Source organism: Gymnodraco acuticeps, unplaced genomic scaffold, assembly GCF_902827175.1.
Source record: "Gymnodraco acuticeps unplaced genomic scaffold, fGymAcu1.1, whole genome shotgun sequence".
NCBI classification, from domain to species: Eukaryota; Metazoa; Chordata; class Actinopteri; order Perciformes; family Bathydraconidae; genus Gymnodraco; species Gymnodraco acuticeps.
This window is the reverse complement of record NW_022990905.1, coordinates 430,803-574,981: the sequence shown is the minus strand read 5'-3', so window position 1 is coordinate 574,981 and position 144,179 is coordinate 430,803. Positions and strand designations below refer to the sequence as shown.

General features: G+C 41.4%; 3 protein-coding genes across 3 annotated transcripts; all 3 read left to right on the top strand.

Annotated features, from left to right (window-relative positions):
- Nucleotides 1-22,001: 22,001 nt before the first annotated feature.
- Nucleotides 22,002-23,912, top strand: LOC117557812 (high choriolytic enzyme 1-like). Its single transcript, XM_034233756.1, has one exon. The coding sequence runs from the start codon at nt 22,073-22,075 to the stop codon at nt 22,871-22,873; it is 801 nt and encodes a 266-aa protein (XP_034089647.1). The 5' UTR covers nt 22,002-22,072; the 3' UTR covers nt 22,874-23,912.
- Nucleotides 23,913-31,677: 7,765 nt separating this feature from the next.
- LOC117557811 (solute carrier organic anion transporter family member 3A1-like) lies at nt 31,678-91,051 on the top strand. Its single transcript, XM_034233754.1, is given in 11 exon segments — nt 31,678-32,169; nt 38,158-38,617; nt 72,307-72,405; nt 73,252-73,518; nt 75,259-75,423; nt 75,574-75,772; nt 76,755-76,890; nt 77,029-77,201; nt 88,186-88,250; nt 90,010-90,017; nt 90,019-91,051. Coding segments are annotated over 11 exon segments (2,103 nt in total). The 5' UTR covers nt 31,678-32,007; the 3' UTR covers nt 90,388-91,051.
- Nucleotides 91,052-124,000: 32,949 nt separating this feature from the next.
- Nucleotides 124,001-131,087, top strand: LOC117557808 (COUP transcription factor 2-like). The gene is made up of 3 exons (XM_034233753.1): nt 124,001-125,602; nt 126,862-127,386; nt 129,263-131,087. The coding sequence occupies exons 1-3, from the start codon at nt 125,122-125,124 to the stop codon at nt 129,535-129,537; spliced, it is 1,281 nt and encodes a 426-aa protein (XP_034089644.1). The 5' UTR covers nt 124,001-125,121; the 3' UTR covers nt 129,538-131,087.
- Nucleotides 131,088-144,179: the final 13,092 nt, after the last annotated feature.

The following is a 144,179-nucleotide window of genomic DNA, read 5'->3' as shown; positions in this document are numbered from 1 at the left end:
GAGGTAAATATTACCCGCTGGCGGATATAGGTATAATGGCATTTTTTTTGGCGATTTTTCAATCTGACTTCATATTGACAATTGTTAACAACTGAGGGTGCTACATAACGCACTTTCAGGAAAAGTCACGGACTGGGAGACTTTAATATGTTATTGAAAAAAAGTTACATACAATCTAAAAACAGCTGCGGGTAAAATTTACCCGTTGGCGGTTCTAGTGTTCAGGGTTGCCCACTCACGCATCTGGCGTGTGACACACGCTTTCACTCTCAATCTCACTGCCCGTCTACACTACAGGCATCGAAAAAGCTTGAAGCTGGGCGTGTCTGAGGCTTGGCGATTTCTCGCGACCAACAACCAATCACATGAATCTCCCGCCCCCGACATACAAAGCAATAGCAATGTTAAAACGAAGTAAACTGGATATAAAATCCCCTAACAGGCGAAAACCTACCAGTTTCACCCACAGTCTCTGCCACCTCCCTCCATGCCTGGTTCCTCCGGTTTGTATCCCGGTAAATAGTTCTGGTCGGAAAGAACCGGGTGATTTGCTACCGTAATTTCTCGTTTGGAATATGAGGAAATGAACTGCGGTCTGGCTCTCCCAGCTTGCACGCGGTTTGATTGGCTAGCGCTTGTTCTGGCGGGAATTGCAAAAACAGGATTTGATTGGCTGACGCCAGCTTAGAGCAAGCATCGAGCCTCAAAAGTTGAACATTGTTCAACTTTTGACGCCGATAGACGCTCGCGATGCTTGCAACGCCTTGCCATGCTACCCACAATGCAGTTCGGCGAAGTTTGAAAATATCCTACGTCACCCCATTCAAATGAATGGGCGAAGCGTTGAAAGCATTTTTTGACGCCTGTAGTGTAGACGGGCCGTCACGCTCTCACGCTGCCCAAACTATTCTCACGCTAAAAACAAGATGAACCAGCGATCGTTTTTGGTTGGTTATTTACAATGTTGAGTTGACAGCTGCTCAAGCTGTCGATCCGCTCCCTCCCCGCACCCACCACTCTTAACGTTAACAGACAGCAGAGCAGTGGGAGCCGGTTAGTCAATCCCTGACCCGTATTGCGCATGCGCAGATCTAAGATCTAGTAGAATGATAAAAAGTAAAAGTCTGCTGCTTATTGTTCTACTAGGCCAAAATAGAGTCAAAGAGTATATGAGAGTGAGAGTGAAAAGTGCAGTGGGATTCTCTAAAGTACCACAGTCTCTTCTCCTAAGTCCTTTTTGAATTCTCCTATCCACTATCCCTTAACCCTGTGACGTTTCACACAGAGGTCGAGGGATAGACGATAGGAGCTGATTTTTGGACTATTCAACTGCAACCTAGGACTGATCTGCACACGTTGCCATGACAACACAGGAAGTCTAAATGTGCGATCTCTTATTTGTCAAATAGATTATACATTTGAATTTCTATTCAATTTTACTTGGAGAACTTTGTATCTTGAACTCTGAATGCAAGACTTTACCTTAAGTGTTAATACCTTTACTCCTGTAAAGAATACAGGCTTTTGGGACATCAGGTGCTTTTAACATCAATGTGTTTGATAATTGAATTTAAGAAATCTTAGAATTTATAAATATCATATTGTTTTCCTTCTTATTGAAAGGTGTGTGTTTGATCAAAAAACAAAGTAAATGTTAAAGTAGGATTGATATAATAGGGTGATTCATGGAATAGGATAAGTCATACATGTTAAAACAGTGCAATATAAACATTTTGATTTGTAATGACAGTATACAGGATTAATTATTTTTGGCATGAAGTTCATTGTATGACTAATTCTCCAACTTTGAATTTCAGATTTCCAAGTTGTTGGGAGTGGCCAGATATATCGATGAAAGCCAGCGGCTCAAAAGTACAGTAAGTATCCTTCACGTCTCCAAATAAGTCAAAGATTAAATGAGTAGGATTTGTCAGTTAAGGCGAGACACTACAGGTGAATAGGGTATTTTTTTTAACTTAAAGATATCAGCTAGACATTTCTCCAGTTAATTACTTGCAATAAAGCAATTGTTTTTTGTATTACAAGTTTTCTGAAATAGTTTGTTTAAATATACAAATGATTAAATATGCGCATATTTTAACACATTTCAAGAACACTTTTCTGAACATTGGATAAAGCCAGGTTCAAAATTCTTGTTTTTGTTTTGTTTTTAGGTATAAATGTTATATAATTCAGGCTATGAATGATATATGAAAAAACCCTTCTGTAAAAGCCTTTAGAATATTGATAGGAATATAACTGGAAAGTTTGGTGTATGTAAGTGTACATTAAAGCATGGAGACATGTCACAGTAGAGACACTACGTACTGATATACACCTGAACATCAGCAGGAGAGGACTCTTTAAAGTAGAGACACTACGTACTGATATACACCTGAACATCAGCAGGAGAGGACTCTTTAAAGTAGAGACACTACATACTGATATACACCTGAACATCAGCAGGAGATAACTCTTTAAAGTAGAGACACTACATACTGATATACACCTGAACACAGAGATGGGGACTCGAGTTTGTGACTCGGACTCGAGTCGCACTTAAGTCGCACACACAGAGACTTCAGACTTGACTTGGACTCCTGCTCAAAAGACTTCGGACTCGACTTGGACTCGTGTTTTGGGACTCGTGAACAATCATTGTGTTTTCTATTTTGGCGTATTAAAGGGGGGTAGGTAAGTTTGAGAAACCGGCTCGAGATCGCTAGAATTTGAAAATCTGCCACTTCCTCACAGAGCCCCTCCTCCAACACACACGAACGCGCACATGACCAATGAGGGCACGAGATAAGTTTGTGCCCATGGGAGGCTGACAGGCAGGTAGGCCATCCAGTTACTTTAGCCGGGCCGGCTATCGGGATGTTAAGAGCATTCCATGGAATATAACAAAAAGTGTATCTCGAGCCGGTTTCTCAAACTTACCTACCCCACCTTTAACATTAACATTAACATCATGGTAACACCATGGCGACCGGCGGCACACTAAAGCTGTACCGCTTGTAATTAGGTTCAACTATAAAAACTTCGAACAAAACGCCGGCGGCACCAACAAAAGGAGCGCACACTGCAAAGTCTGCAATATTAAAATCAAGGATGCTGGTGCAACAACGTCAAATTTCATCAGGCACTTGAAAACTCCCGGAGAGGTCAGTCACATTAACGCATATGGACAGTTAGCAAACATGTTTAGCTCAGCATCAGCTATGTAATGTTAACTTAGCTTGCTACTAGCTTTGTAACTGAATATTTGAAAAGATGAGTGAATGTTTGCTTGTCACACTTGTTTGCGTTGAGTGCCGTTGACATCCAACTCTTGACATGACATAAAAAAGGTCGGTAACGTTAATCATTACGTTCCGCTGCCACCATCTACTGGCTAACGTTAAACGTAGAAAAATACATAGTTACATACATAAATACATCTGTCGGTTTATAGACAGGTTACAGGTTTATTGTTGACCACGTAGCGTTAATGTTACAGGTTTATCAGGTTACCATTACACTGGGTTTGAGTGAGAGGATAGAGGAATATGTTTATTTATAGTAGACTTAAAAGATGTAATTAGAGACCCAGTGTAATTAAACAATACGGTTGCAGAGGTCAAATTTTAACATTTTTGTCCACTGGCCAAATGGCTAGCCTAGTGAATGTTGAAATGTTACCAGCCACTCAATAGATTGCCATTGTTATTTTTGGCTGGTGCGTGCAACATACAGTACCAGCCACTTGCATGATTTACCAGCATTTGGCTGGTAAATGGTGTTAATGGTAGATATCTCTTTTGGAACAGGTCATGTTTTAATATCACCAGTTCAGTATATTTCAGATAATATTGCAGCAATAGTTTTTTAGTTGCAAATGGCACAGAACAAATGTTTACTTTTAAGTACTTTTAACACAGTTTCCCTGCGGGGGATTAATAAAGTATTTGTGATACTGATTTTTGATTCTGAAGTGTTTTGCTTTTAAGTTGTTTGCATTTAGCTAAACTGTGATGTTTTTCCTCATATTGCATTGCAATAGCCTGTTTAAAGTGATCATATAACAAACAACTAATCAGTACTGATACTGTATGCTAATAGATATAGGAGTGATAATAATACAGTAAATGCTTTGAATGTCTTAGATATAGCTATGCAGTATTCTTAACAGACTGGATAGCAGCAGACAATAGAAGGCTTATTACAACCAGAAGAGACATGAGACTTTTATTTTTAGAGACTTGAGACTTGACTTGGACTCGTGACCAAAGACTTGAGACTTGATCAAGTCTCACCCACAAAGACTTGAGACTTGACTTGGACTCGTGACCAAAGACTTGAGACTTGATTTGGACTTGCAAAAAAATACTTGTGAACATCTCTGCCTGAACATCAGCAGGAGAGGACTCTTTAAAGTAGACACTACATACTGATATACACCTGAACATCAGCATGAGATAACTCTTTAAAGTAGAGACACTACATACTGATATACACCTGAACATCAGCAGGAGAGGACTCTTTAAAGTAGAGACACTACATACTGATATACACCTGAACATCAGCAGGAGAGGACTCTTTAAGAGACACTACATACTGATATACACCTGAACATCAGCAGGAGAGGACTCTTTAAAGTAGAGACACTACATACTGATATACACCTGAACATCAGCAGGAGAGGACTCTTTAAAGTAGAGACACTACATACTGATATACACCTGAACATCAGCAGGAGAGGACTCTTTAAAGTAGAGACACTACATACTGATATACACCTGAACATCAGCAGGAGAGGACTCTTTAAAGTAGAACACTACATACTGATATACACCTGAACATCAGCAGGAGAGGACTCTTTAAAGTAGAGACACTACATACTGATATACACCTGAACATCAGCAGGAGAGGACTCTTTAAAGTAGAGACACTACATACTGATATACACCTGAACATCAGCAGGAGAGGACTCTTTAGTAGAGACACTACATACTGATATACACCTGAACATCAGCAGGAGAGGACTCTTTAAAAGAGACACTACATACTGATATACACCTGACATCAGCAGGAGAGGACTCTTTAAAGTAGAGACACTACATACTGATATACACTGAACATCAGCAGGAGAGGACTCTTTAAAGTAGAGACACTACATACTGATATACACCTGAACATCAGCAGGAGAGGACTCTTTAAAGTAGAGACACTACATACTGATATACACCTGAACATCAGCAGGAGAGGACTCTTTAAAGTAGAGACACTACATACTGATATACACCTGAACATCAGCAGGAGAGGACTCTTTAAAGTAGAGACACTACATACTGATATACACCTGAACATCAGCAGGAGAGACAATTTAAAGTAGAGACACTACATACTGATATACACCTGAACATCAGCAGGAGAGGACTCTTTAAAGTAGAGACACTACATACTGATATACACCTGAACATCAGCAGGAGAGGACTCTTTAAAGTAGAGACACTACATACTGATATACACCTGAACATCAGCAGGAGAGGACTCTTTAAAGTAGAGACACTACATACTGATATACACCTGAACATCAGCAGGAGAGGACTCTTTAAAGTAGAGACACTACATACTGATATACACCTGAACATCAGCAGGAGAGGACTCTTTAAAGTAGAGACACTACATACTGATATACACCTGAACATCAGCAGGAGAGGACTCTTTAAAGTAGAGACACTACATACTGATATACTGAACATCAGCAGAGAGGACTCTTTAAAGTAGAGACACTACATACTGATATACACCTGAACATCTGCAGGAGAGGACTCTTTAAAGTAGAGACACTACATACTGATATACACCTGAACATCAGCAGGAGAGGACTCTTTAAAGTAGAGACACTACATACTGATATACACCTGAACATCTGCAGGAGAGGACTCTTTAAAGTAGAGACACTACATACTGATATACACCTGAACATCAGCAGGAGAGGACTCTTTAAAGTAGAGACACTACATACTGATATACACCTGAACATCAGCAGGAGAGGACTCTTTAAAGTAGAGACACTACATACTGATATACACCTGAACATGCAGGAGAGGACTCTTTAAAGTAGAGACACTACATACTGATATACACCTGGACATCAGCAGGAGAGGACTCTTTAAAGAAGATGCACTGAAATTCTTTGTTTGGTTTACACCAGTAGATGAACTCCTGTCCTTTCTGCTATGATACTTGATGGATATATTATAGATGCAACAGCTTTAAACAAAACATTTTAACCTGTATCACAATGTGTTGCAGGTAAACGCAGAATTCACCGCATCACCACCATCCGCTGCTGCCTACCTTCATGTCTCAACTAGATCGCCATTCGTCTCAGTAGATGAAGGTTTTCAAAAAGAAGGGGGGAACAGCAGGACGCAATTTGGGCCTAATCATGTTAGCCATGGACAAGGTATGTATTAAATGGTGTAGTTTGGGCACTGCTCTGCAGTGATCTCAGTGTGTTATTTACTGGGTTTATGGATATGGGTTAACTAGTGTTTGGTTTTAGATTGATATTTTTTATCTATGATAGATGAATAACAGATCAGTACACTTTCTTCTCCGTCTCTCTCTCTCTCTCTCTTGACCACCTACATTCCCATACACTGAATAAAATAAAAACATAGTGCTAGGGAATAATTCCTAAGATGTTTACCTTTCGCCCTCTGACGTTATCTCCCATGAGGGGCTGTCCTAGTATTTTGTTGTTGTTCCCAGCTGTTTAGTCTACCTAGTAAGGAATGTTGATTACTCTCAGGTAGGGATGGGTATCGTTAGGATTTTATCGATACCGGTATATATTAGCTTTTCAGAAGCAGACAAAAATAAATAAAATAACTTAAAGGGGCCTGGCTCGCCCTATCATGCTTTTGGGTTTTTCCCTCAGACAGATGATGAAAAGAGGAATTTTGTAAAAAAAAAAATAACATTTGTAAATCAGTTACATCTTCATCCAGACATTTCAAACTGACAACCTAGCTCGACAAGAGATCCTTAAAACATTGTCCTACAGTGACATCATGCAAAACTGTGATATGAAGAAATTGGTAAAAAGGCTAAGATGGCAAAAAGATAAAGGCGAGTACGTATATTATTCTGGATTGTACTTTAAAATCATCACAAAATAAATGAACTGAACTGAAACACGTCAAAATGTGTTTAAACATAGAACAAAGTATTTGAGCTTAAAATATGTAAATTCCTAGAAAACGACCAACAATTGCTGAACCATACATTGAAACGTTGACCTTTAACAACATTTAAATGCAGTTTTCCAATTCACAATGACATCTGTAAGTTTAACTGGTTTATAAAGCATTCAATGAAAGGCCACATTATTATAGGTGTAGGAGCTCACATTAATGCACTGTCAGTGTTAATAAACTAAAAAAAGACAAGGCGATGTGCCTGCAAGACTGCACTCAGGTAAAGAAAACATATTACCCGTGCACAGCAGCTAACCTGCCTGCGAGCCTTCGCTCAGGTCATATTTACACACGGCCCGCAAATCGTATCAGGTTGCACTGAGGAGGACGTTGTTAGCGTGCTACTGCTAGCACTATTAGCACTAGCACGGGAGTCTCAATAATAATAATAAGAGCGCTGTTGAGAGAGATGACGAGTGGCATTTACAGTGGCCAATCAGAGGGGTCTCAAACCAGATACATCACACGGGATGAGGGTTCCCAACCAACCAGAATGGTTTAAAGTTAAACTAAGGAAGTAGACGTAACACATATACCGATAGCAGCACCGTTTGTCCAGCGGCTTAACGGTATACCGATACCGTCCAATTTAGTACCGGTTCTCTGTACCCATCCCTACTCTCAAGCAAACCTGTTAAAGGGTTTTGCAGGAGAGAGGAATCTTCAAATTTGACGGTGGCATCTCAACCGTGTGGTCAAACCGTGGCCCTGTGACTTGCCTTGTGAATTCTCCGGCCGAAGCTCGTAATAAACCATCAGTGTTTGCCATCAAAGCTCCAGCTCTCCTCGTGTCTCCTTTTGAGTCGGTGACTCACCTGCACTTGCAACAGAAGTTTCCCCCACACCTAGCATATTTTCTGCCATGAGATATGAGCTGTATTGATAGAATGTATATATCTTGGACTGTGTATATACTGTATATACACACAGAGGTTATGTATGTTTCTATAATAGATATATCCACAGTAATGACATTTACATGTCTTAATATGTGTAATATGTAATCGTAAAGCGCTTTTGAGCACCTGTAAAAGCGGTCTAAATAAAAAATGTGATTTATTATTATTATTATACATCTTGTTTTTTTCTTTTCTTTTAGAAGTCCCCTGGATTCAACACATCATGACATGAACAAATACAGCAGCACTCCAGTCGCACATAATGTAATTACTATTACAATATTGCTAATTTTGTGGCTGTGAAATGTTATTTAAGGTTGCTTTCAAAAGTTCTTTGCTTTAATTAGTTATTAATTGAATTGCTCTCATTACAGTCTCGAACAACCAACTTGCAACAACACCCTCAGGAAGGCTTCAATCGATACCAAATTGCAGAGAAGGAACAACATGCTAAACAAAGAGAATATGCCATGAATTTGGTAAAGCGTGCACAACTGGTTCAGCAATTGGCAGACATGGATACTCTTGTGAGTAGTGCTGCGTACCTGGACTCACATTCAGGTTCAGGTCCGGACTCAAGTCCAGAGGTTCAGGTTCAGGTCCGGACTTATAAGTCCAGACCTGAACCCATGGCTTGTGTCAAGTTGTGTGACTAAAGTGAACTTATTGTGAGCTAATTATCAATTGAAAATGAACTCATAATCAACTCAAATACAAACTCATCAGGTTTATTGCGCTCCCTTCCAACTTGTGTCTACATTTCTCTACAAAGTACAAATGTAAAAAAATACTTAGTCTACAAATGACTTATGACAGCAACTACAGTGAACTACTACAAAGTTCAAACATTTATTTCATTTACCAAACTAAAGTAACCAAACAGTCCCTGAGCTGACTGAGCCTAAATCCCTAAAACGTTGCTGAAAGGTAGAGTAGACTATACGCATTACACTGTTACACACTGTAGAGTTATATTTGTATTTATTCATGTTAGCAAAATATGGATAAGCTTAAAATGGGAATAATTTGGGTAAAACTGTGAGCTGGATTTGGGGCCTGTTGACAGTGTTTTTGAGGACAAAGGAAGATGGGGGAAGGTGAGAGCATGTCCTGATTTGCATTCAACTTAGAACGAGCTACCGTGTTGTGATATTAAGAGAGGTCCCTTGGGTTTCTCTGGTGCTTATCAATAGTAGCAGAAGTGATACTGTTCAAACAATACCTGTGTTGTGTTTATATTGATTTCTCTGTTTATCCTTTCATAAATGTAAGGACTACAAATGGCTATAAACATTCTGGGCTGGTTGGAGTAAACAGGGTTTTATTGCTCTGTGGGGGAGGTGTAGGTATGCAGGCCTTGAGACCTTTTGTTGGAAAGTGAGCCTGTTTGGTTTCCTGCTGCGTTTCCTGCTGCGTTGCGTCTCCCAATGAGATGACCTGAAAAGATGACCAGCTGACTAACACCAAACCCTCCTTCTTACTCTGGTATATATCCGGTGGATCCTGGCGTTCGGCCTCTTCTTCACATGCTGCCCTCGGGTGAAAGTAGCTCTGCAGTATGCGAACGGGGCAGGAGTAAGCCGGCATTACTCCTTAAGCATTGCAATATAACTGTAATATATCATGTTGTATTGTAATGATTGTATTGCATTGTCATATTGCCATTAAAGTAGATTATTGTTAACGGTTACTTTGTAGATATGGATTCCTTCCTGTATTATAACCAGCTTCATAGGAACGCGCGGAGATTTGAAAAGCAGATCAGATATCCCTTTAAATCTCCAACAACACCTACTATACAGTATACACTGTAGTGACTGTACAGTCGGAGTGTACTGTACTGTACTGTCTGTACACCATGTATTTTCTACAACTCTACATGTGTACATTATACAGTACATACTACATACATAGTGATGTACATACTGTTAGAAATTAAAATCAATGTTGATATGGCGTAATTTTGAATTAAATACACTATTTAATTTAAATCAGTTTTATTCTGAAAAAACCGGAAGTTCACACTATTAACTTAATACTTTTATTCTGAAAATTATTCACTTCCGGTTAGCATTAGCATGTGGCGAAATGCTACGTTTTCAAACCGTGAATCGAAGGTGAAATGACATGTGATGTCACTCATTTAGCACTCATTTATTGAGGCTGAATAACGTTTATCAGGGAATGTTTAAATAACCACAGACACCAGAATATACGTAAGTGCTAGTTTTTTTGCGAGTCCAAGTACCGGTGTTGCAGTATAACGTGAGTCATGACAACTGGCGACATTCTATTATTTTCGTCATAGGAATCCGGGGCGTGTACATTGAGGACCCATTGTTGATTAACCATGTCGATGCCTCGTTGTCCTTTACGTTCATCTTTGCTATATCTGCCTTCCTAAGATCACTTTGATGCACATTCAGTACTCGTATGTGAGGTTGTGGGTGAGAGGTGGATATCGTGACGCTTACAGGGAGGTATCGAACATTACAAAGTAGGTGACTGTGTGGATGCCTGTTCAAAATATTGCAAATTTGAATAAATCATTTAAATATATATTTGTGTCCGACTTTCATTTGTACATTGTTCTTAATGTGATGTATAGTAGCTCTGATAGCTGTCCATACCTTCAGACAGCCTAAAAGTAAAACACAAGTTGTTTATTCACAGCACGACCGCTCATCAACATGACGATCACTCATGACAAGTTGTGATCAGCTCCGATAAATTGTGATATCAATGCTGTAGCTATTCTCCAGGGAGCACGTTTTTTAATGAAATACCTGTATCCCTCTCATCACAACAAGACTACACTGTGCAGGAAAAACAATTACATACATGAAAATAACCTTGATGCATGGGAATGAATCACAAAACTATCTTCCGTGGCTATACTGATATGTCACAGTAACGGTCAACCACAGAAAAGTAAGTCCAGCGGGGCACAAGTTGAAACATATATACAGTAGTTCTATTATGCCTTAAGCCTATACGTTTAACCCATAAGAACCCGGACCCATTTATACTTTTGGGGAAATTAAGGGGAACGTCATTTAGACTAAATAGACCACCGAGAACACATTTCTGACAAGTAACCCCCCCTAGTGTCACATATCTGAAATGTGACATATGTGTCACATTGGGCTTTAATTGTAAAGTAACTCTTATTTATAACTTCATTAATGAGGATGATTTTTTGGTTTCCATTTGTTTGAATATACTTTAAATTGAATAATAAAGAATATGTTAACTAAATATAATTGAATCAGCTAAATTAACTGAGCAGATCATAATCATATTTGTAATTTTGCATATATGTCACACCGGGTTTACTGTGAATGTTTAGGGTTAATGTCCCGATGTGACATAAGTGTCACATCAATATTTATGGTATTTGTTTCATATCAATTTCATCAATAAATGTTTCTACAACAGGTTATATGTAATCAGAATCAGAAAAGAGCTGAAGACAGCTTAATGTTTAACAAATGACATGTCATGTAAGCATTTTTATTCTTAAATGGCTTGAATGTTAACTTTAGCAACAAAAAACCTTTCCAAATGTAGATAGTTCTGTCACATGTGTTAGCCTGGCACATGGACATCTTGGACATGTTGTTATGGGAACACAAAAGCAAATGACAAGGACCATAACCCACCAGATGTTCAGTGTGGTCACTTAGGGACTTAAAAAGGCTAAAGCTGTATAAGGAACTTTCCAGAACATTTAAAGTCATGTGACACCTGTGTCTAAGCAATTCTGTCTGCACCATGAGGACCCACTGATATAAAATGCTTAACTGTCTAAGTTGCAACCATGCACTTTTTGGAGGGCTAAGCGCCAGCTTGACATATTTTTGGCTTCATTTATAGAAGGAAAGACAACAGTGATAGTTATGTTTCAGAATAACATTTATTGGAAATTGTTAGAACAATCTCACTGGTCCCGGCTTGAGCTTCAATCTCAGGATCCATGTATTTGTGATCAAAAGTAGGTTAATATAAAAGTAGTGTAAGTCATTAAATTCAGAGACAGTAATATTGTAATGTAACGTAGCCTATTACTTAAAAAAGATAGTAATAAGTAATGTACTGTATTACATTTTGGAAGTAACTTGCCCACACTGCAGATGATCCAGTTATCTCGATGCTGCTTTCGGGCTGTGAAATAAACAACTTGTGTTTTACTTTTAGGCTGTCTGAAGGTATGGACAGCTATCAAAGCTACTATACATCACATTAAGAACGATGTACAAATGTTTTATATGTATTCAACTTGTGCCCGCTGGACTTACGTTTCTGTGGTTGACCGTTACTGTGACATCAGTATAGCCACGGAAGATAGTTTGTGTGATTCATTCCCATGCATCAAGGTTATTTTCATGTATGTAATTGTTTTTCCTGCACAGTGTAGAGTCTTGTTGTGATGAGAGGGACAGGTATTTCATTAAAAAAACGTGCTCCCTGGAGAATAGCTACAGCATTTATATCACAATTTAATCGGAGCTGATCACAACTTGTCATGAGTGATCCAGTCATGTTGATGAGCGTTCGGGCTGTGAATAAAAACTTGTGTTTTACTTTTAGGCTGTCTGAAGGTATGGACAGCTATCAGAGCTACTATACATCACATTAAGAACGATGTACAAATGAAAGTCGGACACATTTATATAATTTAAATGATTTATTCAAGTTTGCAATATATTTGAACAGGCATCCACACAGTCACCTACTTTGTAATGTTCGATACCTCCCTGTAAGCGTCACGATATCCACCTCTCACCCCAACCTCACATACGAGTACTGAATGTGCATCAAAGTGATCTTAGGAAGGCAGAATATAGCAAAAGATGAACGTAAAGGATAAACGAGCGATCGACATGGTGAATCAACAATGGGTCCTCAATGTACACGCCCCGGATTCCTATGACGAAAATAATAGAATGTCGCCAGTTGTCATGACTCACGTTATACTGCAACACCGGTTCCCGACGTTCCGGTTTTAACCGGACTTGAACCGAAACTTTTTACAAGTCCAGTACCGGTTCGGTGTACCGGTACGCAGCACTACTTGTGAGTATAACAGATCATCTGACAGAAATTGCTCTCCGCGCCCATCCTCTTGTAATCATGTAGATCAGTGGTTCCCAACCTGATCGCAGATAATTGATCAATTAATTTGAATAAAAATTCAAGTTAGTAGCTATTAAAGGCATACAAATGTATAATTTTTTCTTTAATAGAAATGTTTCTTCTGCCCGTAAAGTGTCCAAACCAGGCTTTGCTGGATAAGCGCATTTTAAAACATAGCCATTGTCCATGCCGGTTTCAGTTGGATTATTTGTCACAGTTTCTCTGATCAGATCGGTCTCCTCCATTTAGATTATTTACGACTTTTGAATCCACATAAACACATCGGCAAAATCCGGCTTACTTTGTGAATTGTTTCCACTTCCGCGCCGTCCTTTAATTTCTTCATACAGCGGGAATCCAAATGAATTAATCCTGAGTCCAATAACCATCAAAGTCACTCCAATAGTGCTCCTTAATTACGCTTTCATCCTCCTTTAACACAATACTTCACATTCATCCAGTTTGTGACAGTAGTTGTAGCATTTTGAGACTTTTAAACTTTAATTACAGCTGTTGCGTAATTAGTATTGAAGTAAAGTGCTATTTAGCTGTCCCTGCTCATTAAGCTTTGGCACTAGTCTCAGATCATGTGTGCTGGAATCCCTTACTTTTGCACCATTTGTTTCATCTTGACCCGGTGTATTTTAAGGCAACGTGATTTCTTGCATATCTGCAGATCCAACCAATTGGATGTGTTGGTAACTTTGAATGTTTGCCGGTCAATGCCACTCTCCCTGACTTATCTCTACTGTTTTTAAATTAAATACACTAAGATACATGTAGCCTTATATACCATATCACTCGTCCAAAAGAGATACAGTACCTGTAATAAAAGTCCAAACATCAACACTGCATGGCACTAAGTAATGGAGGACCTACTGTATTTTATGACACAGAATCGGTCCCTGCTGAACTAAATCTGTTTCATATTTTTTTCTTTTTCTGCAAGGCTACTTCATGTATGGAAACATCCCTTGACTCGCCTTTCACTAACTACAGTGATCCTGACTTTGTTCCGGACAGCACTGCAGAAGATTCTTCTGAGCTAGAAGAAGACATACCGTTGACTCCAAAAAAGCCCCTGCCATCTCTGCGACATCCCCCTTTATCTCCAGCCAAACCAAATTGTTCTTCTAAGAAAAATAACTGGGACACACAAAGGAAAAGAAAGATTACATCCCCCAGTCCACTAAAGAAAAACTCAAACACACACAACAAAAAAAGCAGAATCGATGAAGACTCAATCCGAGTTTTGCCCCCATCTAACTCTGAATCTCGCCGTGTGTACAACAAGAGGAATTACTGTCTCTATTGCTTCCATCCAACAGCCAAAATTGCACGACACCTGGAAGCTGTACATGGGAAGGCACCAGATGCTGCGATTGCATTCCAACATCCAAAAAATTCAAAAGAAAGACGAAAACAGTTGAGCATAATCAGAAGCCGTGGGAACTTTGCCCATAATGCCAATGTTGTGAGGGAGGGAGCTGGAGAGCTGCAGGCCTGTTACAGACCACGCAAATGTAGACGTGCCATTGACTTTGTGCATTGTTTTCACTGTCAAGGACTATATGCTAAAAAAAACATTGTGGAAGCATATGAAAATCTGCCCAAGGAAAAAAGAAACTGGTGATGAACCCAGCATTGGGAAAGAGCGGGTTCGATCAAGATGTGCCCTTAAAACTGTTTGGACAGCACCTGTTTGATCTCAACGGTTCAAGAAAGAGCAGACATGATTATATCAGGCAAAGACTTCGCGAACTTGGGCGACTGTTGCTTGTGGCATATGGCGTTATTTTTGTGCCTCTATCCTAAACACGCAGTGAAACATTTTGAGCATAGGAAATGTTATTGAGCATGCACTTTAACATTTTTGAGCACAGAAAAATATATTTTGCAAGCACAATTGACTCTAAGCCGTCTCACAAACTCCTGCTCCGTGTGCAAGTAGACCGCTGCACGCGCTCTCTCTCCCTCGCTCAATTTCCACCCTGTGCGCGCTCAAGTTGGCACAGCGTTACAAATGTGCCACAAAACCAACCAATCGGAGAACTCGAGAAGGTCCATTCTTATTGGCTGGTCGTCTCCAATCATATCTTCTATCTGAGATGCGGAAAGAGAGGGATTTTAGGTTGCCATCAAGTTTGGACAGACTAATACATTTCCAATGTTAAATAAATGAAAACCATTAACCTGAGATGGATTTTTAGAAAAAAGTCAGAATCAATATAGAATGTTTTTATTTTAAAGTAAATTCAGATTAAACATAGTAAAGAAATGTACAGGGATGCAAACTTGTCACCTTTCGGCGAAATTCGCCGTTTTGAATCCAAAATAGGTCGTGTGTGTGATTCATGTAGATCTGCAATAAAAATGTTTTTGGGTATTTGGGGGGTCTGAGACCCGGAGTAATCTGCGGCCGCGATGATGGTCTAGCTTGAGCAGCTACATTACCTACGGGTGCGTTCGTTAATATTAACTGTGTGGTCGGGAGTCACTGTGGCACAGACTGCACCGCTGGTGAACAGCTGTTAGAACGGCCGTTCAGGTGTTCAGAGCAGAGCGGCAGAGCGTGATGTGCACTGAAAAGTTTTTCTGTCGCAATATTATCGTTGAGCTAGCTAGCATACATTGTCACTATCTGCTAACGTTAGCTTTTGCCTTCGTTTTCTAATAGTTTTTTTCATAGGCTATAAACAGAGGTGGTATAAGTATAGATCTTGTTCTTGAGTAAAAGTAGAAGCACTCAGATCTTGTACTTGAGTAAAAGTACAAGTACTCAGGTTTGAGTCAAAGTAGAAGTACCAGAGTGTAGGAACAATCCTGCAATCAAAATGTTCCTCAAATAAAAATACAAAAGTATTATCATGAAAATATAGTTAAAGTAGCGACAGTAAAAGTAGAAGTACTCAGATCTTGTACTTGAGTAAAAGTAGAAGTACTCAGATCGTGTACTTGAGTAAAAGTAGAAGTACCAGAGTGTAGGAATACTCTGTTACAGTAAAAGTCCTGCATTCAAAATGTTCCTAAAGTAAAAGTAGAAAAGTATTATCATCAAAATATAGTGAAAGTAGCGACAGTAAAAGTAGTCGTTGTGCAGATTGGTCCATTTCAGAATAATATATATGATATGTTTTATAATGATTGATCATGAAAGTGTTCTCAAAGCTGGTGAAGGTGCAGCTAGTTTGAATGACTTTGTATACTGCAGGGTAGCTTGTGGATTTACTCCAGGTGGAACTAAAGTCTGATTTAACACTTGATTATATTTCACATCATTCATCCACATCTGTAGAGTAACTAAAGGTATTAAATACATGTAGTGGAGGAAAAGTACACCATGTACCTCTGAATTGTAGTGGAGTAGAAGTACAAAGTAGCAACACATTACAATACTTGTAAAGTTCAAGTATCTAAAAATTGTACCCAAGTAGTACTTGAGTTTATGAACTTAGTTACTTTACACCATTGGCTATAAAGATAGAAAGACTAAGCCTTGCACATAGGCATCAAAATACATTTTCAAAATGTTCAACAGTGCTGCCAAAATTATAAACTGACTGCTACACAATTAAAATAAATGCTTTTATATATTTCTATTAGATGTGACTATGGCGTTTGCGTTATTATTACCGCTGCTTTAGTTGTTCTGACTGCTAAAATCCTATGTTATTCCTAATTTTAAAACCGATATTCCGTGGGGTCGAGGGCTCGGATCCTTGTCACCTTTTTCATACCTGATGAGTTTGCATCCCTGCATATTAAACCTCCTTATACCTTGTATGTGTGTGAGAATGAGACAGGAGTAAGTGTGCTCTCATGGCATGTTGTTTTTTATTTGTGCTGTTTCATGTGTTTTTGAGGTAAAGATATGTATGATCTTGACCTAATTCAAAACATGGAGGTCAAGCTGGGTCAAGATCATACATCTGTTTACCTCCAAGACACATGAAACAGCACAAATGAAAAACAAAATGCCATGAGAGCACACTTACTCCTGTCTCATTCTCACACACATACAAGGTATAAGGAGGTCTAATATGTACGAGTGTATATGAGTTTGGGAATGAGGGAGTGAGAGAAAAAGAGACAGAGAGAGAGATATGAGGTGAAAACTGCAAATTGCTGTAAACCAAATCTACTGTATATTGTTGTCTCTGTACACACACACTGTACATCCAGACACACACACACATTTCTCAGCTGACACCACTCTTCCACATCCGTACCAACACACCTACATCAAACCAAGAAATGACAAGCATGTAATTCAATGGTAACATTTTACATCTGGTGATATACAGGAAAAAAGACAAATTGAACAATTCTCCTCCAAAATAAAACCCTGACTTTACAAAATGCACGAAGAAGGCCTGTTCTCAGGACTCATAATCATGTATTTTTGAACTGTATGTTGTTTTTTATATTATGCTCATATTTGAGCTTCATTGTCTTTAGATGCATCTGGTCACTGTGACCCCAATATGTATTCAGATGATTAAAGAAAAGTTGAATGTAATAAACTGTGATTAGGGACTAGGGACATGATTAGTCTAAGAATGACACAAACTGACAGGTTTTTATATCCACATTTACGTTTTTATTGGATAGTTACGTTTCATGTCTGTCAGATTAAGTATGAAATTCATTTGTATCATTGTATGGGACTCTTGTGAAGGAAACACTTGTTTTATTTAGATCAGGGGTCTCCAACCTTTTTTAGGATGAGAGCTACTTTCAAAAAATAGAACAAGTCGATAGCTACTTTTTTTGGTATATATTTAGCACATTTTAACATTATTATATGCTTACCTTTAACCTAATTTAATTATTTTAAACTGCTTTATTTGGGGGTGGACCTCACACCCTCTAGGGCAGTGCTTCTCAAAGTGTGGTCCGCGGACCACTGGTGGTCCGTGAGCGCCCCCTAGTGGTCCGTGAGTCTATTGGTAACATTTCACATTTGAAATAAATAAATAAATGTCAGTTTTCCGCACTCTCGCGGGAATATCTCCGCAATGGAGCGAGGTTAAGTTTCACTTTCGATTGCATGATATAGCCCAGCGCAACACCGTCATCACACATATTGCCACTTGTTTGTAGCATTTTCAGGCGATTTGTAATCTGTTCTAGAAAAACGATGTGTTTTTTGATATTTGTGGAGTTAGGTGGTCCGCGAGTGTTTTTGTATTGGTTAAGTGGTCCTTGGAATGAAAAAGTTTGAGAAACACTGCTCTAGGGGGATCCGGGGGAAGATTTGTTTTTGAATGTAGAAGTTAAATGCATCAATCTGGTGTACTTTTGAGCACAAAATGAATTTATGGATACAGCTCTCAACACTCAGATGAAAGGGAGCTGTATACTTTTCAATAATCCAAACATCTTTAGAATATGATCACAACCAATAACAAATCATTTAAACTTGTTTATTCTTATCTTGTGTTACCTAGTTAGCATTCTTTCTTTTTATTTATGCATATTTTACTAATCACTCCCCTTTTAAACGTTGTTGTTTTTTGTTTTGTTTCTTTCCATTAACCGTCAAGTGGGAAATATGTTTTTTGTTGTTGTTTCTCTTATTATCCTAAGATACTGTTATGTATCTTTGGATAAAATCGTCAGCTAAATGTAATGTTATGTTTGGCTGTGAAAAATAAATATGAAGGACAGACCATCTATTTCAATTTTTTTTTTTTATTTAGAAAGGGGCAGGTAATATAAGATGTATTTCTTCTCCCTGCTCCTTTTCGCTCAATGGTGTGTTTGTTTGTTTGTTTGAGACATGTTTTGTTGGCAATTATTGTACATTGGGTTTTGCGTACCATGAGCGGAACAAATAAAAATGAAATAGAAATGATTTCTTACTTTATTTTGTTCAACTATTAAATAAAGGTGTGCTCTCTCTTGCTCTCTGTCTCGCTCACAGAGGCTGTGTGCTCCTCCGTGGCGATGACGGCTTGCGTTAAAAATTATAATAAACATATTTGTAAAGTGGGGGGACACAAACGGGATTTCGAAAAGTGGGTGGGACATGTCCCCAGTGGAAATTACGCCATGCGTATGTGTGTGTCAAGTGCAATAAATATATATGCAAGTTGCAACACACACACAGTAAAACTCTGCCCCTCATGTGTTGTATAGGCTGGCACGACTAGGCTGTTCAATGGGGCTGATGTGTTGATTCTGCCAGAAGGAAAGGTCTAACTCTTTATGATGTGCTGCTCCACATTGCATTACTTCCCGACTGCAACGCTGGTCCCGCAAATCAAGTCAATACGTGATTGGTCAATATTCATTGTGGGGGAAGGAGGGGCGTTATAGAGTAGTAGTAAGTAGATAGTTTGCTATGATTGAGGTTTCGTTTAGGGTAGCTAATTTTAATTACATTTCCTTTTTTTGTGTGTGTATTTTCTACATTTTGGATTTGCTTGGCGAGCTACTTATTAAGGGCTTGGTCCACGCCCATATTTCGAATAATCTCTGTGGTTTTTACATTATGCTAATATATTTGAGTTGTATTTTGTTTTTACATTATGCTCATGTATTTGAGATGTATCAGTTTAGCTTGATAGAGTTAAACAGTTTTATTTAGACATGTCAGGATCTATTCGAGAACAGTGTGAAAGGATGAATTTCTTACCCACTTTACATGTCCTCCTTACTAAAATTAGCTCAACAAAATGCATACATGCTGATTACTAGTGCTGGGGGGAAACGATTATTTTGAAAACGATTAATCGGGCGATTATTTGATCGATTAGTCGACTAATCGAACGATAATTTTTCTGTTGTTCAATTCATAAAAAACGTAATGTAAAAAAAACGTAATGTAAACAATTTTTTTTTTCACGATACTGTGTCTCAGGGGATCTTAATATTTAAGAACCTATTAATGTGTTATACCAGATTAACGGAAATAATCTCAGCTAACTCACGATACAAACCATGTTTACCAACACAAAACAAAACACAAGTCTCATAAGAAGCAAACTAAAATGCTATCTAAATGACCCCTGAGCGAAAAATGCTAACGGCCATTGGCACAGAACTCAAGATAAAAGTACCCTTATTACTTATCGTAGCTGCACATACAAGATATCCGATTAAAGCTGAGACTCCACAGATTATGTAGGTACATAGTATCATCACTGAGTGATCCGGACTCGCGACAGGGGAAGCAAATACAGTCATCACAACACGTACCTTCACAGAGCTTCTAGGGAGATCGTCTCACCGCCGTAGCTGTCAATCTGATCAAAATACGTGTTCAATGGCATTAAAATGAGAAAAAACGCGGCTGAATCGGTTAATCCATAGGTTTTTAACGTCTATGTATAAACAAATTATTGAATTTATAATCCATAATTCCATTTTTATGTAAAAATCAGAGAGCAAATGCTAGCTGCTAATGGTTGCCACCACAGCTAGCTGCTGCTTCCGGTCAAGCAGCAGTCTCAGTGAGATATAAATATCTTTGCGTTTTGGACTAACTTTAAAATATTCCCATGCTTTTGAAGACCTAGGGCGAGATGTTTTCGTTTGAGGGCTTCGTGCGCAATCCTGTGAGGAGGAGGTGGTAGCCGTTTCAGTCTCCATTGTGTTAGAAGTGCGATTGCGAACTGCTTGTTGCTTTGGGTGACCCACGTGTGTGTGGCGACCATATATACAGTCTATGGTGTCGACGATATTTTGAAGTCGACATGTCGACGCGTCGCTACAGCACTACTGATTACATGACATGTCACTTGTTAGACGCTTTTATCCAAAGCGACTTACATACTCAATACTGTGGACAATCCCCACAGGAGCAGTTTGGGGTGAAGTGTCTCAGGGACACAACGACATGCTGACTGCAGTGGGGTTTGAACCTGTGACCCCCTGATCCAAACACCAATGAACAACCCACTACACCACACACCTCCCACTGCACCCCTGCTGATAATGACATTTAATGACTCGTGTCCCCAATGGGAAAGTGTGGTCTCCAAAAGTCACTTTAATCAGTTTGTGTATTTGTGTATATCTGGAGTCCCCAAAAAGGACATTTAAATGATTTGTCCCCAATCTGAAGGTTTAATTCTGGTTGGATAAAAGTTATTTTAAACTAAAATCTCAAGTGATTTTGATAATGTTGGCACTCCCAGTAATACTTTCCACATACCAGCATCTCTCTAACCCCTTCAGAAAGTGATGTCCCCTAAGGGGGGGTGTAAAGATGTGTGTCCCCAATTGTGACTTAAGTGTGTGTGTGTGTGTGTGTGAGTGAGTGTGTGTGAGTCGACCCAGTGACAGATCAGTCTCCAAATATTCAGATGCTGTTTGTATTTGTTTGGCATAAATGATCTGTTCCTGTCCAAATAGTGTATGTCTATAGTATAAAAAGCGAATTTGAAATAATACAATCAATAAAAATGTTTGAAAAAAAAATCTCACTTGCAAGTTTTAAACTTACATTACCTTTCTTAAGGTTAGTTTGGCAAAGAGATTCTAATGAGAGGTCTTATTGTCTGAGGAACATGAAAAGTGTCTCCTTAAATAAATCCAACAAAAGCTGAGGCGATCCATCTAATGACCAGAAATAACAAACATGTTTAAAAAGCAGGTTTGTCTGTGGAGTCCTCCCTTCAGAGGTTTGTTCAGGCCTAGCAGTGTAGACACCAACCCATAATCCTCCTGCAGACACACCTGTAGAGGAGAGTATAAAGACCCTGGACTGAACTGAGTCAAACATCAAGCTTCAAGGAGTCTCTCCACAGCAGCTCCACAGCCTCCAGACCGACCCTGAAGATGACTCCCTCTGCCAGCCTGCTGCTGCTGCTCCTGCTCGGCCTCTCTCAGGCACTTCCTTTCCAGGAGGAAGGAATAGAAGAAGAAGAAGAAGAAGAAGACGAAGAGGACACTGTCGACATCACAACCAGGATTCTGACCTCCAACAACGCCACAGATGAGATCCTGCTGGAAGGAGACCTGCTGGCTCCCAAAACCAGAAACGCCATGAAGTGCTTTTTCGCGAACTGCCTGTGGAAGAAAGGCTCCAACGGCTTGGTAACAATCCCCTTCACCACGAGCAGTCAATTCACCAGCTCGGAGAGACAGAAGATCACCAACGCTATGAATGCCTTCCACAGCAAGACCTGCCTCCGCTTCGTCCCCCGTCGGAACCAGTACGACTACATCAGCTTTGAGAACAAGGGCGGATGTTACTCCTCTCTGGGCAGAGCGGGAGCCAAACAGGTGCTCTCTCTCAACAGGCAGGGCTGCATCTACGACGGCATCATCCAGCACGAGATCAATCACGCTCTGGGCTTCCAGCACGAACAGACCAGGAGCGACCGCGACTCACACGTCAGGATCAACTGGCAGAACATCAACCCGCAGATGGCCTACAACTTCAAAAGGCACGACACCAACAACCTGAACACCCCCTACGACTACAGCTCCATCATGCACTATGGAAGAACAGCCTTCTCCATCCAGCGGGGGAAGGACTCCATCACCCCCATCCCAAACCCCAACGTCCAGATCGGCCAGAGGAGGGGCATGTCTCGCTGGGACATCGTGAGGATCAACACGCTCTACGGCTGCTAATAACAATGCTGAGGATAAATGCAACAAATTCATACTTATTCTGCTTCTTTTTTCCTGTAATTAATCGAAAAGCCATTACTACTGTTGCTTTGGAGACAACATTATATTATCAATATGTTTCAACTGTTCCAATGGCAAAATATATTAATTCAAACATGCTCAAATGATAATAAGGCTATTTAAAGAAACTGTATTTCTTGTCATTTGTGTCCCTTAAAAAAAAGGTAACATTGTAGAACAAACATGTAGTCAGTCCACTTCTTCAATATTTCACTAACAATAGTCCAAGTATTGAGAAATATACCTAATAATGAAAAATCTTTCACGAAAACAATAAAACTAAATTGTTATGTAACTTGTTAGTATATACACATTGGTAAACTGACATTTAGAAAACAAAAATGGCTGCTGGCAGCATATCTACTGGTGTAAACGACTGCAAAGTAACAGGAACACTAACAGTCTCTCAGAGAGACATCTGAACAGCCATTCTTTTTTTTTAGCTCCACAATGAAACAGGTGTTCAGTTCCTATAGCACAATAGGGGTGTGATGTGTGTGGGTGGGTGAAGATGGGGGATTTCATTTGCTGTTTAAACGCAAGTGACGATAAATATCAAAAGATAACGGTTATAGATGCGGTCTATTGTTAGACACTCGTTGAATTATCGCTTACTTTGGGTTTGCTTTTGTTCATGTACCTTGGATGAACTGTGGGGTTGTAACCAATTTTTTTCTACCTTTTGCCCCAGTGAGAGGCGTGCTCATTCCATCTGTTTTCATCCTCCTGTGTTATCTCAGTCTGGCAGCCTGCCTAACAACTATTTCTGCCATGATGTGAGGACATTTTCCCACTGGCTATTCATATGGAGGACCTTCTTCCAAGACACAGCAGACAGGCAGAAAGCTGCCACTCTGCTGTGTTCTACAAATAAATGTCCTTCGCATTATAGTCTGTACACCAGCAATTGTTTGAGGCACAGTTGTACTAGTCAGACCAATTAGTCGTGTGCAAGGCAATAAATGTAAATGTAAACAAACACAAGACATCTGATTCATTTTGGGTATGTTAAAACATTTTTTAATATTTCAGACGGTTTTCTTCCTAAGGTTAAGGGATAAGTGGTTCATGGAATATGTATATCTTGCCTAAGAATATAAGTGCAGAAGGTTTTTTAGTCTGTATTTACCTTGTAATTTGTCTATGACAGTGATATCATCAAGTTTTGCCTGTAAAAGACATAGATAAAAGTATTAATGTTTCTTTCTTATATTTAGTTTTTTTGGAACCTAGTAAAAAAGCTTCTTAGTTAAATATATTGATAACATATCTTCTATTATATATTTTACTACTTTCCTAATCTAATTATATTCCTAAACAAAATGTGAAACAGTGTTCTTGGATTTTTCGAATTGTAACCACCACCTTGATTGGTATTATTGCTATTACAATTATTTAGCCATTAAAAGGTTTTCAGCTTTCACAGCATTAAGGGGGATATCGGATCAGTCCCTGGTGTACTGAAGCACCAAAAACAGCAAAGATGCCAGAGCATATTATGGAATGCCATTTAAGCCAAAATTAAATAAATACATAAATAATTAAATAAATACATATATATATAAATATGCCTATGAAATACATTCTGAAATAAATAAATGAGGCAATACATATGTATACATTGTACATTTAAATACACATGTATTTATTTCAAGAGACTTGTATTTCATAATGACACATTTATTTATTTCAGGGGACTTGTATTTCATAATGACACATTTATTTATTTCAAGAGACTTGTATTTCATAATGGCACATTTATTTATTTCAGGGGACTTGTATTTCATAATGCCACATTTATTTATTTCAGGGGACTTGTATTTCATAATGACACATTTCCATTCCTTATATGCAAATGAACAGGGCGTGGTTAGCTCACAGGTCCAGACCAAAGCAACAGCACCACACTCCAGTACTCTTAAGTGGTTTGCAAGCTGCCAATAAACCAAACCGGTTTCAGAACTATTCTTGTGCTTTTCTGGTGCTTAACTGGTTCTTCTCTGGTTCTGAGTCCAGAGCCAGTTGCGGGCTACAGCCTGATTTAGCTCTGGTTCTTCCTGTTTCAGCCGCAGCGGAGCCGGCTCTAAACACCGAAAACCGGTTCTTACCTGACCCCACTTGGCTGCCCGGGAAGAACCAAGAACCACGCTCACGTCGGAAGGGGGATAGATTAACCTGAGCCATAATAACAGTTTATGGCGAGTACGGAAAATGAAAGTTGTAACAAGCAGTAGCGCTGAGCAAAGTGAGAAAATCGTTCTTATTATACATCCATGGTGAAGATCAGTTATACCTCATTCACACCAACGGTGTTTCAGGGCCGGTTCGGAGCTGGAGCTTGAAAAGCACCGGGTTTTCCTCTTCACACGGCAGCGGAGCAGCCTCTTAGCTCCGGAATCCGGTTCGTTTCAAGCACCAAAAAATTGTCCGGCCAGAGCAAAAGCACCGCTTACGTCGAGGCGGGGGCAGGGGCGGGATCAACTCCTGTACAACAACAAAAAGCCGGCGTTGTATCCAGTTTGTACACAACAATGGATAAACTTAACAAGCAGCAGTGGTCCACTGAAGAGACCAGCTACCTGCTGGGAATCTGGTCTTCCGAAGAGGTACAGACGAAGCTGGAGCACAATCGGCCATTGTTGTTGTTGTCAGTGTCAGCTGTGAGGGGTATTCCGCGTGGTTTGGCTTTATGAAGCAGGCACGCAAACGGTTACGTCATGACGCAAACGATGACGCAATGACGCAGCACCAGTCGGACTCTGGGCAGTGTGAAAAGAGCCGGAGCTAAACCGAAGAACCGGTTCTGAACCTGAAAAGCTCTAATAATAATAATAATAATAATGCATTACATTTTTTTATTAGAACACTTTTATAGGTGCTCAAAGTGCTTTACAAGTACACATTACACATATTAGACATGTAAGAGTCATTACTGCGGACATTACCCACAGGAGCAAATGCGGGTAAAGTGTCTTGCCCAAGGACACAACGGCCTGACGCAGTGGCGGCCGAGGCGGGATTCGAACTGGAGTTCACCAACGCCCCTTGATCTGATGACCAACGCACTGCGCCAAAACGGCCAGCACGGAGCTTGAACCGGAGTTGCGCTGGTGTGAATGAGGTAATAGTTGAGAGGACGTAGTGTCCGTGACGTCACCCATAGGATTCTGCAGAGTTGCCGTGAAGCCCTTAGTAGGCGGAGTTGGCCACTAACGGCTTGACAGCAACGTCAGAGTCTAATCCCGACTGCTCCAAATAAGGGCAAAGAGGCGGAGCCGAGGCGGGACCTGCTGCCTCTGAACTGGAAGTAAACAGAGCTAGCTCAGGCTAAGAAGCTAAGCGAACATGAAATACATGCATACCAAGTTACTGCTAACAGTGTAGTTCCCCTATATAAACGTTACATTCATAATCAAATGAGACAATCTGCAAGAGAATTAGCTATATTTTGTTATTCTTAATGCTTGTCATTCACACGTTAAGAAAAGAAGTACCGATACATAGCAGAACAATTGTGGCGATGTTCAGTTTAATAAGCCTTGTTCAACATAATTTATTTAGCTAATACTACAGCAGGCAAACCAAGTCTGCGTTTCGCTGCATTCCTTGATCTCCAGTTATAACGACGGACTCCACCGCCCGGACCTAACGGAGCCGCAGTGGGCTAGCTCCGGGACGCCGGCTGGAGCTAGCCCCCTGCGGCTCCGTTAGCTCCGGCGGCCACCACTGGGATAATTGGGTCCCCTATTAACATTTGCTCCCGTTTAGCATTATGGTCAGTGGTTCCCAACCTTTTTTCCCAAGAGCCCCCCCAAATGACTCCTGTTGGAAGTTGCGCCCCCCTGAATGAAGAAATTAACTAGTTCAGAGAGAGTAAACAACATATTTGGGGAGATGGGGCGTTAACATCTGGAGACACAGGAGATGTCTCTCTCATCTGTGGAGCTTAGCGTAAAACCCCCTATGTCCGCTAGGTCAAGCCATAACATTTATAGTATCAAAATACGACTGCATTATCACATTCCTTACGGAAGATAAGGAGCAGGGCTGATCGTAAATGTAAACACACAGTAAATGTTAAATATCTTAGGAGTAAGGAATACTTATTCTTTGACACTTAGGAAGAGAGAAGAAATATTATCTAACAATATATATATATATATATTATGTATATATATATATATATATATATATATTATGTATATATTAATCTTTGCAATATTTGTCATTCCTTTTGTTTCTAACTTTATGTATTGTGTGCATCTTTAAATTATTAATAATTCATATAATCTTTTATTTTACACCATCATTCCATATCATTTTCATTATGTGTACCATTTTCTTATCCTTTAATTTTTTCTGATTTTTTATTTTATTATTGCATATAATATAACTAACTTATAAGGAAGCAGTAATATAGCCCCAATGTTAAAGAGAAATGCAATGGTATCACAATATAACAGTAAAAAGAGCAGTAGTTGCGTATATCTATCCACCTAATTTTCTTATTTTCTCATTATCATACTGAAAACATTTTACTCGGTCAACAAATCAGTTCACCTCTTGTTCGAGATATCATATCCTAGAGACTGAGCATCTTCATCAACATCCCTCAGTTTCATTGTACCTTCTTGAAGTACATTCCTACTATAAAGCTGCCTCAGTCTACTTCTCCTGGCAGCTCCATTAGAGAAGCTGTGGGGATCTGTGTTTCACTGCAACCCACCACACTGATGAAGAATCAGAGAGGACAGTGGTGACCTTCTCTAACTGCCAGTTCTCCTGTTGAATTACATTAAAGTGAGGAAGAAAAAAGGAAAACAGCAGTTGTGCAGCATGAGGCTGGATTATATATAAATAGGAGAAATGGCTTATGTTAGTAGGCTACTACTGAAATGCATTTATATGCAAAAATGCAGTATAAGAAATCAACTCATCATGGAGAAATACCCTAAAGGGGACCTATCATGCAAAATGCACTTGTGTACGTCTTTTATACATGCATATGTGTCCCCGGTGTGTCAGGGAACCCACCAAGTGTCAGAAAACACAACCCTCTCTCTTTTCCTCCATACCCAAATCTCTAAAAACGGGGCTGCAACGGAGCTGATTATTATTTGAATTGTTCTGACGTCAGAAAGGGGTGCTCCGCCCTTGCCAACTTGGGGCCCCAAGCGACATTGTGAGATGAGGCCCCCCCCAACCGACAGGAGTGAAAAAAAATGTGCACATATAATTCCTGTTTATTATTATTATTATCAACAGTTACTTTTTTATACAGTGAGGTAAATGGTAAATGTGCATGTATGTCGTTCAGTATGCGTTTACAGGTGAATACGTCTGCATTTCCTGCCAAATACTAGCCTCAAAAAGATTAAAATATAATGAATGCAAATAAACTACTTCTACTAATAATGATAATCATAATCAATTCAATAATAAAAATACGATATTGTTTTATTATAATATAGTTGTAATATAGTCAAGACCTAACATGCTTATGACCTGCACAAAAACTGATATTTCTTAAATCTGTATTCATAGTTCCCTCTGTCAGCAATGCATCAACAACTACACACACATTTCTTTCAGTATTTCTCTGTGTTGTGGTTGACATGATGATGACTGTTAGGAGTTAAGGGGAGAGGCTGAGCATCACCATGAAATGTGCAAATTGACATAAAAATGAATAAAAGGGGAAAAAATGCTCCATGTTTTTTAGGCTGTAAACTTTAACTGTTATGTAAGCCAACTAGACAGACAGTGTATCACTCTTCCTCCTGTACATTAGCAGATAAAAGGCATAAAATACTTGAATGAATGTTAAATAAAGAATGCTGGAAATAACTGCATCTCCATTAGCCTATATGCTCTGCAGAGACTGCCTTCTTCATGTCGTGAATTGCAGCTGATGTTTTAAGATGGCAATTGGCAATTTGACTTATACAACATTCGCAAGTTGTACATTTGACTCATACAATAACCCACCTTCGAGAGAGAGTGATGCTCTAGTTTCTTCATGTTTTGTTTTTTGCGCCGGACTGAAACTGTCTTTTCACCGACATATCTTTACCTGCACTAGTGGCCGTATCAAAGCCGTGATTGGTCAGATGTCGATACATTACAATGGTGTCGGGTTACAGACATGCTCCCCTTATCATCTCTCACTCTCACTCTCGCGGGGGGTGCGCGGAGAACTGAGCGGAGAACTGCGCACAGCAGCTGAGGCCCTCTGGGCGGGGCCCCCTGCAGCCTGCGTGATTGGCCTGTAGGGAGGGGCGGCCCTGCTCCGCCTATATGGGCAACTCTCCACCTATCAGGGGAATGAGAGACCGCTGGAAAGCGCTGGAGACGCTGTAGTACATATGCCAGGCCTGTAAGTGGCGCTGTAGTCTGCCACAAAAGCAGAATCAGCCCTTGCAAAAACAGGGCTGGAAAAGACCAAATAGAGCGAAATGAGGCATGGCTAAAATGCATGATCTGTTTGGTATTTTGAAAAAATAACTTCACAGACATGTTTTATATAGGTATGGCCCTACAACATATGTTTCAAATATAGCATGATAGGTCCACTTTAAAAGAGCTGTATTATACTGTAAAAGTACATTTTCTTGAAAAACACTACAGGTGCAGAGGAGTACAAATGAATGAACTCATATAAAAAGGAAAGTTCTCCAGTTGAGTAAGACAGTTCTGGAAATGTTATGTAAAATATGCACATGGGGCATTATCTATTTTTTACTTTTGCTAATTTATGAGAAATCTATAGACAAACACCTAAATATGTTTTTTGAATGTTTTCTTTTCACTTGTTTCCAATATGGCATGTTACTTAAGCAAATTAACTCAAAATTGACCAGACTTATAAAATAAAATATGTTTTAACCTTGCCTTTAATCAAATGAATTCTGGATTGAAAATCTGCTTGTTTTACAAAGATTTGGTTTAAAGTTACACTTTTAAAAGCAAACCATGTCACAATCATATTGCTCTACTGCTGTATAAATCTGCAAAGTAATATCCGAACATTCATTATTGACAAGTGAAGATGCGCTGTGTCACTTTACACTGCTGATGTATCAGTGTGTGCTTATGGGCAGGGCTGCACATAACTGGTGCGCAGGTGCGCATGCGCACCTCCGCCAAAAAAAGAGCACCGGGTCATTTGAAACAAAGCGCATTTGCGTACCAACATTGAGAGAGGGAGAGAGGGAGAGAGAGAAGGGAGAAGAGAAAAGAGAAAATAGAGGAGAGATGAGAGAAGAGAGAAAGATATTTGCGAGTTGCATATGAACCATGATATGAACTCAGGGCCGGCCCGTAGCACTGGCTAGATGTTCGCCAAGGGCGCCAGATCTGTGGAGGCGCTGCGCTGGCAGTTCTGGGAGGGAAAAAAACATTTTGACCGTTGGGGCTCATCCTAATTTTCGGCCTTGATGTAACAATATTCATAATTAAGTAAATGTAACACCCTTTTCACCCCGATTACACCTTTCATTTGCCCTGTACGATGGGCGCTGAAAGTGATGAAAATGGGGGATGTTGGCTTATCAGGCGCAAGCTCACAGACAAAATGCGAGTGAGAGGGAGGGTGCACCGGTACCAGCGCTGTTGTTATTAGAATCTGGTGCCGTGCTAGCTGCTCTAACGGAGATAAGAAGAAGATGTTTCTACAATAATGTGGAGGGAGAGTCCTCTCCAGTCAGACTGAGAGGCTGATAAGTTAACTACAGCTCAGTGAGGTAAAGGACTCTTAGTCTAAGTTCAAACGGTTTGGTCACAATTTATGTAAACACATATTTTCAAGGCACTCCTTTGTAATTATTGGGATAAACAGGTTTGAAATCATTCCAATGTATACTATAGGACAGTAACCAAAAATATCCTTTAAAACTGGAGAGATACAAAAAAAAGCATAAATAAATAAATGTTAAGGTAAAATAAGATATGAATGAACAACACAAATAAAACAAGTTACATTCATTTGTTATTGGCTAGGGTAGGTTATTGGTTATGTTCACATACTTATTTGATTACATCCACTTGTCTAAGATGACAACAGAGACTTTCGACCCAAAACCAGCTGTTGACTTGTGGATGCAAGCAGCTAATCGCAGACTCAACCAGAGAGAAAGAAGTAGGCCTACATCATCAGCTACCATGTCTGACAGAGAGGAAGACAGTGAGGAGAACAGTCAGGAGGGTAGTGATGACAGCTTGTAGGATTACTGGTCGTGCTAATGTTGTCTTGTGTTCACCTCTGATCTGCATGTGTGTTCTGTGTTCACCTCTGCATGTGTGTTCTGTGTTCACCTCTGCATGTGTGTTCTGTGTTCACCTCTGCATGTGTGTTCTGTGTTCACCTCTGCATGTGTGTTCAGTGCCGTGTGTCTGGCAAATAAAGTCAAGACCCCCTCAAAAGTTACGGTTTATTTCATTTTAAGGATGAGCACCAAGCAACATCTCCAGGTGCTCCTTTGAGAACCAGGGCAAAAAAGTTATGTGCACCCCTGCTTATGGGGCATCCTTCACTGGGTGTCATGATGCATTTTATGTGGCGATGATTAAAGTCTGCACAGGTGAAATGATGATGTGGGAAAACACATTGACACGAAGGGGGGGCGTTACACCTCCCTCGTTGTGTTTGGTGTATAGATGAAGGGGGGAGGAGGAGAGGGGAAGGAGGAGCATCATAACGCCGCCTGAAGGACGAGCTGGAAACCAAAATCCAGTCGGTACCGGTCCTGGGAATATATGCAACACACCGGATGTGGTGAAGCGGCGTCCTGTAGTTCTACGTCGTGTATTAAGCCGTCATACATACACATGCGTAGTCAACGTATTTTAATATGATGTGGTCGATAAGCACTGGCTGGACAGAGCAGAGAGGTCGCTGACGGACTGCGCGTAATGCTGAGTGGAGAGCAGTATTTCTCGCTGTGTATTCCAGCCTAGACGGGCTATTGACAAGAGATTCGCACTCGTTCTGCAGTGCAGCTCGTCATTATTACCAGATGCTCTCCGCCGGACCGGACCCGTTCAGTTTCATGCCGACCGGAGCCTGAGCCCGAAGGATGCAGGTTAAAAACCAGATATGCACCGAGCGGAGCAGCACCGACGACCCGGAGCAGGATGACAACCAGGAGAAGAAAACCTCGTGTTTTTCCAACATCAAGATTTTCCTGGTGTCGGAATGCGCTCTCATGTTGGCACAGGGCACCGTGGGCGCTTATCTGGTGAGTTCCCCCCAGGGCAGTGATCCACCGCGGACACAATGTTGGTGAACGTCGTATGTGTCAGTATCTCTCAGGTAACATCGGGTTAACGCAGTGCCCTTCAAACCGGCACACAGACACACAGTGAGTAACGATGCGGCGCTTCTCACTGATGCGGTTAATAATCATATTATTCTGATCACATTAGAATAATCACATCCTCCAGCAGCCATGGGACCGCGGTGCTCTCACTGATTGATGACTTGCTGCGTATTATCCATCAGGCCTATGCACCATCTGCATGACACAAAGCGCGTCACAGCGGCCGTAAAGGCTCCACGTTGTTGTTGGACAATTTCATAGAGCTGTTGGGGAGTAGGTTATGAAACGAGTGGTCAGGAGGTCTATCAAACCTGCCGGCTCTGCTTCATTCTGCAGCCTGGAGCCTCGGTAATGCAGGAGGCCTTTGACACTGGAGGATATAGGCCTAGAAGATGACGTGATCACAACAGAAGCGACTGTATCTTAGTGTTTTCAGAAAAGCTCCCTATATTTGATTCTCATTTACAGTGTACTCCCAATCACAGTCTTGTCCATTATTGTGATTTTGTATTATATTGTTAGAATGCTGTCAAAATCGAGGGATTTCCCCATGTTAGTTGACAAACCGACTAATTGGTTGTTTATTCCCATTAGACTAAGATTTCTTTAGCTGATTAGTCCATGCATTTTCATGCTGATTTATTTCTAAGAAACATATGCGCATCTATGGTAAACACAAGGGTTAAAGGGGTGCTTTTGCATCTTCTTTATGAAGACACTCAGTTTTACAGATATGTCAATTGAATCAACTAATCGATTAAATGAGAGTTAGTGAACTAGAATTTATTAAGTCAAGGGCAGGCCAATATTAGAGATAAGACGTACAGAAAATGTATCCAGGAGGCACAATTTACTAGAAATGTGAAGTTAAAGCAAATGTGAAGTTAAAGCAACCCCCCTAACACCAAACATATTAGAAAACCCATGTACTAAAACTGTACGTATGTGATGAATGGATTTTGAAGGGCACTGAGTGTAATGGCAGCTGTTTATGATGTGGCCAAAGCCAACTACAGTCATTAATTGTGTGGCCCACCCACATTATAATACGATACGATATACTTTATTGTCCCAGTAGGGAAATTTGTTCTGGACTCCGTCCTGCAGTTCCGCATACATGTATGCAAACATAGTATAGACATTAAGAGACATACACATATCATCAGTCATACACCGTTTGAACAAACACAATAAACAGACGCACATACTGACAATGGCGACCTATTGCACAACCCTCATGGCCAACATTGGCCACTGACTCATTTTATTAGTCAGAGTTGGCCTCACCACTTACTGTAAATGTGTAAAAATATGAATGATCCCACTTTAATCATGGATTATTATTTGCCTGATCAAAGCCAAAGCCCCTGAAAGGCGTCAGCAGCAAAGTCTTGATACTATAAATAATTGCACATGCCGTTTGGGGCTTCATTTTATTGTTCATGAGGGACAGAACACTTAGTTCTCAAATTACCCGCCTTCATTCTCAGTCATATCAACAAAATCCTGGAAGGAATTTAACAACAGAGGCAAGGTCAGCTGCTTGACTCATTAGATCTGACTTTATAAACAGTATTTCCAAATAGTGTTTTTCTTGAGATTTCGTACAGTTTTTAAATGGACCTCTTCTATATGAAAAGTCTGAAACTTCTGTCGTGATTCGGGCTATACAGTATGTAAATAGAAAATAACCTACAATTTTCTTAATGTAAAGGAAGATTTTGCTTGCGGGTTTGGAAGATAAAGCAACAAAAATCTGAGGTGTGGGTCGGACCTAAATTACTTTAGACTTGACAATATAAAAAAAAGACTTGCAACTGGACTTGACTTAAGCACCAATGACTCTTGCCTTCACTTTGACATGGACCTTTTGACTTGAAAATACTTGATGCTCTCCACAAGCCCATCGATTACCACCACATTTGTTTCCCTGAGCAGGTGGTAAACAGAAAACCTGTAACATACTAATTACTAGTTACGAAATGGCAAACATGGCATTCATTTGGTAGAGAGCACATTATGACTAAACGATTAGGACCATGGACTTGACCCAGGACTTGACTGTCTGGACTTTGGACTTGAGTGCAAAGACTTGAGACTTTAGAGATAAAAAGGAGGCTTTGTTTAGGAAAAGAAGAACCTGCCTTGGTGTAGACTGCAGCTTGGCACCAACAGTAGTGAGTTGGTTTTAATGTGTTTTGCACCAGTCACAAATTCCAAGTGCATTAGTGTTTACCTTGAAGACTGCAGTGTATATTTTCCCTTTTTAAAACAGCATCCCAAACGAAAAGTGCACCTTTAGCAAATCCCGCTGTAAACAAAAGCACTGTAGCACTGCTTAATTCAGCCTCTTTCTCGGTTCACAGGGTGTGTTTATCTCTCCTCTTTTTAGAAGCTTTTCTTCTTCCTGTTTCAAACAAATTACAGTAAAACTTGAGATGGCAGAGCTATAATGACTGAGGATCAACACTGTCAGCTAAGCATCACCTGCATTACAGCTAAGTCTGTTTTCATCAATAATAATAATAATCAATTTGATTTATAAGCGCAATTTACATTTGCGTAAACAAAACTCAAAGTGCTACAGAGTAAAAAGGGGTAAAACAAAAACAACAATTAAAATAATTAAAACAACAGAATAAAAGCAGTGACATTTATGCCGGCATGGCAAAATGTGGGGGTTTTAAAAATCTAGTAAAAGGCTATTCTAAAAAGATGCATTTTAGGCGGGTGCTAGTGGAGCCTCACAGATGGGGGTGCAGCCCAGTGGCAGGTTTGGGAAGCAAAACTCGGTTCAGAGTAAGAACAAATAACAATTGTCCGGTACCCGGATTTATAAGAGTTGTGAGGACAGGAGGACCCCAGCTCTCTCTCTCTGCTCCGGATCAGCTGATAGCTGCACGGTGCAGCTCAGCGTCTCTCTCTCTCTCTACACACAGCGGCTCCGCTGCACGTTTAACAGCTTCCTCTTTGTCAACCTTTCTTATGTTCTTTCTCTAACACGTAATGAAGGTTATTAAGCATTTTAGCTCTGCTGTAATATTGACCGCCATTTCCTTTATGAAGTGAACCAGTCTGTGTCCTCGCGCTGTCCTCACATCCCCGGACTGTGAGACAGACTCGGAGGAGCACAGGGAGGTCAGTATTGTTTATGAAGCAGGGAATAGAAAATACATTATTGAAATGAAAATACAATGTACTTCTACAAACAGTGAGCAGCTGGGCAGCTGTAGCATGTGTATTGCAGGCATTATACACAGAACAATGGGGGCTATCCACCCTTATCCACAATGTAAAGTAATTCACACAGCCTCTTCCCTCTTCTCTCTGTGAGGAGCAGCAGGTTCAGCTTTCAGAACAAAGTAACACAAAACTAAAATGGCATTCATTTTTTTAAATATGTCGTGTTGGAATAGATTTATTTATTTTCTTCTCAAGAGAGCACAATGTGTAGGTATTTATGTTAGTATTTCAAAAAATCTCCTGGGGGAGAATCCCCCCAGACCCACCTACAGGGGTTTGGTTTTCAGCATGTCAACTCTTTCCTGTGGAGAAATTGCAGGATCGGCTCCAGGTCGCCCTTTTTATTTACTACAAGACAAATGTGCCTTTTTATTTCTTGAAACCAGCTCGAGTGCACTAGGATTTGAAAATACACAGCCGGAACAAATCTGCCACTTCCTTACAGAGCCCCTCCTCCAACACACATGAACGCGCACATGACCAATGAGGGCACAAGATAAGGTTGTGCACAGATGGAAGGCTGACAGGCAGGTAGGCCATCCAGTTACTTTAGCCGGGCCGGCTAAAATGATTGGTCGTGCTTTTTACAGTACTACGGCTTCCACAGTAAAGGCTGCTTGATTTTTTTGTCAAAGCATTTAATATATTCATTGCTATCGGGATGTTAAGAGCATTCCATGGAATATAACAACAAGTGTATCTCGAGCCGGTTTCTCAAACTTACCTACCCTACCTTTAACTTCCCATGGAAATGTATCGGAAACTTACTGGAAATTGACCGGAAATGTTCCGCCCCTTTGCAACCCTAAAAGCCAAACACATGCCCTTTTTCCCAGGTTGGCGCCAGGCTAGCCTCAGGGTTGTTTTAGGTGGAGGATGAGGAGTGTGGGGATGAAGCATAGTGGCTCATCTACTGTGTGCAGGGCCGCCCCTGGCCAACTTGGGGCCCCAAGCAACATTGTGAGATGAGGCCACCCCCCCACAACCGACAGGAGTGAAACAATTTTTTTTGGAAACAAAGTAGGCTACTTTGCAAATATAATTCCTGTTTATTATTATTATCAACACAGTTACTTTTTTATACAGTGAGGTAAATGGTAAATGTGCATGTATGTCGTTCAGTATGCGTTTACAGGTGAATACGTCTGCATTTCCTGCCAAATACTAGCCTCATAAAGATTAAAATATAATTAATGCAAATAAACTACTTCTACTAATAATCATAATCAATTCAATAATAAAAATACTATATTATTTTTATTATAATATAGTTGTAATATAGTCAAGACAAAACATGCTTATGACATGCTCAAAAACTGATATTTCTTAAATCTGTATTCTAGTTCCCTCTGTCAGCAATGTGTCAACAACTACACACACATTTCTATCAGTATTTCTCTGTGTTGTGGTTGACATGATGATGACTGTTAGGAGTTAAGGAGAGAGGCTGAGCATCACCATGATGATGACTGTTAGGAGTTAAGGGGAGAGGCTGAGCATCACCATGAAATGTGCAAATTGACATAAAAATGAATAAAAGGGGAAAAAATGCTCCATGTTTTTTAGGCTGTAAACTTTAACTGTTATGTAAGCCAACTAGACAGACAGTGTATCACTCTTCCTCCTGTACATTAGCAGATAAAAGGCATAACATACTTGAATGAATGGTAAATAAAGAATGCTGGAAATAACTGCATCTCCATTAGCCTATATGCTATGCAGAGACTGCCTTCTTCATGTCGTGAATTGCAGCTGATGTTTTAATATGGCAATTGGCAACATGACATTTGACTTATACAACATTAGCAAGTTGTACATTTGACTCGTACAATAACCCACCTTCGAGTGATGCTCTAGTTTCTTCATGTTTTTTTTCTTTCCCTCTAGCTTGCGCCGGACTGAAACTGTCTTTTCGCCGACATCTCTTCACCTGCACTAGTGGCCGTATCAAAGCCGTGATTGGTCAGATGTTGATTCATTGCAACGGTGTCGGGTTACAGACGTGCTCCCCTTGTCACCTCTCACTCTCACTCTCACTCTCGCGGGGGGTGCGCGGAGAACTGAGCGGAGAACAGCAGCTGAGGCCCTCGGGGCAGGGCCCCCTGCGCAAGGCGGGGCCCCATGCAGCCTGCGTGATTGGCCTGTAGGGAGGGGCGGCCCTGACTGTGTGTCATCAACAGGTTGCTTTTGTTGGTTCGAGTGGCACCGTTCAATCATGCTGTTACTGATTAGCACCTGAAGCTAAATGCAACTCAACATATACAATATTTTACTCTTTAAGACTCGTACCTTCCAGGAAGAGATTCATCATGACCACAAAAAACATAAAATGTCTACCAAGAGACACAAATGATATAAAATAGACATAAATTACTGTAAAGAGAAAACAAATGACTTGAAACAGATACTAAACTACAAAAAAGGAGCTAAATGATCACAAACAATAACATTGACACAAAATGACTACAAAGCAACTACAAAGAGAAACAAATGAACTACAAAGAGACACAAAATGAACATAAAGTGACACAAAATGACTTCAGAGAGATAAGAAACTACAGAAAAGGTTAGTGGGTTTTCTTTGAAGTCATCGACAGTCCTAAATGGCTGCTAATTGTGAGAACACAGTAACACTTCTCTTCTCTCTTTATTTCTCTCTGCCAGGTAAGTGTTCTGACCACTCTGGAGAGACGCTTCAACCTCCAGAGCGCCGATGTGGGCGTCATTGCCAGCAGCTTCGAAATCGGCAACCTGGCCCTCATCCTGTTTGTCAGCTACTTTGGAGCCAAGGCCCACAGACCCCGCCTCATTGGTTGCGGCGGGATTGTCATGGCGTTGGGGGCGTTGCTGTCGGCCCTGCCGGAGTTCCTGACGCATCAGTATGAGTACGAGGCCGGCGACTCGTGGCACGCCGAGGACGGCAGGGACGTCTGCTCCAACAACTCCAGGTCAGAAAACCGAGACTCTGGGTTTAAGTGTGGCAACAGAGCCAACACCAACATGATGTACCTTCTGCTGATCGGAGCCCAGGTTCTGCTGGGCATCGGAGCCACACCCGTCCAGCCTTTGGGAGTGTCCTACATCGACGACCATGTCCACAGGAAGGACTCCTCGCTGTATATAGGTGAGTAACACTGAGCTACTGTACACATGGAACACATATGATGATTGTAAAGTAGTATTTATTGGTAAGAGGAGTTCTAACAGCTATTTTTTAACACTGAATTCTAAATCCTGTAGCAAATCCTTATGATGTGATCACTTGTGGTTGCTGAGATATTCACCCCTTTACAAATATATAGGACGGAAACACGTAACAGAGTTAGACACATTCAGAATCAGAGATTTAAAATAGCCTCTTTATTTCACATCGTCATGCAAGGGGACTCAATGTCTAACGTGTGCTTGTAGAAAAAGGGAGGCTTAATGGCTGTTTGCTGAGAGTAGGATGCAATATATTAAAGGGGACCTATCATGCAAAATGAACTTTTTGATGTCTTTTATACATAAATATGTGTCCCCGGTGTGTCAGGGAACTCATGCAGCGTCAGAAAACAAAACCCTCTCTCTTTTCCTCCGTACCCAAATCTCTAAAAACGGGGCTACAACGGAGCTGATCCAGATTTGCGTCCGATATGACGTAATATCGGCAATGTAGGCTGGCTTTACGCCCACGACCCTATCAGAAACGTTGCTATCAGAAACAATGCCAGACTGTTTTGGACATAATATGGTCAATGTTTACATTAGCATCGCTAACACTCGGAGCTAACCTGTACTGGAGAGCATGTGTGTGAAGAAGCAGGAAATAAAAAGGAACTCACCTTGTGGTATAACCGACAAGAGAGAAAGCCTTTGAGCTCCATACTGTTTCAGAGATAATCCTTGATAATCCATGATATGGCGTTTCATCACCACAGTATCTGCCGCATGAGCTCAGCTCCCTCCTTTTTTTTTATCACTTTTTTTTTTTTTTTAAAGCTTTATACCCAAATCAGCCCTTTTGAAACAGGAAGTGAAATAGAGAGATATGAGGCATGGCTAGAATGGGTGATCTGTTTGGTATTTTGAGCAAAACACTTCATAGACATGTTTTTTATATATTTGTATATATCTGAGACCTATGCTATTGCCTAAAAATTGCATGATAGGTGACCTTAAATCTCTTCACAACATCGACATATGAAGGTAGAGTCAACAGGCAGCCAGACTAAAAGCAAGGGCAAAGTAACAACTCCAAAAACCAAATCACATTTTATGTTTCTGCAAATGCAAAGACACTTTCCGAACCCATTGGCTATTAGTCCGACGATGATTAGGCTCTTGGGGAAGTGACCAGTATTTCTGGGGTTCTAGTTTAGCTTGTGGATAACCGGATAACAAGTATCAATACCAAGACTTCCTCTTCCGCAGGTAATTATTTCAGTCCGATAATCAGGTTGAGATGTGAGGATGGAGTTGGAGTTGACAGAGGACCGGATTGTTTCCCTCCATTCGTATACAGATTTATGTTGGCAGAGATAAATTGAAAGATGAATCAACGCTAGCTACAGAAGGGTTCTGAGTTTGCATTTTGGCAAATGTGTTCTGCCTCTTTTGCTCCCCTCATGGACTGTTGACCAGCATTCAACCAAAGTCCACTCCAACGTGATTGGTCAAAACTACTTAAGTGGAAAGCACGACGCTCCCGATACCAAAATCTGATCCCATGTCAACAGATAACTAATAAAATGCATACATTTGCAAACAGAGATTAAGATTAAACAAAATATAACGTTTTTATTATTCACATGTTGAAGCATATTGCCCAAAATGTCATACCATTTATTTAACGATGTGCGTTCGGACAGTGAACCCATAAGGCTCTTCTCTTATTTAAATCACATTCTACATGTTTTCAAAGGCTGTTGAATATGGCGCTTGTTTCAAATGCCAATACACCACATGTGACCAGAGTGTACAGATTAGTTAGGGTAGTTGAAATAAAAAAACAGACAATAATATTGGCTGAGACATCGAGAATGACCACAACACTAAGCTTAATTACACAACTTATAATAATGAAGAACATTATTAAGAACAAATCTTAAAAAAAAGAAAACAAACCTCTTTTGTCCCTCAACTAAGCAACAACTATCAACAGCTTGATCTTAAAGCTCTCTCAGTTACAGTAGCTGGAAGTAATAGGAAAACAAAGGCTAATGGCATAATAAAATCTGTACATTCAACATATCTATCAACATAAATGGGATGATTATGTTGTCATAAATGAAACATCACTGGGACATCAATTGCGTGCTCTAAATGATCAACTCTATTTAATTAAGACAGAGGATCCTTTTAGAAATACGAGATTAGTAAATTTACAAATAAACCAAATATTATCACTGATATAATCTTCAATTAGTCATGATAATTCCGACAATGGTTAATAACAGGTGCACATGCAGCAAAGTGAAAGCAGTGGTTGGGAGTTGAGGCAGGTTCAAAGACTGCAGCTATTTTAAGCAAGCTGATAACAAATACTTGAGCCTCATTAGAAGCAATAGCTCCTATAACAGTCTGAATTTCAAGGCTCCTACCTAGGTTGTTCACCAGGTCCCCAAACCATCCAAATAATGTGTTTGAACTGTCCCAAAATGTGTCTAAATAATGAAATTGTTTTCTTTCTTTTTGTCTTCCGTATTATTTATTTGCATAAAACCAAACATTTCAAATTATTAGGAAATAGAGCTAGTATTACGAAATTAGGCAACAATTCCCTCTCAATTCCTTATGTATACTTCTGTGAAGATCTCCTTCAAACATCTGTATTCATTATCCCTTTTTTGCCAGAAGCAACATTTTACAAGTATCATGAAAACATAATAATTTGCCTAATACTCATTATTAGTGAATAGAGCGTGAAAGCAATGGTGTAGTGGCATCCAAGGTTTCCTTTTGCCACTATAGAGCGGGGTTGACGACACGCAATCCAAAGCAATAAGCAGCCGAAGGTTTTCAGTCAAAAAATGTAATTTATTAACAAAAAAGTATTGACTTAAATAGTCTCAAAATAACAAATCAATATTTCGGCGATATACTTTCCTATATAAACTATACTTTGCAGTCCAATTTGCAACACTAGTCTCTGTTTACAATTTGCGGTCGAAAAACTGTTCCGCTCCCCGTCTCATCAGGTCTCAGAGAGGTCTCAATTGCTCAGAAAACAGATCATATTTACGATTTGAAATGAACAATAATTTCATCAAAAGATATTCACCATGGCAATATAAATCATTGTGTGTGTTTGTGACACTACTAAATACATAGATTTTTAATGCACTTGACAATTTCTAGGGTTTGGACTATTTTGCTTCCATAACATGTGTTCTCTCAGAATACCTAAAATACACATTTTGGTGTTTTTTTCACTATGTGAATTGACCAAGAGTAAGCATTATACAATGCTGAATTAGCATATACAAAATATATAATTTTCATTTACCTCTAGTGTTTTGCAAAAATGAAAGACATTTACATATCAATGCATTTCTTTAATTGGCATTATGTGTTTTTTCGTATACTCTTACATGCACCAAATGTTCCAGTGCTATTCTCATCTACAGTATATTCTGATGGATTATACTAGGGGTGGTTTAATCAAAGGTCATTCATAGCCTGATTTATGTAACATTGTATTCCTAAAAACATGGAGAAAATGTGTTTTATGGCTGTTGACAGTCATTTCTAAAACAAAGAAATATATACAATTCTCTCTGTGAAAAGATCTTTGACTCTTATACATCATATTTAAAGTGAAAGTATCATAACATTTGTTATACAAAAAACAAGATTCAATATATCCTGCCCTTTATCTAAGTGCCTTTGAGCAAACCACTTTTCCCATCTTTTACAAATGCTCAGTGGCCAGCAGCAGAGCTCTGCAGTTAAACTTACAGCAGGAACCGAGGGGTCTACATAACACACATTACAGTGTGTCTGCCAAAGTTGCTAAGGCAACAGTAAGGAGACAGGCACCGAGGCTTCATGCTATCCCTGTTGGTCTCACCGCTCAGCGACCTGCTGTAGCAGCGCTCCATCTGGGGAGATGGAGCGAATGAGGAATATAAATGTACAGCATAATGTTTGTTTTTGTTTGAATAAAATAATTTCAGCCAGTAAATCTGAAAAAGTGGAGCTGTGGTTCCTCTTCTCTAGCTGTGACTGTGAATGGACACACAAGCATTACAAGAGTGCTAAAAATGTATTAACATACAAACATGATATGCCAGCAGTGGGAAAATACACTGGTCAATGTAAAAAGTTACATTCACATCCTTTGTATTGAATATATCTTTAGTAGGTTGGTTTATTTGATTTGACATGGCCATCACAGTAGGATAAGAGTGGTATCATACATTCATGCACAAGGACCATGTGCACTGTGTTTAGCCTTTGTTGCAACATTTACAAGACCTCTGCTCAGGAGGCTTTAAAGAGAACCCAGTGCTCTGATTGGTTAGCTGGCCTGCTCTGTTGTGATTGGTCAACCGCTTAGAGATGTCTTGCCCATTAGCCTATCGCGTACAATGTGTTGGAGCGCTAGCCAATAGAAGCGTGAATGTTACATAGTGATGTCACTATGCTACAGAAGTAAACTAAGGAGTCCAATGGAGGCATTTCAGGCCGGGGGGGTGGGAAAGAAAATGTTACATGCACAAAAACCTATATAACAGACTACAGGAAACAGCATGATAGGGCCCATTTCATACAAAGTATAAATGAAAGAAAACATCTACAACAAAGCATCAACAAAATAAAATAAAAAAGTTTTGTCTGCACAATGTTGTCTCCCTGCATCATTTAATACCTTTATTAAAACATCACAATTGTGTTGCATTGTCCATTCAGTTGGTAAACAGTTTTTCATAATGCAATAATTGTATTTGTGTTGGTATTTATCTGTCATTATCATCCACAAAACTCCCTATCTGTGCATCTCTTCTTATTGCTTTTCACATTAATTTGCAAAGTCTACAGCTGGGTAATGACATGCATTCTAATATATAACACTAAAGTCAACATCACGTTAAACCACAAAGAGCTGATGCTGCAATTAGTCAATGCCCAGCTTTATTTATGTTATTGTGTTAGAGCTCTTGTGCTGTCTTTAAAGGAATACTTCACCCCCAAAATGATCATTTGTATATCAGTTGTTTCCCCCGTGTAACCCTGAGCTCTTGAAAACAACGTGTTTTTCTTGCATCTCTCCTAAATAAACAAATACATTCCATGATGTATTAAAAAAAGGGGAGTTAAGAGCGCAATCCAATTCCTGTTCATCCAGTTCAACTACACTGGCTCCCGGTCCACTACAGGATCCAGTTTAAGGTTCTGCTCCTCACGTACAAAGCCCTGAATGGACAAAGCCCAAAATACCTCTGTGACCTCATCCATACCCAGACATCTACCCGCTCTCTCCGCTCCAGCCACGCTCCTCTTCTTTACATCCCCTGCACACGTCTCCGAACAATGGGAGACCGAGCCTTCTGCTCATTCGCCCCGCGCCTCTGGAACTCCCTCCCAGATCAGCTGAGATCTGCCCCTTCCATCTAGGTCTTCAAAACCGGCCTTAAGACCCTCTTCTTTCGGCAGGCCTTCCAATAAACTTTGAGCATGGTACACCTGGAGTACTGCCATTTTTTATCGCTATCACCGACTTTTATTTTTGTACTTTATTTTATATTTTTGATTTCTTATTATTATTACAATTATTTGTTTAATCTATCAAAGTGTATTAGTATCCTTTGTTGTTAAGCACTTCGAGATTTGTCTTGGCAGATGAGAAGCGCTATATAAATTAAATGTATTATTATTAATGCTAACTACTCCCTCAAAACATGTTTTTTGTCTGAAACCTTACACTTCTTCATTAACAGTACCTGCACCGACAAGTATAAACATGGCCAATATTTCCATAAATGTATCGATACTTTCTAAAGTTTAAAATCTTTGTATGGAGGCATGTGAGAAAAAACTAAATTTCTTTAAGAAATCAAGGAGACAAGGATAAACAAATTGTCATTTTTTTAGCAAAACATTTCTTTAAATGTCTCTTTCTTTGTGGGCTCATCAATGTTTCCTTAAGGCACATAAGAATAGAGTCGTTGGCTACCATGTGGCTGGTTGCTCCTCCACACGCTTCTCTGCTCGTCCTTGGCGAGGTTGTGGTGTCTCTATTTGCGTTTGAATGCATACCTTTGCAGGGTGAGAAGGCCCGCGGTTTGTTCTGTGCATGCTTTGATCTGTACAGTCTATGTCAGCAGAGATGAGGGAAGGAGGGAAGCAGGGAGGGAGGGAAGGAGAGGGATAGACAGAGGAGAGGAAGGAGGGCAAACAAGGCTATCACCGCACACAACATCCCACCCTACCCCCCAGCCTGGCTTGAGCCCAACCCACTTTACTAATTACTAATCCATACATGTCCCTGTTATAATGTGATGATATTCCATTAGCACAGAAACACATTTATCATCTCTGAAATGACCTATTTTTCCGTTTTGTAAAACTATAAGGCCACTTAGAGGGCAAACATCCGCCAATCCCGTTTTCGTAATTGAAAAAATAATTTGGGTGTTCACCCTGTGATTAGGATCTGCTCTACTACCGTTTTGTCTAGACCTGCTCTATTTGTGATGTGATTTGACTCTACAGTATGTAAATAAATTAGGGCTGTCAGTCGATTACAAATATTTAATCGCGATTAATCGCATGATTGTCCATAGTTAATCGCGATTAATCGCATGATTGTCCATAGTTAATCGCGATTAATCATAAATTAATCGCACATTTTTTATCTGTAATTAATGTTCCTGACTTTTCGTACAATGTCCCACTGTCTGGCTACCTGCATAAAGTCAAGTGCTCGGCGCAGTTGTCGGCGAAATGTCTATGGCGTTATATTTGTGCCTCTATCCTGAGCACGCAATGAAACATGTTGAGCATAGAAAATGATATTGATCGCGCACTTGAACATTTTTTAACAGAGAAATATATTTTCTCTCATAAAACTCCTGCTCCGTGCGCAAGCAGACCGCTGCACGCGCTCTCTCTCCCTCGCTCGCTCGTCCTCTCCACCCTGTGCGCGCTCAGCTTTGCCTGCGCTCGCTCAAGTTGTCACAGCGTTACAAATGTGCCACAAAACCAACCAATCGGAGAACTCGAGAAGGTCAATTCTGATTGGCTGGTCCAGCGCCATTTAGAGAGAAGAGTTGTGTCACTTTTATTGAGAACTTGTGGTAACAAATATTTGTATCGATCATCAAATAAAGCTGGGGGAAAAAGAGCTGCTGATTTAAAGAAAAAAACCTCGAGAGACGGCTGAGTGACCGCAGTGCAGAACCGCTGTATAGTTTAAATCTCCTAACAATGTTGTCCATTTTAGACATAGACTATATTTACAGCCCTTAATAACATTCATTTTCTGGGCTTAATGTGGGTCTTGGCCGTTTTCGTTGTGATCGCTAAATTCCCCTAGTTTCCCCTTGTTTATAATAACACCGTTCCGAGCAAACGAGTGCTTTTTGTTTTGAAATCACTTCCGCGAGTTCCGCAGCCCCTCGCTCACTGACCATTAGACCATTTAGTAAGGTAAAAAACAAAAGGGCAAAAACGCCTCTCAGACGCTCTTCCGTTTACTTTTTTAATAAAGAAAAACAAATGGTCCGTAGATACACGGATTCATCTCCCTCCATCATGTTGATTTGAATCCGAAGTTCTGAACATGAGCCCGCCCTGCTCGACCTTCTGAGCCAATCACAGCATGATAATGACCTGCCTTCCGTTTCAACCATACTCCTTCCGTTTCCACTATACTTTCTCTCACACATACATATATTGTCTTCATACATACATACATTCTTCTCTTGCATACATATATTGTCTTCAGACATGCATATATTATTTATAATATTAAATGTAAACATTGAATGAATGTGCACGAGAGCAAAAAGTATAAATATGAGCATTAAAATATATGAATATGAGAACAAAATGCATGAATGTGTGAGTGACAATATATGAATGTGTGCATTGAAATATGATAATATGAGAGCAAAATGTATGAATGTGTGAGTGTAAATATATACGTGTGAGAGTGAAAATGTATGTATGTATAAGGAGAATATGTGTGTAAGAGTGAAAATATATGTATGTATAAGGAGAATGTATGTGCGTGAGAGGACCAGTATGAATTACGGCCTGTACGGCCCCTCATAGAATTGTGCCAAAACTACGGCAACCAGCTGCGGAGGGAGACTCCCCCCCTTCACTGGAGAACTGCGCTAAAACAGCTGATCACAGCGTTCACGCTCTGTGGTCATGAAGTACTCCACTAGCACAACCCCATTTTCTTTGGACTCCAGGCATATGGCATTGATTGCCATGGTAACCTCCCACAATGTGGGCTATGGTGTCTGTTGTGGCTCCGCAATTAAATGGATCCTGGTCTTTCTACACCACATGCATGATAGGTGCCACTTAGTATTTCCGCTGCCTCCAGTCCCCTCATCTCAACGCGGTGGTGTCAGTTGACAAGCTTGACGTGTGAAGACAAAAACATTGTACAAAAACCCCGAATAATGCAGCGTGACAGAGAAGCATTTAGGAGTTGTTTAGCAAATATCTAACCAAATGATTAAATATTAAAGCAGCAGCCCTCAACTGGGCTCGCTAACAAACCAGATGATAGGAGATCTTGCTCTGTTGGCTTCATCTTCACCATCACAAGAATCAATATGCCTGAATGAGAGATTGAAAATACTCTGAATACTGAAAAGCAAAACAGGAAACACTTACCAGTTGTCACGGCACATCTCCCAGCATGCACTTGTATGTCTTGTATCTGCAGACGGTTCTCAAAAGTTAAGATGGCTTTCATAGTGTACTTCTCTCTATGTTTTTCCTCTACGATAGTCCTAATTGGTTTGAACAAAAACAAACTAAGACAATTTCTGTTTCAGTTAGTTAGCCATCAGATTATTCGGCCTCCTGGCAGACGAGAGGGAAACAAACCTAGAGATAAAGATGGTGGTTATGCAGCAGTGATACACTGCAGCACAAGCAATAAAGAGAGGGATCTGTGTGTCCAGAGTCGAGAGCCATGCCTCTGAGGGGCACAGCAGCAGGGCTTTGATCTAAATGCTAATGTCAGCATGTTAACATAAGCACAACGACACTGTTACCTTGTTAATGTTAAGCAGCTATAATGTTTACAGACCTTACCCCATAGTTTAGCATGATAAGATGCTAGCATTTTCTAAAAATATATAAATATATGTCAATATCTCTTATGAATGTTCCCAAATATATCTTTATTTGAGATGAATGTTGTTTCACAGTATTATTATTAGTATGTGGTGGATAGATTTTGATATTAACGTGTTCCATTTTTGAATATTTGAATGTTATTATTAGAATATTTTAGAATATGCTAAAACATAACAAATAATTTAACCTCAAACACAATGGTCAAGAAGGAAGACTGGTAATTGATAATTGCGTCACATTTTATGATCCAGTTTATATTGTATATACAAATGTGTTACACGACTTTACACATTGGAAAATGCGTGCAATAGATACGCTAAAGTCCGATTTTGCGTGCCTATCATACGCCAACTATTCCCATTGAGTTCTGAGTCCGAGTTTTGCCTGCATATGAGACGCAAATGGATACGGTTGGGTCTGAGAAGACCGGAAGCTGTGTGGTCCATAAAAACATATTATTACTCAATATCAAGCCACGATTATTGATTTTTATTTGTAATCGTATAATGTCGGACTTTTTTTGTCGTCTGTGAGTAAAATAAATGGGGCTCAGAGCCTCAGAATACTGAAATCTGTATTTTTTTAAATCTTTTTTTCCTTCTAATTTGTTATTCTTTTCTAAATAACACACTGTTATTTACTCAAAAATAACACACAATGATCCTTGTGTGTGGGAAGTTCCCTCTTTGCATGAGATGCATGTTACTTGCACAATAACAATTAGGAAACTTAGGAAACATTTGACTCCAACTGGAGCAGATTTATTTAAAAAAATTAGCAACAAGCATTTTTTGGGTAAAAAAACAAAACTTTATACAAACCCTGAATGTTGCAGTATTACTCCAGTAAGTCATGCCATGCCCTGTAACAGTTCTTTTTGGTAGTGAAGCACAGAGGGACCTGACACTTCCTGCAGTACACAGGTCTTCACCCTTCTGTTGCCAGCATCAGAGCACCCCCTGCAGTACCTCCTGACCTTGGTGGCATCTTCCCCATAATACTCGGGCATCCAGAAGCCATATCATCGCCTTCCTCACTGTGAAAACAAATGTGGAAAAAACAAATAGATTAATTCTCTGGCTTGTACTTTCAAAAATGTAACTCAAATCAGAAATAATTTCTCTACAACAACAGCAGAACATCAATTTTGAGTGTGTGAAATAATATTATATCACTCAAAATGTATACCGTGTAAATGATGTGAGACGGGGTTCATATAATCTTTTCAATATTTAATAATATTCCGTCTGTCATCGTATATACATATTATGTATGCATGTGTATTATATATATATATAATATAAGTAATAATTGTAAGTCGCTTTGGATAAAAGCGTCAGCTAAATGAAATGTAATACCGTGTTAAATTCAACATGTATATGTCTTGTTTATTTCAACAACAAGAACAAGAAATGGCATCCATCTTCTTTGTTTGATTACATACCTTTCCGGTGACGGAGGTTCATAATCAGAGTCATTACTGTCCCCTTTATGTGTGACGAGATCACTATCTTCCGACGGAAAGTCTTCTTTCTGGCTGGCATTGTTACAATGAAGACAAAGAAAACAGATCCTGCTGTTTCGCTGATCGATCTGCCGTTCTCTGCTCTCCTATCGCCGCGGGACATGCTATGCTATGCTATGCTATGCAATGCTATGCTATGCTGCGTAAAAAGAGGCTGTGTGTAAACCAGCTATACTGCCTGTATTTATACTTACGCAAGATCCTATCTCTGGAACCCATTGGTCGATTTGGGTGACTGACACCTTTTTTGAATCGTTAGAGCCAATCGAATCGAGTGGCAGTTTCAAAATACGTAAATACATTACGCCTGCGGAGGGGGAGCTATGCGTAAACTGCATCTCCCGCAGCTGAAGCCACGGACTGTTAATCGTTGGACCTACTCTTCTGCCGTGAATGAAAGGATTGATTAACAGTAATCATTTTAAAGTGACAAGAGACATTGGATTAACCTTGAGCAGCGTTTTTATTCCTTTGAACACAACTTTTGATCACAAAACAGCCAAGGTAAGACCTAATTATTGTCATGGATTTGAAAACTGATATTGTTTACTTGCTATGTTCTGGCTGCTAGCTCAGTTAATGTTGTGCCTGTAGTGATGGGGTGTATACCCATGTAATCTGTGGAATCTCAGTTTTCAGAAAATGTGTTGTTTGTGCAGAAAGTATGAATTATAAATGATCGTTTTTGTGAGTTATGAGCAGAAATAGCAATTGCCCGTTTTTGCCATGGGCTCATTTAGAGGCTTCTTGTGAGACTTATTTTTCGAAAAAAAAATTGTTTTTCATATCGTCAGTTAGCCAAGTTTCCTCCGGTCCGATGGGTATGGAATATTAATAGTTTCATGAATGACACTTCAGATATAGCACTGTTGCTACATATATAGCATTTTCGGACCCGAGCTCGGATCCGTAGAGCTTAAGAGGATCACCACATTGTGTATATTGCGCAATGTTTTGAAGTTAAAATCTCTGTTTAGCTTTCTTTTGGGACACCTTTGTTGACAAGCAGGTGTGTTTTGGGTCTTACTTACGTAGTTGGCTTGAAACAAATCCAATTACTAACAATTGCCATGTTCGTTGTTTGTTTGTCGATACTTTCACGTTCATAAAGATCTGTTTACAGGAGTGGTAGAGGCCAAGAGTGCCTGGCTGTCATTTTGCCAGCTTTACGACTTTTTTGCTAGCTTTAGGGCAGAGGTGCCCAGTACGTCGACCGCGGTCAATGCTGGTAGATCGCGAGTCATTCATAATAAAAAAAAATCCAGCTCCGTTAAAAATAGACACAACAGGTTTTGATCCCTCCTCCCTTGGCCTCCCTGCCACTTAATTCAGGAGTTTACTTGATTGACAGAAAAAGCGACCTATCGCTTTCCAGTCTGTTAACCCAGAATGCAAAGCGATACAAAATCAGTCAAGTCCGGAGACTAACAAGAGACAAACAACAAAATGAGTGCGGGACCGAGCAAGAAACTAAAGACATACCACTTCCACCCAGAATGGGAGGAAGAATATTTGTTTGTGATGTCACATTCAAAGGTTATTTGCCTTATTTGTAAAGCAAGCGTCGCTCTGCCAAAGAAAGGTAATGTGGAGAGGCATTATCGGAGTGTTCACAAGGCATATGACAGCGACTTCCCTCCGAGTAGCGAGTTGAGAAAGAGAAAGGTCATGTATGTAACTCGTTTCTAATATGCAAAAAGACAAAACAAATGCGTCTATGGTCGGTGTATTTTTGATCTTTCCAATCGAGACGAGATCTCTCCTCTCCCCCGTGTGCGAGGGGGCGGGGCATTTTACACACACGCGGCTGCTACATGCAGCAACACACGGCTGGGATGGCGGAGAGAAGCGCTCCAATGTGTGGTTCAACTTTACCCGTCTCGATGAGGACAGTGCTCGCTACCAAAAGTGCAATAAGAGTTTAGCATGTAACACGAGCAATTTGTCTAAACATTTAGCAAAAGTGCTCCACATTCAGACGGAGGAATGCACCGGGTTCGACTGTCTTTCTAGCAGCTCTGTAGCCCCGTCCACGAGTAACGTTTCCACGTCAGGTGTTATGTATGCTAGCAGCAACACACGGAGTTAACTACATTATACAAGCATGGGTTAATGATTAGAGGTAACTGAGTTATTTATTTTGTTAAAGTTTCAGCTATTCTGTTTACAGTTCTGTCATCAGATTATTTAATACGATTTGTTAAAACACTGTTGTTTCTTTTGATGTGAAATATTATTTATTTAATTTAAATAAAAAGCAATGTTCATTTTGTTCACAATTTGTTAAGTTAAATTAATAATATATGTATTTTTGAATCAAGTATTCATCTTTATTGTCTTCATTGTTAGTTTCCACATGCCTAAAACAACCTCAAGCTAAATCTAAAAGTTGATGGCTAAATAAGAGCGTTTGAGAAATTGTGCAAGGCATACAGCAGGGGTGGCCAACCAGTCAGAGGTTAAGAGCCACATTTTTTCTATGTTACTTCAAAGAGCCACATCAAACACACAGTCACTGATACCGCTTGTTTCAGTTTTTTGTTTTCTGGAGACAAGATTTCAACCACGTCACTGATGCATTTTTGTGGCATTGGGATATATATTTTTTAAATCCTCTGGAGCAGAGAGGAGCTGTGGATTATTGTTATTGAATAATGCATCAGTGTTTCTTAGGGTCAAAAACACTAAACTCACAACTTAAAATGAAAGTGTTTAGTTTATTTAATAAAAGAGCACATGTTCAATGTGAAAAGTGACAGTAGTTATAGATTATTTGCAATTTGGTGCTATATATATATATTTAAAAAAAAAAGTTATATATATTTTTTTTTTAAACACCTTGAATTTCAGGGGGGGCGCGGGGCTCCGTTGGCGGGGCGCAGCGCCCCTCCAAGACAATGGTAGGGGAAACACTGGATAATGTTTAATCAACGATAGGTTTTCCCCCCTTCAAAGGTGATTGTTTCACTGCATCGCAGGTATTATTGTGATTGGCTCTTGGGCCACATACAAATTATACGCGCTGTCATCCTCTCATACTGACACCACACATACACCACATACATAACACGGGACGAAAGTAACGGAGCGATTTTATCCGAGGCCAAACAACTTTGACCGGCCAAATTACGTCAGAATTATCAGCATTCAATACTTAACAGACCTACTAAATATCAGGTTTAACTGTCAGGAGTAGCTAGTGTTGTCACGATACCAACATTTTGGTTTTGATACCAAGTCAAGAATTGCGATTCCGATTCTTTTTCGATATTTTCTTTAAAAAAGGGAAACGGTCTTAAGTGTAATTATTGTGCTTTATTTCACACCAGAACCATAACACACACTTTTAAACAATGAGAACAATAAATACAATAAATGACAAGAATTCGTATTAAATCAAATTAATAAATGTCTGACAGACAGGCCTCGTGGTGTCCGTAGGATTGCCCTCACTGTCAGACATATCGCTCAAATACTTCCAAATTTAGCTTCTGGCGTCTTTCTTGTCAACAAGCCGAAGCGCAGCGGCAGTTGCACTCCCACTTGCAGCCATGCTTCTCGTTTTCTCACATGCTCTGGCAGCTAGCGCGTGCACGAGAGAGGGGAGGCACTTGAGTGTGCTTGAGAGGGGAGGGACTTAGAGCGTGCTTGAGAGGGGAGGGACTTAGAGCGTGCTTGAGAGGGGCGGGACTGCAGGCACGGCTGCAGTGCAGGGAGTGGAAGCAGAGCGCTGAACACACACGGCTCTTATTAAAACGGCGCTTTCTCACCGGAGTACTTTTCCCTGTTATTCTTAAAGTACCGATACTAATGAAACGGAGGAATCGTAACGTTTTTAACGGCAGGGTATCGCGGTACCTTTCAAGTATCGGTACACCGTGCAACACTAGTCAGGAGTCAGTGTCTCTCCCCCAAACTCACACATATAAAATTCGTTATGAACTGAAGAGCCGCATGAAACTAGGCAAAGAGCCGCATGCGGCTCGAGAGCCGCGGGTTGGCCACCCCTGGCATACAGTAATAGTCTGAATAGTCGATTCATCGTTTAATTAATCGATAGATTAATCGATTATCAAATGAGTCGTTTGTTGCAGCCCGATTGTAGTTATCCCATGTATAAATAAAACGTGTTATTCAGCAACCCTTGCAATTTGGGATTTTATTTTGAGTTGGTAGACCTCGGTGAGCTGGTCATTTCAAAAGTAGCTCACCAGCCAAAAAAGTGTGGGCACCCCTGCTTTAGGGACTTGTAGCTTATGTTGCTTGCTACTTCCGTTCGAAAAGAGTGGGCAGCATGGGGAGGTTATTTTCACCCGGATACTTTCAAAGTTACATACTCTTGCTAGCTTCCTAAATGTACCCTCCCTAGCTTTAACAACAATATCAACCTAATGACATTCCCAGCTGTACTTTGTGTCTTGTGTAATTAGAAAATGTAAGGCAAGTTAAAGTCAGTTTATTTATAGCACATTTCTGACGCAGGAACAAAGTGCTTCTCATAAGCTTTAATAAAAAACAAATGAAAAGGAAAATAAGACAATTCATAAAAGAGATACAAAATAGTTCAACTACAGGAGGTTCTGTAAGAGGTGCAGAAGTATATCACAACATCTTAAAATGACCTCTGGTAAAAAGACAGCTAGCTAACTTATAGTTTTGTCAGTTTACCATCATATTCCTTTTTATAACACTGGTTATATACTGGTAAAGGAAGTACCTCAGACTATGCTGGACAACAACAGGGATATTTCAGGTCTGCAGAAAATGGCAGAAACTGACATAGCAGGAGTGTAAAGTACAGCAGTCTTTAGCCCATAGTAAACAGTGAGTCCGGAGCCAGAGGGGTCCAGCTCTGCAGCCACTGGGTCAGCTCCTGCCTCATATCTTAGCCCCTATTCTTCGCTGTAATGCGTGTAATGAAGCACTGTGAGGCTAAGAGTCCACTGCAGAAAAAATGTTTTTACTCCAGTGGAGTTATTTCTCTTCCTTTGTAGGACAGCAGAGGAAGGGAACGGACGCTGACTCAGCACACACTGTCTGTTCCGACCGGCCCAGGTTGTTTTATGTGTGCACCTTTTTAAGAGCACCTTTGCCAAGATACAAAGTGCCAGTGATTGAACCGTGCCATAATGTGAGTCTGAGTGAGAAGTTATTCATGCGCTGGCAGTGTCATACAGGATGACCTTGCCTCTGCTGCTTTCATTACAGCTTACTTAATACAAAACACATCGGCATTACCATCATGTTTAGCTAAGATACTGTAAATGAGCCTCATGCAGCAGCAGTGTTTTATTTTCTCCTAATTTTCCGAAAGAGTAAAATAAGAGAAGTGGACCCCAGATGCACTTAACGTCTTACTGTGGATTTTTTATTATTATTTTCCAGAGTGTCACTACAGGTATTATAGGGAAATGTAAAGGCGTATAAAAGCAGTATTTAAGCCATTCCGATGTTGAACACACAGTCATCAGGACTTCTATGATCTAGTCTAAATTTGATCAAATGAGGAAAAAGTACTCAGGTGGCGATAACTTTAATATTTGACAAGGGGGATAATTTTTGACAGCTACAATTAGAATTACGTCTGATTGTAAAATGTGACTTTTCAGGACTTTCTGATTAATGTTCTGTATCACCTTTATCTTGGTGAAAACCGCAAAATTAATAAGGCTTTTTTTTATCTGACAATGCATTCCAGTTATGTTGTACTTAACTGTCTAAATGCTTGGAGGTGGACAGATGTACTTGGAAAAGAATGAAAAAAACAGTGTTTTATGTTATGTTACTGACACTGAAATTAAAATAAAGTTAAATATATATAAAAAGAGAAAATCCTCTATAAGTGTTAATTGTAGTCATCAATTGACAATTTACTCAAGTTTTAACACTTATAAGTGAGTGTTAAAACTTGAGTAAATTGTTACCTTAAATTATATTATGGGACCAATTTCCGATCCCATGTGTGTCATCTTAATTATCTGTCCTGGGTGGACAAAAGTTGAATATTTAGAGACGGGATATTTATATATTTTAAATCATTTGTTTTGTTTCCCTTTATTGATAAAAGTTTAAGCTTACGGGTAATTCTGTTTGTCAAAGAGAACGCTTTAATAATCATGCGTCTTGAGTCAGATCGCACTTTGAAGTCAATTTCAACTTGAATCCCATGATTGAAGGAATTGTAATGAGTTCAACGAATAAAATACTTACCCATAAAAAAAACTATGTAAGTTTAAATCTTCTCAATGAATTTGTGTTAAGGAAAAGTAACTAACTAATAACTGTTGCCTTTCTGAAGTAATTAGGTAAAAAGTAAAAGAACAAAGAGACATATTTCGGGAGCGCTTGCTCTTATGCCGTTTTGACCTAACATTGGTTCTTTTATAGGACGTGAAATAAAGCTGTCAGATAAATGTAGTGCAGTAAAAAGAACAATATTGGCTTTCAAAATGTGTGAGGCATAAAACTATAAAGAAACATAAAATAAACATGCCCAGGTAACGTACAAGTACTTCAATATTGTACTAAAGTAAAGTACTTGATTACATGTACTTTATTACATCCCCAACTGTCTTGTTTGATATGCCTTCATTGTTTTACATTCCTCACATTACAAATAAAGCCATTTGTGAGCAATGAAAACATTTATTTTGTTAGGCAAGAGTTTTCTCGACCACTCGTAAAAACAGTGAATGCGAACAGAAATGGGCAAAAAAAATGGTCAAGTAACAAGTAAAAGTAATAACAAACCATTTACATAGGACTAAGAACATAAATCAACATGTATATAATATATTCATTATTTTAACAGAAGTAAAATAGGGCATTTTTATTGTTAAAATCTGTTTTTAAACACACGTTTTCTTTAGTTAAATTGAACCCCATTCTCAGGAGAGTAACAGCTTAGGACACTCAGATACTGTCCTCAGGGTTTCCTTCATGGATTAGAGTGTTTTATCTCCCTGGGGTGAGTTTAATGTACGTTAAATTACTAAAGTAAATGGATTTTGATAGACTTTTTAGGCTATTATATGTAAAAGGTACTATAAGTGGAACAGTGACAGGGAACAATTTTACTGCACCAGTTAAAGCAATACCTTTACAGTACGTTTCATTTTGTTGATCATTTTTAAATAATTATTATTATTATTATAAGTAATGTAATCGATGCATAACTTAAAATTGTAGCAAAGTATTTTCCCAGTATCTTCCACCACTGGCTAATAATAAGTCAGGTTTAAGCCCAAGTTCCAGACTGTTATATATATATCTATATATATACATTACATATACACTGAACAAAAATATAAATGCAACACTTTTGTTTTTGCTCCCATTTTTCATGAGATGAACTCAAAGATCTAAAACATTTTCTATATACACAAAATAACCATTTCTCTCAAATATTGTTCACAAATCTGAAAAAATCTGTGATAGTGAGCACATCTCCTTTGCCGAGATAATCCATCCCACCTCACAGGTGTGGCATATCAAGATGCTGATTAGACAGCATGATTATTGCACAGGTGTGCCTTAGGCTGGCCACAATAAAAGGCCACTCTGAAACGTGCAGTTTTGCTTTATTGGGGGGGTCTGGGGGGGTCCGAAAACCAGTCAGTATCTGGTGTGACCACCATTTGCCTCACGCAGTGCAACACATCTCCTTCACATAGAGTTGATCAGGTTGTTGATTGTGGCCTGTGGAATGTTGGTCCACTCCTCTTCAATGGCTGTGCGAAGTTGCTGGATATTTGCAGGAACTGGAATACGCTGTCGTATACGCCGATCCAGAGCATCCCAAACATGCTCAATGGGTGACATGTCCGGTGAGTATGCTGGCCATGCAAGAACTGGGATGTTTTCAGCCTCCAGGAATTGTGTACAGATCCTTGCAACATGGGGCCGTAAATTATCATGCTGCAACATGAGGTGATGGTCGTGGATGAATGGCACAACAATGGGCCTCAGGATCTCGTCACGGTATCTCTGTGCATTCACAATGCCATCAATAAAATGCACCTGTGTTCGTCGTCCATAACATACGCCTGCCCATACCATAACCCCACCACCACCATGGGCCACTCGATTCACAACATTGACATCAGAAAAGCGCTCACCCACACGACGCCACACACGCTGTCTGCCATCTGCCCTGAACAGTGAAAACCGGGATTCATCCGTGAAGAGAACACCTCTCCAACGTGCCAGACGCCATCGAATGTGAGCATTTGCCCACTCAAGTCGGTTACGACAACGAACCGGAGTCAGGTCGAGACCCCGATGAGGACGACGAGCATGCAGATGAGCTTCCCTGAGACGGTTTCTGACAGTTTGTGCAGACATTCTTTGGTTATGCAAACCGATTGTTGCAGCAGCTGTCCGAGTGGCTGGTCTCAGACGATCTTGGAGGTGAACATGCTGGATGTGGAGGTCCTGGGCTGGTGTGGTTACACGTGGTCTGCGGTTGTGAGGCCGGTTGGATGTACTGCCAAATTCTCTGAAACGCCTTTGGAGACGGCTTATGGTAGAGAAATGAACATTCAATTCACGGGCAACAGCTCTGGTGGACATTCCTGCTGTCAGCATGCCAATTGCACGCTCCCTCAAAACTTGCGACATCTGTGGCATTGTTCTGTGTGATAAAACTGAACATTTTAGAGTGGCCTTTTATTGTGGCCAGCCTAAGGCACACCTGTGCAATAATCATGCTGTCTAATCAGCATCTTGATATGCCACACCTGTGAGGTGGGATAGATTATCTCGGCGAAGGAGAAGTGCTCACTATCACAGATTTTTTCAGATTTGTGAACAATATTTGAGAGAAATGGTTATTTTGTGTATATAGAAAATGTTTTAGATCTTTGAGTTCATCTCATGAAAAATGGGAGCAAAAACTAAAGTGTTGCATTTATATTTTTGTTCAGTGTATATTATTATAATCACTTAGCTATACAAACTCAGCGTAGGGGGAGCTGTCAGATCCTGTGCACGCTCTCAGCTTAAGTGGAGTTTCTCTACATGCCATTTCCAAATGACTTTGTCAGGCGGGCTGCCACAGTTTAACATGGATACACGTCGGAAGCTCTTAAACTTTCCCTGTGTCTGTACTTACATAAATGATCCTATGCATTGTCCATTTTCACTTACAGTAATTTCCAGTCATCATGTGACGCAGAGTTACAGTGGCACAGGGGAATACATTTCAGCTAATCTTGCTTTAGTTTGTTGATATACCATTCTTTGACCTTTATTCTGTCCCTGTGCTCGTTACGGCAGCCTCCAGACATAGCAGGTATAAAATAGTGTCACAAGGAGGATACAGCAGACTGTTATTTGTTTTTTGCATAGCAACATCGAAAATCCATTAGGGTTCTGTCTGGAAATATTTCATAGTGCACGGTGTCTCCAGGGAAGAGCCTGTGGGGCTAACACAGCGTGTGTCTGAGATGGGTGTCAGATTGAATTCCCCTATGTCAACCAACACTCCGCTGCCCTTTTAAACCTTTTGAAATGACCTTTTTAAATATGCTTTCCTTTAGTTTTATTGGCTACTTGCAATCACTAGTTACATATTTACTCCCAAAATAATGAGGATATGATAGAGGACTTTTTTAAAAGACATATTTTGGGGAAAAAACATCTTTGCTTCTCTGCTCTGTCATTGTATGGACACAGCTTTGTTTTTATGGAGGAAAGACACTGTGTATTTATGTGTGTTGAAAGACCTTGTGTACTTGTGGGTTCATACGTTAGAAGGGAACAGATAGAAAAGGGGAAGGCTTTGTTTTGCAGATAGTTCCCAAATTGGATGTTTCCTTGTTTTTCTAACAGCTCTCGAAGCACATGAGGATATATAAAGAAAGGCCATTCTTCATACTGGGGACTTTAATGCTGTGAGCTGTTTGCTTTATAAACATCATAAAGACAAACTTAATATAGCAGAAGTTCACAGACAACTGATGAGACTGTGTAATGCTCATTTCCAGGTTCATATTAGTATGTAGTGTCTCTTTTGTGACATGTCTCCATGCTTTAATGTTCAAAAAGCTCTTTATCTTTCTCATACTGCCTGTGCTGCAGCACCTCTTTTCCCCCTCTGTCTGAAACCAGAGCCCAGTCTGCTCTGATTGGTTAGCAGGCCGGCTCTGTTGTGATTGGCCAACCGCTTAGAGATATCCCGCCTCTTAGTCTATCACGTATAATGTGTCGCTAGCCAATAGAAGCGTGAGTGTTACATAGGGATGTCACTATGTTACTGAAGTAAACAAAGGAGTCCGATGGAGGCGTTTTGGCATCAAAATGTAGCCTTTGCAGACCATTTACATATACACACAAGTACAACAATTGAACATACTACAGAAGAGGGAAGCCCCCAAAAAGCATAATAGGGCCTCTTTAGCAGGGTTTTCTTTCTCTAAATGCATCCTGTACTTCATATTGTTTTAGAAAGGGTAGTCTTACATAAATGTTTAGCCTTCTCTTCTCCTGCGTCGACAGCTCTCATCCACCACGGCTACACACTGATGCAGAACTGCAATTATAGCAAAGTCAATGAATCCAGAAGGATTTACATTCTGCCTCTAATGAACCAACCAAGGTTAAACCAATCCTTTGAAAATGAACTTCAAAGGCATTGATTTTTTCATAAGAAATGTATTTACCAATGTGCGCACATTGTAATTCCTAAGTGGTTGCCGTTGTTCGCACTCTTTTTCTTAATACGTAGTAACCTTTATTCCATCTGCCCTGTCTGTCATACCTTGACTTTTAGATATAGTGCTAACATTTTTATAGGGGTGCTAAAATTATTTAAGCAGACCATTCGAAGAAAGAGATGGAACCTTATACACAATCTTACCACAATATGTCAATAGATTCCCTTATTCATTCTAAATGTCCAAAACAGCTACTGAAGGTCACAATCTATCAAATACATTTCTAAAACTCTGTTCCACCAGTCCTTTTGAAATTCATTATAAAGAAAAACGAACAACACAATTTATTGTAATTGTACATAATTTAAACACTATTCTATTGTTTTCATTAGTAAGACTGTTTAATATATTGCATTAACAAGAAATATAACTTGGCATTTTGGTGACTTAGATTTAGCAAAAGAGACTAAATATAAAAAAGAATGAATACAGAAAATATAAAAACAATACATTGACATTTATCTGTTTTTTAAAGGGGAACACTTTTGTGAAGGAATGTGTAAGATATTGAGCAGGTGCTGTGCCAAAATGAACACACTGGCTTTCACAGCCTAGAAACTCCACTATTGGAAGAGAACAATAGGATACTAATAAAGTTTTACTGCATGACTCCAGTACTGTACCACATTCTTGCAGTGCCTTGAGCACTCAGTGGTGTCTCTAAGGAAACGACCTTACTTTCCAGACCACAGACTGGCATCCGTCCTGAATGCTTCTCCTGATAGTGTCCAGCAGCTGTTGCTACAACATCAGGAGCTCTCTGTATTTTCTCACGGCAACACAAAGCTAAGCGCTAATTCTCCGTCATCAGCTGTTTCACTGTCGAGGCCACTCCAGGCTCTATCCTCATCACACAGTAAAGCTAGGTTGTGTTTAGAATCGTATTTAAAGTATATTTGTATTGTTTAATTTATTATTCGTTTCAGTTTCTATTCTAGGATGAATTCTATGCAGACACTAATGGTCTCAAAAGGATAAATTGTAAAAACCTTATAAGGTATATAGCCCCATTAATAAATACATTCTATCGGTTGTCTTTATCTGTCCTAAACTTTGCTTTATGATCAAATATCTGCAAAACCAATGACATTGACTGCTACCTGATAGTAAGAGGTTTCTCAGGCTTATCGTGTGACTGACATATGTGTGACACTAAATGGTAAATGGACTGTACTTATAAAGTGCTTTATCAGGTCTTTACAAAGGCGCTCAAAGCGCTTTACATACTACAGGTCATTCACCCTTTCTCTCCTCATTCATACTGAGCAGTGCCCTTGGAAACTAGTATTTACACACATTCATTCACCGTTGGGAGCAACTCAGGGTTAAGTACCTTGCCCAAGGACACATCGACATGTTGACAGGGATCCGACCAACAACCTTCTGGTTGAAAGACAACCGCACACCCTCGCAGCCACAGTCACACTATGAGTGTATTAATTGACAATATTGTGACATTTTCTGTCAAATCCACCTTTATGGATATGAATAACTTACATTACATAACATTTCCTTTAGCTTTGATCCAAATTGACTTACAATAAGTGCACAAACATACTGTACATGTTTTGTGATAATGGTTGAGGCTTTTTACTGTAATGATTTGAGTTGTTTATTATTTTTATGTGGGTGACTGCGCCCCTGTAAGACCCCAAATCTGTCAAAAGGTACAGGCCCGGTCCTACGGGGGTGCATAAGGGTGCATTGCACCCTCAGTTGAGTCGTTATGCACCCTCATTTGAAAAATGAAAAGTGAAAAAAAAAAAAAAGGTTAAAAATATTACATATATAATAATAATAATGGTAGTAATAAGAAGAAGAAGAATAAGAAGAAGAATTTAGTTGAAATTAAATAAATTGTAATTGTGGTTAAATAACATTTATTTGGTCAATTTAAACGGTAAGTAACGTTATTATTATGTCAGGTGTGCGTGACCTGTGCCGCTGCGCGTTCGTCATCTGCAAGGTGCATACACAGCAGTCAGTGATGGACATCAGAACATGGTTATAACCAGGGCTGCACATAACTGGTGCGCAGGTGCGCATGCGCACCTCCGCCAAAAAAAGAGCACCGGGTCATTTGAAACAAAGCGCATTTGCGTACCAACATTGAGAGGGAGAGAGAAAAGAGAAAATAGAGGAGAGAGGAGAGATGAGAGAGAGAGAAGAGAGAGAGAGAGAAAGATATTTGCGAGTTGCATATGAACCATGATATGAACTCAGGGCCGGCCCGTAGCACTGGCTAGATGTTCGCCTAGGGCGCCAGATCTGGGGAGGTGCTGCGCTGGCAGTTCTGGGAGGAAAAAAAACATTTTGACCGTTGGGGCTCATCCTAATTTTCGGCCTTGATGTAACAATATTCACAATTAAGTAAATGTAACACCCTTTTCACCCCGGTTCCACCTTTCATTTGCCCTGTACGATGGGCGCTGTAAGTGATAAAAATGGGGGATGTTGGCTTATCTGGCGCCCGCAGCTCACAGACAAAATGCGAGTGAGCGAGGGAGAGAGGGAGGGTGGTACCAGCGCTGTTGTTATTAGAATCTGGTGCCGTGCTAGCTGCTCTAACGGAGATAAGAAGAAGATGTTTCTACAATAATGTGGAGGGAGAGTCCTCTCCAGTCAAACTGAGAGGCTGATAAGTTAACTACAGCTCAGTGAGGTAAAGGACTCTTAGTCTAAGTTCAAACGGTTTGGTCACAATTTATGTAAACACATATTTCCAAGGCACTCCTTTGTAATTATTGGGATAAACAGGTTTGAAATCATTCCAATGTATACTATAGGACAGTAACCAAAAATATCCTTTAAAACTGGAGAGATACAAAAAAAAAATCATAAATAAATGTTAAGGTAAAATAAGATATGAATGAACAACACAAATAAAATAAGTTACATTAATTTGTTATTGGCTATGGTAGGTTATTGGTTATGTTCACATACTTATTTGATTACATCCACTTGTCTAAGATGACAACAGAGACTTTCGACCCAAAACTAGCTGTTGACTTGTAAATGCAAGCAGCTAATCGCAGACTCAACCAGAGAGAAAGAAGTAGGCCTACATCATCAGCTACCATGTCTGACAGAGAGGAAGACAGTGAGGAGAACAGTCAGGAGGGTAGTGATGACAGCTTGTAGGATTACTGGTCGTGTTAATGTTGTCTTGTGTTCACCTCTGCATGTGTGTTCTGTGTTCACCTCTGCATGTGTGTTCAGTGCCGTGTGTCTGGCAAATAAAGTCAAGACCCCTCAAAAGTTACGGTTTATTTCATTTTAAGGATGAGCACCAAGCAACATCTCCAGGTGCTCCTTTGAGAACCAGGGCAAAAAAGTTATGTGCACCCCTGGTTATAACAACCAGCCCTTATCGCCAGCAGTAACACTGCATCTACTGCAGGTAATAACAGTTCAGATCATGGGGACATTACGTTACCCGCGGCCACTGTCGTGGACAATAACGTCCGACTCGCCGGCTTTGCCCACCTCGCCCGCGGAGGCGGAGCAGCCGCAGCCGTCTTCGTTGCCCCAAACACCGCCACCCCTCAGCGGCCCGCAAGTGCCAGAGGACCTCGGCAAAACAGAGCCTGCCCAGGTATATTTAAAAAAAGTACCCAACTCGCCTGTAGGCTACTCATTTTGCAGCTCATGGTTTCAAAACAGAGATTGGCTGGAATATTCATGTGAAAAAGATGCCATCTTCTGCTATGCATGTAGACATTTCGGTTCAAGTAAGTCAGATGTCTTCACCACAACTGGCTACCACAACTGGCGCCATGCTCTTATAGGCTATGTGATAAGGGACTGGGAAGGCATGAATCAAGCAAAGAGCACATAGATCCATAGATCTCTTCATTTTGCTCTCAAAGTTCACCAGATTGATGCTTTTAATTTCAATATTTAAAAAAAAATGTGTCACAGGTTGTAAAATTTCTTATCTCTGCACCAAAACACTAAGGGTGTGCAGTGATTCCCACAGCATGTTAATACTTTGGGGGGCCCCCAAAGTATAATGGCTCCCCCCAAAGTATAATTTGTGTGTTTTTTTTATTTTTTTACTCAGTGAGCACTCATTTGCATTTGCATTGGTGGCAATGAGTGCTCAGTGAGTAAAAAAAACTTAAAAAACCATAAATTATACTTTGGGGGGAGCCACCCATAAATTATACTTTGGGGGGAGCCTCATAAATTATACTTTGGGGGGAGCCATTATATTGGTAAACAGCCTCTATGGGCGCGAGTCCAGACCCACTTTTGGAATCAAATGATGACGTCAGTGGGATTATCTCCTTTATCAACTCCTAAGCATCCCCGGGACAACATCACTAGCCCCGCCCCTAAAAAGGTGTGAATTCGAGCCAATCAAGGACTACTACTACTAGGTCGTCCTTAGACGAGTTTGCCAACGGGTTCGCCAATCCTCACGGTCCTCCATACACCCGGCCAGCTCTGTGGAGCTTTCCACCCCCACATCCTTCCTCAGCACCTCCACGTATGTTGGCGTGGGGCGCCCTCTTGGTCGGTGCCCATGTGTTGGCTCCCAGAATACTAACTTGCCAGCTGGAAGTTCCTGGTGTCGATGGCAGTGACCTGCAAATTTCAGTTTCCTGGATGCCACCTTGTCACTCAGCCTGGGTAGCCCACCAGGACTAGCCCCGCTCCTAAATTTTTGAGAGATTTCTGAGGAGATTTTTTTTCACGCAAGCCCCCCCCACACCACCCCGAGTCGTTCCCCCAAAGTATATTTCATTTCTGCGGGAATCACTGGTGTGTTCACACCTAATAGTCCGTTTTCTGGTGCGCACCAGACCACAGTTTGTTACATTGTTTCATTTTTCAGAACGGACTATAAACCTCCGCCATGGAGCATCAACACTTTCGGCAGGTTATTCTCATGCTGCTGTTAATCTGGAGATCAACAGACACTAGCGGCCCGCGCATATGATTATATAATCAGACAACGTCCGTTAAAAAACATTATAACACATACAGTATAATGAGAGACGTTCTGCAGTAAAGAGGGGCGTTTCACCGACGACAGGTGTCCTTACTTTTATTTAGCTGACGGAGAATTTTTACTTTACACGACACTGTTCAACACTTCATTCTGCTTCACTCTTTAACTAAACAACCGCGGATGTCTTGAAAGACTATTTCGCTAAAGATTTTTGAAGACATCCGCGTTCTTGTGACACGTAAATACTACGCGTCCTATGTTTTGGTGCGGACTGCGTTCACACCAGCAATGAACCGCTCCAGAGTTCGCAAGCAAGCGCTCCGAGACCACATATTTTAGCGGACCAGAGTCCGGTTGTTTAGTTCACTTCAGAGGTCTCGGATTGTGTTCACACCGACCCAAATGAACCGCACCAAGCGGCTAAACGCACCAGGGTTCGATTCAACCAGACTATACAAGGCAGCAGGGGCGGACTGGCCATTGATTGATTGATTGATTGAAAAGTTTATTAACAGCTTGTATATTGGGTACAGTACAGTACAGCTCAAAACATATAATTGTTAAGGGGATGCAGACCAGAGAAAGACTTTCGTCTTGTTTACATCAGGGTCCCCCATTTCCAATTCATCATATCATTTAAGACATATAAGACATATTTGACATACAGATTGCTTATTTACAATTTTCATTTTAGATTTCGTTCTAATACATCCTAACCGGACATTTAAGACATCGGGACGTTCGGGACGAATCCCGATGGGCCGGTAGCCCGGTACCGAAGTGGGCCGGTCGGACCACTCGACGCGGCCCACTGCCCCATCCGATCGGCCCACTTCGGTACAGGTGAAATTGTAATCAGCTTAATGCTTGGCCCATGTATACGAGTGGACGTGGATCGCTTTATTTAGTGATCGGATACGATCGGAAAAGCATTCCATGTAAATGGGGCTATTGATAGGTTGTCAAACTTGTCAATCTTATGTATTCGAAAGTAGGCTAATAGATGAACTGAAGGGGTTGGGCCGGGAGAGATGAGTCATCTCATCCAATTGGAAAGAGGGCGAGGCCCGCGTCACCCCCTAAATCCCACCAGGAGCGTCTGCGCTGCGGCGTTTTTAGCGATCGCGGCCACTCTAGTCAATGGGTGCTATTCCACCAGACCCGCTGCGCCGCGCTGCGCCGCGGCTCGAAGCGTCCCAGAAGCTCCTCGCCGCAAGGAATTTCTAAAATATAGGATGAATCCTATTTTTGACGCGGCGCAGCACAGCGCAGCGCAGCGCAGCGCAGCGCAGCGCAGCGCAGCGCAGCGCAGCGCAGCGCAGCGCAGCGCAGCGCAGCGCAGGCAGGAAGTGGAATGTTTATCCAACAACTGCGAGGCTGCACACACGACGCTCTGCTTCCGCAACGTTTTGTAACGCGCCTGGTGGGTTATGACGCAGGAGGAGGTCGCAGGAGGAGGTCGCAGCGCGGCGCAGCGCGGCGCAGCGCGGCGCAGCGCGGCGCAGCGCGGCACAGCCGCAGCGCAGACGCTTCCAGTGGGATCAGGGGGTCAGAGGCATACTTGCCAACCCTCCCGATTTTCGCGGGAGACTCCCGATTTCATTGCCCTCTCCCGGTTTCCTCCCGGAGTCATATTTCTCCCGCATTTCTCCCGATTTCTGACAAAATCAGATTTACTCAGGACTGTTTGCACTCAGACTTTAATACAGCTACACCATTGTTTGGTTTCCGTGGTAGCGCGTCTCTTTAGTAGCGCGCGCAAGAGGGTGAGCCGATAGTCACAGAAAACAGAACAAGAATCGACAACTATACCCTCTGCTCACTCCTTTCCTGAAAAATACAGGTCCAGCCAGCTCCATCAAGGATGGTGCTACAGGCTGCAAGACAGTCTACTTACAACTACGATAAGCATGTGTAGATGTTAATCTAATACAGCTCCGGTGAGATCCACTAACCCCCCCCCCCCGCGGTGGTTTTGAAATGCTCTCGATTTCTGAGGTCTCAAGGTTGGCAAATATGGTCAGAGGTCCACTCATCAGACAAGCTCCCTAGCTTCGTTTGATGATTGATCAGTAAGTTAGCTAGCGAAATTGAGAAAGACAAGATGGAGAACAGTAAAAAAAGAAAGGGTGGGGCTGAAAAAGCCAGAATGAAAAAAACGTTCAACATTGATTGAATATCTGAACTGCATGTGCATTGGCACTTTTGTTTACAGCCAGGCACAGGCAACCATTTTTTACTATACCCATTAGCTGTACTTTGTCCTTAATCCCAATTGTACATTCACGTTACTGACTCCTACAGTCAGCCACTTTGACACACTTCACACATGACACGGACATTTTTAAGAAACCTTAACTAAAGGAAGGTTTCATTTTGCACCTTACTCCTGTTGTCCATCTCTTTTATGTTATGGCTTGACTCTGGGGAATCTAGCCATAACAGTATACAGTATATGAGCATAGTAGATGTATCATTTATCTGTAGGCTACAAAGGTGGCCCGCATGTGTGGGCGGCGGCTCGGTGTGTGGGTCGGTGCGTCTGAACGTCCCGGGCTGAATTTGTGTCCCAGTCCGCCCCTGCAAGGCAGGTGTGAACGCACCCTAAAACACACTGAAAATAATGGACAAAGTGTGTTGTTGGGCTGAAACAGCTGTTTGTAAGAAGAGGCAAAGGAGAACTTCACCAGTGTTCAAGCATAAACAGAGAAGGGAATATAAATATCATCCGACATAAAATAGATCACCAGTAATTTGTCTTCGTTTTGCCTCCCAGGGCTTCCGTAGATTTCAATTGGCATAAAATAATCGAAAAACCTTGTTGAAACCATTTTCTTTCTCTGGCTTATACTATGGAGATTTGATCTTTAGAAATGCATTGATAACACACCAAAGAAATGAATCAGTCGTTCTGCTCTCAGATTTATCAGCGGTGAAAAGCACAGCTCCAATCATTACATCCCTGAGAGAAAACCGACTGTCCCTCTCGTTCCATCAGCGGGGGGGCAGCCTCCTCTGCTGTCGGCTCTTTATTAGCAATCAGGCTTCTATTGTTCCACTTACCACCAGCATGGATAACTGAGTTTCAGCAACACACACACACACACACACACACACACACACACACACACACACACACACACACACACACACACACACACACACACACACACACACACACACACACACACACACACACACACACACACACACACACACACCTTTCTGCACAGTCTGCTGCTGCTTACTGGAAAGCTCTCTGGTTCCCCACTGCTCTTACACTAAGAACCCATTTCCTGCTCTCTTATTTATGATCCTGCTGCTGGATAATCTAGTCTTAGATCAATTACGCTGCGCAACCTATGAGCCGCATATTACAGTGACACAGAATAAATCTGTCGTGGGAGACATCGCATGAAATGTAACGCCCCTTGTCATGAAATATTTCCTTGAATAGAATGTCAGTCTCCGTCAGTGGATTCAACAGCAGCAGCTCTGCTACCACATTTTTACAGTTTTTCTCGATTGCTAACACACTTTTTTTTGTTTTAATTGCTCAGTTTCTCAGAACACTAAACACAATTCACAAAACCACACACCCAAAGTGCAAAACACCTAATTTCTCCTGCTAAGTGAAGAACTGCACTCAAAACTACATAAACACTTTCCAAATGCAAACTTTAGCACCAAATATAACACACTTCATTCATAATACCAGATTGTTTGACCACCCAACTACACACTGCTGAGCATACTCTAAAGCACTTTCATCTGTTATGGGCTATGCTCTGTACATAGAGGTTTCTGCAGAGAAAGATTGCTTGAGTTTACAGAAATACAGTAAATGAAGAAATACAAATGAGTTGTTGAAAAAAAATCACATTTAATTCAAAGATAACATTGTGCAACATGCATCTCAGCACATAGTTACTATGCTTCAGATCTCTCTGAGTGTGATGCATTGTTTGCCAAAACCCAGTTTGTAGCTGCTGCTTCCTGTGCCTCATTGAACATCCTTAGCCTTCCACCTCCTTGTTTCTCAGTCCTTCAGATAAACAACAAAGACATAGTGGTCGGTCAGTGTCTGTGTTGCATCAAAGTAAGTTCACCACAGTACATTGTGCAGGATGTGTGCACAGTTATAGTACGCAACATGCCAACAATTCAATTACAGTAATGAAGTAAATACGTTTCACACAACAGATATAAGCACTGATATATCATGAGAGTACTCTTCTTTGTCCACGTCCTCTCCCTCCAGCTCTACCTCTACCTCTCATTCTTCCTCCTCTCACTCTCAGCCCAGCTCTTCCTCTTCCTCTTGCTCTTGCTTCCATGTTGACTTCCATTGTTGCTGTAAGAAAGTACTCACCTGTGGTCTTTTTATAGTGCTAACATCCTGATTGATGAGCCAACAATTATGCTATCAGGTGTTTGGTCAGGTGGAACGTGTTTCTTGATCATTGGTCCATGTGTGAGGCTTTTTGAAAATCAGTGTTTTAAACCTGCTAACACGTGGCTTTATGTCAGATTCCTGAGTCTTACGTGGAGAAACGTGTGCAGTGGTTTGCAAAAAGTGCCATGTTGATTTGCAAATTGTGTGAAAATCTGAAAACGTGTTTTGGAGATTTGAGCCGATGTTTTGCTCTTTGAGTGTCAGTTAAAATAATTGTGCTTTATGTATAATTTTAGTGTGTTAGCAATCGAGAAAAACTGTAATAACATGTTAAAGTATTGGACTATTTTCAGGTCTGATACAATGCTGCCCTCTGCTGAAAGAGGAGGGGAAAAGCACCTCATTTATTATTTCCTTAGCTTATTTATGGTTACCTAGTGTGTGATGGATTGGTGAAATACATACCTTACACCCTAACCCTAACATTTTTGGAGATCAGCATTAAAAGTGCACGTGTGCCTACATTGAAAGATCTGATGCCTACAAACATGATTAACAATAAACCAATACAACTGAGGTATAAACATATACAGTTGTGTACATATTTTGTATATACAGTATAAACATACTTTGGTTTGTCACTATTTTAAAAGCAGTGACTATAATAAATTGAATTAACTGGGTCATAACAGTGGATATACTTTTATTTGAGAAGTTTATTTTTAACTCTACAACTAGGCTAAGCTAAATTCAAGTACTTAAAGAGCCTGTGACTGATTGATTGATTGATTGAAAAGTTTATTAACAGCTTGTATATTGGGTACAGTACAGTACAGCTCAAAACATACAATTGTTAAGGGGATGCAGACCAGAGAAAGACTTTCCATTTCCAATTCATCATGTCATTTAAGACATATAAGACATATTTGACATACAGATGGCTTATTTACAATTTACATACAGGTGGTTTTTTACATACAGATTGCTTATTTACAATTTTCATTTTAGATTTCGTTCTAATACATCCTAACCGGACATTTAAGACATACCAAGTCTACAGATATACAGTTAGTAACAGAGTCTAAAATGCGAGTATATACATAGATGGGGGGGGGAAGCTGTCCATTGAACGACAGGTTGAGATTTGTACCATTACCGGGGCCAGTTTTGCAATGCTCTCCCCCGAAGGTGCTCTTTAAGAGAGGTTTTGAAGGTAAGTATAGTTTTACTTTCCTTTACAGTTGTGGGAAGAGCGTTCCACCTTGATGTGGCATAATTGCGAAACGTGTATTCCCCCTTTTTTGTGCCAAATCTGGGTTTCACATGATTTGTGGAGCTCCCTCTGGTGTTATGATCATGGTATTCCTTGACCTTTGGGAAGAATTTTGACATGTACATGGGTACCATAGAGGTGTAGTGGATCTTGTAGACCAGGCCCATTGCAAGTAGCTGTACTCTGTCGTCTACTCTAAGCCATCCTAGGTTGTCAAAGTGGGCAGAGGTGAGGTGGGTTCTAGATGAAAGGTCAAGCAGTAGTCTGACCAGTTTATTTTGCGATGTTTGAAGTTTTATTTTTAGCGCCTTGGAGGTGCTATGGTACCATGACGTGCAAGCATAGTCATAGTACCCTTGAATGAGTGCTCCTGCCAGAGTTTTCAGGGTGTTTTTGTTTACCAGAGAGGAGATCCGGTATAGGAATCTAGTTCTTTGATTGACTTTTTTTATTACATTGGATGCCATTTTGTCACAGGAGAGGTTTGCCTCAAGAATAGATCCTAGGTATGTAATTTCCTTCTTACTTGTGACAATAATGTCGCCCACTGCAACTGAGAAGTCGTCGGATTAGCTGAGATTATGTTTCGAACCGAAGAGAATGGACTCTGTTTTACCCAGGTGTAATGATAATTTATTATGACAGCATCCCAACAACTGTTGTGCAATGAAATATTGGGCTACTAGTCATCTCGAATCGTCAGTTTAAAAAAGAAAAAGCGATACCGTTCCGTTAAATATCAATAATTTCGAACATCGCGGGGAAATTCCTTCGACTCATTTTGAAGTTTTGGGGGAAGCCGGAAGTGACGTCAATGCGGGAACGCTTCACTGTGCGGCGAGAGAGCCAAACACGGACAAAGTGTGTTGTCATGCGTAGAAATGGTGAATTACTGGGTTTAGGCACGTTAATAACGTTGTAATGAAGTTGACTACAGTATATTCATATTTGTCAGTGCTTTCATGTAAATTCGGCGAACATAAACATAAATGATAGTGGTGAAGATGATGATTAAATTAGGATTAAAAATCGGTAGTGAGAGCTGCTGAATTTCCTCCAGTCGGATGTGATATAAAAACAAATCGATTATTTTTGTAGTTGTAAACTCAAGTGGATGAAACTACATTTATTAGTGCTTTCATGTCAATTCGGCGAACATATGATACATTAAATGATCGTGAGAATGAGGATTAAAAATCGTTTGTTTGTGCCGGTCTGCATTTCCTGATGAGAAAACAAACCGATGCTGTTTGTAGTTGTAGTACACCAACATGGATTAAACGTGTGTTTTTTCCCCACAATGTTGGGGAAATTAATGGATAAAATGCACGGATTATTATTACTATTAGTATTCCCACTCCGATCGGGACACCAGGTCCACCGTTTCCCCGCAGCGAGGCTCCCCCCGTTGACAGTTTACGTGGGCTGGGTGCAGTGGCGGACTGGCCATCGGGACGAATCCCGATGGGCCGGTACCGAAGTGGGCCGGTCGGATAAGTCACTAGCACATCCCCCATAGGCGGCGCGTGAGGCTCAGGTTTGGGAAGGCTAAATAACTAATACACAATACAGCTGTTCCATTCTATTTTAACTGACTGAATTTTTGATTTTCTCTTCCTCTGTCTCTCTGTCTTGCAGGTATTTTATTTTCCACATTAGTGTTCGGCCCGGCCTGTGGCTTCATCTTAGGTTCTGTCTGTACCAAAGTCTACGTCGATGCTGTCTTCATCGATACCAGTAAGTGGCCACTTTATGTATTTCTTCAAATAAATATTTTCATTTGTTAATTTCACTTACAATACTTATATTTCTTAAGATCCTAAGGAGGAAATTAAGAACACCAAAGTATTGTAATGCAATTTCTTAAAATTGTATGACTAGGGCAGTCAATGTTGATGTCAATGTTGTTGTCAAAATGATGGCGCTGGCAATTCATTTACACCTTAAAATGAACGCAAAATAATCACGTTACCAAGTCTGATCCCAGCTTCCTCAAGCAATTACAGCGCAGAGAGATTAACCCTTATTGATCCGAAGGGGAAATCCAGTTTTCCAGTCTGTTTGTTTTACACACACAGTACAGCACAAATGGTCCGGTCTGATTGGAACTTGAACCAGCAACCCTTCTGTTATGAAGCCAAGTCTCTTCACACTGAGCTACCCATAATAAAGCAGCCGTTGCCACTGATAGTGCTCAGAATATGATAGAGGCAGCCACAATACATCCATACTTGTAGCACACACTATAGAGAGGGTGATCACAGCGGCTCTCTGTAACTGTGGCTTTGTCAAAGAGGTAGCTCAGTGTCGGAAAATGGTTGGATTTAAAGCGAAACATTTCGAAATCATGTTATAATGAAGTCAAAAAATCGAATATAAACCAGTTTGTCATGCATTTCTTTATTACAACACCACACATGTATTTGTTTTATCTCTCCAAAAATACATTTTAAATGTATGATTTATCAAAAGTTTTAATGTCATTGTGATTATTGAAAATTAGTTTTTTTTAATCGATTGACACCTCTACCTGACATAACTCAACATCCCTCCATGGTGTAAATGTCCCTCCCTCTCCTGCAGGTAAGCTGGATATCACCCCGGACGACCCTCGCTGGATCGGGGCGTGGTGGGGTGGCTTCCTGCTCTGCAGTGCCTTACTCTTCCTGTCGGCCCTCTTCATGTTCGGCTTCCCCCAGTCGCTGGGCGAGCCGGACATGGACAGCGGGGGGGAGAGTGAGCAGGCCATGCTGCCTCCCTCCCTCAGCGAGTATCAGGGCTCCAAACCCAACGGGGCCATCCACGGCTTCGACATTAACAGCGGCCTCACAGTGTGTGAGCATCTGAGACGTGAGGGGGAGAGACTGGGAAGGATATAACATCTGTTTACAGTCCATATATTTATATATTATTACAATGAGCAGTATTTAATTTCACTGTACAGTTTTTAATTTTAATTGTACATCCTGTGTCATGTTATTATATTTTAAATATTACCCCAGTGTGCGGAAAAAAAACACTCTCTCTCTCTTTCTACACACAGCGATCCACTGCCCGTTTAACAGCCTCATCTTTGTCAGACTTTCTTATGTTCTTTCTCCAACACGTAATGAAGGTTATTAAGCGTTTTAGCTCCTGTGTTGTTAATATTGACCGCCATTTCCTTTATGAAGTAAAGCAGCCTCCCTGTCTGTGTCCTCGCGCTGTCCTCACATCCCCGGACTGTGAGACAGACTCGGAGGAGCACAGGGAGGTCAGTATTGTTTATGAAGCAGGGTATAGAAAGTACATTATTGAAATGAAAATACTATTTATTTACTTTTACAAACAGTGAGCAGCTGGGCAGCTGCAGCAGATGTGTTGCAGGACATGTGATGGACAGACTGTGTGGTTGGACTCTGTCTCACAGGCAGGTTGCAGTGTAACATCAGAGGAGACACATTCTCAAACTGCACCACTTAGAACCAACTAAACAATGCAGAGATTATTTTTATATAATTGTATTCAATAACCGTAACAAAGCTAAACAGTATGAAGTGATTTGTAAATAGGAATACAGATTTTTCTCCCAGTGAAATTGGCATGGGACTTATTTTTACCCTCTCAAAGAACCGGAATCGAGAATCGAAAAGCATAACCGGAATCGTTAAAATCCAAAAGATGTCATTCTGGACAAGTGAAAAATGTATTCGGACAAGTAAATTGCCAAACTCACTTGTCCATGGACAAGTACTCTCTTAAAACTTTTTCTTACAGTGTACCCGTTCCTGAATTTACTATTTTTCTTTTTATGTCTTAATTATATTGTATGTTGCACTTTTGAAGAAGTCAGGGCCTTTTCATTGCCAACTCATTTGTGTAGCAATTGTGTAAATTGCAAAATTCTCCATCAGAAATACTTAATTTATTCTGGTGGCTAATTGGATTTCATGGCAGTTGATCAATTTTCAAATAAAAGATACATTTAAAAAATAATTATTTATAAACTTGAGAAGTAAGAATGTGCAATAAAATCCTACAATTAAATGAAACAAGATACATACAAAATTTAAAATGACTGTTTAATGACCACTTGCAGGATTTCGGTTGCAGTCAAATAGTCAAAAAATCAGCTCCTATCGGCTATTCTTATCCACTATTTCTTGACCTCTCTCTGAAACGTCAGTATAAGCGCATCTAGTTGTCGATCGGTTGAACCGTGAAAGGCCGAATGTTGTGTCACGGTAAATGTTGCGGCCGCAAGGTATTGTGGGACAGCCTTTTCTCCTTTCCTTTCGTAAAGGAAGGTCCAGTGTTTCCTAAGCTAAAGGAGGTTGTAAAGGAAGTTTCAAAGCTCCTTTCCTATAATCTGGAGAATTCGAACGGCACTTATCATGGCTGCCACTGAGGTACTTCTGGGTCATTTCACTCCGTTAGTAAGGTTCCTAAGCTAAACTGACAATTAGACCGCAACCACCATATTTGATGGCCACTGGCAGGAATTACTTCCTGTTCCAATAAACCTTTGAATCTTTAAAAAAATATTAGGTAAATGAATAATCTCAGAAATGATAACTCCCTTTTTTCATTTTCTCTTCACAATTCTACCAGTGATCCCGCGGGTGACCCGGCACCTTCTGTCCAACCCAGTGTTCAGCTGCATCACGCTGGCAGCCTGCATGGAGATCGCCGTGGTCGCTGGCTTTGCTGCCTTCCTGGGAAAATACCTGGAGCAGCAGTTCAACCTCACCACCTCCTCGGCCAATCAGCTGCTAGGTAGGCGGGGCATAATCTTGTCATAAAGATGATGGAGAACCTTATTTTCAAACTAAATGAAAAAATACATTTGTGAAAACAGAAACCTTCTCTCAGGCAAATTTTATTAAAATAATTGTTGGAAACGTACCCACGTCCCTCCCTCCCCAGGTATGACAGCCATCCCCTGTGCCTGTCTGGGGATCTTCCTCGGGGGGCTGCTGGTGAAGAAGCTGAACCTGTCGGCCCTGGGCGCTGTCCGCATGGCCATGATGGTCAACCTGGTGTCCACCGCCTGCTACGTTTCTTTCCTGTTCTTGGGCTGTGACACCGGACCTGTCGCTGGGGTTACTGTAGCCTACGGCAACGAGTAAGCAGGGGCAACCTACTTATGTATTTGTTTATAGAAACATATTCCTCCCAGGATATCCTTACTTGGACTTCAAACATGATGGATACTAAAACTATGCCCAAAAACAAAGTGGGAATGTAGCTATGTCTTCTAGCATTTCTGTTTACATGTAGGCCTATTAATTCAGAATTCAAGTCTTGTGTAAGGGACCAAACAACTTAAATTCTTGTTACAGTAAGCACTGCACTTGAAGCGCTGAAACCTTGAAGTTATTTTACGAATTTCACTGAAAGGAAATATTGGCTTGGCCTGGTTACTTTATGATGTGAGGATTTAATGGTTGAATATTCAGAACATAATCTTTAAATACTAAAAGTGCAGATCTCAGCCAAAGTCATACATTTCAAGATGTTAAAGGTCCCTTATTGTAATGAATGCATTTTCCATGTCTTCCTTGATTTTTTTGCAGCTTTAGGTGATAGGTAAATATCAAAATGCTCAATCCCAATCAAGCAAACGGAATTGCAATCGGTTTGTGTTGTAAAGCGCTCAGAGTGGTCGCTAAAACAGGAAAAGCGCTGTGTTGAATATAGTTTTTTTTATCATTTGCCGTGACTGTTCAGAGTCAAAAGTGAAAAACCAAACAAATCTGGATACAGAAAAGTTAGATTTTCATGAAAATCCTGGGGTAGTTTTTATTTGATGTAAACATTATTATATATATATATATATATATATATATAACATTAGATTAGATATGTTTGTCCCCATTTCAATGAGGCAGTGCACATGAAATAAGTATGAAGTAAATTAGAGAATAAACATAAATAAACAGTAAATATATCAACAGTAGAAAAAAACATAAACAGTAAGTGAATACTTAACAGTCACTCTGTCGAATACACCATATAAATGTACAGACCAACTACAAAGTGTAACAATAACATTTAAAAAAAGAAACATATATATGCTCTCTAACGTGACCTTTGACCCTCTGTAGGACGCTGCGGTCCTGGCAGCGACCTGAGTCAGCGTGCATCAACAACTGTAACTGCTACACCGCGTCAGTGAGCCCCGTCTGTGGCTCCAACGGAGTCACCTACCTCTCCGCCTGCTTCGCCGGCTGCACCAAACCAGTGAGTGAGGGACTGCAATTAGCTCTGTCACCAGCACCTTATACACTGGACATCTCAAGCTTTAAGACAGGAAGCATACACACAGTGCAGTAGATCTCCATAACAACACTTTGATCTCTTCTCTCGTCCTCGTGTCAGAACCTGACCAGCTGCACGTGTATATCCAGCTCCAGTGAGGAGGCGGTGGCTCTGCCGGGGAAGTGTCCCAGTCCGGGCTGTCAGCAGGCCTTCCTCACCTTCCTGTGTGTGATCTGTGTGTGCAGCATGATCGGAGCCATGGCCCAGACCCCCTCTGTCATCATCCTCATCAGGTGAGGAGACCTGTTGCTGTTCATAGAGCTCCCACCAGAGGGAGCTGGTGACATGTGTGTCTCCTCCAAGGGACCATGAGGAAGTCACTTTGGCACAGGCAATGGTAGAAAGTACCAAAGTACATTTACTCAAGTATAGTATGTAAGTACTATTTTTCCATACTTGTACTTTTATCTTAGGATGCTTTATATTTCTACTCATTCAACATTTTCTGAGGCAACATTAATACGTTTTACTCGACTACATTTATTTAACTCTCATAGTAATTAGATAAGTTTTGCAAATAAAAACACATGGTATGCGTATATGATATGATGCACTACTATTCTGCTAATTCACCCAGCATTTCAAAAATAATTAAGTCCAACATTAAAATTATAAGATATAATTGTTGGTGATGAAAGCTGAATAATAATGTTCCATAATACTGTTAAAAGAGCCATTCTGCATGAAGAGTATTTTCACTTTGATGCAATTTGCCTATAATACTTTTGTACTTCTACTTAAGTTCCATTTTTTATTTAGACATTATTTAAGATGATAGTATTTCTATTTTTACTTCAGAAAGAATCCTAGTACTTCTCCCACCTCTGGTACAGGAAGTAGTGGAAAGTAAATAAATACATTTACTAAAGTACTGTATTTGAGTAGGATTTTGAGTTACTATACTGAAGTATGTATTGTATACTGTATTTAGTGCTATTTTCTAATTCTTAGAATTATTACTTTTAACTCCAATAAAACATTTTTATAACTGTAGGTATTTATTTCATATAGATTAATACGGAGCCCCCTAGGGGACATGGAGAAGAAAAAAATAATAATCTGAAAAAATAATACAGTTTTTCTCGATTGCTAACACACTTTTTTTTTAAATTGCTCAGTTTCTCAGAACACTAAACACAATTCACAAAACCACACACTTAAAGTGCAAAACACCTAATTTCTCCTGCTAAGTGAAGAACTGCACTCAAAACTACATAAACACTTACCAAATGCAAACTTTAGCACCAAATATAACACACTTCATTCATAATACTAGATGGTTTGACCACCCAACTACACACTGCTGAGCATACTCTAAAGCAGTGTTTCTCAAACTTTTTCATACCAAGGACCACTTAACCAATAAAAAAACAGTCGCGGACCACCTAACTCCACAAATATCAAAAAACACATCGTTTTTCTAGAACAGATTACAAATCGCCTGAAAATGGTACAAACAAGTGGCAACATGTGTGATGAAGGTGTTTCACTGGGCTGTATCATGCAATCATGAAACTTAACCTTGCTCCATTGCGGAGATATTCCCGCGAGAGTGCGGAAAACTTAAATTGATTAATACATTTCAAATGTGAAATGTTACCAATATACTCACGGACCACTAGGGGGCGCTCACGGACCACCAGTGGTCCGCGGACCACACTTTGAGAAGCACTGCTCTAAAGCACTTTCATCTGTTATGGGCTATGCTCTGTACAGAGAGGGTTCTGCAGAGAAAGATTGCTTGAGTTTACAGAAATACAGTAAATGAAGAAATACAAATGAGTTGTTGAAAAAAATCACATTTAATTCAAAGATAACATTGTGCAACATGCATCTCAGCACATAGTTACAATGCTTCGGATCTCTCTGAGTGTGATGCATTGTTTGCCAAAACCCAGTTTGTAGCTGCTGCTTCCTGCGTCATTGGAAATCCTTAGCCTTCCACCTCCTTGTTTCTCAGTCCTTCAGATAAACAACAAAGACATAGTGGTCGCTCAGTGTTTGTGTTGCATCAAAGTGAGTTTACCACAGTACATTGTGCAGGATGTGTGTACAGTTATAGTACGCAACATGCCAACAATTCAATTACAGTAATGAAGTAAATACGTTTCACAGAACAGATATAAGCACTGATATATCATGAGTATTCTTCTTTGTCCACGTCCTCTCCCTCCAGCTCTACCTGTACCTCTCATTCTTCCTCCTCTCACTCTCAGCCCAGCCCTTCCTCTTCCTCTTGCTTCCATGTTGACTTCCATTGTTGCTGTAAGAAAGTACTCACCTGTGGTCTTTTCATAGTGTTAACATCCTGATTGATGAGCCAACAATTATGCTATCAGGTGTTTGGTCAGGTGGAACGTGTTTCTTGATCATTGGTCCATGTGTGAGGCTTTTTGAATATCAGTGTTTTAAACCTGCTAACACGTGGCTTTATGTCAGATTCCTGTGTCTTACGTGGAGAAACGTGTGCAGTGGTTTGCAAAAAGTGCCATGTTGATTTGCAAATTGTGTGAAAAGCTGAAAACGTGTTTAGAGTTTTGGAGATTTGAGCCAATGTTTTGCTCTTTGAGTGTCAGTTAAAATAATTGTGCGTTATGTATAATTTTAGTGTGTTAGCAATCGAGAACAATTGTAAAGTATTGCGAGATCTCGTAAAACCCTGTTGCAGTTTGTTGACTGTCCCTAAGCACTCCTCTCCCTCCTCAAGCTGCAGATTGTGACCAATTCTTGAAGTTTAGCTCTGATGACGGCGCGTATCGAACTGTTCTGATAAAAAACGACTCTGTAGTTCGTTGTCTACCTTGCTATGATTGTAAAGTCACGTTGTTTGTATTTTTACAACATTATGTTCATGAGTTATTGATCCGCGAAATTCGAATCTGTCAATAACTCAGCTCAGAGTATGCTTTGCGACGTGCATGTCCCCTCGCTCTGAGTGTTCTCTTGAGGTGTCTTTCACTTATGTGAAACCTGTGCCTATTGCCAAGCACTGATGTTATATCTTTATATTTAAGGCCAAGTTCAAAGTAAAATCGATGAACCGCTCCATTGTTGTGGTTTCTGTGTTGTCGAACCAGAGGTCGCGTTAACCAAATATTTTCCGTCTATGACGGATTTTTTTTAACAATGACGGACAAATTTGAAAGCAGTCCATCATTTTGACTGATTAGAACAAACTCGGAACAGCGCCAAAGTTTCCCCGCAGCGAGGCTCCGGTGTTATGCTGTGTTATGCATGCCCTCCAAAAAGGAAATCATACCGTTTCCAAACCTAACTGTGCCGTACAAATCATTGAAATGTCGAGGTACAGCAGCCATGCATAACACGGCGCATGTGAACTGCCCCCCCCCCCCCCCCCCCCCTTGACAGTTCACGAGCATGCTTCCCAGCGAAAAAGTCTAGCGCAACCTCTGTGTCGAACTGACCAGGAAGTACATTGAGCTAAATTAAAAGTTTTTGTGATATGTCGCAAAATATATATATTATTTTCAAATAATTTTTTTCTTCTTCTCCATGTCCCCTAGGGGGCTCTGTAGATTACGGCTCTTGATAAAAAAAAATATATATAATTCACTGATAAGAAGTATTTATATATATTATTGGTTAAGATTCACAGCCGTTTATAAATCACTTTAAATTAGCCCAATTTTTTGATGAGCACGTTATTGAAGGAATCGTGTTGTATTATAAAATGGGCGGTACCACTTTACAATAAGACTACCCTTATAAAGGATTCATAAAGGGTTTATAATTAGGTTATGAATTAGTTATAAACACTTTATTAATCATTAAGAACCATTTATAAACCAGTTCTAACATAGTTTTCATACGTCAACACAGGCTCACTATTTGGCAAGATGACTAAGCCTTATATTGGCTACCTAGCTTACTTCGTCTTTTTCATCAGCCAACATCCTTGGTATCTGTTGTTCACTGAGTTGATTCCCCCCTTCCATCCTAATGTTTCTTGGCATCTCTTTATGACCATTTATTTATGAGTTACTAACATTTATAACTGCCAAAAGGGAGCCTTGTAAAGTGTAAAACACATTCCCATTTATTAATGAGTTGCAACCATTTATAATTTGTTTAAGTTATATTAAGCCTTAAAGTTATGCATAAATTAGGACGTGGTCACATTGAGTGACAGCTCTGTCCAGTGACTGCTGTTGTTAGCTTCCTGTCTTTCTGCTAGCAGCTCCGTGATGCTACAGGGACTCTGCCTGCTCAGCTCATCCGGGAAACATAACTTGAGCTTGGCCGTGTTTGTTGTGCTCATGTGCTGGTATACCTTGTGGACCATTCTTCATGCTTCAGGGTTCGTACGGTCATTGAAAAGTCATGGAAATTTAAAATGCAAATTCCAGGCCCTGGAAAAGTTATGGAAAACAATATTTTTCCCAAAGTTTTGGAAAATTCATGGAAATGTAACTAAAGTTGCCATCCATCCATCCATCTTCACCCGCTTATCCGTGGTCGGGTCGCGGGGGTAGCAGTTCCAGCAGAGAGCCCCACACTTTATTTTCCCTGGCGACATCAACCAGCTCTGACTGGGGGATCCCAAGGCGCTCCCAGGCCAGCGAAGAGATATAATCCCTCCACCTGGTCCTAGGTCTACCCCTTGGTCTCTTCCCAGCTGTGCCTGGAACACCTCCCTAGGGAGGCGCCCAGGTGGCATCCTTACTAGGTGCCCGAACCACCTCAACTGGCTCCTTTCGACGCGAAGGAGGAGCGGTTCAACTCCGAGTCCCTCCCGGATGACTGAACTTCTCACCTTATCCCTAAGGGAGACACCAGCCACCCTGCGGAGAAAACCCATCTCGGCCGCTTGTATCCGCGATCTCGTTCTTTCGGTCATGACCATAGGTGAGGGTAGGAATGAAAATGGCCCGGAAGACAGAGAGCTTTGCCTTCTGGCTCAGCTCCCTTTTTGTCACAACGGTGCGGTAAAGCGACTGCAGTACCGTTCCCGCTGCTCCGATTCTCCGGCCCATCTCACACTCCATTGTTCCCTCACTCGAGAACAAGACCCCGAGATACTTGAACTCCTTCACTTGGGGTAAGGACTCATTCCCTACTTGGAGTGGACAGTCCATCGGTTTCCTGCTGAGAACCATGGCCTCAGATTTGGAGGTGTTGATCCTCATCCCAGCCGCTTCACACTTGGTTGCGAACCGATCCAGTGAGTGCTGAAGGTCGCAGACCGATGAAGCTATTAGAACCACATCATCTGCAAAAAGCAGTGGTGCAATCCTTAGTCCACCGAACTGCAGACCCCCTCCCCCACGACTACACCTCGAAATCCGATCCATGTATTATATTACAAACAGGATTGGGGACAAAGCGCAGCCCTGGCGGAGGCCAACCCTCACCGGAAATGGGTCCGACTTACTGCCGAGGACCCGGACACAGCTCTCGCTTTGGGAGTACAGAGATTGGATGGCCCTGAGTAGAGACCCCCTCACCCCATACTCCCGCAGCACCTCCCACAGTAACTCCCTGGGAACTCGGTCATACGCCTTCCCCAAGTCTACAAAACACATGTAGACCGGATAAGCGTACTCCCAGGCCCCCTCCAGGATCCTTGCAAGAGTAAAAAGCTGATCCGTCGTTCCACGACCAGGACGGAATCCGCATTGTTCCTCCTCAATCTGAGGTTCGACAATCGGCCTGACCCTCCTTTCGAGTACCTTAGAGTGAACTTTCCCGGGGAGAATGAGTAGTGTGATGCCTCTGTAATTGGCACACACCCTCTGATCCCCCTTTTTGAAAAGGGGAACCACCACTACCCCGGTCTGCTACTCCTTCGGTACTGTTTCCGACTTCCACGCAACGTTGATGAGACGTGTCAACCATGACAGTCCCTCAACACCCAGAGCCTTCAGCATTTCTGGGCGGATCTCATCCACCCCCGGGGCTTTGCCACTGTGGAGTTGTTTGACGACCTCAGTGACCTCCCCCCAGGAGATTGGTGTTGATCCCCCGTCATACTCCAGCTCTGCCTCTAACATAGAGGGCGGAGTTGTCGGGTTCAGGAGTTCCTCAAAGTGTTCCTTCCAACGCCCTAACACTCCATCAGTTGAGGTCAACAACGTCCCATCCTTACTGTACACAGCTTGGATGGTCCCCTGCTTCCCCCTCCTGAGGTGTCGGACAGTTTTCCAGAACAACTTTGGTGCCGCCCGAAAGTCCTTTTCCATGTCTTCTCCGAACTTCTCCCACACCCGCTGCTTTGCCTCGGCCACGGCTGAGGCTGCTGCCCTTCGGGCCTGTCGGTACATTGCAACTGCCTCGGGAGTCTCCCGGGATAACAAATCCCTGAAGGCCTCCTTCTTCAGTCGGACGGCTTCCCTGACCACCGGTGTCCACCAGGAGGTTCGAGGGTTACCCTTGAGGCACCTAAGACCTTGAGACCACAGCTCCCCGCCGCGGCTTCGGCAATAGAGGTTTTGAACACCGACCACTCTGGTTCAATGTCCCCAACCTCCACAGGAATGCCCGAAAAGCTCCGCCGGAGGTGTGAGTTGAAGGCCTCCTGAACTTGGGCCTCCTCCAGACGTTCCCAGTTCACCCAAACTACACGTTTGGGTTTACGAGGTCTATCCAGAGGCTTCCCCCGCCACTCGACCCAACTCACCACCAGATGGTGATCAGTTGACAACTCCGCTCCTCTCTTTACCCGAGTGTCCAAAACATACGGCCTCAGGTCCGATGATACGATAACAAAATCGATCATGGACCTTCTGCCTAGGGTGCTCTGGTACCACGTACACTTATGAGCATCCTTATGTTCGAACATGGTGTTTGTTATGGCCAATCCATGACTAGCACAGAAGTCCAGTAACAAACCATCACTCCGGTTCAGATCAGGGGGGCCGTTCCTTCCAATCACGCCCCTCCAAGTGTCTCCATCATTGCCCACATGTGCGTTGAAGTCTCCCAGCAAGATTAAAGAGTCCCCTTAAGGAGCCCCATACATGACTCTTTCCAGGGTCTCCAAGAAGGCCGTATACTCCGAACTGCTGTTTGGTGCATAAGCACACACAACAGTCAGAGTTTTCCCCCCCATAACCCGCAGGCGTAGGGAGGCGACCCTCTCGTCCACTGGGGTAAACTCCAACAACGAAGCACCCAACCGGGGACTTGTGAGTATCCCCACACCCGCCCGGTGCCTCACACAACTAAAGTTGCGTCAAATATAATTTACATTTTATCTAATCACCGAAATAATCTGCGGTCGCGAGCTGTTATGTGCCATCATGACGCGCATGGTGTTATTTTTTAATATATGAAGCGCGAGCTGCGTGCTCGAGTCTTCCTGCCTGTCGGCTGAACTCTGCTGCTCCGGGATGAGGGTCAGCTACATTAGCTACGGTGCGCTCGTTAACTGCGGAGTCACTGTGGCACAGACTGAGCCGCTGGTGAACAGCTGTTAGAACGGGCCGTTCAGGTGTTCAGAGCAGAGCGGCAGAGCGTGATGTGAACTGAAACGTTTTTCTGTCGCAATATCATTTAAGGAATCGTTGAGCTAGCTAGCTAGCTAGCATACATGGTCACTATCTGCTAACGTTAGCTTTAGCCTTCATTTTCTAATAGTTTTTTTCATAGGCTATAAACGGAGGTGGTATAAGTATAGATATTGTGCTAGAGTAAAAGTAGAAGTACTCAGATATTGTTCTTAAAAGTAGAAGTACTCCGATCTTGTACTTGAGTAAAAGTAGAAGTACTCAGGTCTTGTACTTGAGTAAAAGTAGAAGTACTCAGGTCTTGTACTTGAGTAAAAGTAGAAGTACTCAGATCTTGTACTTGAGTTAAAGTAGAAGTACTCAGATAAGTAAAAGTAGAAGTACTCAGATCTTGTACTCGAGTAGAAGTACTCAGATCTTGTACTTTAGTAGAAGTACTCAGATTTTGTACTTTAGTAGAAGTACTCAGATCTTGTACTTTAGTAGAAGTGGAAGTAATCAGATCTTGTACTTAATAAAAGTATAGTACTCAGATCTTGTACTTGTGTAAAAGTAGAAGTACTCAGATGTTGTACTTGAGTAAAAGTAGAAGTACTCAGATATTGTACTTGAGTAAAAGTAGAAGTACTCAGGTCTTGTACTTGAGTAAACGTAGAAGTACTCAGGTCTTGTACTTGAGTAAAAGTAGTAGAAGTACTCAGATCTTGTACTTGAGTAAAAGTAGAAGTACTCTGATCTTGTAGTAGAAGTAGAAGTACTCAGATCTTGTACTTGAGTAAAAGTAGAAATACCAGAGTGTTGGAATACTCTGTTACAGTAAAAGTCCTACATTCAAAATGTTACTCAAGTAAAAGTACAACAGTATTATCATCAAAATCTAGTGAAAGTAGCGACAGTAAAAGTGGTCGTTGTGCAGATTCGTCCATTTCAGAATAATATATATGATATGTTTTCTAATGATTGAACATGAAAGTGTTCTCAAAGCTGGTAAAGGTGCAGCTAGTTTGAATGACTTTGTATACTGCAGGGTAGCTGGTGGATTTACTCCAGGTGGAACTAAAGTCTGATTTAACACTTGATTAGATTTCACATCATTCATCCACATCTGTAGAGTAACTAAAGGTATTAAATACATGTAGTGGAGGAAAAGTACACCATGTACCTGTGAACTGTAGTGGAGTGGAAGTACACCATGTACCTCTGAACTGTAGTGGAGTAGAAGTACACCATGTACCTCTGAACTGTAGTGGAGTAGAAGTACACCATGTACCTCTGAACTGTAGAGGAGTAGAAGTACACCATGTACCTCTGAACTGTAGAGGAGTAGAAGTACAAAGTAGCAAAACATTGAAATACTTAAATAAAGTACAAGTATCTCAAAATTGTACCCATGTATAGTACTTGTTGAGTTTATGAACTTAGTTACTTTACACCACTGGCTATACAGATAGAAAGACTAAGCCTTGCACAGAGGCATGACAATACATTTTCAAAATGCTCAACAGTGCTGCCAAAATTATAAACTGACTGCTACACAATTAAAATAAATGCTTTTATATATTTCTATTAGATGTGACTCTTTGGCGTTTCTGTTATTATTACCTGCTGCTTTAGTTGTTCTGACTGCTAACATCCTGTTATTCCTCATTTTAAAGCCGATATCCCGTGGGGTCAGGGGTCGGGTCCTTGTCACCTTTTTCATACCTGATGAGTTTGCATCCCTGACTACAGTTGCTTTAGCGTGTAGAAGCTAGTAAGCCTACTATTTGATTTGTTTTAGATAGGCACTACATGTTTCATATGCAGACCTTATTTTCCTGTTCCATGTTCAAATAAACCATTTTCAGTGGTAATTTTTTTTTGGTCATGGAAAATGAGGTAAAGGTCATTGAGAAGTCATGGAAAAGTCATTGAAAATCATTGGTGAAAAAGTGTATGAACCCTGTTATTACAATATGGTTGGTTGAGCTGGAGTTCATTGTTGAGCTTACACGTTAACGTCACAGTCATATCTGAAGAAAGAACCCAAACCGTGTTATTTTTATTAATTGTATTACCAAATTGGTATCAAATAAATAGTAAGCATTGGTAATACCAATGCTGATAAAGTAAACTATTTTATTTGTGTATTTGTGTCTGGGAGAAGGTACTGTACCCAGTTCCTATGTTTGGCAGTTATAGACTGGGCTTTCTTGTACAAGAGAATAACAAATACAAATCAATATGAACCATTACTGTATAATTATCCTTAAATTATTTTATACAATGCACCTAATAAACAATTATGGCATTTTGAAACAGGATGTGCAACAATTGTTACTGTAATTTGTGTGCATTTTGTTGTTAACTAAGATGATGTTATGATTTATTTTTTGTTATTATGCTCGTGGACGCTTTGGACATACCTGGAGAAGGAAGAAATGGCTCTTCGGAATGATGGGAGTTAAAGACAAAAGGCGGAGACTAGTGTTGAAACTAGTGGCGAAACGATCAAGATGCCACCTTGTCCCTCTGATTAGATGGCATGTTAAGTCAGGAAGTAGCATTATTAGTGATGAATGGAGGGCATACAGGAGAGTGCTGAGTAACATGGGGTACAACCACTGCACCATAAACCACAGAAGGTGGTGAACCCCCAGACGGCAGTCATATCCAACATAATGAAAGAGCTAGGTCGACCGTCAAAGGACATGTCCGTAGACTGAGAGGAAACCGTACAGAGAGTTTGTTGGAGGAACACCTCAAGGTTATCGAATGGTCATCTTGGCTTGGCTCTGCTCACCCTGATGGACTGCTTGGACGCTTGTTCAAAGATATTCACAACGCCTTTCCAGTCTGAGTACCATTATGTCTTACCAAGTCTTTCATTTATGTCTGAGAAAAGCTTTTATGTTTAAATATGTGTATCAGTCATTCTAAAGAGTCATTACTTTGAGTCCTGATTTTCTTCATGTGTGAATACAATGTTTTGCTTGGTTCTGTTGCATCTGACTTTCCATTTCATGTGAAAAATGTGTATTAAGTCAGCGTGAATGTTATAACTCATTCATAAATGGACATGTGTATGAAACTTAAAAACAACGCACCCTTTCAGTAGTTATAAATGTTAGTGACTCATCAATAGATGGTGATGTGTTTCACACTTTACAATAAGGCTCCCTTTTACCAATTATAAATGGTTATATTACTCATTAATAAATGGGAATGTGTTTTACACTTTACAATAAGGCTCCCTTTTGGCAGTTATAAATGTTAGTAACTCATTCATAAATGGTCATAAGAGATGCCAAGAAACATCAAGATGGAAGGGGGGAGAATCAACTCAGTGAACAACAGACATCAAGGATGCTGGCTGATGAAGAAGACGAAGTAAGCTAAGTAGCCAATATAAGGCTTAGCAGTACAGATAAATGTGGGCTCACTATTTGGCAAGCAACCGGTCACAGTTGCCCTGTTTATCTCATGTCTTATAAACGCTTATTAATGATTTATAAAGTGTTCACAACCTAATTAATTAATTAATTACAAACTATTCGTAAACCCTTTATATAAGCGTAGTCTTATTGTAAAGTGGTACCAAATAGGCTAATCTGAAATGACTACTTTTTTTTATTTTTTTTAAATATTGTTATTTTACCTGCTATAGTGCTTATTCATTTATAGACAGGAATAAACCGATTTTTTTTATTTTATTCAGCAGTACAATACAATTATGCTCATTCCTGTCTTTCCAATCTGTCTTTGTTTTCAGAACTGTAAATCCAGAGCTGAAGTCTTACGCCCTTGGAGTTCTGTTCCTACTCCTGAGACTGATAGGTAATGCATTTATTATATTCTTCTGTTTTTCATGTCTGCTCATTTAGGCTAACTTATATTCTTAGTATGTTACTATATGTATAATTAGATTCCAGTTGTGGCTGCAAAGGATTGTTTCTGACTTGTGTGATCTTAACACTAGAACCGCCAACGGGTCAATTTTACCTGCAGCTGTTTTTTTATTGTATGTAACTTTTTTTCAATAAAATATTCAAGTGACTTTTCCTGAAAGTGTGTTATGTAGCACCCTCTGTTGTTAAAAATGGTCAATATGAAGTCAGATTGTAAAAATCGCCAAAATAATTGCCATTTATACCTATATCAGCCAGCGGGTAATATTTACCTCAGAAAATGCAGCGTAAACATGACCAGTTGCTATAGCAACGCCTTTTGTCTACTGCTGTTCCTTAGAGAGAGAGAGAGGGAGAGAGAGAGAGAGAGAGGAGAGAGAGAGAGAGAGAAGAGAGAGAGAGAGAGAGAGAGAGCGAGAGAGAGAGAGAGCGAGAGAGAGAGAGGAGAGAGAGAGAGAGAACGCGATGAGAGAGAGAGATAAGAGAGAGAAGAGAAGAGATGAGAGAGAAGAGAGAGATTTGTACCTAAACAAAACACAAGTCTAACACCAAGCGTTTAAATCAGCACTGGTTGCGATATTTTATACTTCATGCTATCTGCACAAACTATATCATATGAAAAGCTGAGAGTCCACCGATTCTATTGGTATAAGTTTCATCCCAGTGCGATCAAAACTCACTGTTCTGTATGATAAATAAAAGAACATTGTACCTTGAAAATCAAAAGCGGGTACATTTGACCCGTTGGTGGTTTTAGGTAGGCTATACAGCGACCTCTGGCGGTTCTAGTGTCAACATACAAATGTACGTATAAATCCAGAACATTGTCAAATATAATAGTCAGAATTCAATATAAATAAAATACAGATTCAATAATTTCATCTTTTTGTCTAACACAATATCTTGGTCACTTTAATATGACGTCTTGAATGAAAGCTAACATGCCGATGTATTCTCAGTTTCTACTATGCAATCAAATATAATCCCCCACTAAATCCTACGACACAAAAACGCTTCTACACTTACCTTGAAGCGTTGAAACCTTAAAGTAATGTTATGCACCTTTCTCTGGTTACCTTGTGCCATTTGGGTTTTGATGGCTGATTATTTGGCATTTACTCTCCTTTAAATGCTAGAAGGTCTCTTAGAGGTACCTTAGGCTGTTTCCATGACCAAAAAAGTCCTTCGACTGTTTCCATGAGCAGTACAGTGAACATCATTGTAGATGTAACAACAAATCTGCTTCAAACTGGGTTTGTGTTTGTTGGCGTTTAGCCTTTCAAATTCCTTTTCACTGATTTCATTCAAAAGAGTTTGCCCTGATAGAATGATTAAAAAAGACTCAACCATTCAAAATCTGGGATTTCCTTTAAACAAGCCCTATTTTGCTTTTGGGGGTTTTCCCTTTCCTGTAGTGTGTTATAGGTTTTTATGCATGTAAATGGTCTACAGAGGGAGTTTTTTTTCCAGGCACAGGCAGGATAAGACATATCTTTATATTTCTTACCATGCTTTTTGTACATTAAAGCATGTAACTGTAGAGGCACATAATACACATTTGAACCTGGAAAGAGCATAGAAGGGCCCCTTTAAAACGAACCTCATCTGTCTGGATATAAGACACATGTAAATGCTATGCTTGTTGAACTCCTCACCTGCTCTCTGTGCACCATTCTCTCCTGCCGCAGGCTTCATCCCCCCCCCCTCTGATCTTCGGCATGGGCATCGACTCCACCTGTCTGTTCTGGAGCTCTGTCTGCGGGGAGAAGGGAGCCTGCATGCTGTACGACAACGTGGCCTACAGGCACCTGTATGTCAGCATCGCCATCGCCCTCAAGTCCTCTGCCTTCATCCTGTACGCCACCACGTGGCAGTGTTTGAGAAAGAACTACAGGAAATACATCAAGAACAGCGAGGGCTACCTCACGCCCACCGAACTCTTCGCCTCCAATGTGACTCTGGACAATTTGGGCAAGCAGATCACCCAGAACCCAGCCAACAGGACAAAGTTAATTTACAACCTGGAGGACCAAGATATGAGTGACAACATGGAGTCAGTTTTATAGTGGAGGTCTGCACCGGGACTGGAGCTGAGGTGGTTAATGTGAAACTGATCTGTTGTTTCTTTGGTGTCGTATCAGTGTAGAAGAATGTTCTCAGTAAGGGTCTTCTCACCTAAAACATCAGACATATTGAAAAAAATTAAGGGGTGTTCCCAAAATGCTCTATATCCTCATTGCACTTTTTTGCTAAAATACAGATATCTGGTCCTTTTTTGTCATAAACTGACTCTTAATTTGGCAGTAGAATACAGATTGACTTTGGGAAAGGAATGACTCAGCAGTTAATTCATCACACCACTAATCAGCCAGCACGCCCCTCAGACATCTTCTTTAGTTCAACCTCATTAACAGCTCAGTTAAAATTGCAGTCATTAGGTTCAGATTTATAAGGAGATAAGAGCTTTTTGAGAAGCAGCAATCTGATATGTGTTATTTTCATAAGCTTTATTAGACAGTTTATTTTCCTTTAAGAAGGAAGTACCTCTCAGGTCTGATGACAGATAGAAATGATTGTAGTTTAGCTTCGGCGTTTATCATTAGCTGATCATATTTCAGCTCGTGTTTGCAGCACTTTTTCAGACATACAGATCTCACTCAGCTGTTTAACTTCACAAATAATGAAAGAGAGATATGCATTGATTACAGAGGCCAATGCACAACACATTAAGCAAGAAGCAACAAGAAGTATAAGTAGGAAGGAATAATTAAGAATAATGGGGAAATAATAAAGCAATATATAAAAGTAAATAATGTATATTATGGAACCTTCTTTATTAAAAACAAACCAAATTAATGGAAGATTAATGACAGTTTCATAAATAATGTATTGTTATATCTTATACAACAACAATATTTATAGATTTCAGAAACTGATTTTTATTTGGCAAGAGCATAGGCCATGGTGCCTCAAAGGGTGGATATCTCATTTTGGAACAAAACTCTTCACTTTGAGTTGCACATATTGCTCAGATTTAAAAAATAATGATAAAGATTGTTCGATACATTTCACTGTAATTGGCCTGCATTGTTCTAGAGGGTATTTTAGGATCTGTGGAAGGTAGAAGAGTGTTGACTTGGTATGTATTAATTATCCCTTTACTGTGTCATAGTGTGGAGTTTTACTATGAATGCTGGACAAGACTGTTTTTATTTTAATTTTACTTCACAGCATTTATTTATAGTCAGTCTTTTCTCTTTAAAATGTATACAAATTAGGTCCAACTTCTAAAAGTAAATATATTTAACAAAGAAATTCTAGGTGTTTAGCTTACGATATTAAAAGCAATGGACTATGAGAGAGGAAACAGGGGTTTGGTTGTCAAACAATGAATGTCGATTCAGTAACTGAACCTGTGACATTCAGTTTCACCACTCTCACTGATTAGACCCGTAGAACCGTTATAACTCCAGCCAGGAACACTCACAAAATTAGACAGAAATACAGTTTCACTTGGTCGTGGTATTCTACTCCTGGGGACGCCCCCCCCGCAGCAGTAATGCATGGAATACACAGCACCAGGATAAATAACAAGCAGGGACCATTGCATATAAGACTCTCCAGGGTACTTGGATGCAGTGGGGTCAGAGCAGGTGGAGGCTGTGGGGGAGGGGGTCTTCAGTAATAGAATCAGTTACAGCAGCAAAGCTCACACGTGCGTACACACTGAGAGTGTGAAGGCATTTAAGGGGAACGCCAAGTCCGGGCACTGAGACGTGATGATTGTGATGGGCTAGCTGTCAGCAGACACAGCACAGCATGACGCACAGTGTCCAGACATAATTAGTTAATTTAAAGCATGCTGGTAATGCATGCAATGATACAAATACATATTCAGTATGTCACTAAGCTGCACAGACTCTGTGGTTTGGCGGCCATGGTTACGGTTCAATTGAAATGTAACTACAATGGCCTCCAAATTCTATTTTAGACCATGGAAAAGCTTTATAATGCATACTGCATTATGATGTTGAACCTCAGCTGACTCATAATCACTCACACTGCAGTGATTGTCTAAACAGAATTTTTTCTTTTTTTGCCGAATTCCTTGGGATTCTGATTTCTGACATATCCAGTTTATATAGAAAATATATTGGTTTTCTTGGCTTACTTTGTAAGTATCTAATATGTTTTGCATCAAAAATATGGACCTTTGTCCAGCCACTCAACATCGCTATAGATTTACTCCCTATGATGTTAAAGGTGTGGTTTTACATTTTGGGAAATATGGTGAGTCCCTTGCCCAGTATTAGACAAGAAGATAATACCAATCTCATGTTTGTACGGTAAAAATAAAGCTAGAGCCAGTGGCTGATTAGCTTAGCATAACGAATGTAAATAGAGGCAAATTGCTAGCCTGCCTTGTCCATGAGTTAAAGTCATGCACAAAACCCATCGTACATTTTTTTTCTTTTTCAGGTTGAACAAATTAGACATAAGGTCTTAATAGACTAGCTTTGAATCTACTATAGGTGTATTTCATTACCAACGCAAGCTCTTTCCTCCGACAGTTTTTCCCATCTGTGTGCTAAGCTAAGCTAACCACCTACTGGCAGTAGCTTCATATTTACCGGTCAGGAACGAGAGAGGATCTTTTTATCTAATGCTCGCAAAAAACGTATTTTCCTAAAATGTCAGACTATTCTTTTGAGTGAAAGTTCCATGATTCAGTCTCATTTTATGCTAACGCTCAAGTTTTATGAGCACTTTTTTTGTGGAATTTATCTTCGATCCAAACTACTCGTGTGCTCTTAGTTTAGCACTTCAATGAACTAATAGTATACGATTTAAACTGTACTTTGACGATGCTTCAGCATCATAAATATTAAATCATATATAAAATGGGGGGGAAAAGACAGTTGTTAGAAAATGTTGGAGATCAACAGTGGACCTACACAGAGCCATGCCAGACCAGACTACTGTCTGCCTGTTGTGATGTGAACAAAGAGAGTAGCCTATACATACAGATTTTTAGCATAGTAGTAAAACTTAAATACTTAAAATGGAATGATTTTTCGGGCACTGATTATTTTTTCCAGGCAAAGATTTGGACTGATGGGAAGATTGGCTCCTAGCAGGACATACAGGACAGCAGGACATTTTGCTAGGATGTACAAACAATTGCAAAGAGAGTTTCTAAGGCTGCTAAGTAACATTACCAGCTGGCCACCAGCTCCTCCTCCGTAACCCCCAACAGGTGGCGCTGTCTTTGATATCTGTAACGTCCAGTGTGTCATAGTGCTGACTCCTCTGTACATAATAGTGCCATACAAGTGCCAAAGTGACACCATAGAAGTGTTTCTGTAATGTCCTGCAGAGAACTTTGTCTTTACCACGCTGGAGCTCAGAGCAGATCCTCCAGCTGTATGTAGCCTTTCTGTGATATCCCTCCACTTACTTTCACCATATCATACAAAAAGTGTCCCAAAAACATATTGCCTATAAAGTATTGTATATGGGTCTAGAAAACCATATTATTTAGGGTGTAATAACTGTTAATATGTAGAACTTTTCTACTAGTGAAGGTATTGTCTACTTTAGATTAATCTCTCTTTCCATCAGTGGCAAAGCTGATAACTGTTTGTTGCTTTGGTCCAACTAAAAACAAAACTTTGCTTGAAACAAGTGGCACCAATGTTGAGCCTCCGCCTGACATTGTAAAGTAGATGAGGTTGACTGTAGAGAAATCAGCCGATCTTCACTGATAGCAGTGCCTGGATATTGAGCTCTACTCTGAGACTTCCTGATGTTGTGCCATATCAACCTGTGCAGTGTAATATTCAACACTTGCAAAGAAAAAGCCAACATATTCTAGGTCTGTCTAACGCGCTGGCCAGTGTGACGGCGCTCGCTTGACCTTGTATTCACCTGCGGCGACAGGACTGTTTTGCCTTGTGATGTGAAAATAACTTTGGAGCATAAATATAAAATGTTTTTTTACATCCTATTTTTCTTATTTTTCTCTTTTGATGACCTTGCCTGGTGGTAACAGCAGGTTGACTTTTATAGCGGAATCTTTAGTGACAGAAGTATGGGCATATGAAGAGTTTACTGCCAAAATACGACATTTCTGGGCAAAACAAGTCCTGAGCTTTATCATTCAAGAGACATTTTAACATCAATGGAGAATTAATCTGTAAATAGTCCCATGATTTGTTTTTGTTGCGATCATTTATTTATTACGAATGGTCCATTTTTTTTTTAAATGACGGATGTTATTTTGGCAGCAAACTCTTCGTATGAAGACAGATAAACCTTTGGTTTGAGCCTTTAGGCAGCATGTTGCCTTTGATTAAAGTGAAACCACGTGCTAACCATGTTAGTGACGGTTTTCGAGTGATGTGTTTGCTTATGTTGTGGGTGATATTCAATGTGTGAATTTCATGGCTCTTTGAAAAGAAAAGGGCATTGAAATAAGAAAACATCACCTATATTTTCCAAGCATCACTAAAGATTTTTAGATATGCCGTTTTATGTTCTGTATATTTCTTGAAAAATATTACATGATTGTATGTTTATTGTAAATACATTAAATATACTATTTTTGTTTTTAAAATGACATTTTCTTTTGCCTCACAACTATGATGATTTCCTGCTGAAACTCATTGTCACTGAGAGGTGGTTTTCACACCATTGAAATATCAGTTTTCATATTTAGTATGCATGAATTCCATCAATTATTCACCCACGGGACACCTACACTGTCAAACCAGCCAGAAATATTTTTCACTAGATAATGTTAACACGTCAAGATGATAAGTTGTGTTAAACATTTCTGCAGCCATAGAGTCATTGTGACTCTGAGAATCTTTTCAGGCACCGACAATTACTATGCTTATTTTAAAGTGGCAATAGACAGAAGATAATGTTAATTACAGAATGTATGGGTGTAGAGTATTGACACCATGGGCGTTTAGATTGGGGGGATTCATATTTCTTCCAAATTTCTTGAGTTTATCCAAGAGCTGTTGAGACATTGAGAAAAAGTGTGAGCCTCATGGCCATGCTAGAGAAAAAGTCAAGGTATTTCAAAAGTCATTGGGATTCATCAACTGGGGACAATGGTTGTCTGTATAACGTTTGATGGCTCTCCATTTAATATCTTTTGAGATATTATAATTTTGAACAAAGTGGTGGACCAACCAACTTTGCCATCCCTAGAGCCATTCCATTGTGGCTAAAACCATGCAAGGCACAGAAGCATTAGCAATGTTCAGTCAAATGATTATGAATATGCCTCCCTGTATAAGGTGCATTCACTATTGGGGTTTGGGACCCTACAGGGTTGTGTGAGTGGAACAATCTTTTCAAATTTGCTTTAATTTGACAAACATCCTTGTTACTTTCTCATGACACGAAAAAGTAGTTCAACCAAACAATCTATTAAGGAAACTAAAATGCAAATGTACATCTGCATACCGTGACATGGGGGTCATTCATTGTGCAATAATGATTTGGAGAAAATAAGAAATTCCATTTTTCAACCATTTTTCGATGTAATGTGATTCGGTTTCCTGTATACCATGCCTGTGATAAAGGGCTGTTTTCACTGGGCGAATGCTTGGTCAATTAGGGCGAAACGTTATTTCTAAACGCACTGACAGAAGAAGATAAATCCTGACATCAGTTCAATTGGAATGTGCTTGTGCTTTGCCATGATCAAATTCCCTGTCATCCAAGCCCTGTGGTTATCCATGGGCTTCCCTGCCGCGCTTTACGGCAGCCAGTGGAGATAATAACCGGGGTTATGGATTGACCGGTGGATCACCTTGTACCGCTGTTTGAGGGAGCCATGTTCGGGGCCAGGGCTCAGCGTTGCTTGTATGCGAGAGCCGGGGCTGAGAGCTCTCCTGTTTCTCGAGTGCAGAGGGGTCTTGCCGGGGCCACAGTGCAGTGAAATGGAAAGCATGCCATTCCCTGTTCCGCTTGATGCCGAGTGACTGTGAGAGGTTGTGTCATGTTCCTTGGCTATTGACTCAATGACTTAGGACTTCACGTCGAAAGCCTGAACCCGTGCGGGCTCTCTGCGTGCTGACAGAGAAATGTGTCTTCCACTTGTCTTCACATTGACCTGAGGACACTGCTGAACTGACATGTCCGCATCCCCAAAGTCTCACCTCCTGGACCCAGGAGTAACCTTTCCACGACCTTGCCTATCTTTCATGCTCTGTTAGTCGTGGCTCTGGCCTGCTATCTAAACAATTCTCTCATCTTGTTTTTTTTTTCTTTTTCTGATATGGATTACCTGTCTGTGACAGTCAACCCATTCAGCTTCCACTACACGGATGACATGGCTTAGGATCCAGCCTTACGTGCCGCATATTATTCACTGTCACAGTGGGTTTGAGAGTCAAGGCACAGAGTAAGCACAGGCCATCAGCTGGTCCTGAAATGACAGCTCAAAGAGCCAAACAGTCATGGCTGCCTCCGCCTTCAGGTTCATCCACAAGACAAAATCACCATATGCCCTTCATTTGTTGGACAAATGAGGATATCTGGACTTCTCTTGCTGCAAATAAATTATTATGTATTCCTCTTTACATTGTATGCAAAATGGTTATTCTGCATATTTGACTAATGGATGTCTTGTGACATGGCTCCGACAGCTGACCTGATTTATTGCAAGGTTTCCTGCATTGTTTAAAAAAAAACAATCTGACTCAGTGACAACAGCCCAATTATGGCTTCCATGCAGAAAAGGTCCATATATACAAGATGTGAAATAAAATCCAGCTGCTAGCTGTCCTTGCTCTCTTCTAATCTAATAATGTGATCCATCATTTCAGCAGCAACGGATCTACACCACATGCAGTGAAAATAATCCCACAGAGAATTAGTATGAAGATGTTTGCATATCTACATATACAGTCCTGAGAGGCTCTATTGGGAGAAATAAATACCAAATTATTTTTATAGTTTGTAATTCCTTTGCATTTTCTTGGAAAAATACTTTGCTGATTACATATTTCCAGAGTTATTGATTGTCAGTAACCTTCCAAACATGCATTTGACATCCATTACCAGTATAGATGCCAGGGAAGTAAGACACCATATTTGAGGCAGGGAGGAAACCTGTAAAACTCTGTGTTTCCTGTTAGCATTAGTGGCGCTGTTGGTTGAGGGATGGTCCTGTTGCAGAATCATCCATTACCCTGATGAGCCCGCGGCCCCTGAGCTACGACAGCACAGCCACAGGATGAGCGAGACAGGCGACTGCCACTATTTGTTCTGCTAAAGCATTCATCACACTAATTACCCATGGTGCCAAGCCGCTCCTGTCGCCCACTGAAGCTCTGGCTGCTCGTTTGGAGCCGAGGTGAGAAAGGGAAAACCTCAGATGAGTCCACACACGAGGCTGTCCTCTTTTTCCCCGGCTCTCCTGCACATAATTAACTCCAGCAACTTGACAAATTGGAATGATGAATATGGCCTCTATGAATAGATACAAATACATGATCAATCAAAAAACGCCGGGCAGTTTGCGCAGTCTGAGGAAGTGTGCTGCTGTGAAGGACAAAATAACTGTATTTGCCTTTGAATGACATTTGGGCCTGTAGTGAAAAAGTGAGAGGGATTGTTTGTGTCTGTTGAGTTGGTTGCAAAATCAACCATTTCGTCCTTTAATTAAGCGCCAAAGTAAGACCGTTATATTCCATGCACATTGCCAGTTTAAAGGAGTATGCAACCTAACTCTCATCCTCTTGGAAAACTATAACTATTTCCCAAGATAGATGCAAGGGGACAGACTATTTGACTTGCAGTCCTTTATGCCACCTGACCTTGAGAAGCACAGAGAAAAACGTGTGTTTTCATGTCGTTCAGACAATCCCCCAACTGCCTGTGTCCCTCCTGGCCTTAACACAGCCGGCCCGTCTGAACAAATGTACTGTAGCATCCAGTACATCAAAACCTTCCAGCATCACCTCACACACCAACAGAGCAGGGACAAGGATACCCCAAATCCTACTTTGTTTTACTGTTGCTCTCCAACCAGGCCAAGACACTTGGGTAAATACAACGTAGAAATTGTTGGTACACTCACATGAATCCTTAGATGCATGGGTCATATTGTATTATGTTATTTTACTTTATATTATATTATTGTTTAAATGTTTTGTATTCATCACATTTTCATTCTTGTTTGAGCCTGTCTGGTTGTTTACTTGGATACTTAGCAAGGTAAGCTAAACTAAGCTAAGCTACGTTAAGCTACTAAACTACTTGGTTATGGCAAAAATGCATCCTTCATAAAAACTTTTTTTGTGGGTTTTTAACTTTATTATAAGTACTGATGCTGCTTCTTTGGAAGGCAAAAATAGTCCAAAAAAAATCTACACCGCTATGTGCGTTAATCCAGATAATGAGTTCTGGTCTAAGTGAGGTCAAAGGTTAAATAGGGCTTTGTACAATTCTTAATGAAGGATCCCTGCACTCCGCCAGGATGACTCTACTTACATCTAGGAAGGCTGTCAGTGTGGGTTATCATTGGACACTGACCTGTAGCACAATGTGCGTCTCAGGCATGTAATCCTCCACATGGTGAACGGTGGTGCGAGTCAGAGGTCGGCAGTCTGGGGTTAATGAACGGTGAAAGTTGGTGCGATGGTCACAGGTGAAGTAGTAGATGAGATGTGCCAATCTAACTGACAAGTTATTGTAGGAATCAGCTTTGATAAGCCTAAGAGATCATACCCTTGTGTCGCCTAAATAAGGACTTTTTATGACATTTTATGACATTCTACAATCACTAAAACTGGCTACTGTCACCTCCATCCTCCAAAAACCTGGAGAAAAGGGTAATATCCGACCCATCTCAAATCTCCCTTTTCTGTCAAAAATACTGGAACGCGTAGTCTCCATCCAACTGAAAACCCACCTCAACTCCTATAACTTGTACTGTATGAGCCATTCCAATCCAACTTCCGTTCACAACACAGCACCGAAACAGCCCATCTCGAAACCGCCATCAACATCACAGATACTGCCCTATCCTGACTTATCTCACCAGGAGACCAAAGTTCTTCAACATCAACATCTGCATCTCCTTCTCCGCTACCCTGTCCCAAGGCGTCCCCCAAGGTACAGTGCTTGGGCCTCTCCTCTTTATCCTGTACCTTCTCCCCCTCAGTAACATCATATGCCACCATGGCCTCCACTTCCACTGCAACGCCGTCGAAGTCCAGCTATTTTTCGACGTACTGTGTAATTTTTTGCAAATGTTTGCCATACTACTCGATTTCGTTTTTTTGGACATACGTATGAGTTTTTTCTTTTCATATTTTGGACATTAGTATAGTATATCGTTTTTTTGGTAACGTTTTTGGGATATTATCACATACTATACTGTGAAGTTTTTTTCTGTGATTTTTTCGACATACCAGTGTTTTTTATATATATTTTTTATATATACTTTACTATGTTGTTCTTTTTGAAATGTCAACATACTGTACTATGAAGGTATTTTACATATTCAACACTTTATTATATCATTGCTATGCCTTTTTTCGACATACTATACTTGAACGTTTTTATCAGAAAATGTCGACATGCTATACTCATAGCCATTTTGTATATTTTTGAAATAGTATACTGTGTAATTTCTTCTGAAATGAATTCCATACTATGTTGTTTTTTCTGAACATTGTGACTTACGATGATGTCTTTTTGCATATTCTTTACATATGTAAATATGTCATTTTTTAGCATTTTTTCAACAATAAAATTCTACCACTGAAACAAATACACCACAGAAGAATGCCTTTGAAACAGTCAAATTCATTTATTACAAGAACATATACAAAATATACAAATAAAAATCCTAGGTTGAAAGGCAGAAACACCAGCAGCCCCAGCACCAGAGACCTCTCTCTTCTGCTGTTGGCACTGGAACTTTTAAGCACTTCATTTTCCATGTGTCCATCGTGCATCTCCTTGCAGCAATGCAGGACACCTGGGCAGAGCTACCAACACGACATACTACGTTTTTTTTGACATATTTTCCCCATACTTTTCTATTAAATTTGTAAGCAATTTTTCGACATATTATACTGTGTCTTTTTTAATTAATATTAAAAATATAATAATATTAATGTATGATATTGTATAGTATATTATCAACATGACGTTTGTGACGTTTCTGTGACGTTTTTGTCTGATATTTTCTATACTATATTATGTTGTTTTTTGGGGAATTTTCGACTGACTATTATATTTCATTCTTTTTTAATGTTTTTTGACGTACTATCCTACGTCGTTTTACTTTACCATGACGTTTTTTTAAGAGATTATGAACATACTATGCGTCTTTTTTATGAAATGTTTGACATACTATGCTCTGTTTTTTTCTCTTATATTTTCAACATACTACACTATGTTGTCTGTTTTCACAGAATCAAACCAACCTAAAGTCCTCAGTTTCGTATACAAATTGCCTGCAATTTTTTATTTCCTATTTTTTATTTGGCCATAATATTTATTAATTGAGTTGTACTAATAACCATTTTTCATTAATTTAACAATAGTTGTTTAATTAAGTTGAACTTACTATTTTGTATTAATTTATAATAGTTTTATTTGGGTAAAACTTTTTTTTACAAGTTAATAATAACTATTGAATTAAGTTATACTTATCATTTCTATGAATATTTTGAAATACGTTATTTTCTTGCTTATTTTCGACATTCTGTACTATGTGTTTTTATCTGAAATGTTCGACATGACGTATTTTATTATAATTTTCGACATATGTGTCGTTTTGCATAATTTGAACATGCGGTGTATGTTGTGTTTTTAAAAAAATATAGAAATACTATACTATGTCGTTTTTTGGCATATTTTCGACATTAATACGATTCTGAAAAAATCCATTTACTATACTGTAATTTCTTTGCATTTTTTCAACATACTATACTATGTGTTTTTTTCTGAAAATGTCCACGTAGTCTGTCATGTATTCGCATTATCCCAAACTATAATGTTGTGTTTGTTTTACGTTGTCGGGGCCAACAGGTCAGGGCGTGACATTCCTGGATGTGTACGCTCACTGACTCTTTGACAAACACCAGTAGGACATTGCAGAAGGATGTGAGAGAGAAGCTACAGTGTACTTTTAGATCACAAACACTAGCACACATTAGCATAATGAGCTTACACTACATATTGACTCTGCCAAGAGTGCTACTGCGTTTCCTAGAAGACAATAATCTATCTCAACACAATTCTAAAATACTCAATAATATTTGACCTCTGATGTATTTTTTCACTGAAGTATAGCTAATTTTAGATTACAAAAGTACATTTTCAGGAAAGGGACATCACTTTTTGAACATCCTTATGTGTGTGGGTCTTCATTTGGCATCATCAAGCACAGACTGTCATTATTGTTTTACCACTGTATACACTTGGTGGGTTTAACAGATACTGATATGGTGCCATTGGTTGGTTAGAGGGGGTAAAGAGTTTAGAAGAGAGCTGTACATGTACGATATTTGTTTGTGTGGCAGCTAGTCAGCCACTGTCTCCCACTGTGCCATAAACAGTTATATCCTGGTGGCTTTGCACACACAGCAGGCCTCTCCTGGCCATACTCTCTCTCAATTCATCTCCAATTGGCTAACTTTCAGCTCCCCACATGGGATAAGTCTTAAAGGGCACCGGTTCACCAAAAACAAGAGGGGGTTTATCATCTCTAAACTCCTAAATCTGTGATTAATGGTAACTGGACTTGTCGCTACATAGGGGAGAGTTCAGGGAATTAAACGTGGAGGAATGCATCATCCGTATCCAGCGTTGTAAACACTTTAGCCTTGACCTTCCACTGTTGATTGGTCTTGGACGTCAGCCGTTAACAGGCGGAGCAGAGCTTTTTTTGTGTGTGGGCAGTCAGTGGATGACTGCAAAGCTGGCCGTCTGGAAGAACGTGCCGCACACTCTGCCTCGGGACTCATGGAGTCAACGCGGAAAGGGCCGTGCAGACATTTTCACATGGCGATGACTTGCTTCCAAAAGGCCTACATGAACATCAAGATGATTTAATCTCTTAATAGAACACAACATTTACAGGAATCATCCTTAGCAACCCTGGTGCAGAAACACATCAAGAGCTAAAAGTAGTGAGACACAGATGGCAAAACAACACTGTACAAATGGCATGCAAAAAAGTTGTGAATGCCTATGTTCAACCATGCATACATGCATGAGCTTCATCTTTAAATGTAGGCAGATGGGTTAAACTTTCTTTGTTTAAGAACTTGATATTGATTGAATCAGACTACTATTTAAATTTAACATTGAGGCATGGCAAAGAAAAACACTTGTTAGTCTAAAGGCCCTGACACACCTACCCGATTTTGGGAGTCAGAGGCCGTCAGAGGCAGTCAGGCATTCGCGGCGCCCTACTCAGGTTGGTGTGTCCCGCACCGTCGTTGCTTTACGGCACAATTTCACACCTCCCGCGGGAGGTCAGAAAAAGTCGGGACAAAGAAATCACTCTGATTGGCTGTTCAGCTTAGCGAGTCAGTGCATGAGAAGCGATGCGGAAGTGAGGGACCAAAACAAACGATTAAGAAGGCACACACAGACGGTTAATCTTTTTCATTTTCATCTCACCTGGGGGGTATACTACGAAGCAGGATTTTCGCTTAGCCGGCTAACTTCAGGGAAAACTTGGGCTTTCCGGTCCTACGACGCTGGTTCTCTTTTTATCAGGCTAGATCTCCATGGTAACTTATGCTGTGCGGCTAACCTGGTCGGGACCAGGTTAGGTTGCAGGCTAAGAGCTCAATTCAGTGAAAGCACTGCCTGCTGACCAATCAGAGCTCAGTGTGCGGAGTTTAAAGCAATCAAGTCCTATTACAGGAGAAAGGAAATACAGAAAAGCTGCCGTTGCAGGAAAGACGGCCGGCAAAAATCACCGACTGTGTGAACGTGAACATTAATAGAATATCACCTCCCATCTTCAGAGCAATCTGACTATTATAACATTAGCGTTAAGAAAGCTTACTTAAATATCTGCCACAACATAAGTAACCGGATCAGAGTAACATTAAGTAGCCTACAGTCCATGGCATATCACATCAAAATGTTTCATATATTTCCTTATCTGAGTCAGCCGAGCCATATCTGGCCGTGCAACACTCACAGTGTCACATACTGTATGCAGAAGTATTATTTGAAGCAACACATTAAGTTGACGAAGCACTCGAGACAAATGTAATTAAAGTCAGATCCACTCGTGTCTTAGACGGGGCAGTGATATCATAAACCTGTTAATGTACGCATTCAAACACTTTTTCTTTTACCAGCTGTATTCAACTTGCAGGTGCAGCTATGTGGCTTTTATCCGGGATAAAGTGTGAGTCATGGATGTTTAAAGTTTAACTTCTTCATATGTCTAATATTATAGTTGACTTTTCATTCAGGAAGTATGACGCTGCGCTGTCAGTACGCTTCTCCATGTTTGTGATTGGTTGAATGCTCCAAACACCACCCCTTTCATGTGAACGCGCACCAAACTAGATAGGGCACGGCTGGCTTGAGCGATCCACTTGATAACCCACGTCATAGTACAGTTTAGCAAGAGCGCGTATGTTTTAGATTAGGCCAACCGGCTAACTCAAACATATCCAGGTTAGGTTGAACCAGCTTCGTAGTACAGGCCTCTGGGCGCAAGAGTTTATTTTTTATGTTTACATGGAACTGAGGTTACCTACTGTAACCCCAGCTTCTATGAGTAAATGGCGCAGCCCTCTAAGGCTATCGCTATTGGGTAATCCCCCTGCGCCCCCGCGCAGCACTGAAACACTTTTAGTCCACGCCCACCCGCAAGGTGGGCCCCACCCTCGGGCCTCCTTCCGGTATAAATAGGAAGGAGGCCGGCAATCTGCTCCCATACAAAATAACTTTTCTTCAGCTATTCGTAGAGCCAGTGGGGCCCAGCGCTTAGAGGGCTGCACCATTTACTCATAGAAGCTGGGGTTACAGTAGGTAACCTCAGTTCTATTTCGTATATGGCTTCGCCCTCTAAGGCTATCGCTATTGGGTTAAGGGCGAAGCATGATGTAGTCTGCGTCCCACTAGGTCCACCCGGCACTAGAAGCACAGACACACCTGCTCAATAACTGCTCAATAATGCCTGATGTGCCATGCGTAATGGCGCATCACCGTCCCTGGAACATAGCAAAACATGCCTATTTTCCCGACGGGGTGAAGGCTGGGAACAATACATACCGGCCGCTGTGAGAAAGTAGAGACGAAGGTCCCACCTTGTCCAGCGATCATAGAGTGGGAACAGCAGCTCTCTGCGTATCAGACAGGTAGGAGAGCGCCCAGCTGGATCCCTGACATCACTCACTCTGACCAGGCACTCCGTACAAAGTGTGTCAGACGAAAAAGGAATCTCCCCCCTATAAGAGGGATAATGGGGCCGCTCTCCGCGTGCCGAAAGGCAGGAGAGAGGCGCACAGCTGGATCCCTGACGTCACTCACTCCGACAGGACACCCAGTACAGGGTGCGTCAGAGAGGAATGGGAGACATCTCTCAAATAAAATTGAATAAATGAACAGGGGGAAGACCAAGATGCAGCCGTGCAAATATCTTCCACTGACATTCCTCCGTGCAACGCCGTGGAGGAGGAAATTCCTCTGGTGGAGTGCGCCTTGATATTCTCCGGGGGCTCCACCCCAGAGGAGACATATGCCTGTGACACAGCCTCACACAGCCAGTGTGACAGCCGTTGTGCAGACAGAGGTTGCCCGATTGAGCGCTCTCTATAATGCACAAACAGGCGCTGAAAACGGCGCCAGGCCGCCGTGCGCGCCACATAGCAGGACAGCGCGCGCACCGGACAGAGGAGATGAGATGTGGCTTCTTCCTCCGATTTATGAGGAGGCGGAAAAAACCCATCCAGGGTGATCACTCTTGACCTAAAAGAGCTTGTGATGACCTTTGGCATAAAGGCTGGGTTAGGACGCAGCACAGCCGAACTGCCATCTCCTTGGATCCGGAGGCATGACGGGGCCACAGAGAGAGCGGATAAATCACTCACCCTTTTTGCTGATGTTAGAGCCAAAAGCAGTACTACTTTGGCTGATAACATTTTAAGGGGAACCTGCTCTAAAGGTTAAAATGGGGCTTTGCTTAGTGCTCGTAACACCAAAGCCAAATCCCACTGAGGCGCCAGTGCGCGTGATACCGGTCTGAGTCTTCTTACCCCTTGCAGAAAACGTTTCGTCAGGGGGTGACTGAACAACGTCCCGGCTCCGAAACCCACGTGACAAGATGATATGGCAGCTGCATATACTGTACCTTGATTGTGCTGAAAGCCAAATTCCTGTCCAACAACAGCTGGAGGAATGACAACACGTGAGGCAGGGGGCACGTAGTGGGGTCCAGGCTTTTTTCTACACACCAACGCTGGAACGCTGTCCACTTGGCTGTGTAGGACGCTCTGGTAGACGCGGCCCTAGCTCCCTGAATGGTGCGTACAACATCTTGAGAGAGACCCAACCTCTCTAAGTGTTCCCGTTCAGGGGCCATGCCCATAAGTGCTGGCCTATCAGTGGGTGACTGTAGATCGCTCCCTCCACCTGCGAGAGAGCGTCCCCGCGCCACGGAATTTCCCACGGCCTGCCTGACAGCGTACGCTGTAGGCATGGAAACCAGGAAGCGCCCGTGCGCTCCGGGGCAATTAGGATCACTGACAGCCGCTCCTCCTGCACTCGGTCCAGGAACCGAGGAATCAGCGGGACTGGTGGGAAGGCGTACAGCAGTCCCCTGGGCCATGGACGATGTGCGAACGCGTCCACCCCCAGGGGGGGGTGGTCCCACGCTGACAGGGAGAACCAGAGGGCGCATTGCGCGTTCCCGCGTGCGGCGAACAGATCCACCTCCGCCCTCCCGAACCGGCTCCAAACCTGGGCGATCAGCTCGGGATGTAGGCTCCAATCCTCCTGGCGAGGACCTCCTCTGGACATGAGGTCTGCCCCTTTGTTCAATTCGCCGGGCACATACAGTGCTCTGATGGAGAGCAAGTGTGCACGTGCCCAGATCAACAGCCGTCTGGCTGTGTTCAGAAGCTGCGCTGAGCGTACACCGCCTTGGCGATTGATGTAGGCTGCCGCGGCTCTGTTGTCTGTGTGAATCAATACATGCTGATTCTGCAGCAACGGGGCAAAATGCTGAATTACTCTCCGTACGGAGATCAATTCCAGCACGTTTATGTGGAAGGACATGTGAGCCGGCCACTGTCCCCCCACTGCCTGAGACATGCACGTTCCTCCCCACCCTGAGAGAGATGCGTCTGTGAACACCGAGATGTGTGACGTAACTCTGCCCAGGGCCACACCCTCTGACAGGACGTGGGGACTTTTCCAATAGGTTAAGTCTGAACCCACGGACAGAGGGATGGCCACCATGCGCCTCTTCTCTCGCACGGGGTCGATGCGTAGGCGAATAAACCACCTCTGGAGTCTCCTCATGTGAAGGAGACCCAGGGGAATCACCCCGTGGTCGGCTGCCATCATGCGGAGCAGCCACATCACGGAAAGGGCTGTCACCACGCTGCGGGGTGTGACGCGTCGAAGGAGAGCTGTCAGCGTCTCCACTCTCTGCCGTGAGAGTCGCGCTCTCATGCGGGCTGAGTTCAATTCCACACCCAGGTAAACAATACTCTGGGAGGGAAGAGGACAGCTCTTTTTCCAGTTTATCATGAAACCCAGCTTTGACAGATGCGATATGAGTTGTACCGTCTGTAAAGCCGCTTCCTCCCTGGAGCGAGCCATCAGCAGCAGGTCGTCCAGGTAAAACAGTACTCTCATCCCTCCTCTGTGTAGCGGCTGCAATGCCGTCTCTACACACTTTGAAAAGGTGCGAGGAGCCAGGGAATAACCGAACGGCAGACGGTTATACTGGTACGATATTCCCTGGAATGAAAACCGCAGGCATTTCCTGTGTTGTGGGATGATGGGTACGTGGAAGTATGCATCCTTTAGGTCTATAGAGATGAACCAGTCTCCCTGGTGAACACACTCTAGCACCCTTTTGACCGTCAGCATGTGAAAAGGCCTTTTCATTATTGCCTTGTTGAAAGCTGACAGATCGAGGATGGGTCTCATTCCCCCCGTATTTTTCGGGATAAGAAAGTAGCGGGAGTAATACCCCTGATTTTCTTCCACTTGGGGAACCCTGGAAATAGCCTCTTTCAACAGGAGTTCCCGTAGCTCTGTTTTGAGCGCATGTCATTCTCGGGATACAGGCGTGTCTCCTGTATCCCATTGAACTGTGGGGGGGGGAGGCGAACTGCAGGGTGTACCCTCTGCTGATCAGCCTGCTCATCCATCTGTCCATCAGACACACGCGCTGCCACTCCGAGAAACACTCTGAGAGCGGGCGCACATGCTCGAGATGTGTTGTGGTCGTCATGACGACGAGCCACGCCAGAGCCCTCGCCGCCGCTGCCCGTGAGGCAACCCAAGGTGGGCCTAGAGCGAAAGGGCTGTGAGGAGGCCTCCACACGCTGCGTTTCACTCCGACTCTCCTCATGAGGCGCGTACACGCTCAGAGGATGAGTGGAGGTGTGTGCAGTGACATCCACATGAGGCGTTACCACGGCGCTCATGGGCTTATTGTGACCTGGTGTAGGTGGCGTATCTCGGACAGAGGAATGCCGCGAGGTCTGTGGTTTAATAACCGAAAAGTTATAACCACCAGGCCTCTGCAGCAAACCCTGCTGCCTACTAATCAACAGATTGGAGACAGCTGGCGTAGTTACTGCGCTCTGCAGTTTATTAACCGATAGATTAAAATGTGCAGGCTTTTGTAACGAACCCTGCTGGCTATTAACCGACTGTCTAGCCTCCCGCCCCCTCCCAGCCCAGGCCTCTCCCCCTTTTCTCCACCCCTTCCTTTGGCTATGACGACAGCAGATAGTGGGGGGTGGAATTAGGTGAAAATAGAAATACGCTCAAACTAAATAAAAAGACAGTCATTTCCACTTACCAAGCTACCTTTCAAAAAAGAAAAATGGCCAAGAGACGCCTCGATATGGGTTTAATCAGCGAAACGCCTGTGACAACTTACCGCCATCCGTCCGGAGCGCCAATCAAGAAACGAATGCAGTATCTGTGCCGGGTTCAGACGCCTCCAGCCGAAGAACTTCATGAAGAATGGACTCTGAAAAATGGTGATGTTTGGGATTATGTATTCAACTATATGGCGAATGAACTGCATTTCTACACTCTGAAGAATGGAGAAACGTATGGACCCCGTAGTGTTAAAGCGACACTGACCTCAACAGATTGGGTTGTGTTAACTCTGGTGTCTTCCAGAGATCTCCACGCAACCACTGTATCGGAAGAAGTAGTGCATCAAGAAACCACCGTGGAACCAGCGGTGTGCAAGATATTTGCAAAGAAAAGCAAAGAAACGCAGACAGCATGCGAGATCAAAGAAGAGTTTTCACCGCTGCCCCTCAATGTGGAGGAAGAAGAAGGAGATATTCCCCCGCCGCCAGAAATGAGAAGAGTCCTGACAAGCACCGTCTGGGAAACTAAAAGCGGACCATCGGGGCGATGGTATTACCGCGCAAGCCGTTTGGTGACGCTGGGGAAGGACCCCTCTGATGATTTTGTTTTGGAGTATTTCAACTCTACATGCGGGGTTTTTCAGACATCCTTGCGAGTGCCTCTGACTGCTTGGCTGAAAATGATTGATGGAAAAGCTACAAAGCTTAAAGAACTTTTTAAACAGAGTCAGACATCCATGGACATTATACTGGTGAAAAATACTCACTTTTGCAGAGGACTCCGCCTCCCACTCAACATAACAAGTCACACCCTCCTCACCAGATCCTTTAAAACTAAGGACCCCTCAAAGAAAAGCATTGTGTTTTCTACCTATGTAAAAAGAGCGTCAGGGTTGTCTTACGAAAATGTGTTATCTCTGTATTAAATAGTTATACTGATTGTAACATCCCCAGGACCGTCTCCAGCTTAGAATTCCCCATATTACTGGAAATATCATGTTGGAGTTTTTTCACTTCAGTCAAAATATTCATGTGTATGCTGTTTTCGACACAAAGATGCATTACATCTACAAACAGAGCACATGATACACTTTTGATGTTTGTTTCATTTCTGAGGTAATGTTACAGAATGTTTCGGAAAATGAAGATTCCAGGACCACTTTAAATGTTTCGTTTTCAATCGTTTCCCAATGACCCGGAATAGTACTGCCAGAACGAACGATATCCAAAATGTCTTCCAGTTTACAAACTTCAGCCATTCTTTTTACACAGGGGTCACTACTCATTCTGTTTTCAATCGTCCTCGTCACCACTCTTATTAAAAGGGTATTGACTACATTCTGATCAATATATACAGAGCGTTTTGCATAGTAGTTTCCCATTTTTATTTTACTTTAAAGAAAAAAAGTCAATGTATCGAGCAAATCCCTGGCTTCAGTCTTCTTCTTCTCCCTCCAACTCGGCATGGATCTTTTCAAGTCTCTCCTTGAGGCGTCTGCAATTTTTGAGATTGTGAAGAAAAGCCTCCGAAGCGCCTTGGATCCTCCAATCATCCGTGAAAATGTCTTTATCAATAAGAGTCTGGTCGATCTCAGTAATGAAGTCGGTGAGCCAGAGTCTTTTCATTAACGCGTTGTAATTGTTTCTGAAGAAAAAATCGGGCATGTCATTCAGAAAATCGTGTTGACTCTAGCCGGGGTGACTGACTCGGCACCCGTTGCAGATTTCTTCTCTGTACCGATGTATCACCCTCTCCACAATATCAACCAACACCGATTTCACTGTGTCCATAAACAGAGACGTCTTGGCCCAAGGAGCAAAATCAGCAGCAGTAGTATTGCAAGATTTGGGTATCCAAAATGGTGGTGATGATGGTAGTCCAGGAGTCTGTTCCTGGCTGCAACTCGCGGGGGGAGTCTTGGTTTTTCTCAGATCCATGGCTAGTTTACAACGGTCGTCTTAGTGGGGTCCTTAGTTTTAGATGATTTGCTGAATGGAGGGTGGGACTTATTGCGTTGAATGGGGGGAGTCATTTATAGAATTGAGAGTTTTTAAAAAAGTTCTTTAAGCGTTGTAGCTTTTTCATCTATCATTTCCAACCAAGCAGCAATAGGTCAAATTTAAGAATAAGTAATAGTTTGTCGAGATTTTACGGAAAAAGTCAAAAAGTATAGTTTGTCAGAAATATGGAAAAGTCATTGTGTACAAATAGTATGTTGAAAATCAAAAAGAAAGAAAACTCAATTCATTACAAATTAATGAATATTTTACCCAGTTCTAAAGTTTTGCACCCCTTAAAGAAAACCCCATTCCTTACCAAGTACTTCATATCATACCCTTTGTTAAGTGTTGCGTACATCAAGGTGTATCTTAAAGTATATTGGTAGAAGAAAATAACTAAAATATGTAAGGTTATCAGAAAAGAAAAAACCTTTTTTTTAAAAACAACAACAAAAAACCCTGCCAAAAAACAAATTTCTTACAAAGTACTTCATATTCTACCAGTTGTTAAGTGTTGCATACGCCAAAGTGTGTCTAAAAGTATCTTAGTAACACAAGAAAAGAGAAAAAAGCATTGATTTTGACAAAAACTGGATTGTTCCACTGAAATAATAAATAAATAATTTCAAAAAGTGCGTTTAAAAGAAAATGTATTCAGATAAAGTATTTTGTTGGTTACATTTTACCCCCTAAACCATTTGTATTATATTTTTTGTTTTCCTAATAAAGACAGAGTCACCTGAATTAATTTTGTCTCCATACCTTTTTATTTAAATTTTTTTTTACATTTTGTAACAATCTTTAAACATTTGTAGAGAACAAACACTGGTTAAAATGAGTGTCTTTATGACGTCTCTCACACCGTTGGTATTTTTCACAAAAATCATTTTTAAACACATCATCTTAATACAGAGATAACACATTTTCGTAAGACAACCCCGACGCTCTTTTTACATAGGTAGAAAACACAATGCTTTTCTTTGAGGGGTCCTTAGTTTTAAATGATCTGGTCAGGAGGGTGTGACTTGTTATGTTGAGTGGGAGGCGGAGTCCTCTGCAAAAGTGAGTCTTTTTCACCAGTATAATGTCCATCGATGTCTGACTCTGTTTAAAAAGTTCTTTAAGCTTTGTAGCTTTTCCATCAATCATTTTCAGCCAAGCAGTCAGAGGCACCTGCAAGGATGTCTGAAAAACCCCGCATGTAGAGTTGAAATACTCCAAAACAAAATCATCAGAGGGGTCCTTCCCCAGCGTCACCAAACGGCTTGCGCGGTAATACCATCGCCCCGATGGTCCGCTTTTAGTTTCCCAGACGGTGCTTGTCAGGACTCTTCTCACTTCTGGCGGCGGGGGAATATCTCCTTCTTCTTCCTCCACATTGAGGGGCAGCGGTGAAAACTCTTCTTTGATCTCGCATGCTGTCTGCCTTTCTTTGCTTTTCTTTGCAAATATCTTGCACACCGCTGGTTCCACGGTGGTTTCTTGATGCACTACTTCTTCCGATACAGTGGTTGTGTGGAGATCTCTGGAAGACACCAGAGTTAACACAACCCAATCTGTTGAGGTCAGTGTCGCTTTAACACTACGGGGTCCATACGTTTCTCCATTCTTCAGAGTGTAGAAATGCAGTTCATTCGCCATATAGTTGAATACATAACCCCAAACATCGCCATTTTTCAGAGTCCATTCTTCATGAAGTTCTTCGGCTGGAGGCGTCTGAACCCGGCACAGATACTGCATTCGTTTCTTGATTGGCGCTCCGGACGGAAGGCGGTAAGTTGTCACAGGCGTCTCGCTGATTAAACCCATATCAAGGCGTCTCTTGGCCATTTTTCTTTTTTGAAAGGTGACTTGGTAAGTGGAAATGACTGTCTTTTTATTTAGTTTGAGCGTATTTCTATTTTCACCTAATTCCACCCCCCACTATCTGCTGTCGTCATAACCAAAGGAAGGGGTGGAGAAAAGGGGGAGAGGCCTGGGCTGGGAGGGGGCGGGGGGCTAGACAGTCTCACGCATAACTTCAAAGAGACACCTAGATTAACATCAAAGGCTTATAACAGACCAGTGTGAAATCACACCTGCCTGTTATAACACCTCACATCAAAGGGCAAACATCAAAGGCTAATTAGATTAGACAACTCTGAGGGGACAGGGGCCAGACAGCATAACTTCAAAGAGACTGCCTTAATCAACACTTAGATTAACATCAGAGGCTTATATCACACCTACCTGTTATAACACCTCACATCAAAGGATTAGACTACAAAGGGGTGTGAGGGGACAGGGGCCAGACAGCATAACTTCAAAGAGACTGCCTTAATCAACACATCAAAGAATTAGACAACAAAGGCACTACACAGGGGGGCTTTTCACACCTACCTGTTATAACACCTCACCCCTCACATCAAAGGATCTCGAACAAAGGGAGGCGGGACTTAGCTCATTAACATAATTGTACCCACTCACATCACAGGATCTCGAACAATGGGAGGCGGGACTTAGTTCATTTGCATAATGGTGGGCGTGTCACCTGTCACTTTTTCATGCATACTAATGAGACGAAAGGGGCATGTGTATTACTACTGTAGGCCGCCGTCCGGCGATCAAGTTGGCCTGCTTAACCCCAAAGAATGCCGTCAAGCTCGGCTCCAGAACGGGGGTGGTTGGGAAACCCTCCTCCGTGAATCCCTCCACCTTAGTGAAGGGAACAAAGGTGGCCACCGGAGCCCTCAGGGTCCTCGGGTTCACCGCAGCCCCGTCCTGGTACCTCCTAATGGCGGGGAAGCACGGCCAGATCGGGTCACTCCTGCCCGTCTGAACCCGGGAAAAAACTCCGGCCATGTCATCCAGAGCCACCCTCTCCCATTCTGGGGGACGGGGAGACCTCTGCAGGCTGCCGCCTTGCCGATGATCTCCGGCAGCTCCAGCATGATGCCACCCAACGCCGGCAGCGCCGTGGCAATGGAGAAGGGGACCGCGTGCTCGGCCGCCACACCCGTACCTCGCTCCGAGAGAGGGGGGAGGGGAGAGCCGCATGGCAAGCCATGGAGGGAGACGGGGTAGAAGTCGTCCGACTCCTGCCCAGCACTCGGCTCCAGAGACAGGCTGTCGTCCCTGTGCTCCTGGACGGGCCAATCGTCCTCCTCAGCCGCAGCAGCTAGAGCGTCCGCTCTTCGCTTCCTGTCGGCTGACGGGAGACGGGCACAATGCGAACACGCGACCTGCTGGCTGAGAGCCGCGTCCGCATATCGCGTGAAGGTCATAGCTCATGATATACCCCGTCTTACATGAGGGACAATCACGGACACAGTTGTTGCTCATGACTCAAATTTCCTGTGCTTCAGTACTGTGCTGGTTGCTGAAGAAAAGAGGGAGGAGATTGCCGGGCCTCCTTCCTATTTATACCGGAAGGAGGCCCGAGGGTGGGGCCCACCTTGCGGGTGGGCGTGGACTAAAAGTGTTTCAGTGCTGCGCGGGGGCCAACCCTGTCTCCTAAAAATGATGTTCCCACAGAACTAAACTGCATTCTCAATTATGTTTAGCAAGAAACGTATTTTCTCCCACGTTACGTTCGTTATAAACGTATCTTAAATACGTTTAATTTCTACATATCTTTGCCATTTATTGTCTTGCTTATAATAATGATAATAGTCATTTATAAATATCATTTTAGAGCACACATTTGAAATCAGTAGGCGAGGCTGTAATTTTGCCAGCTGTTACTCTCATGAGCGAGGCAGAAAATAATAGTGTTTAACATGCCAAAAAGCTGCTGTGTCGTTTATTGCACCTCAAACATTAAAACAAATCCAGTTACGTGTTTCTGTACTTCCTCTAAGAAGAAAGGACAGTAACAGAAGATCTCTGTGACGCCAGATGTGGTGTTGTTAATGCGATATGATATCCGAAAAACATTTCAGTTTAGGATGGCCGAAGACACTACACTACCCATAATCCCCAGCTATCGTTTGGGACTACAGTCCCGTTGACAAACCCCGTGATTAATCTTCAAGCTCTGGGATTGGATGTTGGAGTGGCAGTGCGCCAAGGTTACGCCGAGCGTCAAGCTCTTTGAAATGGACGAAACCACGGCAGACTATTCAAAACTGGACTCGAACGCCCCCCCAGAACTACACATGCTGGCTACTAGGCTTGTTTGAGACAATCGAGACATGCGCAGTTGCGATCAACGTCTTGCTAGTGCGTTGTATGATGGTTAGTCATTTTTTCCGACTTACTCTGGAGGCTCGCCTACATGAGACGTTGAAATCTCGCGGGACAAAGACGCCCGCAGCCTTGAGAGCGAGGCAAGGTGAGGCGGCGCAGTTCCTCTCCACGGGTTTCGAAGCGAAATGCTTGATGGGAAACGACTCGCTGGTATCTCGAGCTGAGCGCTCATTGGTGGTTTTTACCACATGCTGGTGATGAAACTCTCCAATTGGCTCGGCAAAAGTTTGTTGTTGTTTTGTGTCAGTTTTACGTCGCCACATCCATTCCCATTTTTCATCATTGTTCCACAATGTTTATCATCATGAAATTAATATCTATATATGTTATACTATACTTGCACTGCTTACCGTTTTCATACTTTATATATCTTAGCATATTCATACACACTGTTCATACTGCTCACAGGCTGATATCTAGTGTATTCATAACCCTCACTGTTATCATTCAATTCATTCTATATTTTTATTCTGTCTATTGTGTACATTACTTTTCACTTTACTGCTTGTTGCACCTGGTTAGAAGCTAAACTGCATTTCGTTGTCTCAGTACCTGTAATATGTGCAATAACAATAAAGTTGAATCTAATCTTGAGCAGTAACAAATGTATTTACTTCGCACATATCTGACATTAACGATTAAACACGTGTGTGCATTCTTTATAAATGCAAACCGAATCAAGTCGACTCCGGAGGTGGCGGTATGCACCTTAAAGTTGTTTGCAATCCGCCAAAAATCCGAGAGAAGAAGACAAATCAACTTCCGGTGAGACCGAGACCGAGGAGCGAGGAAATGAAAAATAAGAGAAGTGAGACGGCCCCCGAGCTGTCCGACTTCAGGCGAGCTTTTTGAGACCTCCCCCGGCTGCGATCGGCTATTCTCGTCTACTTTCGAGGCGAGCCGCAACGCGTCTCAAACAAGACTATGTTTCGCAACTTCTCTACTGGGAATTGTAGTTTTAAAAGACGTTTTCGTTTTTCCAAAAATTAGAAGTTGACAGTATTAAACTGTGTACAGCCCTGGAGGTTTAGGCGATAGGAAACACATTGGTGTGTACACATTTAAAACATGTAATTACTACATGGGTGAAAATCGCTTGTATCCATAATGGGCAGCCTTAATATATATTCTACTCCACTACAATTCAGAGGTTAACCTGGTATTTTTACTCCACTACATTTACTTTAGTAACTCTGCAGATTCTGATTAATGATGTGAAATATAAACAAGCCTTAAAGCAGACTTTAGTTACACCTGAGTAAAATTCAGGGAAAGGTGATTGTCAAGTGCCAACAATCAGGAGAGATATTTGATTGTTGGTGCTTGAGAAGACTAAACATTTATCTGCAGATCTCTATAAAGTATATTCATTACTCGTTATTCTCTACTAATAGTTAATTAAAAACTGTATATAATTGCTATTTTGCTCATCCCTTTCAAGATTTCAAGATTTGCTAAGGTGTATTGACATATCATATACACAACTACGGTGTAGTTATGCAATGAATGAAAAACTTGGGCAACAGGTTCCTCAACAATATACAATATGTGTGTACCTCCACCATTAAACTGTCAAATTCTGCACATTTCTTATACTATCTACATACATAAGAGTATAATTAATGTGTATAATATCAGTTAAAATAAGTGCTTCAACATAGTTAACATTGCAGGAAAGCAATACATTAGACGTTAAGTACTTTGTCAGGCTTAATATTTATCTGTAGATAGATACCCCCAAAGCTTTTTTCTTATTTGAAAGAAGACCTTAACCTAAAGTATTATTTAATGTGTTAATAAAGGTTAATTAGATTGTCTGTTTTGCACATCCTCATATTAATATCTTTGTACATCCAGCACTAAACTGTTTTATTGTAGAGATCACTTACAGTATCTTCTTGATTTTTTTATATTCTATACTTCTATCATTGACCTTCTACTTTCCCCCTATGAAAGTATGTACTCTTAATATTATTTTCATCAAATAACATTATTCAACAAAAATAACATTATTCAACAAAAATAATTCAATAACGTGCTTTAACCACTAGGCGGTGCACACAAGGTACACACAGCATACTAATAATAACTTTGTATTATTAGTGTAGGACACTTATGTATGTATAACATCTGAAGATGTGTAGTTTTATTCATGTTTTTACATAATTTTACAGGATATTGCTTTACTATTTCTCATGCTTTACTTCTACACATTAATATCTGATTTGTAAAACATCACAGACAGAAAGCCATATCCGTCATTTAATGGAAAGCTATTAAAATTGTGATTCCATAGATGTGTCTCCCATCACCCAAATTCCCTGACTATTCTCTCAACTCAGTATTTACATTCTTATATCCAAAGAAAATCAGTAATATCTTTAAAAACGACAAGTCCTTTTCTATCAGCTGTGCACCGTTATGGTGTAAATGTAACCTATCTACCAATTTGATCAAATATAAAAGTCAGCCGAATTAGTATTGATACTGCAAGGAGACGTATTTTGTGAAAAGAAATGCAAGGTGTTGTTTAATTGTTGATATATTGATGATCCACGTCACATATTCAGTTTTGGCGGCAGTTCTCCTGTTTGTCCAGAAGTCTTCTCATCAGGGCTCTATAAATAAAGAACTACAGCAGATGTGTAATATTTAATGCAGCCGAACTGTGTATTACAATACCGTTATGTGATGACTTCCAAAGAGAAAAGCAAGAACACTCGGAATAAAGTATTATTATTTTATTTTTTTCGGATATCATATCGCATTAACATCATATCCCAACATGCATTGCGGCTAAACATCCAATCAATGAGCTTCAAGCTGAGGATCTTGGGTAATCTGTTCAGTGGGTTTGTGTGTATCCTCAAAATGTCCCTTATAGGCCTACGTCTGTTTCCGGTTACTTTATTTCCGGCTAAAAAGCATGCTAAAAAGCCCAAGATTATAGAATTAAACGAATAAATAAAAACAAGGATAATTGTGTGTTATTGTTGAGTAAATAAGGAAAAAAAGATTTTCAAAAATACAGATTTCAGTATTTTGAGGCTCTATGCCCCATTTATTTTCCTCACAGACGGGAAAAAAAGTCCGACATTATACGATTTAAAATAAAAGCATAAAACACTGGCATGTAATTTACGTTAGAATAAATAGAATGGTTTTGAATAATAGATGAGAGTAAAATCTACGTCACTTTACAGTCCCGCCCACTTTTGGGGAAACCAACGCTGTCATTTGAACGGCGATCAAGCCTGAAGCCACAGAGATCTTCTGTTACTGTCCTTTCTTCTTAGAGGAAGTACAGAAACACGTAACTCTGGATTTGTTTTAATGTTTGAGGTGCAATAAACGACACAGCAGCTTTTTGGCATGGTAAAACTATTATTTTCTGCCTCGCTCATGAGAGTAACAGCTGGAGAAATTACAGCCTCGCCTACTGATTTCAAATGTGTGCTCTAAAATGATATTTATAAATGACTATTATCATTATTATAAGCAAGACAATAAATGGCAAAGATATGTAGAAAATAAACGTATTTAAGATACGTTCATAACAAACGTAACGTGGGAGAAAATATGCTTCTAAAAGATATGTAGAAAATAAACGTATTTGAGATACGTTCATAACGAACGTAACTAGGAGAAAATACGTTTCTAGCTAAACGTAATTGAGAATGCAGTTTAGTTCTGTGGGAACGTAATTTTTAGGAGACAGGCGCCCTTTCTCATTTCTCTAACTCCCCTCCTCGACTCCTATTCTCGATACTTAGTCCCGCCCACAGGAGATGCGAGCGGAGGAGCCGAGGAGGGGAACCGAGGAGAGAGGAGGGGAAGCAGCAGGCGGTTAGAGAAATGAAAACTCCTCCCCTCTGAGCGGTCATTTTAAAGTTCATGACCACTTATATATTTACTTTGATTCATTCACAGTGCGGTATAATGAGACAATAACAGGCTACAGATGCGGACACACACACACACACACACGTATATATGTATATATTTATATAAATATATACAATTTCAGAATGAAATAGAGCACTCTCATAATAACGTAACACTATCAGAGACAGGATATATCCCCCCCCCCCTCTCCCCTCTGGTCGCTACAATGAGGAAAATAAATTACGGGCCAAAAGTTGTATTTACAAGTATTACAAGTAAGCAGAGGACACAAAACCAACTGAGACCCGTCTGTCCGCTGCATCTACGCACACACTGTACCACACACACTTAGACCACACACACGCACATACAGCTCCTAAAACAAGCTACAGCCGTTGTGTATTTTATTATGTGAAGCACTAAATGGTTTTAGAAAAATATCGACTCTTTGTTTGTAGATATCTACTAAACTAAAGCAAATAAAAAGAGTAGGCCTATTATACTGAGTGATATATATTATACACACTGCTCTGCTTTCTGCACGGACCTCACAGCTGTTCTCTCTGTAAACATCGCGTCGCGATGAAAGCAGTTAATAATATAATATCCAGGGGATGCATGCAGAGCTGTCATTGGCTGAGATCAGTCCGGCCGTGCGTCACGACTCTTTGAAACATCTCTGTTCCCGGAAATGCATCCACGAAGGAGCCGTGGAGGACCGTGGAGGACCCATCAGTGTATCCTCGGTTATAGCTCCTCCAGAGAGCCTCCTCGACGCTCGATCCTCGAAGTGCATTTAGAGAAATGAGATGTCCCAGAGCCATATAATAGAAGAGTTATGACATCTCCGTTCACTCCAATGGACCACTTTTTTACAGCAATGGCGGATCGTGGAGCCTCTCAATCGTTCCCCGGAAGTTAGCGCCAAGGCTAGCAGAGCTGTAGAGTTGCAGCATAATAGACCGTTCGTGACGGACTTTTAAAGGTAAGAAGAAGTTTAAAGATTTATATTGCGGATATTATCAGTACATCTGATTCAATTGAACATGTGTATTAAAGGATGTCAGTGGATTATCCCTAAATTAGTAGATTTAGGGAACGTTTACAGATAACAGATCAAGCTAGGATACCGAAGCAAGTTAGCAACACACGTTGAACAGCCTTTTAATTGTAAATTCCGTTCTCTTAATGTCTATTTGGTCCAACGTTGTTGAATTAGAGAAGAAGGGCTTCTAAACGGGATTGTATGCGGGGGTGGAGGGAGTTAAATATTAGATAAATATAACTTTGGTGCGTGTAAGAGTGAGTGTTTTTAGCAGAGCCATATTGTGTCCTTGTGATTATGTTGATTATTACCTGTGTGTATAATGTTGCAGCTGAGCTGATTTTGGATTGATGGCAAAGGGAGAAGAACTTAAGTGAGAGTGAACACACAAGGTAAGTTTAATACTACTGTTTTATATAAGTAAGCATACTAAACATGTATTATATCACTGTATTATATAAGTAATCTTGTTAGTAACCTACTGTATGGCAGGTGGAGGGGCAGTGATGTTACAGGTGGAGGAGCAAGACTGCAAACTCACAAGACAGAGAAATCGAAGTTTGTTCTCCAGAGATGAGGTTGATTTCACTTCAATTGTTTCATATTTTCTAAAGATGTGGAAATGGGACAAAAAAAAACTTGAGAGCTGTAACCAAGACAACTGTAACAACATGAGTAGACAGCCTCCAAGGTTTTTCAAGTCCCTCTTTTACTCAATTTTGCCAACCCAAACTTCCAGGTACATGACGGGACACCTTGCTTGTTTTTGTTGTTTGCGCTCCTCTGGCAGGTGGAGGGCAGTGATCCCTTCCCTTCTTCCCTCAATCTTTGAGACTAATGTAAGTAGAAGACATGGCACTGTAAATGTTCGAACATTTAACATATTATACCACTTAAAAATAAGAAATATTACTTTTGTTACTAAGAGTTCATACTTATTATACCTGTGTCACCTTTCACACTATCGCTGTGATCATGAGCTATGGGCTTTGTAGATACAGGTCCCGGGGTGAATCGTGGTGCAGGGGCCCTTCTCTTTTTGACCACAGGGTGATGCACGAAGATGGTGGGTATAGCCTCTGCTCTCAGCCTAGTCTTGCCCTTTTTTGTCTTGACAAACTGGTCTGCATCAAAATGTGCCTGCGGAGTGACTTGAGGTTACTTCACACACAGAACAACTCAGTTTTGTCTGCCCACATACATATTCCATAGTGGTTGAATACACAGTATTAGGAAACACTTTATACTTACTGGACATGTTATACTCATTACATACTGTATATACAATATGACCAAGAATGTGAGACAACTTTATAGAAATTCATATCACATATGTTACTGATGCCATTTGTCATACTTTGTTAAACTCACAAATAATAAAGTTCCATAACTTCAGTTGGGAACAAAGACCACACCTTATCTCCCCAAGGCAATTTCCCATCCAATAGGTGTGCTATATAGGTGTGTATAACCCTTTCTCCTGTCTGTTACTCCCTCTTTCAGCACAAGAACCAGAGGGGGATTCAATGGAGCCTGAATACCTGCACTGAGACCCTCACCCTGCACCCTGAGTCTCAACTCTGTGTTTTGCAAGCCTTTCCCTGTTTTTTGTATTAAACAAAACTTTAAGCTTTCCCAATGGTGTGGTTTTCGTTTTGTGAAAAAGTGCGAATGCAGTGTTTGTATATAAATCACATATTTTGTTGCTGTTGGTCGTGAAATTGCTCCTACTTCCTCCGCTCTGTGTCAGTGGGGAAGCTGTACATTCGTACTCCTTTCTCTGAGCGATTGGAGCATCCCCAGGCAGCACAGCAAACCATGGTGGCGACTAGGAGGCAGCACAGCAAACCATGGTGGCGACTAGGAGGCAGCACAGCAAACCAGGACAACAAGGAGGAAAAGGCACAGACAAACTGCATGATATGCTATTCAATGTTTATTGAATTCCATGTATTTGCAATGGATGTTCTTAAAACAACACATTTAACATCATCATCATCATGCTGCTGCTGCTAGTCCTTTGATAGTCACCTGTCCTTTCTGAAAGCCATAAAGATGACATTAGTCATTTAGATAACTTGTGTCCTCAATTACCATGGGATTACTGAAACTACCATGAATTTAAGAAAATGGTAGACATTAATCTAATCTGAATTTTAAAGCATTACTTTAGATCCCCTCCCTCTAAATATATCAATAAACATTAGAAAGTGATGCTCCTGACTACCATACAAGTTTAAGAAGATAATATTGGTTTTAAAGAATTCAAAGCTATACATAAACAGCAACAGGCTCTTTAACCAAGGCACTGTTAGCCTAACATGTAAACTAGTTGTTCACACTAATCCTAATATTATCACTTAATATTAGCTAATTCTATTTTATTTTTTAAAACATATTGATGTAAATACATACACATATCGATTTGTTGTATAAATATTGCAAATCAAAACCTTTATTCACTAATAATTACCAAAAATCGTAGTTCTATCTCCTGTTATCAATGCATTCACATTGCCCGCCATGAACTTCCGGGGAACGATCCTCTTCTACATGAACCACGTGACGATAACCGTTTTTGGACTTCCGTTGTCGTAACTCTTCTATTATATGGCTCTGAGGCTGCTTCTCAGGTCGACTATTTTCATTTCCTCGCTCCTCGGTCCTCGGTCTCACCGGAAGTTGATTTGCCTGCGCCATCTTGAGTACCGTCCCATGGCTCTTATTTCTGCCGGAGGACCGAGGATCGAGGAGCGATCATGGAGGAGCGATAACCGAGGAACCACCAGACCATCCTCCGATGAAATCCTCAGATACTCACCCTGCCCCCTTACTGTGTATCGCTCACTGATTGGACGAGGCAGTGCATGCACTGATCTGATGCTTCTTGACATGAGAGCACTGAGCAGAGTGAAGAAAATACATGAACCTCACGGGAGTCACTCCTCAGTTTATACCGTGTTTTGTTTCAATTCATGTATCATTTAGTTACAAATATGTGATATATCTGAACAACAAAGTGGTCAAAAATCATTTAATTCATTTTTTGGAAACATTTTCATGATCGCTTTTTTCGTTTTACATTTTCATTTATTGTCATTTCCATTCAGTCAGTCATTAAGTGCTATTAAAATGTTAATATGCTACATATCCACACAAACACACAAAGTGTGCAATCCAATGAATGTTAATCCAACTGGGTTTTGATAGATAACATATCTCTTTTTCTTCTCTCAATTATTTTATTTCTATTGTGCACTCTAATCAATATTAATCAAACTATTGTTCGTTTATCAATTTTAAGAATGGCGTTTATCTTTTTTGAGAATGAGTTCTTATTTTATTTATTGGGGTCTACAACAGATGATACAAATGTTTGTGTCAGTAAATGTGTACTAACAGAGGCGGGGGGGTGTGTGGAAATAACGGGGACAGAGCTGCTGTCAGACGATCAGCTGTGCAGCGTCATCACAAACGGACGTCGCTTCACGTGACGCTCCGGAGGAAAGGACGTCCCATTGCTCTTAAAACTAATTTCCCTGCTTCTCGTGGTTTCCTTGCGTCCCTTCATGCTTCCCTTGTGGGAGGGACTAAACGCAGGGAAACGACGCAAGTGAGGGAAGCAAGGATTTCAATTAATCGACCTGAGAAGCAGCCTGAGATGTCCTTCAACATGGCGCGCTAAAATTCATTTCCGGGTCACTACCGGAGGACCGAGGAGTCGAGGAGGGGGATTTGATGCAATGAGAAAGGGCCAGGGTTGCGGGGGCGCAGGGGGATTACCCAATATACGAAATAGAGCCCAGACGCTATTTGTTGTTTGTTTATATCACGCAGCCTGTTCTTCTTCTCTCCGTGTATAGTCTGTCTTCCGGTTGTTGCCTCTTTTGAATGACGAATACACACTACCGCTGCCTGCTGGTAAGGACAGTTATTGCCACTCGTCAACTGAAGTCTTTGCGGTGTGTTCGTAGGCGGGCGACGTAGGCGGGCGGCGTAGCCGACGCAAGCGACGTAAAAGTCGGGACTTCTTCGGTACGCGTTCTTTGGTCTCAGGTTGGTGCGGCCTTAAAGGCCCTGACACACCAGGCCAAAATCGGCCGTTTTCGTTAGTCAGACGACGAAGCGTGCCCTGTCGCCCAAACTCGGCTTCGGCAAGTTATCTGGTGACTGCTTGGTGTGACAGGGCCTTTATGTTAGTCTTTGTGTTTGACTCCAATGTATTTTATTGTTATCAAACTATTTTGAAGTGCAATTCGGCAAAACAATAACCAAACGTTTTTATTAGATGTTTTATTAAGAAGATGTCAAATGTGTTTTGTTTTTCTTGTTTTCCCTTTATTTTGAAAGAGAGACACCCACCATCTCACTGCAGGGAATCCTTGTCAAACTCAATTAACTATTTAAAATCAATAAAAACATGCATCTATAACGTAAACGTTTTGATAACATGCCTATACTGAAAACACCCTTACAATAACAGATGTATTCACCTTAATTATCAGACCTAAAAACAAATATATATTTCTCCTCTTCCAACTGACACTATACAAAATCAAGTATCTCCTCAAGCTATAAGTCAAGTGTGTCATAAGGTGATTTCCTGTGTAATTTACTGATGACACTAGGTGGCATCAAATTACTGCATTTGGGATCTGCTGTACTCCTCCTGTGAGACCAATGAAGTGTGAGTTTAAGTATGTCCTCTCATTATATTTCAGTGTGACAGACAATGGTCTGTCAATATCACTACAAATATTGAAGCAAATCATGTGAAGCACACACTCCTACCAGAACAGCTCAGGGGAAGCTAAGACCTCACATACACTCGCCAATGTTTATCAACAGAAATCCAACCGGAGCCCCACACAGCTGATCCCAGACCAGCTTCTCCTCGCGTTATAGCCCCACCCCAAACAGAGCGTCACCGAGTCACAGCCCGTGACGTGGGGACGCACCACTCTCCTCCTCCGTCCCGGAGCAAAGCATCATCAAAATCCTCATCCATCAGCTCCTCTCTGTCTCTCCCCTCCGCTGTCTTTTTAATGTAACTTCTGACTGATCGGGAGAGCACGGAGCGTCTGGAAAGCCTGGACTCCATCTCTGGTGAAGGATCTGCTCGCACGGTGTTCTGTTCAAAGTGGACACACAGGACCGAACAAGGATCAGACAGATTGTATATTCTTTTTGGGATAACATTGCTTTACTCGATGGATTTTGGCTCAGTGTTTTTCGCCTTTATGTGTTAATCTCTGTGGATGTTATAGTTTATCATCTCGGTCTGAATGAAGCTTTCTTTTTGGATTTCCAACAGACCGACACTGTTTCTGGGTGACTGAAGATTTTTAAAGGCTACTTGTAAAGTCGCGCGCTTTAATTGTATCACCGTTATTCTATGAGCTTTTTTCACATCATTACATTGTAACTTGTACTTTATTTTGTCAAACAATGCTGCAGTTTTCCTGAAGGTGCGTTAGTAATTAACGAGACCAAATAGTGTGGTTCATTTGTCGCTGAGAAAATAGGAAAGTTGGGCGCTCAAAGTTTCAGAGACTATCGACATGGCTATGGTGGCGTGGAGAAACACCGAGGGCGTCGGGGACTCTCAGGGGACCCTCTCCTCCCCGGTGTCCCAGGTTGCTCCTCTGTCTCTGCCCGGGGAGCTTTCGGGACACATGAACCCGGCGTCTTCTCTGGAAATACCCCAGGCAGCAGAAGCACACCAGGGCGCACCACCGCCCAATCCGTCCAGCACCACTACCACCAACAACAACACATCCTCTTCCTCTTCTTCCTCCTCGTCCATGGACAAACAGCAGAACCAGCCGATCGAATGCATCGTGTGTGGGGATAAATCCAGCGGGAAGCACTACGGACAGTTCACATGTGAAGGATGTAAGAGCTTCTTTAAACGCAGCGTCAGGAGGAACCTGTCATACACCTGCAGGGCCAACAGGAACTGTCCCGTGGACCAGCACCACCGTAACCAGTGCCAGTACTGTCGCCTCAAGAAATGCCTCAAAGTCGGCATGAGGAGAGAAGGTACGACTGGCGTCCTCTTTTTGTTGTTGTTGTTGTTGTTGTTGTTGTTGTTGTCACATCGTATTATCCAGCAGTAAACTGTCCTGGACACTGTTATGGTTCAATAAATGCTCACAACGTATCGACTTAATTTTGTATGCGTTATTAATGTTATACATGTTCTGCATGATACATGTAGTAGGCCTACCTGTACATAGCCTGATTTATCCCTGGACACAGCCGTTTGCCTTTGTCTAAACTCAGTGATTTTTTACAGATATGTTTCCGACCACTCCCATTGTAATTATATCAGCATATTTATCGTAGATATTGTTTACGCTACATAGCCTAGCACACTGTCCAGTGATATCGGAGAATGTTACAGCTAGCATCTGCTGCGTGTTTATTATTGTGCTACTCGACCGCGCTATGTCGGTCCAACATGGCCATTGTATGACCCAAGCAGCGCGAGGCTGCTTTAATGTCGCATGTCTACATTCTACACAAATGTTGCTACGTTTTGCTTAATTTTCTAGGTATTTGTGTTTATTTTTTAGCACTAGAGTGCTTTATATTGTTGGCAGATTATGTAGCATATTGATATGTGTGTGTGTGTGTGTGTGTGTGTGTGTGTGTGTGTGTGTGTGTGTGTGTGTGTGTGTGTGTGTGTGTGTGTGTGTGTGTGTGTGTGTGTGTGTGTGTGTGTGTGTGTGTGGTGTGTGTGTGTGTGTGTGTGTGTGTGTGTGTGTGTGTTCTAGCCTATTGTAGCATGTGCCTGCTAATGCTTCCAAACTTAACAAAAGCAAATTTAAAAGTTAGAATAACTTGAACATTTGAATAAAAGTCGAATATAGTTTTCAGCACCAAAAATGACAGGGGGGAAAATACACAGTGAAGGCTACAGTGAAAATAAATAGGCTACAAGCAAAGTTACTTGCCAGAAACTAGCAAATATTAGTGGGCATGACTTCAAGTATGCAACCGTTTTGGCTTTGAAGACAAATAATAGATGTTTTTTTCAGGACAGAGCTGAATTGTTTTCAGGAACTGTCTAAAACACTTATTCACGCCTATTTGTTAAGAGCTAGTCCACGATAGCCTGTTGACCGTAGAAATGAACTCTCATAGCTAAGAAGCTAGTAGCTAGCATTTCTGTGTCTACATTTTGACATCTCGGTTGCTTTAAAAAAATATCTACCGATAACTGTTTCTCTTTAAATATATTATTTCTCGTTTGTATCGCCTTTAGCTCGATTTGACATTTCTGCTTTTATTTGCAGCTGTGCAGAGAGGCAGACTTCCCACCCAGTCTTACCACGGCCAGTTTGCTCTGACAAACGGAGACCCTCTGCAGTGTCACTCCTATCTATCGGGATACATCTCTCTCCTGCTGCGGGCCGAGCCCTACCCGACCTCCAGGTTCGGCTCTCAGTGCCTGCAGAGCAACAACATCATGGGCATCGAGAACATCTGTGAGCTGGCGGCCAGGATGCTCTTCAGCGCCGTGGAGTGGGCCCGCAACATCCCTTTCTTCCCGGACCTGCAGGTGACGGACCAGGTCGCTTTGCTCCGCCTGACATGGAGCGAACTGTTCGTGCTGAACGCCGCCCAGTGCTCCATGCCCGTCCACGTCGCCCCGCTGCTGGCCGCCGCAGGACTCCACGCCTCCCCGATGTCTGCGGACCGGGTGGTTGCCTTCATGGACCACATCCGGGTCTTCCAGGAGCAGGTGGAGAAGCTCAAGGTGCTGCACGTGGACTCAGCAGAGTACAGCTGCATCAAGGCCATCGTGCTGTTCACAACAGGTAAACACTCTTTCTCTGAACACAACCATTCAAAGATGCAAAGCTTCCATCTTGAAAGTGTAGGCATAGCAGTGTTAGTAACAGATACATATCCTGTCAAACAACTACCAGTATGAACAAAAATGATGTTCGAGTTAATATAATATATATAATATAAGTAATACAGTTGGCTGCAGCATGCACTGAATTAACATGAAAGATGGTTGGATAGTGACTATTTGGCCTTAAATACCAGCAACTATGTATAACTGTGTATGCAATGGGACACAATAGCTGATAAAAACAACACATCATTTCTTAAATAATATTTTCATAAAAATGTAATAAAGGCAAAAAAATACAGGAAAGAGAAAACAATCTTGTTTCCTATTAATATTCTTGTCAACATAACACATATATATTTACCTCTTATTGACCTTGTAAAATGAACTATGAGCTCACAGTCTTTCGGTATTATGAAGGCAAGGCAAGGCAAGTTTTATTATATAGCACCTTTCAACACAATGCCATTCAAAGTGCTTTACATAGTAAATAGTCCGGCAGAAACACATTTTAAACTGGCATTTAATAACCGTTATTAAAAAGCATTAAGTGGGTTTACAAACTGCATTAAATCTTGCAGCCTCGAAAAATATAAAACACTCATTATACAGAAGCCTCTGCATTTGAATAAAAACATGGCTGAAAATTCATTTTTCATAGCATTTAGTATTTTTCATAGAAGATGTATCAGTAAAGTTATGTTTCAAATATACTGTTTTGACCAGTTTTGATTTTTTTTAATTAAATATAAGCCTTTTATATAAAGTAATTAAAATGTATTTGTGGGCTTTATATTTATGCATACAATTATTTAAGAAATAATGCATTAAAACATTTAAATATATATATATATATATATTAAAATCAAATAAATGCCATTGTTTAAAACACAAATTACTCAATTAGAAGCGCACAAAGATGTATTTATATTTGCTATATCTTTATATTGTTACACTGGAGAAACAGATTATTTTCTGAAACAAGAGAAACTGGTTGGCACAGCAAAAGGCGTAATATATATTTCATAGCCTTTTAATAACAGATGTTTGATGGCTGGATTGTGAGCAACATCAAAAGGATGAGTTGCCACTGACTAAAAAATACAGAAAGGTCTCCTGTGTACTGGGTCTATTTTAGTCCCCATGAGCAAATCTGAACAACACGTGTATTCAAACTGGGACATCGAAACCATTCTTCAACCCTGGCTGCTGTCATCCGGCCTGCAGCGATACAGTACAAACAGAGGCTTCTGCTGAGTGTAGAACACACACACACACTCAGTCTGTAAAGGTCTTATACGGTTACAATCATACTGTTACCTTATCTCTTGATCGGAACATCGTTTTCTAGATTTAATGGGAGCGAAATTACGGGAAGTACATGAGAATTTATTTTCTTCAAGCTATTGTGTTTTTAAAAATGCAATTTTATAGATCTCACTTATTTGCATATGAACCTGCTTCACTTTTCTGTTACTATCTCACACAGACTTACTCAGATCTACCTTTGAAAAAGAACACAAATGCTCAGTAGTCTGCAATTGTGATGAAGTAAATAGTAATAACTTACAAGAGCAAAACCGATATTGTTTTTAGTTTCTATAGATTTTTTTTGCCTTATGGTAACGCTACATAAAAAAATGGATGTGTTCTATCTTCCCTATTTTGCTCTATGTTGTAGTCACTCTTTATTTGTATAGTAAGGGAGGTACCTGCAGCATGAAACCATTCCTCACCATGCTTGTGATCATTTCGACGCCTGGTTCAACCTCTGGTCTTGACCTCTTCTTCTCCTTCCTGGTTTTTTGTCCCATTTTCCTTCTCTCCGTCTGTAGATGCTTGTGGTCTGTCGGATGTGGGGCATGTGGAGGGTCTTCAGGAGAAATCCCAGTGTGCTTTAGAGGAGTACGTGAGGAGCCAGTACCCCAACCAGCCTAGCAGGTTTGGGAAGCTGCTGCTCCGCTTGCCGTCCCTCCGCACCGTCTCTTCTTCTGTCATAGAGCAGCTTTTCTTCGTGCGACTGGTGGGGAAAACACCCATAGAAACTCTGATAAGGGACATGCTGCTGACCGGGAGCAGCTTCAACTGGCCTTACATGCCTATTCAATAGAAGGAACAGGCCACGGTGCTGCTTCTAAGGTCAGAAAAAAGTCCCACACCTCAAATCGAGTCATTTCAGTATGCCGTAAAATCTCTGTTGCTTCGGAACAAGGAAAAAACACTGCCAGTGCTATGAGATAATTATAGACATTTCCAATGTAAAAATAAGATCTCAATTTATGATATTCTCACACCACCTGCAATACCAGAGGAGTTATCCGCCTTACGCTGCATTGTGTCCCCATGTTTCTAGAAAAATGTTCCTGAAATAAATTCACCCACCTTACCGACGTTTTGCCCACTGGCAGATTTTTTTGTACTTGTTCGGGGAAAACGATATTTGACGAAATGAAATGACTGCTAATGACGGACTTTTTTTTTGCTGTGTGGTGACATCTCACCGTCTTTGGTTTTTGGGATAACAATCAATATTTATTGGACCCTGTGTGTATATTTATCGTGCTTATAAATTATGTTTTGGTTCCTTTTTTAAATGTTTTCCGTATTTTTTTGCCCCGGCAATTGAGAAAACTGCAGGGATTGTCTCGTGTCGATCTGTTGTGTTTTTATTGTTTCATACCTTCCAGACATGGCACTTTTAAAATAAAGGAACATTTTTAGAAAGATTTAACGCAGGTGTTTGGAACCCAACATCATCTGACTTTAACTATTGGCTCAATTGTGTACAGACCGAATAGTGAGATTAATGCTCCGTTTGCATTATGGACACACGCAGAATGGAAAGGACAAGAGCAAAACAATATATTTGGATAATGCACTTCCCACGATCAGTGTTAGGTTGCTCCAAGTAATGTAATATCATTACGTCCTCACATTAGTATTTCCATAAAAAAAAAATATCTGCGTTTTTACCTTTGAAGATCAATATTTTTAAGTTCTCCTTTGAATGATCACATACTTGACAACGTCACATTTCTCATCAAAGTAGTAAATAGTGACACTCAGAGAAATATAACTCTTCTGTTATTTCTCACACTGAAAGATGATGACATGTGGCAAAATAGATAAAGGGAAGGAATATTAGATAGCTGTACAATATTCAGTTTTTTCTTATTTAGCGGGGTTAAAGGGGGTTATAATCCTATTCTTTTGACTGGTAATTTGGGAAAGTCATGTTATTACTATAATGGATTAATGATTAATGCATTACAAAACCTTCATTTATTTCTTTTACACTGACTGTCTCCAAGAGATTTTAAAAGCACTGGGCCCAATGTATTCTACAGTCTCCTATTGAACACAGACTTCCAGTGCAAGTACAAATTGTATTTCAATATAATTTTCATGCATTTATGAGCCCAGGCCGCTTAAATGGCACAATAGACCACTGCAGGGTATTGCTGAACTGAAAGAGTGTGTGTGTGTGTGTGTGTGTGTGTGTGTGTGTGTGTGTGTGTGTGTGTGTGTGTGTGTGTGTGTGCATGTGCGTGTGCGTGTGATTGTATTTGTGTTTACTTCTTTTTGACAACCACTCTGATGTACTGTGAAAGCATATTGGTTAACATATTGGTACCATATTAAATTATAACTCAAGATTTATAAATAAAGTGTATTTGGTTTATTTTGACATTTTAATTATATGTTGTTTATGTCTGCCGCCACTTTAAAGAGAGGACAACATATGTGTATAACCTGTGAGTGTGTTAGCATGTACACAAGGTTGTGTACTGGAATTGGTAACACATGAATGCTGAACTTAGTTCCTGACGTTAATATTGTCACTAATTAGACATTTGATATCAATGACAAGCCTCATGCGGGTGCCAACATAGATTTAACTACATGCCTTATTTGAAAAATTCTGCAGGAAACATTTAGCTTTTCTCCAGCATTTGTGTTATACTGGGTTTCACCCTGCATCTGAAACATATTTAAAATGCAGACAAAACGCACATCACGCAAACTATTAATCCCTGAGATGTATCATTTAGTTCAAAAGCATGCTTATTAGACAAAGTTCATTATTCGCACATTCATCACTATTTAAAATGTCTTTATCATAATGAAACAACCATCAAAACACACACACATTTGTTTTTAGGGAGTCATTTGGAAAAACACAAACAGTGATTAAACTATTAGCGTAATACTTTCAGTTAATACTACTTGTAATAGCTTGATGCTAACTTACCACATCTTAACAAACGTGCTTCTTGTGATTAGTGATTGGATTAATTCACAAAGGTGGTTAAAATCTGCATCAGACAGGAGAGCTGAATGAACATGGAATTATAATCCACGTCTGTGTTGCCAGATTGAGGAGGACATAGAGGATTAAAGCAGCTTCTTTGCTTCTTAGTGGACAGAGAGCTAATGAGGGGGCCCTGAGTGCTCTGTCACAACAGTTTACCCTGAGGAGGATGGAGCTGGGCGCTCCACGGCCCCTGGGTGTTCTGGGCCAAAGGGCCAACATAAAACAATGGAGAATTTTCCCACACACGTACACGTCCAAAAGAAGAAAATGCCAAGGAGTAGCCTACAGGGTGCAAAGGAGAAGGAAAATCAGTTGAGCTCGGGCTGCAGGGAAATAGCAGCACTGTTATTCCAATGGATTTCCATTTGCTTCCGTATTTAGCCTACGTCATTTTACAAAAAATTGATCCCGGTCATAAATAAGGGAGAGCCGCGGCTCTGCTGTTTTTTAGGCACTGAAGCTGGAGCAGTCGCCGCGCAGCATGGTTTGGACTCAGCCAATCAGCTTTCGGCATTGAAAGCGTGTAGCCAATCTGATCGCTCTTAACAAGTTTTTCTAAAATTAACATTTATCATGTCAAGTGAGGACTTGCTATTGAACCAGGCTAAGGCCCACATATCACAATGATAACAGATGTTCAACAATATAATATACTTTATGCAACATTTTTATAAAAATAATATTTATCCCACCCAAATGGTGTTGTTCTTTTGGTGGTGATCAAATATTATTATATTGATGTGCTAATGTTCTTGAGTACAACACTCTAATGTTTATGTATATACTAATTTAAAACCTTTTCTGTGATATTGACGCTTCTAAAACATTTTTAAAAACTGGAAACTGGTGTTAAAAACAAGTAGCCTAAAATGTATTTTTAGCAAACTAGTTTCCTGAAGAGTAATGGTTTATGATTTAACAATGTATTATTTCTGACGCAAAATCTATATATAGTTTTTGTTTTGTACTATTATATACATGTCTTAAATTCCTAGCCTACGTGATAACTGATAGGCCTAACGGGGAACACATTGGAGTCACTATCTCACCATTTTTGAAGTTTTAGCTTTTACAGAAACATTGTAAAATCAAATGTTACATTCAGTTTAATTATTAAAATTACATGTGAATGTTAATAGGCCTACATAAATATTGTTTATTTTCTGCGCCGTGGCTGCCCTCCTGCAGTTTATCTGTAATGCTGACTGCCGCGTTGGAGCCGTTTCAATGGCACGCTTTAAACCAATAATTACCACTCCAAGATCTAAAATGATGCCAAACTCGTTCACAATCCTCCACAAATTCTAATTTAAACACCATTCATTTCTTAGATTGTTACGTTAACAAAATGTTACAGTAATAAATTGCAGATTTATCAAAAGAAGAGGTTTGAGAAAAATTGGGCAACGAAGTGAAAAAGAGCAAATCAGATTGACTCTCTAATATCTGTCCTAAAACACACACAGTAAAACTTAATTTTGTTCCGTTACACAGCCTCATGAAAGTCAACCAAATCACATGTTATTTCTCTCGTGTGTCCCCGTTGCTTTTTTAAATGTGTTTCACTGGTTTGGCGCATTTAATCAATATCTCCCGGTAAATTGGATTCATGTGGGAAACCTATTAAAACAAGAAAGCGCTGGCAATAATTTTATAAAGACACAAACAATTTTGGTAAATGTTGTTACTGAAATATTAAGTTAGGCTACTTTATAATATGTGTTCTGCATAGGTATATTATTAAAGCCAATGGGCTACATTTTTACATTTCAAACACTAATTGTATAACCGAGTTGAGTTTATAATTTGTAACTCAATACACTGCTTTATTTCACCCCAAATTTCAGTGGCATCATACACAGCTTCAGCTCCGATAGGCCCCGCTTCAGCAACGCTTCACCAGCTTGGTTGGCCATACGTGTATCCAAAAAGCCAGGAGTTCAACATTTCCTCAAATCTAAATTTAATTTGTTCTCAAGTTTCTGTTGTGAACAGCAGGTCTAGATACGTAGAATGATAATGTTTTCAAAAGGAAACACATTAGCCTACATTTTCATCGAAAATAAAAAATATATATAAACGGCTAACAGTTGTTGTTCTGATCAATAATATTTGTATTGCTACAGTTTTACTGTTAACGACACCTTGACAAATGTATGATAATAAAAAACGAGTTAAAGTTTCAAATTAGGCTAAGCAGAATTACAAGTCAATACAAAAAGTCAACACATATTACCGCAGGGTGTGTGAGGCGGGTCGACAGAAAAACTGCCTAAACTTAGGATAGTAGCCTATCTGAATACAAAATGTGATAGGCCTATTCAATATACAGCAGACTTATATGTGAACATCATACAGCTCATTAATAGCCTACCCAGTCTTTAATTGTATGAATACAATCCCGCGTTTCACATTAATTTACCGAATAATTTATGTAGGCTACTTCCGGTATTGATTTATTCCTTTGCGATGTATTCTGATAAAGGCATTGGTAAATCGCCCCAGTCCTGGACGTTGTCCTCTTCATACAATGTATGTACAAACTGTACAGTGGCTTAACATAACGCTTTTAATCAGATTTATATTAGCCTAAATATGTGAGAAACAAGTTATTCGAGGTTTTTAGCACAACATATAAAACAACCGCCTTTAATTATATAAATCGATCCAAGTTCACGTGTTGTCCTCATGTGGACTGCCTCGATTTATACTGGCGTTATTGTGGTTTCAGGAGAATATAAAAACACTTTCATGGCTGAAATGAAGCTCCATCTGTCTGAAGCTGGCATTAAACGGACCTGCAGGCTGAAACATCTGAGAAGTAATTCCACATTTTGTGTGGTAGACCTACGCCTGTTCAAAAGCAACAATGTGGGACACGTTTAACATGGAAACCTCCTCAGATCAAAGGAAAACATTCTTTAATGTTTTAAGGGACAAATAACTTCACTGACAATACTAAATACATTTTTGTCATTGATTTAAATGGTGGAAACTCGTTATATTGGGGGAAAGGCGGAGACATTTCCACTGAAGTCCAACCATAATTGTGACATTATCTTTCTATGTATCTCTATGTATAAATCTATCTGTGTCTGAATCTGAGCTGCTGGGAAAAGAGAACAGGCTCTTTTATTCTTCTTTTATTTCTGCTCCTTGTCCCCAAATTGTCCTTTTAATCCTGTTCCATGGGTAAAACTGACATCACGCCACTCTGGCTCCCTGCTCTGATGTCTTCAGGCTGACGGTGTGAATTAAGGGGTTCCCCTGGCTCCTTCCACTGACCTCTGACCCAGGGCTGCCCTTTTCCCGACACAGGCTCAAGAGAAGGGGGGATATGATAGTGGTTAGAGATGCTGAAGGAGGATGAGCTGCAGCAGCATCCAGCCTCTAAACTGAGATACAGTCAGCATTGAGCGTTGATCTAAAATGCAGTTGTCTTCTCTTCTCTTGAGCGATGCACATTTACACTTCATGCCACGCCTCAGAGACTCCATCTGATGCTCATAAACAAATTCTTAAAAGCATTGAATGTGGGAGGAAGGCTGTCTGTCGAGGAGCCCCTTTTTATTTTTAAAAAGAAAACATTTCAGCCACCAAGGAGCGAGAAAAAGAAAAAAACACACACACACACCAATCAACTCAAGGACTGTACAAAGAGCGGTCTGTCGTTGCTAAGAGACAGATGCAGAGTAACCTCCATGAGAAACCTGACCATGACCCTTCCTCCTCCTCCCGAGCAGTCTTTCCCTCTCCTACCCAATTACTACTGCACATTAAAGCCCACCTCTGTCACAATAAAGCTGAGAGGGGGGTGGGGTTTGTGAAGCTGTACAGAACATTTAAGATTATTCCTTAAAGCAAAACCTTTTTATTCCACACACCAGAATGAATTTAGAAGTGTTAGTGTTTTTACCCAGGCTGGTGTATGGGCGGAGTCAGGGCGGGATAAGAAGAGAGAGGGTGGGGGGTGGGCTAATGAGGCTGTCAGGCGAATGAGAAGATGGAGATTTGACAGAGAGGTGGCGGAGAGTTTGGGTTATACGAGGCCTGTCGATTAGTGCGTTTGCGGCTGACAGGTGGAATCCCAGGGGCACGTCTGTCACTGCCACTGCTGCCAGGCCGGACCAGCACCAACACAGGAGACAAGGAGGGGCGGGAACATGCTCCTCACCGAGGAACCTCATTGGCCCAGGCCTGAAGCCCCCGCCTCCCAGTCGGAGCCTAGATTAAAGCTTTATTGTGCACAGAAAGCAGGGTGAAAGTCGTGTTAATCCCCCACTAATACATTGCTATCAGTGATCTGTTTTTACAACCCCATCTAAACATCTTCCTGGAACGGGTTTTAATCTGACCAAAGGCACAATAGATTTTTTTTGGGGCCCATGTGAAATTGTATTTTTTGTTGTTGTTTTCTTTAAATGTTGGTTGCACAAGTGCATGTGACTCTGAAACACACAGTGCCAAATGGGCCTCTGCTGTTGCTAAGATCCATTAAGATGCAAATCTTGCTTTTACTGAAAAGGCAACTGGGGCAAAAGGAAAAATCATACTGGGATGAAGAAAAAATAATGACAAGAGTTAAATCGGATATTATGGCAAAGTCAGAGGAGAGCAGAGACAAAAGTAGGCCACTGTAAAGTCTCAGCGGATCGAGTTAATATCAAAGTATCAAATAAAGCGTCAGTCGCTCAGAACCTTCCAGACACTGCCGGATGTCAGCGTGTGATTTAAGGACATTTCAGGTGACTTCCTGTCACTTCAGACAGCTGATTGGTTCAAAATGTAACTACCTCCACATAGAATACAGGTGCCTGCAGTGAGTCACTGCTTTCTATTGGTAGAAAGTGGGCAGGTATTATACCATAGTCACATTTAGGCAGTAGTTTACTTCAGAAAATCAATCTTATGGTATTTCATATATGGTACAATTAAGAATGAAATATTGTACTTTTTACTCTTCTACATTTATCTGAAAGATATTACCAGTTGCATTTTTTAAAAAGTGGATTTTGAATAACACAAATGTATGATAAACTTATAAGACACATGCACAATGATAAAGTTCTATAATAATAAAAAGCTAAAACTATTAGATTACCATCTATCTGCGGTGTGACAAAACAACCAAACACTTCTGGACATGTTTCATGTCTAAGAGTTGTTAGCAGTAGAGCTACAGCCCTTGAAAAAATTAAGCGACCACTCCAAATGTTTCTTAAATCTCAATCTCTAGATGTATGGCAGCCACTCCATTCCAGTGTCTGTTGAATTCCAACACAGAGAAAAGCTGTCAGTAGTTTATAGAATACAATTAAAAACATTGATTTACTCAAACACATAGAAATAGTCAAAACCAGAGAAACTGATCATTTTATGTTTACTTAATGTTTTCCAGAGCTGTACATTTTCTTATGGTTTCATAACAATGTTTGAGGGCTAAAGAAGTAAATATAATAAACATTTCTGAAAAAAAAGATTAGAGAAAAGTAATAAAAAACTACATTGGGTAACAAAACTGTTTTTTCTGACGGCCCCGCAGTACCCTTGCAGGGTCATTTTACATTGCAGACTGGAGATGGCTTGAAGAAAGGATCTGTGATGTAATATCCTATGCATGAACCTAAAAACCAAGTTATATTGAACATTAGGGGAAAATAAGCTAGTTAACAAAGCAAGTTAAGTTAGTTGTACCTAATAAACTGGCAAAAAGTTGGACGAGGTTTTTAAGTATTTCAATTATGTGAATGAAAAAATAAAAGCTTTTCATTTATTCATTGACCCCTTAAAGTTTGAATGACTTTGTTCTTCATATCTTTCTTCCTTTTTTATTTTATTTTTATTTTTTTTAATACATATGATGTCAGACAGAAGTCAGTTTAGATTTCAGATATCTAGGGGGAGACTCGGACAAGAAATCCCAAATAAACATGTAATTCCAACGAGCAGTGATGCATGTAGACGTTTGCGGGCAGTGACATGCGATAACATCGCACAAAGTGGGCCCACGTGTGATATCACAGAGAATTTCTGGAGTAAACTTGTCTCCCGTGTTTGTTGTTGCCTATCGTGTAGCATGGTTCCAAACAAAGACGAAAAGACGTTGACTTCCTTTCAGCACTTCTTAATCATCTATGATCACTCATGGGTCACAGGAATATTGTCTGTGTGCTGTGACCTTTGACCCCCTGATCTCCTGACTGCGGCTGCTTGGTAATCTTGCTGATGTAGGAAACTGGATGGCGGTAGATCAGAGGAACGCCAAAATTCCTAAAGTTGAGCTTGTTTTAATTCAAAAGGTGTCCCTTTCGTTTTCCTCTCTCTTAGTTTAAGGACTTTAAATGGCGACGGTCCTCAGACATGTGGGGGCTGGTGTGGTGGGGATTGGGGCCCCGGGCGTAAGGGGCCCGCACGCATCAAGCTGATAATGTGCTGATCTGAAAGCAGTTGGTATGTGGTGCATACTGTATGGCCAGCCTACACTGCAGAAACCATGAATGTTCTAGAGTTTCCCCTTCCTAGTTGAGTCAACCAATTGGTCTTTTTGGTCTAGACTAAGAGTTCTTTAGTCCATTAGTTGCTTGTTTTCGTTTCTTTTCATGCTGAATTATTTATTTCTAAGAAACATATGAGCACATCTCTGGTAAAACAGCATTTGCTTGATACTTTGTAGTGAACCTTAGTTGTAAATGTCCATCTATTAAATAAAGTAATGGCTAAATTTACAAGTCATTACGTATAGGCGACTAAGAATTTCTTTAGTCGAGGACAGGCAGTGATTTTGTAAAACTTTAATACGTTTGTGAAAGTAAGCTGCTGCACCCTTAGCTGACTTAGGCGCGTTTCCACTGCAGCGGGTAGCTCGCTTTAAGCGTGCCGAGCCGTGCGGGGCCCGTTTTTGGTTGCGTTTCCACTTGGCCTAGTACCGGCTAGCGGGTCCTAATTCACAATTTTTCTGGCCCCATAAAATCGTGGTTCTAGGGCCAGGAACAACCAGGCTGAGTCGGGCTGAGTATACTAAACTAGAGAGAGAATTGCTGGCAAGGGGGCTACAACTACAACAAGATGAACATATTTGACCGTGATTTAATTGTAATACACGTTTCAAAATGATGCCGAAGTAACAACATACTGATACTGGTTAGTAAAAACCATGAATTAATGCTTTGACAAGTCTGCAGACAGACAGCAGGCGAAAAACCCTTTTAAAATGCGTGTTTTGTAAATGGAGCTTGGCTAAGCTAACTTTATATATGCTCCGACCGTCCACACTCACAACAACGGCCTATACAGACATAAATAAACCAGCGACTGTATTCGCCATGACACAGACAGTCTGTGGTTTGTACTTGTTTAACTTTTGTCTAGTTTCTGAACAGATATGAAGAGCTGTGAGCTCTGAGTGCTAAGAGCTAACGGCTGTGTTGTTTTTCTGGGGCTCTCATTGAAGATGACGTCACGGCTCCGCCTACACTGCGTTACTATAGTAACTATAGGTTACTTACGTAACCCCAGTTCTCAGAGTAACATGAAGTGAGATGTCTCACTATGGGATGCGCCTCAACGCGTATGCAAACAGAAGCATCAATCTCATTACGCCAATCCTGATTGGCTGGTGATCTTGACGTCTACGTCAGGGAATCCACCCACCCTTTAAGTAGGTTGCGCTACGTCGCAGCGTCATTCAAAATAAGCACCTCTTCTCGCTTCGCCTTAGCAAGAAGGGCCGTCTGGTGAGACATCTCACTTCATGTTACTCTGAGAACTGGGGTTACGTAAGTAACCTATAGTTCTCATTCATAACACTCCGTTCGATGTCTCACTATGGGCTATTGAAACTCCCGTATTGCTAGACATGCTTATCTCGAAAATCACCAAAACAACCAGAACTTAACAGGTAGAACCCTGTCTCAACACGGGGCCCAGCACTGCGCGGGCCACACTTGGAGCAGAGACATCTAGCCTGTAAAAGCGGACAAAAGTGAGCGGCGAGGACCAGCTCGCTGCTGCACAAATGTCTGGAAACACCCTTGAACAAAGCCCAGGATGTAGCCAGTCCACGAGTAGAATGAGCACGCAGGCCCGTTGGTGCCTGCAAAACCTGATTCGTATAAGCCTGAGCAATCGTTTCCACAATCCAGTGGGAGAGCCGTTGCCTGGTAACGGGCTTGCCCTTATGAGGGTTAGCCCAGGATACAAAGAGTTGGTCATTGTATCGAAACTCTTTTGACCTGTAGGTCAAAAGAGGTGCGTAAAGCACGGACTGGGCACAGCAAATTCGGCCGCTTTTCCTCAGAGGAACACAGTGGCGGAGGAAATGCCTCAATGTCAATAGGGGTACATGAGCCAACCACCTTAGGTACAAAGGCAGGGTTGGGCTTCAGCAACACTCTCGTTTGCCCCGGGGCAAACTGAGTGCATGAAGGATGTACAGAGAGCGCATGAATGTCACTGACTCACTTGGCAGATGCCAGAGCCAGTAACAACACTGTCTTCAGTGACAGGTGTTTCATGTCAGCTTCTTCCAGGGGTTCAAATGGAGGTCGAGTGAGCCCATCTAAAACCACTGCCAAGTCCCATAAGGGCACCAGTGACCTGGAAACAGGGAGGAGCCTGCGAGCCCCTTTCATAAAACGGCAGACCAAGGGATGTTGGCTAGCCGTCTTTCCCTCAAAGCCCACATGGCATGCAGCAATAGCAGCCAGGTACACTTTGATCGTAGAGAAAGCTCTGTGTTTATCAATCAGGTCCTGTAGAAATGATAGAATCACCCCGACAGGACATTGAAAAGAGATGTGTCCTTTTTGAAGGCACCACTCCTCAAACACCCTCCACTTACAGTCATAGAGGGACCTGGTGGAGGAAGCTCTTGCACTCTGAATAGTGTTTATCACCTTCTGAGGGAGTCCCACTGTATTCAGGTTATACCACTCACGGACCAGGCCAATAGTGTCAAGCGCTCTGGGTGTGGGTGAAAAATCGTCCCCCCCCGCCTGAGACAGTATGTCCCTGCGTAGCGGGAGCTGCCACGGCTGCCCACACAGCAGCTGATATATCTCCGCCAGCCAGTATATTGCAGGCCAGTGTGGAGCTATTAGGATCAGTGTGTGGCGTTGTTCTCTCACTCTGGCCAGAGTTGGGGGTATCAGAGCCAGGGGTGGGACCGCGTACAGAAGGACCGGAGGCCAAACGTGCACGAGCGCGTCCACGCCTAACGGTGCGTTTAAATCATGCATTGAAAAGAACAGCTGACATTGAGCGTTTTCTTTTGATGCGAACAGATCCACCGCGGCCCGGCCGTAACGCACCCACAGCTGACTCACAATTATTGGATGTAGAGTCCAGTCTGCATATAGTGGTGCACCTCTGGACAGCAGATCTGCCCCGAGGTTCATCACTCCTGGTACGTGCGTCGCTCTCAGAGAGAGGAGACGTCCGCAGCTCCATAAGATCAGTTTGTGTGCCAGCATGTGTAACTGGAGAGAACGCAAACCCCCTTGGCGGTTTATATACGATATTGTGGTCGTGTTGTCTGTCCTCACGAGGACATGATGTCCTCTGAGAAAAGGCAGAAAGCGTTTCAGGGTGAGGAACACCGCTAAAAGCTCCAGATAATTTATGTGTGACCGTTGGAGGTCTCTGCCCCAGAGACCCCTCACAGGTCGACCTTCGTATATACCCCCCCAGCCCGTCAGACATGCGTCTGTGGTGACCACCTTCCGCGATAGGACAGCACCCAAAGGCACGCCCCGTACTAGAAAAGTCGGGTGCAGCCAGTGGCGCAGTGCCATTACGCATTTCATAGTGACCATCACTCTCCGCGCGCCATGACGCACGGCGTCCAGTCTGAGGGCAGCTACCCAGCGCTGAAACTCCCTCATGTGTAAGCGTCCCAGTCGTACCACCAGGACGGCTGACGCCATGAGCCCCAGTAACCGCAGACATGATCTGAAGAGAACATATTTGCGTGGCTGGAAATGAGCGAGGCAAGCCCTGAAGGCTTTCACTCTCTCTGCTGACAGGCGGGCTGTAAAGGGCACCGAATTCAGGCGTAGGCCCAGGAAGAGTACAGTCTGGGCTGGAGACAACATGCTATTTTCTGTGTTAATTACGAAACCGAGGTCGAGCAGGTGTTTTACGAGGACATTCGTCTGCGTAATAGCCTCTTGCTCCGACTGTGCGAGAAGGAGCCAATCGTGCAGATAAGTTGCCAGGCGAATACCCTGTTGTCTTAACGGGGCTATCACGGCTTCCGTACAGCGTACAAACACTCGTGGGCTGAGAGACAGACCGAAGGGAAGTACTCTGTACTCGTAACAGACACCCTGAAAGGCGAACCTCAGATATTTCCTGTGTGGATAATATACTGGGATGTGGAAATACGCGTCTTTCAGGTCGACTGACGTGAACCAATCGTTTTGGCGCACGAGACACGCACGAGACGCAAGAGAGATGTGTGAGTGAGCATTCTGAATTTGTATCTTTTGAGATATTTGTTCAGAGCCCTCAAATCTAGTATAGGCCGAATCCCGTTCCCTCCCCGTTTGGGAACGAGGAAATACTTGGAATAAAAGCCGCTCTGACTCTGTCCGGAGGGTATTATAGATATAGCCTTCTTGTCTAGTAGCGAGAGGATCTCTTGCTCTATAATATGGGCCGACTCTCCCCGGGCTTGCAAATGCAGAATGCCCGAAAAGTGAGGGGGGGGTGACAGCGAATTGGAGTCTGTAACCCCGTGTTATTGTCTTGAAAACCCAAGCAGAATCTGTGAGCATCCTCCACTTTTCGCTTCTCAAAGCGAGTGGAGATGTCACATCTCTGTCGTCTGCCTTCTGTGTCTTTATTTGTTGTGTTATGGGGCCCTCTAGTGTCTGAACACGGTGGTACCCCAGGTTGATAACCCCGGTCGACACTGCGCATGCGCGTGGCGGTGATGCCTTCACAGCCCCGTCCATCGTCCGCCTTCTGAGAGAGGTAGCAGCCACTCTTCGAAGGGGGGTAGACGTTAGACTGTTTATTGTTTTTATTGTCTTTCTTTTCATTTTTATTGACTGCGCCCTTGGCTTTAAACCTGGAAACGACAGTGGAAAATTATTTATTAAAAGACAATAGTGATGACATGTGTTTGTGTGACTTAAACGAGCAGCGGAGCTTGCTGTCGTTGATGTTAAGTCTATTTCCCTCATGGCGCGAACTTGAGGATGACGTTCTGACATCACTCGAGGCGGCGGGAAGATGGGAGCATGGTTGCACCCCGGAAACACATGAGCATCTAACACTGGAACGTGTTCTGGAGCTGGAGAACAGGGAACTTCCAGCTCCTTTATCGAGGAGAGGAGAGGAGGCTGTCAGGCCATCCTCTTCTTCTTCCTCGTCTGGTGGCTGAAAGTCTGGTCCGGCTGTGCCTGAGCGGCTGCTGCCGGAACTGGAGACTTTCTTGGCCAGCTCGTCCTCGCCTCGTGTCTTCTTCGAAGCTAGAGCGGAGCCAAATATGCCCTCGGGAACAATAGGCATGTCCAAGACGTCCTCTTTTTCCCGGTCTGGAAGGTTCATCAGGGTAAGCCACCTGGCTCTCTCCTGTACAACCATTATCCCCAGTGCTTTGCCCGTGGATTGGACTGCACAGCGCTGCAAACGGAGGCAAATGTCCGTGATCGCTGCGATTTCGTCCCACACGGCAGGCTCAGGTTTGATGTCATGTCCTCGCAGAGCTCCGCCTGGTCAGCAGCGAGGAGACGTTGAGCACCCTGGCAGACAAAGCTGCGGCTTTATAGGCTCGTTCGGTCATTGCTGACTGGAAGCAGTCTGCCTTTGCCGGTAGCGTGGGGTTCCTGCTCGGTGCCGAAGCCAGCCGCGGTTGGAGGTGGGCTGCCACCAGCGGTTCCATGGGCGGCATGCGGAGCAGGCCGAGCTTCTCCATGTCGACACAGTCCAAAGAGGAGGCACCCTGGATTGGGGCCTTATTGCTGAAAGGGCGGTCTCTCCACGAGACCGACACCTTGTCCAGCATCTCTGGAAAGACTGGGAGAAGCTGCTTCCTCATCCTCGCTGCTTGGGGCAAGTTCTTCCCCTCATAGCGAGATCTGGAGGTCTCCTTGGCCACTTCAGGCCAGGGGATGTCCAGCCTGGACGCAGCGCGTTGGCACACGGTCTGCAAGTCCATACTGAGGCAGGGCAAAGCTGGTGTGCTTTCGCCCGGGGGAGCGGACATCGCGTCCGGCTTGGCAGCCTGGGCAGATGAAACGAAGATGTCATCTTCGTGCTCATCCGAGTCGGATAAGAGGAACCCAGAGGCATCCTCTTCATCCTCCTCCATATAATCCAGCTGTAGGACATCCTTCGCGGGAGGAACCACGGTAAGGTCCAGTTGGGAGCCCCAGCTTGACACAGCGCGGGGCTCCGCTCTCGCGGCTCTTGCCGCCACCGGGCCCCAGCCT

Excerpts from the sequence above, each read along its gene's own strand:
- LOC117557812 (XM_034233756.1), top strand. The coding sequence starts at position 22,073 with ATGACTCCCTCTGCCAGCCTGCTGCTGCTGCTCCTGCTCGGCCTCTCT.
- LOC117557808 (XM_034233753.1), top strand. The coding sequence starts at position 125,122 with ATGGCTATGGTGGCGTGGAGAAACACCGAGGGCGTCGGGGACTCTCAG. Across the intron at positions 125,603-126,861 it reads AGTCGGCATGAGGAGAGAAG|CTGTGCAGAGAGGCAGACTT; the intron begins GTACGACTGGCG and ends TTTTATTTGCAG. Across the intron at positions 127,387-129,262 it reads CATCGTGCTGTTCACAACAG|ATGCTTGTGGTCTGTCGGAT; the intron begins GTAAACACTCTT and ends CTCCGTCTGTAG.